The 139239-nt window shown below is 33.8% G+C and overlaps 19 protein-coding genes, 2 long non-coding RNA genes and 3 pseudogenes across 25 annotated transcripts in view; 9 read left to right on the top strand and 15 right to left on the bottom strand.

Annotated features, from left to right (window-relative positions):
- The window catches only part of LOC100807530 (protein furry homolog), a 22912-nt gene extending 2696 nt beyond the window's left edge, over positions 1–20216 (bottom strand). The window contains exons 1-17 of the mRNA XM_006590606.3: positions 19314–20216; positions 19094–19212; positions 18105–18150; positions 17885–17957; positions 17713–17770; positions 16262–16357; positions 15066–15183; positions 14723–14989; positions 14535–14636; positions 12136–12463; positions 11897–12010; positions 7490–8118; positions 7107–7303; positions 3918–4125; positions 2867–2986; positions 1783–2553; positions 1–528 (exon numbers count right to left, since the gene is read on the bottom strand). The exon at positions 1–528 is cut by the window's left edge and continues 2696 nt beyond it. Of these exons, the coding sequence (XP_006590669.1) occupies positions 1–528; positions 1783–2553; positions 2867–2986; positions 3918–4125; positions 7107–7303; positions 7490–8118; positions 11897–12010; positions 12136–12463; positions 14535–14636; positions 14723–14989; positions 15066–15183; positions 16262–16357; positions 17713–17770; positions 17885–17957; positions 18105–18150; positions 19094–19212; positions 19314–19409 (3870 nt within the window). The 5' untranslated portion in view covers positions 19410–20216. The remainder of the gene's footprint in view (positions 529–1782; positions 2554–2866; positions 2987–3917; positions 4126–7106; positions 7304–7489; positions 8119–11896; positions 12011–12135; positions 12464–14534; positions 14637–14722; positions 14990–15065; positions 15184–16261; positions 16358–17712; positions 17771–17884; positions 17958–18104; positions 18151–19093; positions 19213–19313) is intronic.
- A 793-nt stretch (positions 20217–21009) lies between these two features.
- On the bottom strand, positions 21010–23097 carry LOC100775623 (pentatricopeptide repeat-containing protein At2g29760, chloroplastic-like; annotated as a pseudogene).
- Positions 23098–24849: 1752 nt separating this feature from the next.
- On the bottom strand, positions 24850–26961 carry LOC100804329 (CASP-like protein ARALYDRAFT_485429). The gene is made up of 3 exons (XM_003537378.5): positions 26418–26961; positions 25315–25447; positions 24850–25225 (listed from the first exon to the last, which is right to left on the bottom strand). The coding sequence occupies exons 1-3, from the start codon at positions 26546–26548 to the stop codon at positions 25031–25033; spliced, it is 459 nt and encodes a 152-aa protein (XP_003537426.1). The 5' UTR covers positions 26549–26961; the 3' UTR covers positions 24850–25030.
- A 2135-nt stretch (positions 26962–29096) lies between these two features.
- Positions 29097–30623, bottom strand: LOC100798485 (oxygen-evolving enhancer protein 1, chloroplastic-like). Its single transcript, NM_001252807.2, has 2 exons — positions 30378–30623; positions 29097–30024 (listed from the first exon to the last, which is right to left on the bottom strand). Exons 1-2 carry the CDS (start codon positions 30606–30608, stop codon positions 29266–29268), a joined length of 990 nt encoding a protein of 329 aa, NP_001239736.1. The 5' UTR covers positions 30609–30623; the 3' UTR covers positions 29097–29265.
- Positions 30624–32904: 2281 nt separating this feature from the next.
- On the bottom strand, positions 32905–33438 carry LOC100305593 (uncharacterized). Its single transcript, NR_157135.2, is given in 1 exon segment — positions 32905–33438. It is a non-coding gene; the product is annotated as an uncharacterized lncRNA (long non-coding RNA).
- A 1451-nt stretch (positions 33439–34889) lies between these two features.
- On the bottom strand, positions 34890–39823 carry LOC100793727 (BTB/POZ domain-containing protein At5g66560). The gene is made up of 4 exons (XM_003537368.5): positions 37262–39823; positions 37099–37168; positions 35812–36969; positions 34890–35709 (listed from the first exon to the last, which is right to left on the bottom strand). Exons 1-4 carry the CDS (start codon positions 37300–37302, stop codon positions 35200–35202), a joined length of 1779 nt encoding a protein of 592 aa, XP_003537416.1. The 5' UTR covers positions 37303–39823; the 3' UTR covers positions 34890–35199.
- Positions 39824–39975: 152 nt separating this feature from the next.
- On the bottom strand, positions 39976–41053 carry LOC121173017 (uncharacterized). Its single transcript, XM_041006631.1, has 2 exons — positions 40774–41053; positions 39976–40219 (listed from the first exon to the last, which is right to left on the bottom strand). The coding sequence occupies exons 1-2, from the start codon at positions 40873–40875 to the stop codon at positions 40061–40063; spliced, it is 261 nt and encodes an 86-aa protein (XP_040862565.1). The 5' UTR covers positions 40876–41053; the 3' UTR covers positions 39976–40060.
- Positions 41054–42554: 1501 nt separating this feature from the next.
- On the bottom strand, positions 42555–45708 carry LOC100789496 (tetratricopeptide repeat superfamily protein). Its single transcript, NM_001255940.2, has 6 exons — positions 45319–45708; positions 44775–45031; positions 43791–43991; positions 43583–43673; positions 43117–43378; positions 42555–43030 (listed from the first exon to the last, which is right to left on the bottom strand). Exons 1-6 carry the CDS (start codon positions 45606–45608, stop codon positions 42704–42706), a joined length of 1428 nt encoding a protein of 475 aa, NP_001242869.2. The 5' UTR covers positions 45609–45708; the 3' UTR covers positions 42555–42703.
- Positions 45709–45848: 140 nt separating this feature from the next.
- On the top strand, positions 45849–46560 carry LOC100788441 (uncharacterized). The gene has a single exon (XM_003537363.5). It carries the CDS (start codon positions 45878–45880, stop codon positions 46364–46366), a length of 489 nt encoding a protein of 162 aa, XP_003537411.1. The 5' UTR covers positions 45849–45877; the 3' UTR covers positions 46367–46560.
- A 2075-nt stretch (positions 46561–48635) lies between these two features.
- On the top strand, positions 48636–50319 carry LOC100500230 (thioredoxin-like protein HCF164, chloroplastic-like). Its single transcript, XR_136976.5, has 4 exons — positions 48636–48918; positions 48978–49165; positions 49490–49593; positions 49764–50319. It is a non-coding gene; the product is annotated as a thioredoxin-like protein HCF164, chloroplastic-like (long non-coding RNA).
- Positions 50320–50445: 126 nt separating this feature from the next.
- Positions 50446–52379, bottom strand: LOC106795014 (wall-associated receptor kinase-like 14; annotated as a pseudogene).
- Positions 52380–54739: 2360 nt separating this feature from the next.
- LOC100782047 (uncharacterized) lies at positions 54740–56710 on the top strand. The gene is made up of 6 exons (XM_003537357.5): positions 54740–54943; positions 55078–55140; positions 55272–55324; positions 56007–56183; positions 56274–56357; positions 56455–56710. The coding sequence occupies exons 2-6, from the start codon at positions 55093–55095 to the stop codon at positions 56621–56623; spliced, it is 531 nt and encodes a 176-aa protein (XP_003537405.1). The 5' UTR covers positions 54740–54943; positions 55078–55092; the 3' UTR covers positions 56624–56710.
- Positions 56711–58972: 2262 nt separating this feature from the next.
- LOC100527721 (uncharacterized) lies at positions 58973–59558 on the bottom strand. The gene has a single exon (NM_001249513.2). The coding sequence runs from the start codon at positions 59525–59527 to the stop codon at positions 59219–59221; it is 309 nt and encodes a 102-aa protein (NP_001236442.1). The 5' UTR covers positions 59528–59558; the 3' UTR covers positions 58973–59218.
- A 3791-nt stretch (positions 59559–63349) lies between these two features.
- On the top strand, positions 63350–65654 carry LOC100819990 (protein JINGUBANG). The gene has a single exon (XM_003538779.5). It carries the CDS (start codon positions 63876–63878, stop codon positions 65250–65252), a length of 1377 nt encoding a protein of 458 aa, XP_003538827.1. The 5' UTR covers positions 63350–63875; the 3' UTR covers positions 65253–65654.
- A 2632-nt stretch (positions 65655–68286) lies between these two features.
- On the top strand, positions 68287–74497 carry LOC100820512 (extra-large guanine nucleotide-binding protein 1). The gene is made up of 8 exons (XM_003537349.4): positions 68287–69667; positions 69761–69898; positions 69997–70101; positions 70222–70407; positions 70928–71105; positions 71356–71597; positions 72752–72915; positions 73471–74497. The coding sequence occupies exons 1-8, from the start codon at positions 68519–68521 to the stop codon at positions 74060–74062; spliced, it is 2754 nt and encodes a 917-aa protein (XP_003537397.1). The 5' UTR covers positions 68287–68518; the 3' UTR covers positions 74063–74497.
- LOC100777753 (cytochrome P450 CYP82D47) lies at positions 74485–77164 on the bottom strand. Its single transcript, XM_003537352.5, has 2 exons — positions 76094–77164; positions 74485–75309 (listed from the first exon to the last, which is right to left on the bottom strand). The coding sequence occupies exons 1-2, from the start codon at positions 77063–77065 to the stop codon at positions 74665–74667; spliced, it is 1617 nt and encodes a 538-aa protein (XP_003537400.1). The 5' UTR covers positions 77066–77164; the 3' UTR covers positions 74485–74664.
- Positions 77165–84691: 7527 nt separating this feature from the next.
- Positions 84692–87050, bottom strand: CYP82C1 (cytochrome P450 CYP82C1). The gene is made up of 2 exons (NM_001249250.3): positions 86057–87050; positions 84692–85526 (listed from the first exon to the last, which is right to left on the bottom strand). Exons 1-2 carry the CDS (start codon positions 87047–87049, stop codon positions 84897–84899), a joined length of 1623 nt encoding a protein of 540 aa, NP_001236179.2. The 5' UTR covers position 87050; the 3' UTR covers positions 84692–84896.
- Positions 87051–87965: 915 nt separating this feature from the next.
- LOC100814654 (cytochrome P450 CYP82D47-like) lies at positions 87966–89971 on the bottom strand (annotated as a pseudogene).
- Positions 89972–91619: 1648 nt separating this feature from the next.
- LOC100814126 (cell division cycle-associated 7-like protein) lies at positions 91620–94664 on the bottom strand. The gene is made up of 5 exons (XM_003537341.5): positions 94316–94664; positions 94011–94244; positions 93375–93458; positions 92284–92413; positions 91620–92191 (listed from the first exon to the last, which is right to left on the bottom strand). Exons 1-5 carry the CDS (start codon positions 94588–94590, stop codon positions 91790–91792), a joined length of 1125 nt encoding a protein of 374 aa, XP_003537389.1. The 5' UTR covers positions 94591–94664; the 3' UTR covers positions 91620–91789.
- A 3319-nt stretch (positions 94665–97983) lies between these two features.
- On the top strand, positions 97984–100124 carry LOC100811086 (GDSL esterase/lipase At2g23540). Its single transcript, XM_003537337.4, has 5 exons — positions 97984–98330; positions 98435–98565; positions 98655–98903; positions 99046–99301; positions 99605–100124. The coding sequence occupies exons 1-5, from the start codon at positions 98072–98074 to the stop codon at positions 99832–99834; spliced, it is 1125 nt and encodes a 374-aa protein (XP_003537385.1). The 5' UTR covers positions 97984–98071; the 3' UTR covers positions 99835–100124.
- A 1342-nt stretch (positions 100125–101466) lies between these two features.
- On the top strand, positions 101467–106716 carry LOC100805204 (nuclear pore complex protein NUP58). Of its 2 annotated transcripts, none has more exons than XM_003537328.5 (6): positions 101467–102080; positions 102175–102289; positions 103253–103723; positions 104281–104779; positions 105929–105969; positions 106210–106716. In XM_003537328.5, exons 1-6 carry the CDS (start codon positions 101788–101790, stop codon positions 106246–106248), a joined length of 1458 nt encoding a protein of 485 aa, XP_003537376.1. In that variant the 5' UTR covers positions 101467–101787; the 3' UTR covers positions 106249–106716. The 2 variants fall into 2 exon arrangements, with proteins under 2 accessions (XP_003537376.1, XP_006590668.1); XM_006590605.4 differs by having other exon boundaries at positions 101519–102080; positions 104281–104710.
- A 4464-nt stretch (positions 106717–111180) lies between these two features.
- Positions 111181–113644, bottom strand: LOC100803613 (polyneuridine-aldehyde esterase-like). The gene is made up of 4 exons (NM_001252849.3): positions 113453–113644; positions 112291–112702; positions 111777–111902; positions 111181–111687 (listed from the first exon to the last, which is right to left on the bottom strand). Exons 2-4 carry the CDS (start codon positions 112663–112665, stop codon positions 111403–111405), a joined length of 786 nt encoding a protein of 261 aa, NP_001239778.1. The 5' UTR covers positions 112666–112702; positions 113453–113644; the 3' UTR covers positions 111181–111402.
- A 198-nt stretch (positions 113645–113842) lies between these two features.
- LOC100818925 (methylesterase 3) lies at positions 113843–116018 on the top strand. 4 transcript variants are annotated; one of them, NR_183204.1, is made up of 4 exons: positions 113868–114035; positions 114106–114254; positions 115165–115305; positions 115470–116018. NR_183204.1 is itself a non-coding variant. In XM_006590603.4 (3 exons), exons 1-3 carry the CDS (start codon positions 113886–113888, stop codon positions 115755–115757), a joined length of 792 nt encoding a protein of 263 aa, XP_006590666.1. In that variant the 5' UTR covers positions 113845–113885; the 3' UTR covers positions 115758–115845. The 4 variants fall into 4 exon arrangements, 3 of the variants coding, with proteins under 3 accessions (XP_040862563.1, XP_006590666.1, NP_001402058.1); XM_006590603.4 differs by having other exon boundaries at positions 113845–114254; positions 115171–115305; positions 115470–115845; NM_001415129.1 differs by having other exon boundaries at positions 113868–114254.
- A 20127-nt stretch (positions 116019–136145) lies between these two features.
- LOC100800420 (dof zinc finger protein DOF5.3) lies at positions 136146–137828 on the top strand. The gene has a single exon (XM_003537324.5). The coding sequence runs from the start codon at positions 136463–136465 to the stop codon at positions 137480–137482; it is 1020 nt and encodes a 339-aa protein (XP_003537372.1). The 5' UTR covers positions 136146–136462; the 3' UTR covers positions 137483–137828.
- The last annotated feature ends 1411 nt before the right edge of the window (positions 137829–139239 follow it).

Raw genomic sequence — 139239 nt, 5'->3', positions numbered from 1 at the left:
CCAAAGTTTCTCAATTTCATCGGGAAATTGGTCTCCATGCCGCCATGTTACATAGTAGAGACTTTTCAATAACCTTTCACTCCAGCCTTCCTTGAGTTTCCAGAAATTCAGGTTCTCAATCCATGGAGCCATGCATGTTAAGACCTGATGCTGTGCAATTATATCAACAGCATCTAACTGCCTCTGCATAATCTCCTCACAAAGAAGTTGGCTTAATTCAGGATGATCTTTGGCAAGTTTACAGGAAAGCTTGTATTGGAATTGTTGGTAGGAATCAGGAAGATTACCAACAACAGCAGCTCGATAACTTCCTGAGCCCTCAATGCCATCCTCAGCCCATTCACGAACAGAAAGTGTCTCCAGCATCTGAAGGGCATCGTCACGAATTTGCCTTGATGGGTCTACTACCTTGTAAAGGATCAGACTCAATAATCTCTGTATTTCACAGTTTGGTATCTCTTGGCGCATGTAGACCTCAGCCAGTACACTGAAGTACCCATCGGCTACAGAAGAATTAGAGTGGTAGCACTGCAGAAATCAATTAAGTTGAATAAGCTAATACTAATACTAATAAAGTGGAAGAAACAAAGGCATAATTTGACTGAAACCGTGCGCTTGAAATTTGAATACAACACCGGTGTGATTTTATATAGGCTTATTGAATTAATTACAAATAAATTAGAGGATATTCAGTTTCCTCTAAATCAGAGATTATATGCCTATAAACTACAATTATCACAACGAATGCAGAATATCACATTCTGTCCGATTCTCAATAAACACATATATTCTAAATATTATCATTGTTTTATAAATATCTTCACAATCACAATTTCTAATGATTATATTTGTTTAATGTAGTTGCTATGAAAAATAAATACACTATAAGCACTCAGTAAAATAAACTGAGCTATATTTTGCTTCCCACTGATTTCTTGAAGGAATTCGGACCATATAAAATCAAATAGAAACTATCAAAACTTTAAATATAATGAAGTTTAAAATTAGGAATGTTTTTGTATTAAAATACTATTGTATAATAAAATCAAAATCATCTAATATTTAGAGTAAATATTTGTAAAATACAATGTCAAAATTATATTGCATGTAGTAAAGAATAAAAATGAAAATCAAATATTGTAAGGAACAAACTATGTCTCCTAAAAGCTTATGCTATTAGGTGCAGGCTCATGAATGACTTTGCACATCTATACATATTTCCTCATCCAAGAGTCCTCTAGACTTAGAAGAGTAGACAACCTATTTTTAATTTCACATCATGTGTACAAATTCATTTTTATTTAGAAGAATAGAGACAACAAAGATCAAATTACTAACTCTTAGGTCACAAGGTTCAGATACATATCAAGGATCGACTCTCTTAGAGGCAAGTGCATGTTTACTTATGCTATTGAATTGGAAAACAGACATCAAGTTAAAAGGGGTAGAAAAGATAGTTTCAACTAACAGTGGGTGCGAAATCACATTGATAAATGCCAAACAAACATGCTATAAGCTATTAGGTGAAAGTTCATGAATGACTTTATATTATTATGTCCTTCAGCATCAAGACAAGTTACTTTTGTCATTACCTTTTTAACCCTGTATAGTATACCACCCATCCATGGCTTTTAAACAGTGACGAAACTTCATTGCTAACTCTTAGGTTCCAAGGTTCGGATACATATCAAGGATCGACTCAATTAGAGGCAAGTGCACGTTTACTTGGAAAACAATCCCTAATAGGATATAATGCACAATATAGCATGAAAATGAATTTACCTGATCAATACAGGAGGGGAACAAGTCCAAATTTGTAAGCAAAAGATTCTTCAAAGCCAATTTTGCTAAAGAAACACGGTGATGCCCCCCCTTAAGCCTGTCACGACCAGCATTTCCCCGGCCACCTTCCCCCTGGTACTTGGTATATGATGGAGTTCTAGGATCAGCTGGTGAGAAACCAAATGGAGCCCTTGGTGTAGGCTCCAAAAACAAACCATTAATCCAAGATATCACACGTCCACTCATTTTCCTTGCATTGTCATCAAAACATGGTCCATATAAAAGTGATGCTATTGCATTCATGGATGCCCATTGGATTGCCTCAACTTGTTCATTCAATTCTTTGTCAAATGATATTTTATCCACAGAATCTTTTGATCTTGCATTTTGGGAAGACTTATAACGATCAACTTCACGTCTATAATCACTGACACCATCTTGACCCCATGTACTGCCTGTATCATCACACCAGGAGAGAAGAAGATCAAAGTGCCGCTTTCTAGTTCTAACATCAAATTTCTCAGATTTTGAATCAACAAATTCAGGGGCTAATGATCGTAGAACACAAGCAAGTGCAAAGCGGAATGGTTGCATGTCTTGAAAACTTTCAATAGATGTTGAGATTAGTCTGGTTGTCTCATCAATGAATTTAAGATAATGGAGGCGGAACACTGGCTTCCGTGTTAGCATGCCAGGCCATATATTTTCTGCAACAGTACGATAAATATTTGCGATGTGGACACGAAGTTCTTCCCGGCGAGCCTTTTGACTCTACCAATAAAAATATAACTTGTAAGTGCCAAACTCTAATTCAAAAATCAAGGAGAAGAAGCATCTTAAACAATACTACAACAAAAGATTTCTTAGTTTCATGACTTTTAAGTTGAAATATGGATATTGTCTATAACATTGTTTGAATATGTTGGAAAGGTTTAGGAATTCTTTTTTTTTTTTTATAATTTCTATCACTATTCACTACCATATTGTCCATGTCATTTATAATTATAATTTATGATAACTACCTACCTCGAGTACTCAATGGCTGATAGATATAAAAACAAATTTTACAGATCCATAACAATACCTTCCACTTTGGTTTTCCTTCTGTCTCAGAAGAAACCTCATCAATAAAAGATGAAAGTTCACTGAACATGATTTCACATGCTTCCAAGTGTGAGCGGCCAAGAGCCATGGTGGCTGCATGCTATATCAGAAACCTTGTTAGCAATAAACAGAGACAACAGAAGTGATGGATAAAAAATTTGGCAGTTGAAAATTTAAATGCCTTTATATCAATAAAACTGCAGTAATTAACAGCCAATAATCCTCTTAATAAAGACTCGAAACAAGCAAATATAAAAAGGATTTCTTTCAATGGTAAAATCTCACAAAAATAATATTCAACAGGCATAAATGCAAGAAATCGAATGAAATGAATTTTAGTTTGGTTTTCTAACATCACTAGATATAATATAAAATCCATGATTTGTCTTCACTTAACAATTTAAGCTTTTGAGATAGTTGGTTCATAACAATTTATTGTGAGAAACTACAAAAGCAAAGCATAAACTTCCTTCAAAAAGATATATGAAGGTTTAAAATTATCAGGGTTTAATTGGGTGTGGATATGATAAGTTTGGTCAAACTATAGGCAGTTACGATTCTAAATACATCTCCTACCCTCATACATCAATTAGAAGAACTATAAAGGAAAACAACGAGATCAAGATAGGTAAAACGAAGGATTAATATTTCATACTTAAGTCTAAAAAAGTTTCCAAACCTGTCACCACAAAATTATATTTAGAAGTAAAATAAGAAGCACTATGACAACATAGCATGTACTCTGCATAACTCACATCCAACTTTATCTTCAATTTCTTTATTCAAATTGGAGACTTGATTGGTCTTTCTTACTATTCAATCAAGGACCTAATAATAGTTTTAATCATATGAAACAGAAATTAAAATATAGTAAACAAAAGATATTTTAAGTTTATCATTTATTCATTTGGGTTAGAAAACATGAAAAATAGTACTAAACAATACATCAAGTATGCATGCAACTCTTCATGCTTTGACATAGACTGCTTATGAAGATAGACTAATGGATAAGTTAAGTGAGGCTCTCTTACAACGTGAACATCAGATCCTGATTTCAATGAAGGGAAAATAAGATGGTAAAGATCTTTGGTAGACTCTCGAGCAACTGGTGGACATGAACAGACAAACATGGCATACATAAGCCACTGGTCCAGTTTATTATCAACATCCTGTGACTGATGAGCTTTTCCACCCAATTCAGCAGGTGTGATATGAGCAAGACGTTGCATGACCTCTTTCCTGCCCAAATTTAAGTGATATTTGCTAAGTTTTGGATAGCAATTAAAAACAGACCGAATGAAGAAGGGGTGGAGCAATGCAAGTGAGAATAAATCTTTTTCTTTTCACCATAATAATTATAAATCACTCAACGCAACTTTTTTTTTTTAAATAGTTTATATGAAAATTAATGCAAAAAGTACCAAGACCTTACTTTATATTGTAAGCCTAGCAAAGTCAAGTACTCAACAAAAACAACAAATAGAACGAATATTTGAAGATTATATAAACTATTCAGAAAAACTCAAGTCCCTTGTCGACCAGAGATAAGGCTAAAATAGAGTATATAAGTGAGAGACAATCCTCACCGTATGAGTTAACTTTTGGGGTTGAGTTAGGCCCAAATCCACATTTTAAGATAGTATTAGAACCTATCCTAGATCCATTAAACGGGTCACCCACCATGTCATCCATGCACCAAGCCCAATATTGCTGGGTGTGAGGGGGTGTATTGAGAAAAACCTAAGTCTCACATTAGCTAGAGATAAGGTCATAATAGAATATATAATTGGAAGGCAACCCTCACCATATGAGCTAGCTTTTGGGGTTGAGTTAGACCCAAACCCACATTCTAAGATAAACCAATGCCTTTTTCCTTCTAGATGTTGTTGGCTACATAAATCAAGTGAAACCATTGTGTTCTATCAAAAACCAAAAATATAAATAAACCAAGAAAATATATATCCCAGCCATTTATTTCAGCAGGAGAAAGTAAAGCAATCTGCAATGAAGAAGGATGCAAGTGATTAAGGGGAAAAAATGTGTATGTTACTGCCCATGCCTTTTTTTACCTTCTTCTATATGTGTCCTTTACATATTTGCTTCCCTTGGAAGTGGTAATGGTTCTAATATTAAATTTTGGGAGGAAAACTGGATGGGACTAACTAAGATTGTAGGAGATTTGTCTGTTGAGAGAAATTTTCCCACATCTATCATCCAGCTTCAGTACATAGCTCACTTACCACAATTTTTATAGCATTCGAGATTCCATTTGTCTAGAAATTTCCACTTTTCTCGTAATTTAAATGATAAGGAATGGTTTGAACCGAGGCCTCTTTTGGATTGCATCAACTCTCTTTATTTGTCTTGTAATCGGATAAGAGGATTTGGACTCTTGATCCTTCTAAGGTGTTTTCATTTAAATCCTTTTTCGAATTTTTAACTTATTCATTGAATAGATGGTATAAATTGGATGAGTAGTTTTAGGATTTCGATTAAGGTTAATTTTAAAATTAGGGTTTTTTAATTTAGGATTATTTGTTGTTGGCGATCCCACATCGACTAGTGATATGATCATAATCGTGTATATAAGTGGGGGGGACAACCCTCACCATAAAAGTTGGTTTAGTAGGATTGAGTTAGACCTATAACCCACGCTCGAAGATGGTATAAGAGCCTATAGCAAGTATTTTTGGACTTATCGGGCCATTATCCGACAACCAACAAATGTCCAATCCTGCAAACTTTAAGCTCAAAATGTCACGTCCTCATTATGAGAAGGGTGTGTTGGAGATCTGACATAGACTAGTGATATGGCCATAATAGTGAATATAAGTGGAGGGGTAACCCTCACCTTAAAAATTCATTTTGTAGGGTTGAGTTAGATCCATAACCCACATTCTAAGATTTGTTATAAATTTTTAAGAATTTTATAATATTTTGTAGTAACTTATTTCAATTCATTGTTAATTTGTTATCAAATAACGGTTATGGCGGCGTCATGGTGGTATGTTGTAGTTTTTTCACATGGTGGCACAATGGCACTGCAGCAAGATGATTTCCTTTTGAGTATTCTTCTATTTTTGTGAACTTTGATTGTGGCTTGATGCCTGCTGAGAGCCAAATCAACAAAAAGAGTTAATGGATGAGAGGTAAATTTCGTTTGGTTGCTTATCCAAAAGAGCCAAATCTTCAATTTCAGTTTTCGGCGTTATCCTCATCGTTGCAGATCTGATATCTGCAGCTAGCAGATTCATGCTGATACTTGCTTGTTGCCAAATAATACCCTTTTGTTTTGGGAAGGGAAAGAATCCAAATTGATCAAACACCCGTGGAAGAGAAAGTTACAGTAAACCTATTTGAATTTTGTGGAATTTTTTAAAGTCAAAGTATTTTTTAGAAAATGAAAATAAAAGTTTAAAAAACAAGTTTTCTAATAGTTGCAAATTTGAAAATGAAAATAGAAAATATTTTCTTGAACCAAACGCCTAGCTTTTCTAAAAACTTCCTTTAAAATGTTTTCTTCATTGAAAAACAAAGATCCTTTTATTTTTAGAGCTTTTATATAATTGTGTTTGGCTTAAATATTTTTTAGAGAAACCCAAAAAATGTTGAGCCATACACCACCTAAATACTCATTAGGTCTCTTAAGTTATTCATACTTTCTGCATAACTGATAACTGATATTTCCTATATTTATTATGGGGTATCTGACACCTGAGCTGAAAGTAGTTTGCTTTGAAGAGGACCCTAGCCTTGTTTATCAAGAGAGTAACTTGCCAAGATAAGCATTTAGTTGGCACAAAATGCCTATATTTTTAAGGATGTGTCATTGTCATTGGCAATGCAGCTGACTTCTAAGTGTAAGGTTACTTGCTCTATTGATTTTTCTCTTTTGTCTCTGTTATTCATTCTCCCATTTCATTGAAGGATTCCTTATCTTCCAAATTCCTTCTACTTTCTTCTATTGAAAAAGTATTTATTTAAGGGTTGACTTTTATTTATTAGGTTCCTACCCTCTGTAAAGGGTTTTGACAATTGTTACAGGGGTATTGTTGGATCAAACATAAAGAAATTTAGTATCTTTTCTTGGCTTAACCAAAAAGACCAGTCCCCTTTCGATTGCTCTCTGGATCTCTTTGCCCATGATTTTCCTTTAAAATATATTTACAGAGCTTGGAGTTCACTGAAGACAGAAGAAGGAAAAGGAAACATATACTTACTTAGCTTCCTGAACTGAGCTTGGAGAAAGTTCGGCAGCATATTTGACTAGCTCACTAAGACACCGAGCCCACCTGTTCTTGTCAGGGCTCTCAAATATTATAGATTGAAGTGTCACTTCAGGAGGAATGGCATCAGGTTCTCGTTTCAAATCAAATGGTCGCCCTGAGTCCCAATAGCAGTTCTGAACAATCTCATCCTATAATGCCAAGGTATTTATATCTTTAAGGGGACAAAAGCTTAATATGACATGATTGAACCCAAAATAAAAGAATAAATATGATAAAATAAATGAGTGTATCCCATAACAAGATAAAATATCATTCTGACGAAATTGAGCCTTAAAATAAAAATAAAAATAAAAATAATAAAGGCAAATGCATACCCCATGTTCTTCCAGAACATCAATAATAAATATTGGTTCAGCTTCATATTTCAAAGTATGATTTGGTTGTTCATGCATCTTCAGATCCCGAATATCATTCCTCAATGCACGAACACAACGCAATAATTCTAATGCTGTATGCCGAATTTGACTATCAACGGAACTAAGGAATATGAGGCCAACTGCATCAATTTCTGATGCGCGAAACTCAATTGCTTCGCCTGATTGTTGAATGGAAGACTTTCTGAATCTCTCAGTTTCATGCCCTAGAGATTTTACATCTGCTTCAAGTTGTATCCTATCATCTATTAGACAAGATCTCCAGAAGCGCATGAGTTCCAACAGGCGCCCTAATGATGTTTGGATGAGCAGAGGAAATTCATCAGGAAGTCTTAATATGAAGTTGGCCATTCCCTTCATTACTGCAAAACGACGGTGGGGGAGGTACTTCACAATGCGGTTTAGTACTTGCACTGCTTCTTCACGAACACCGGGGTCAATACTTATTCCATGTTGTGGTATTATTTCAGTAATTTTATCAGTTCGCCCAACTTCTTCTATTAGATTTGGGATGCACTTTAGCACAGAACGGAATAGATACCCTTGAGACTTTTCCTTGGTTACAGCATCTACAACATAGTTATTATGATGTCACAACGGGCAGAAATTCAATAGTCAACCAATTAACCAGATATACAAAATTCTATATTTAAAAAAAAAAAATAACAACAAAGAAACTCCCATCCTATGCAAATGAGTAGTTTTTCCAGTTTGCATCATTTCAATCCTATCATTTTTTAGAATACTGATAGGCATAATTAAGAAATGTACTGAAACTCTGAAAGGCAGACCAATTTGAAAATATCTTCAATTCTCATAATTGACTTCAAGTCCTCAAATCTAAAAAATATTTATTCTTCAAATTCTGCTAGTACTTTATCAAGTTCAGCAGTGTTCCAAAGTAATTGTGAAGTTAACCAACATTCATAGAAATCAGTACTGTGCAAGAAAGAGTCAGAAAGTGAGAGAAACGTGAGAAAATATTCAGAGAAAATTCAAAGAATTTAAGTGTTCTATTACTGAGAAAGTAACTGAATTAATTGATTAACTTTGCAAGGAAGGCCATAAATATATTTATAATTAGGAAATGCTAACTGTCTAACTGCTTAACTACTCATCAGCAGTAACAGCCTAGCTGACACTGCATAAAGTCCAATAACAGACTCAATTAACTGCCATAAAAGTAGTTACTCTAATATATATAAACATGAATTATTTATTTATAAATCAGAAAAGAAACTTGTCAGCAGACAGAAGACAAATGGAGAAGCAGATAATAAAAAATAGCCCTTGAAATCAAGAAAACAAAGTGGAAAAAAAAATAGACACTTATATCCCCAATCTCTCTGAATGAGATCTATTGAAGATGAGTTCCTAGCCTAAACACATTAGTTGTGAATGGTAAAATAGCCAATGCGGTCCTTTCAAATATACGCTAGTAAAGAAGTCTGTTTTCAGAATCAAAAGTACTCATCTTTTTATGCATTGTTTCCCAAAGCATTGAAAAAAGAAAAAAATATTCTTAAAACACAAGACCACAAGACTACCAAGACAACATATATATATTAATCTAGAACTAAGTTACAACTTTTCATTTCACTTTAAAAATTTTAGAAATCAATCAAAACATAAAAGTAGAGATGCTGTCCTCTTCTTTGAGGAGGAAAAAAATAATTACTTGGAATTTTTTTTCTCTTTTTTCATGAGTAGTTCAAATTTTATAAACTGTAGATAAGACAAACTATCGTGCGAAAAAAAGTAGTACTTAGAGATTCTGATTCAAGGAGTTCTAAATGAAATTGAATCTAGGTTTGCACACAGATCTGTTGTTTATAGTGTGGATACAATCAGTCAGGGAGCTAATTACTTGCTAATTTAAAATGATCCAACGAATACAGCCAACAAACTATATGTGCTAAATATGCTAATTTTATAACAAGGATACTGCCCTTAGGTTTATGATTTGTATCAAAATTAAAAGAGAAAACCAAAGTGGTGCGATATGCAATTATTATTATTGTCAAGAACTAAATCAACGATAAAGCTTCAGTCATTATGAGCAGGCATGTTAATGGGTTGTATCTCTAACACTGCCCCCTCACAGAAGATCTAGGGTATGTACAGGATGACGTTTTAGAGGTAAAGAGAAAGGAGGCAATTTTTATATTTTTAAATAGAGTTATATAGTGTTTATAAAATAAACAAAAAAATTGGGATATTGAGTTATGGAAAGTTATCATTGAATTTCTTTTATTTTGAAAAGTTATCAAATTAGAGAATATTTATTAGAAATGAAAATTTTACCCTCTTCCCTTTCCCTCCAAAACTCAACTCCCAAAAATAAAATTAGGCTTGAAGTGTGCACAATGCATAGGATCACTTTACCTTGTGCTAATTTTAATTTAATTGTGAAGAATGAGAGTAAAAATTGTTGTTAGGAAGAATGTAGTAAGGATTTAACTCCTAACAATTTGATTATATTCACAATACACTTTATATACCATATCAAGAAATAAACTCTCCTAAAAGTTTCAGCTATTGAATCTGGTTTTTGTCGAGAATACTGATAACTGCGAAATTTGAGTTAATTTGATAGTTAATCTTGACTAAGAATGATTGCAATTTCTTTACTTTATCGTTATTTTTAATAAAATAATAAAGAAATTAATATCTTTGCAGTTTTTTATTAGGAGAAGTTAAAAGAAAAAGATTTCAAGTGCTTTGGAGGAAAATTAATGCAAAATTTTTAAAAAAAAGCCTTGAAGAAAAAGTTGAAGATTGAGACAGCTCACTTAGCGCGCAAGACAAGTTCAGCGCGTTTTGCTTAGCAGCTAACTCACGCTTAGCACGAAGAAGCCTAAAGGCACGCTTAGCGCGAAAGCCTGCATCGCGCGAGGGTGCGTGATAATTAAGTTACCTTAGGCCTATAAAAGGAGTAAGAAGCAAAGGAGAAGTACACATCAGGATACCAATCCCTACACACCTACAGATCGAGACACCGAGACTCAGAGCTCTCTAATGAATATATCCTAAGCCTAAGTATGTCAAATAAGGAAAATCCTCTATCTATGTCTATTATCTCCTTTTCTTCCTCTATCTATGTTTATTATCCCCTTCTCTTCCTCTATCCATCCCTCTTCTTCTATCCGCATTAGCCCCCTAAAGTGTATAGTCTCTCATGATAATGAGAGGCCAAAACCCTATTGTTGAGAGCTTAGCAGCCAAATGCCCTTGTAATGTAATTTTTCCTTACTATCGATTTAATGCAATGTCAATTTTTTATTGTTTCTTTCCTGTGCTTTATTGTTATTGTATGGCTTCATCATCCATGCATTAGTTTTAGGGGTTATACATTGAAAAATGATAATTTCTAAAGAACTGGAAACGGACATCTAAACAATTCATTGTTAGGGATAGAGTGACTTTGTTTTGCCTATGCATACATCTCCATATTTCATGCAATTTACTATTCTATCTTCGGAAAGGGATTTGGAAGAGAGAATAGATAAATTGGATTCTTCATCGTGAGGGATCAGGATTGAGTATCTTAGTAGACATGGGTAGAAATTGTAATAATATTAAATAGAGACACACATTCATATTGCATCAACGATAGTTAGGTATGTTAGGCCCCAACATATTTAAAATTCTGAATTGATCTTTTTATCATCATTTTTTATCTTCTACTTTTCTTATATTTTACATTAAAATCTCTTATTTATTTTATCTTCTAATCTCTTATCTATTATTTTAAATCTTTATCTTATCTCTTACCTCTCTTTATCTTTGGTTTGTAAATTGGATTTGCATCAATCTAAGTACAAAAAAAAAGTCTTTGAGGATTCGACACTCGGACTTCCGAGTACTTTACTACCTGAGACGATTTGATGCACTTGCCAACAAGTTAACAAATACAACACTTGAATGCTAATCAAATAAATATTGTGACGTTATTGTCAATTGAAAAGTATAATAATGTGTTTTATTAAATATTAAATATGCTTAATTGATCATATATTTTGGATAAATAGGTTCACCATTTCTATCCCCAGTTTTCTCATTCTCCACTATCTTCAATTCTTAATGCCTCTACCTTCCTCCTTATATATATTTTACAAAAGCACAAAGAAAAGTATTTGTACATCACAAAATAAAGAGAAAATTTTGAAGCAGACTTAAATACATAAAATATGATGAAAGCAAAAAAAAAAAATTAAAAATCCCATAAGTTATAAGTAAAGAAATATGTTTTCCACAATTTAATTTGAGGTTTGATTCAGCCTTTTCACTGTCATGCTTATACTCAAACACACTTCAATCCAGGTAGCATATAATAGAAGCAATTACCTATTGTGGTCCTTGATGATGTCAAAAGTGCTTGACTATACGTTTTATGACAAGACCTTAATATTGACTCAATTGCAGCTTTCACTTTTGGAATATAGTGGCCTATATCAGGACCTGCTCATTCAACAAAACTGTCAGAGTTCTACTGCAGAAAATGAACCTCTAAACACAACCATGTACAATTATTCTTGGCATATGATTAATTGTACCTTTAAATATATCAAAACCAAAATGCTTACTTGAAGGCGACATGACAATGGCAAGCAATGCACGAAGACCAATAACCTTTGCTTCACTAGGATTGTCTTGCTTGAGTAATTCTAGTATCATATGGTTCATGGTAAAATCAAGGTTATGTTCAGCTATAGTTACACAGAATTCAACCAGTTTATCATGTTGAACATCCTGAGTAAGCAATCCTTTCCTTAGAACTGCTAAAAGTTGTGAAGTTACACTGTCTAGGTTGTCCCATATCCGATTTGGGGCCTGGTTTGCCGCATGGACACTCAAGTAAAATCTTAAAACTCGATGAAGACAATCTAAAGCCATGAAACGATGATTCTTATCCTGCATGACCAACCAGGGAATAGATTCTTAATATAATTTATAAAAAAACACACAATGGATAGAAATAATGAAGTAACTATGAACTGTAGTCGGCCACTTATACATCTTAGGAGTTAAAAATGTTAAGATAAATTCCACATTTTCACCAGGGAAAGAAAAGGACATTTTATCCACCCTTCTCTGACTTGCCTATTGCTTGGACTAAATGCCTTTGAGGACACCCTAAATGAGGATGATGGAATACAGATTAGGAACATGTACAATATATATATAGAGTATGAATATAGATCATATCATTTAGGAATGAGTTTTTTCTTTTCTATTAATCAATTAATAATTCTAAATCTCATTAGGAAAGAGAAAAGAAAAATTCCTACGTGTAGCCATCCAATTTAATTGTATTGGATGCAAACGATTATTTTGAATTTCATTCTTTTACCAAACAAAAAAAGGGAAAAAAAACCTTTTATATATTCATATATTCAATCATGCCCCAAATTTATATTCATATATTTAACAGTTATTTACAAAAATAAATAACTATAACCAAGTATTTTCCCACTAGGTGGGGCCAGCCACATGAATCAAGCAACATTATATTATTCTATTGTAAATCATGTCTACATGAATCAAACAACACTATAATATTCTGTTGACAGTTTCTCAGACCTTATAATGTCGTTAAACAGTTTTGTAAGCCAGCCAACACCCTTCTCACCTAGACCCATACCATAATAAGTATAACATCCGGTCCAACCACTTTGCCATTTGCCATGGTTTTTTAACCTCAAGCTCTCAAATTCTACAATAAAAGGTATAATTTTGGTCTTCATCCCTTTTGTTTAGCCTATCCAATTGCAAAAAATTAAGTCATTCATTAAATAGCTTGTGAAAGCAATTTCTCCATCTTTCCTTAATATCTCCTTCCATAACAAAGACTTAACCTTCTCCATCCTTAATGCATGTAACTTAATCCAAGTCTCTTGATTTTCTTTCCCAACTTTTAGCAAGCAAGTAAATCTTTTGGTGCCTAAGAAGTGGTATAACCCATCAAAAACTCTAACTCTAGCCTCACCACCTTCTGTATTCTTCTTAGCTACCACATTTTTTCCCCAATTTTTAGCATTCTTACACAGGGGCATGCTTTATAACATCCCTTTTAACCCTTACTTTATCTTGCTCACTTGCATTCCACCACCATGATTCTTTACCTTAAGTCCAGCTCTTGATTCACCAAGAGTCTCATTTGCTACCTTCCTAATCCCTTTGCCACTATGTCCCACACATCATCTACACTTCCATATGCCTCCTGGCACCCTTCCTCCATAAATATTCACCAAAAGCTTCTTTGTTTTTCACCTTCAATTGCCATCACTTGATCTTTGAAACTCTATCTTGGCCTTTTGTCCTTATTCTCTTCTCCACTCTTACATTACATCCATAACCAAAACTCTATGCTGGGTGGTTAAGCTTTGCCCAGGAATGACTTTGCACTCCATGCAAATTTTTCTATCTAATTTCCTTATGAAAAAGAAATCAATTTGTGAGCATGCCACCCACTTTTGTAGATGATAAGATGCTCCTCCCTTTACATAAAACAAATGTTAGCTACTGCAAAAATGTTACAAAAAGACTACTACATATTAGAAATTCAATGAAAACATATAAATCTATATGAGCAATGCTGCAATTTATTTATTCGAGGAAACTTTTTATGTAGAAACACCACATTGAATCAAATAAAACTTTAATCTCAACATAGTAAATTTAGGAGAAGGATCCCCATACCTAGAGAGAGAAGTACGTAAAAGGAAAGGAAACAAAACAAAACAATTTTTTAAAATATATACTTTATCTTTCTTTTCTCATGCAAAAAGTAAGTTTAGCAATGATGAGTAATACTTATCTGAAACATGAGCATTTTACCATGCATGGTATGCGAGATAACTTTTTAATTAAAAAATTCAAGACCAAATCTCATTTAACCTCTTATATAATAAATTCTGTAAAGTTTATTGATTACCACAATTAAAATGTAAACTAAACATGTGTGAATTGAATTTGAACTTACCCTAAGAAGTTTGTAGAGTTGATCCATGTGAGGACTTAAGTTGTTGTGAAATATTTGAGGATCACCAAGACATAAAAGAAGAGTTACCAATGGATACCCAACCTAGATGACAAAATGAAATAAAAACTTCAGCAAAATTAACACTAGAAGACAGGAAATATAATAAAATTGGTAAGAGAACCACATACTGCAATGTGTTTGCTCTGTTTATCCATCCAATGCATGAGCTGAACTCTTATACGTCCAACAGCTTCATACCACAACGTTAGTGCTGGCTCTACACCAGAAGGTGGCCACTGGCTTTTCCCAGCATCTGCAAGAGGTGCTAGGATGTTTGAAAGCATATTGCATAGAGCATGGTGAAGCTCACTTTTCCGTTTATGAGCCTGACGGTTTATAGGGTGTGCTTTTGCAACAAAAGAAGCAGAAGCATTTAATCCACCCTCGGTTTTAACCTGAGAAGGAGCTTATATTTAAATTATACTAACATAATGTAATATTTTACATGAAACATTTAATTGTTACACATACCCCAAGCTTCAGGTAGCGCATCCCATTAATGATACTAAGCGTTTCACTTCTAGCGGCGCTAGTATCAATTCGACGGGTGTTGAGTTCCATGAAAAACCGCTCAGTAACAGAACTAAACCTATAAAAACAAGAAAGGAATACCATGAAATAACAAAACAGTTTTTCAGTCGAGACACAAAACAATAAAATAATGGTTCCACTTCGTATTATAAGCCATGGCAAACTGAACAACAGTAAAAGGAACTGAAGCAGAATCACCCAACAACAACAGCCTTAACCCACTAGAACTGATCCAGGCTCACCCATCAAATTTTAAAATTAACACATACACAAAAACACCAAAAGTTAAACATGTAAAATTACCAATCTTTAATATTTAGGGAGACAACTCCACATCTGATATGAGAACTGAAGTATACAATTCATTTCTTCTAAACTAGTACACGAGATTTTATGTTCTTAAAATATCTTCAGATACACTTTAGGTTGCCTTACTGCAACTAAGCCAACAAATGAATGTCGGGTACTGATAGAACATTAGCAATCCCAATACAGAATGAAAAGGCAATAAAGACCCAATAAAATCTTATTCATTCATGAAGTCAAGCCCATAGGCATCCAATTTCACTTTTCTAACAAGGAAAGCCAGCACTAAGGGCACCAGAAGGTGATTCACATCTCAAGAGAATTTCTAAGTGTCAGTATATTAGTAACGCTATTTGCTTTTTTGAATAGAATCTATATACCATTGTTTTATTCAAAATCGGTATTAAAGGCATCAACTAATAAATCAGAGAAAACCAATTAAGGTATTTAGTCCATACTACAATTCACTTAAGAACTAAATCATAAAACTGTTGAATTTCTCCTGCTAAAACCAATAGTCTACATTTGTCAGGACTGAGTACAACACCTTAAAAGCCATGACACACCTAAAGAAGAAAACTACATATTTAAAAAAATTAAGATCAGTCAGATTTCAATGTATAAATTATCTATATAATGGCCCTTCCAGAATTTAAAAAAATATTATCTATATAACTCATGAGGCCCAGCATAAATTTGTGTATGTGTCAAAAACAAATGAATCTGATTGATATGAAGATGTATTCATTAAATGTATTAACCTCATAATCATCAAATAATTTTTTATCATGCTGGATAAAATTTAAATACAACTCTGATAAGTCGGATACCTGATACGGGATAGAGCACCTAAGAGTTGAGCAACTAAGTCCAGAAGAAGCCCCCTCAAATCAACCAGTGAGGGATATTCAACCTGGCTAACAACCCTGCAACAAGAGCACAATAAGTTCACACCAAAGTTAATAGAAGAATAAGAGAATTAAAAAGTCTATGGAAACTTAATCATGAAACGTTATATTTTGTTTCAAAAACAACATATTCTTAGACTGAATGAGAATAAATATATTATTTCTTTCAACATAATCTTATCTATAATTCAGCTTAACTATATTGAAAACACATCCAATATTGAATAGCCCAAAAATCAAATTGAAAAGAAGAGTTGCCTGAGGATTATACAATTACTACAGACTTTAGGACACCTCAAGAACATTTCAGCTGTGTTTATGATGTGAGTTCTGTTGGAAAGCCACCTTAACTGCGGTCACCCCTAGCCCACCTTAGTTGTACGTGTGGCTGGTAACTGTGGGCAGGGGGGGAGTTGAAGTCTAACTCTTAACAGTGTAACCAATAACAGAAGTACTGCACAAGTAGAAGACTAACTACTCTACAACTAATAGCAGCTTTGGAAATGGACTTCTACAATTTATCAGGAGCAGTGGGTTTAGCCAGCATTGCTAGACAATTGCTTTATATCCATCTAAGAGGTTTTGGTTGAAGAAATAGTGTAAGATCTGTTATAAAAAGAATATCTAGGAAATATCTCAGAATATGATTATTCATGTTAGAATATCTTAAAAGTATCTTATATGATCTCTTAGGATTGGTTCCAATATTTCCTTATATTTCATTCTTTGTTACCTTATTTATTTAGGAATCTTTTATTAGCATAAATAGAGCTTAGTGTCATGTCTTTTGTATCACGTCACATCTCATCATATTTAATCATCACATCATATAACCTATCAGGTTGTTATACACAAGTTAATGTATTCAGAATCCCTATCCTCTTCCATCCTCCTTCCCTACCTAAGTTGCCATAATTTCAACAAGATCCTTGAGGCAGTGCTTTTTCAGGTTTCTGGTGATTTTAGCTGAATTAAAATGCGGAAGCTTTTACGTATAATCATAAGTTTTTCTCTTCACATTTTTTTATTTAGAAAACTTTTCAGGCTTCATGGGAGATTCAACCCATGAACTTATCAGGGGGGCTTCTCATTCTGTATTGCACTTATAAAAAGAAGGAACTTTTTAAACATATAGGTTAGGGGCTTTTCTTTCCCACAAAAATGACACAATCTACATAAAAAATGAGCAATTAAGAACCTAACGTTGACTTCCACAGTCTGAACTGAAAAAAAGTGGAATGGTATTTGATTGTTGAATCCTATATTACATAATTCAGTGACTGGCCCAATTGCTTTGGCAGTGACTACAGTTTTATTATAAAATATTTTTATATTAACTATGAGCACAATACAGGGATCTAGCACAGCATTACCTGTCTGCATTTATTAACCAGTCAAAAACAAAATTTTCAAGCCCAGACCACAGCTTCTCTGCAACGAAAAACGTGCAAAGGTTATAAGTAAAAATAAAAACTCATCAGACAATAAATGCACATAATATATTAAAAACAAACACAATAACATAGCTACAAACAATGTACAAACCAGTAAGCCCCTCTTGTGGACAACACTCTACAAAGCGGATACACGCTGAGCAAAAAATGCACTCCACCGCAAGCTAAATTCCATGCAAAACATGCTATCATAAACCTCAGAACCAATTAACCATAGTTCTCAAAATAAAAAGTGAAGCTTGTGTGTGGAAATTCAAAATTTCCTAGGCATTCCTTATTTCATTAACATATTGAAATTCTTGCACACAAACCTTTCTTTGGAATGTTGATGCATCATTTGCACCCTTCGGAGATTCACTACAACAGGGAAAAAAATAAAAACAAAAAATAATCATTTAAGTTCGTTACTTAAGTGCAACAGGGTTGGAGATGTATAAGTTCATGCACAAGTAAAGTTTCACAACATAAACTAAAGGCGAAAATACACTCTTGGTTTCTCATCTTGTTTTTTTAAACTTAAATCCATTAAGATTAAAAAATTTCACTTTGGTCCCTTAAGCTGTGTTAAGACCGAGTTGGTCTTTCTGTCTGTTTACCACACTAAGGGTGTGTTTGATTTGGCGTTTGGCCACCCAAACAAAGTTGCACCTGTTTGTTTGGCAAATTGTTTTTCAAATTGAGTTGAACATGACTTTCACCCAAACTGAGGTTTAGCCCAAAGCTACTCCTCTATTGCTTTATTGTTGAACGTGGAAAGTTCCAAACATAAATCAAGTTACATTATACCTACTTTTAACTAAACTTAATTTTACAAAGTTAAGTTCAACCAAACTCCAATTTTTCAATTGTAATCCAAACACACACTAAGTTTGCGCTTCAATATTAGTTGGGTTCAACTAAACCCATGCTTGACGTCAATCAAACACACACTCACCTTGCTTCTCCATTTACGCATCAAAAAATGTACAACTTAACGCAAATCAAACGGTTTCCAAATACACACCCCAACTTGGTCACAACGAGTGACAAAGTGTCAGAGATGTCTTGTCAGTTGCGTGAATGACCCAATTTAGTCTCACCAAGACACTTAAATTAAGCGAGACATCTTAAACTTAGTGAGATTAACAAAAAAGAAAAAATAAGATAAAGGACCAAGAGTGTATTTTAGCCTAAACTAAACTATACCAGTTATGTTAAAAAAAACATGAAAAATACAAAAATCACCAACAACAAATTGTTAATTAACTAAGATTAATAGAAATAAATAGCAAAAGAGGAAGAGTTAATTAATTGCCCTAACCTCTCTCTCCATCTCAATAAGGCTTCCAGCAGCGGAACAGGAGTGTGGCGCGCCACCATAGCAAGCGAATCCAGCACTTGCTCGTAGGCCGGATCAGATGGTCGCAGGTATTGCCCATCCTACGGTACACCCTCACTCACACCAGTTAGTTACCGAATCCAAAAAACACGAAGTTGAAACTTAACTTTCAAAAAAAAAAAGTGTGAATGTAGGTATGTACCTGAGCTTGCGCGGTTTCGATACGACGCCGTGCGAGAGGGAGGAAGCGCTGAAGCAGAGCGTCGACGATCAACTTGGCGGCACTCCCTGCCTTCATTTCCAATTTCAATTAGAGAAAAACCATTCGATTTTTATTTTTGTTCTGATTCTGATTCACTTCGCAATTGCGATTGCAACTAATAATAATAATGATAATTGAAGATAAAAGGGAAGTGAAATTCGGAGGAATGTTTGTTGAATTTGCAAGGGTTTGAGGGTTTCAGAGTTGAGGAGGATCTAAGTTCTGAGAAGGTCGTTCGAGGTTTGGCTTCCGTGACGTGACCATCGCGGTGAGCCTACGCCGAAACGAAATTATTAGTGATTAACTTAGGAAACATCAAGCCACTCTTCCCTGTCTCTAACATAGCAGAAGCCGGAACATCAATGGGGAAGTAAACAACAAAGAAGCAAGGAAATCAATTTGAAGATATAGAAGAGCTTGAGGCAGGGAATGATGGCAAAACATAACAAGTTGATGGTGCATCTAATCTAACGATTGATCATGGAATGACAAGATCTAAAAAGCACAACGAAAAAACCGTCAGCTTCGAAACTTCATCTTCACCATCGAGCTTCCAATCTCGGAATCAAACAGGATCGTCGATTTACAGGGAGGTTAATGCGCGCGTTCACTGACGCCACCGTTCTGAGTTCAGGGAGGTTCGTCTTCGATCATGTGTGCGTTCTCCCTCCGACAACGCCAGAGTGACACAACAAAGGATAGAGGTAGGCTAAGAATTTTTTTACGTTTTGATTCGGGTCGGATAATTCTGCACAGCTCTAGGAGTAAGTGTAATGAACAACCATAAATTAGGAATTTTCTTGGTAGGGTTCTAAAATGAAGGGGTATGAGGTCTAACAAGGGTAAGTGGTCAGTGTAATTAATTCTTTATAATTATATACAAATAAAATTTCTATCCTATGCAATAATAGCTAAAATATTAATCACAATAATTTTTTTCCAGATAACATTATTTTAATGTATAATTTTTTTTTATAAACTATATGAATGGATATTATTAAATTTTTATTTTTATATATTTTATTGTTTAATGAGGGTGACAAATATATTTTCTCATTTTAATAAAGTCACATGTATTTATCTTAAAAATTTATATTTTAAACCTTCTAATTTTGTGTTTGAATTCCACAACCAATTCTCATGTGACAAATAAATGCATTTCTTATTTTATCAAGATATAAGTATTTAGATTAGTGTCGTTCTTTGGGGTGTGTTTTTAAGTCCAAGTACAAAATACTATATTGTAGTGCTTAATATCTTACTGCCGGCAGGTGGAGTTGATTATAGCTTCGCCAACACTTACAACTACGGCATCTGGACAACTAGGCAACACCGCCAACACATGTAGGCTTTCATTACAAATCAACATCTTAACAATGTCGGATCATGAATATAAGCTCCTACTTATTTCAATGTTGAAAAAACAATTATTTCAATATAAATATATAATTTAAATTAATTTAACTATTTAAATTCACGTCTACATTTAACAATTTAAAATTAACTTAACCGAATTTTGAGATACTAAAAGAATCAAGATATAACACCATAATGGTTTATATACATGAAAGAAGTTGACTTTGTTTTCTTTTTGTTTCAATAGAAGACGACAATATGTCATTTAAAGTGATGTTGATTCCATCCAAAAAATTTGAGGCTGAATTAAATATTGCTAGAGTAGTAAATTTCATCCACATCATAATATTTACATGGATATTCTACAGACTTTAGATGACCCATTAATTGATCCAATATGAAGTATATACTAGTTGAAGCACCATGCCTTTTGTCATCCACCATGAATTGATAAAGCCATCGATTTCAATGAAGCTAATCGCCCTGCTCTTTTTTATCCCACTTGTCATCCATTATTTTCCTGTTCTTATTCATGTCATCCCATATTTGAGATTCTGAATACATGTTTGAGAGAAGCACATAAAGCCCAGAATTAAATCGTCCTAACTCTAGCAACTGCTTCATGATTTGCTTAGCAATCTTCAGATTCCCATAGGTCCTGCAAGCACCAAGCAAAGCACCCCAAACGGACATCTTTTGTATTAGGGTTATTGCTTCTCCTAGGAACCCCCCACGCCCTAAAAGATCAACCATGCATGCATAATGTTCAACACCGGGAGAAATCCCAAAAGTAGAATTCATTATGTCAAAGTAATATCGCTCCATGTCCACAAGACCACTGTGACTAAGGGCAGAAAGTAACCCTGTGAAGGTAATCTCATCTGGACAGAGTCCACTAGCTTGCATCCTCTTCAACATCTCAATTGCCTCTTCTCCAAAACCATGCAGAGCAAGTGCTCCAATAATAACATTCGAAGACACCACATTCTTCTCAGGCATCCACAAGATGTCCATGGCAGTCTGAAGAGCACCACATTTTGCATACATGTCTATTAGGGAGTTACAAAGCGTCACACTCACTGTAATATTATTATCACAAATGTAAATGTGGGCTTGTTTTCCCAATGCCAGATCACCCATGTTACTGCAGCATGAAAGAATGCTAACAAGAGTTACATCATCAGGCATCACACCTGAAATACACATCCTGTGGAAAACTTTCACAGCTTCTGCTCTTCTTGAACATGGCAGCAAATTATTGAATTCCAAGAAACCACATTCTTCACCGGCATCTGAATAAAAATTTGCACAGCATTCTCAACAAGCCCATGATTAGCATAAGCATTAACCATACAAGTCCAAGAAACAACATCTTTATGGAGCATTCGATCAAAAACATGTTTAGCAAATTGCAAATGCCTGCACTTGGCATACATATCTATGAGGGCATTGGTCACAATTGAATCAATTTCAACTCCAGTAATAACAATATAAAGATGCACAAATCTTCCCAAATCCAAATCACCATTCTTTGAGGAAGCAGCAAGCAAGCTAACCAAAATGAATACATCAGCCTCCACTCCGAGCTGTAGCATTTCTTGAAACAACAAAACGGCTTCATTGCAAAAGCCCATTTTAGAATACCCAGCAATCATGGAATTCCAGGACACAAGAGTCCTATCAGAAATATCATCAAACACTTGCCATGCACTTAGTATGAAACGACAAGCAACATACACAGTCAAAATTGCGTTTTGCACGCAGGCATGAGGCCCCATTCCGAGCTTAATAGCCTGGGCATGAACAATAATAACTTCCCAATAGAAGGGTTTGGCAGCACAGGCTTTGAGGACAAAGGGGAAGGTGAATTGGTTTGGCATAAGGCCAGCACGCACCATCTGGCAGTAGAGCAACAAAGACATTGGGTCATCAATATTCGAATAGCCCCTTATTAAATGATTGTACATAAATTTATTGAGTTGGGGAATTTGATCGAACAGGAGGTGTGCATAACGGAGATCTCCCGCTTGAACGCAAAGAGAAACTAGCTTGCCCAGTGTGACAACCTGGGCTGCGAGTCCATGGAGGATGATCTGGGCATGGACAAGCTTGAGTTGTCTCATGGAGAAACATTGGTCCAAGAGATGGTGAAGGGTTTGGTGACTTGGTGACTTCAACTGGTGCCATATGATTTTGTTGATTTTTGTTTGTAGAGAGCCAACACAAAAAAGGCGGGAACCAACGCTCGCAGGTTTCAGTTTCAAAGCGGAGAACATCAAATCTAACCTGATATCAGGTTCCCAAGGTTATTGTATTTGTACCAATCCTATGCATTCATTTTTCTGTCGTTAATTAAAAAATTATTACAGTGTCTGAGATTTTGTCATATTTCGTGTGTCGGCGTGTGTATGATTATAGTTGTAATATGTACCTCTCATTTCCTCCTCGGACCTAATCTGCTTAGTCTCCAGAACTCCAATTTTCCTCTTCAAATCCCTAACCTCACTTTCGACCTTCACTAATCTGCTTGAAATTCTCAAGAATTCCTTTCACCGCGCTCAAGACCTCGTCCTTATTCGCGTCCTCCTTCAATTTCAAGAAGCTTATTCGAATCGCAGAACCCAGCAACGGAACGAGGTTGTCGGTGCTAAGGTCGTCGGCGATCGAATCAACGGTCATAATGTCATTGATGATGGGGAGCATGTTTCCCTTAACGATGCTGACATGGCTAGGGTGTGCGGAGTATGCTTCAAGAACACGAGCCTCCGAAACTACTGAAGTCATGCTTGTGGACGAGATGTTCGGCCTCCCTCTGCCACCGCTGACTCCGATCTCTGTCACTGCCAAACCCCTGAACCTCTCTCCTTTTCAAAACTATCGTAACCTGCTGAGATGAATTTGTGATTTGGGGTTATGATTTGTGACTCGGGGATTTTGGGTTGCAATTTGGGATTCTTGATTTATTCTGGGTTGTGTTCTTCATGTTGGCTCTGGATTATGTTCTTCATTTGGGTTCCTAGATATTGTTGTTGCCTTTACAGAATGAACACATTCAAAGAAAATTTTTTATTTTATGATAATCTTTAACAGTCGATAATTTTATACTTTTAACAGCTTTAAATTTTTCATAATAAAAAGATTATTTTGAATCTTTTAATTAAAATAAAGGATTAAAATAAAAATTTTAAAAGATAAATGATTAAATTAAAAAAAAAACTAAATTTTACCTTGTTTATTTGTCATAAAGTTAAGACTTTATATATAGAAAAGAATATATGTCAAATCAAAAGTATTTGATTGACAAATTAAAAGGAATGATTAATAACAAAAATTCCAAATTGCGTTTAATCGCAAACTATACAAAATATAAAACGATGATTACGTTAAGGATGGTTTGAATGTCTAGTCTATTTCTTGTCGCATGATTGTCGTTCAAAGCTGAATAATGTCATCTGAGAATTACCTGTTCGCATAAAAACCTTATAATTTCTATATTATTTCCTTTAAGTTCTGCGTAGCTATCATATTCATGTAGATATAAAAGTTTACTGGTTTTTCAGATAGTAATGTTAAACACAGATAAAAAAAGATGATAATAGAAATTAATCGGATTCATCAAGATTCAATATTAGTCATTATTTATAGTAAAAAATTATTTGTTGGATAAGCCAGTATAATAGATACCACTTATATATTTAAGAGTTAATAAATAATAACCACCCAAGTTCATACCAATAACAATTTTGAACCCCCCTCCCTTCATAAAAAAAAATATATTGCTTTTCTAAAAATATACTGTATATAATTCCTTTTATTAACATTTTTAGTTTCACATCTATAACATGATTATAGTATTATGCTAACAAATTGCAGGCATGCACATCCTGAAAGTCATGCTATAAATCCAGGAGTTGAAACCAGTTGTACTTGATCAGCATGGAGTCTCCCAAGTCTCGTCTGTTAACAAATTTCTGCCCAATGGTGTCATTTCTGATTGTGAACATTGTCCTTGTGAAATATTGGGAGTTCATGTTTTATAACTATCAAAAAAAGGAAAGTAGAAAATTGGGGGAGATGCAGAAGAAAAGCAGGTAGCACTTGAGAGTTGAGAGCCAAGAAATAAACCTTCCATATTTCCCTTGCATTGAAAGAGCAACTATTACATTGTTGAGTATTGACTAATCACAGAGGTCATCAAAATTTTATTCTCAGGGAACAAAAAATATATATGCCTAAGAACAAATGACTTTGTCATTTGCACCCTTTTCATTTATCTACAAATCAACAGGAAGCAAGATATTTTACAGAGAAGAGAATAGCCAAAAATTGAAAAGAAAGGAAACAGATGAAAGAAACCAAGACAAGAAGGCCATTGCAGCAGACAATTGATATCTACCACATAGCTTTGGTGGACAGTGTGATCCTCCAGCATCAAGTAGAAGATCTGCGATGCTGGCTGTAGAACATGCTGCAGCTAGTGACAGACATGACAACATCTGGAGCAGAGAAAAATATCCTTAGTGCAGTATGGTAACAAATTAACAATGAGGTCTCTAATTTAGTCTTAGAAACAAGCTGCACGTACCATGTCTCCAAAAAAGATAATCATTATGAGCCTTCGTTGAACCGGTAAATACTGTATGAAGACAGAGTAAGCATCTACCACCAACAATGTTATGCTCCATGGAATTACCAAACCCATGACTGTTACCAAATAGCTGTGGAATAGCATGATATGAAGACAAAAAGTTAAGAATCCCCAGGTGAGGCACATGCATATACGATAAACTTGATAGAATAAACTGCAAGACACGCCAATATAAGTTCTTAAGATATAAGGGCATCCGTATACCTAAATCTTTTTCCTTCTGTATTAAATTACGAAATTGCTACATGGACAAACATAGTACAAGGTATTGCACTCTTTTATCACAGCCAAATCGTGTCAGATACTATTATATGATTTTAGTGGTGCAGACAAATTTTAAAATTTGAAACGCCTCTTCTCCTTTGGCATTATACCAACAATTCCACTTTGATTCTGAAGTGGGGAATGTAAAAGATGTTGGCAAGTACAATTTTACATTAACCTCACCTAATGAAAGGTTAAACATTAGTTAAAAAGTAATAGAACTCAGTTCATTCTATCTCCTTTGCTAAATCCTACTAATTTCCAAAATTCAACTTACTTATGGAGATTAGGCCTCGTAGTTTGTTAGTACACCACTTCAATGCAATTTCTCCTCAATTGGCGTACATAAACTTTCTTTGGACAAATAGCACATAATGTTTCTAAGAACCCTCCTAACGTTGCAGAAAAGCAATTTCAAGGCTCCTAATTGCAATTTCTTGAGAATATACTGCTGCTCCTATTCTCTAGAAAGCATAAAGAAGGAATCTGCAACATACCAACATTCATTCACCTTTGCAAATTGTATTTTTTAGTAGCATAATGAATCAAATCTTTTAATTCCCACAAACTTATAGGAATCATTGATTCTTTTGATTTCAGGTAGCAGTTGACATATTTTGAAAACAACACATCAATATGTAATTCTACTTTCTATCTATCAAATGTTTACAACTCATAAAAGATGGGAAACATAATTTACTTTTTGCATGTTTCGAGGGAGGGAAAGGAAAGGCAATAAAATCAACAAGTATGAATCAAAATTAGAAGTGAAGTACCAGAAAGCAGTGTAGGAGTAGAAACCAACGTCCAAACACATTAAGAGAAGGGAAGAAGAAGAGAAAACGGTTTGACCCAAACGAAGAGCAAAGCTGGCGCTGGTGCCAAACGCCCCTGCCAATTCCTCCATCACTCTCACTCACTCTTTAGTCCTGCAAGATAGGCTCATGAAACATGCCCCAGGTTTCCTTTTAACATCAAAAACCAATCAGAAAATCATTTTGGCAAATAAAACAAAAAAATTAATTAATTAATTAATTAAATGAAAACTCAGGTGCAGACAGAAAGGAAAAGGAAAGGTTAGAATATGAAATTATGAATGTGAAACGAATATAGATGTGGAAGGAAAATACAGAAAGAGCATAAGACACAGTGTCACAGACAAAATGGTAAATTTAATTTTATTCTTGCTTTTTCTTTTACGGTGAAATGCAGAAGAAAATGAAGTCTTCTGATACGCAAAGTTGAGAGACGACGACAGGGATGGAATCGATAAGTGTATGATTTGTCTGTCGAGTACGTAGAATGTGCTCAGTCGACGCGAACACGGATTGTATTCGGATACCCACCCGGATCTTAATAATTGAATTTAGGATAAATAAATTCAATTAAATTTTATTTTTTGATCTTTTAAAAAAAAATTTATTACTGTTACATATTTTCAAAAACAATAAATAATTATTTATCCTTTAATTTATCAATGCCAAATACCAATTTACATCTATCAACTAGTATAGCTCACAATTGAACAGTGTGTAAATTACTAGAATTTGATATATTCAACAACAACAACAAAAAACAAGTAGAATTTGATATCCAAGTTTGACTCCCCTATATATATTTATTGTACATCAATTATAGATTGAGATATAATTAATAATTGTTTGACTTTGGTCATTTATAATTTGTTAACCATACAAAAGTACAGTATTTGTGTTAATATTGTATGAAATTTTCTACATATACATATCATAAAAATTAGCATCCTAAAAAAATGAAAACAATAAATATGACAAAATAAAATAAAATAGTAAGCAAAGGAAAATTACAAATGACCCAACCCATGAATCAAAACTTAAAACACCAAAATTATATAACCCTTAATCTTTGAATTCTTGAAAACCTTTATCTCCAATCTAACTTGCCAGAAAAAATGTTAAATCTGACAACATATTTTAATTAATTTTTAATTTTTTTATTAATTAAAAACTTATTTGATTATTTGGTAACTAATTGTTTATTAACTTCTGAGTTGTTTTTAATATTTTTTCAAACTTTCCTTGAAGTAATATTTTTAAAAATGTTAGTTTCTATTTTTTATTCTTAATGTATTTATTAAATTTTCAACTTATTTTTTTAAATAAATCATAGCTTTAATATTTTTCAAGTCATTTTATATTTTTTAATTATTTCAACAACCAGCTAACGAACATATAATTTAATAAACTAATTTTTCTAACTAATTTTACCAAATATAACCTAAACTATTCCATTTTAATTTTTCTTCCTCAAACTTAAATCTCAAACTTAAATGTCACATCAAATTTGACAAATTATGTAGCTCACAATGTAACTGCCATGGTAATACTTAATGGTAAAGAGCAAAATTGTTAAAGGATTAAGAGCAAATAAAATTTAGATTAAGAACTAAAAAAATTCAAAAAAAAAAAATAGGAACCAAAAGATATGAAACAACAACAATAATAATTGTTTCGTTTTGTATGTCGATATTTCTTTTCTTCTTGCACATTGTTACAAGAACAAAGCAGTGACGGGAGTTATTAGATAGGTGACTGGTCGGTTCAAAGTTAAGGGCACTGAAGTTTGAAGCTTTAAGTTGATCAATAAATAATTATTTGTTAATATTTTTTATAAAATAAAAATGTCATATATATTGATAAAAATACTAACACATAACTCTTTCATCTAGAGTTTAAAAAATCTCTTTTAAAATTTACTTTGGATTTCAGTCATCAATCGGCCAATCATGAAAACAACAAAATGATATATTTTCCTCTCATGTTAAGATTAGCGTAAGACCGATACAAAGGAATTCTTTTCGAATTACCTCCAGGGTTTACTCTTAGATTAATATGGATGTGCAAGATAAAGTGCGATTTGGATTTTCATTTGAAAACTCCAAACTATTAAGTCTTAACCCGAAGCATGGCCTTTGGTTTGAAGATTTCTAACAACGTAGACAACACACCAAAAATTGGTGGCATAAAGTTATACATTTATGATTTTACAGCTCAAAACTCTCACAATTATTTGCGTAACCTTTAGATGTTTATAAAACCGAATGTCGTTGTACTCTCTTTTGTTACAATAAGCAGTTTGCATCCAGTATGGTAGTTCTTGTCAAATTTAAGCATTTTAGTTGAAAATATAGTATTTATAATGTGCGTAAAAGTTCATATTAAAAACAGATTTGAGCTTTTCTTTCCACCATTTTTTGGTGAACCAGAGTTACATTTGTTTTCTTTTGTTGTGAATCCAGCAATACATACCAAGTAGGAAAGAATAAACACCATATCAGAATATCCAGGTTGAATAAACTGATCCAACTTGGGGTTTCAATGACAGACTCTCCAACATGTCATTCAGTTCATTTAAACAATCTAAGCTATATTCCCAACAAAAATAAGCACTCAAGGGCAATCAGAAACACGTATACGTTGATAATTAATAGTTGGCAGAAGTGAAACTGAAAAGGTAAGTTGGACATTTTTAATTTTAAGCATTATAATCGAAGTCAATATAATATACACACGTGATAACGCTCTGAGTGCTTCGCCAACTGGGGGAGTTACAAGAAAGTAGAAATACAGCATTAAGAAAAAGGGTCTATGAGTCAAGCTGAGCATACCAGATGCCTTGGATCTTAACATCCTTAGGAGCTTTAGCCCCCAAATCAGTATCAGAAGGCTGAACACTCTCGAAGACCCCAATAACCTCACCAGTCTCAGGCTTGGTCTTGGTGACACTCAAGGTGATTTTGCCCTTGGAAGAAGAAGCACTCTTGTTGTTTTCTTTAGCAAGTTCCTCTTCATCTCCTCTGCCACCAGCAGGCAAAGCAACAGCATTGTCATAACCAGTTGAGGCACCCCTTCCCTTGGGGTCCAAGAAAGAGGAACCACGGTAAGAAGGCACTAGGAACTCCCCACTGAAGCTGTCTGGTTTCCCAGATGCCACCAACTGCTTAATGGTAAAGAGGAATGGCACACGCTCTCCCCCGGGAAGCTGAACAGTGACAGCAGCATAGTCAATTCCGTCTTTCTCCTCGAATTTCACGGTTCCATCGGATGTAACCTCGAAGGGACCCTCAATCTCGTCCAGGGTGTAGGTGAGACGAGTCATGAGCTTGGTGTTCTGGAATTCGGGTGGGGCGTTCTTGGCCACGCCCTCTGCCTTCACCGTGAAGGAAGTTGGTTCCAGGCACAACTTCTGGGCGTTGTATTTCCCTGGCTTGAAGGCGAATGAGTCCACTCCACCTTCAATGGTTGGGCACTGGTTAGCAGTTCCAGTTCCCTTCACTTCCAAGTATGTCTTGCTCTGGATTTCGTCGAAGGTTAGCCTTTTTGGAACACCTTCTGCACTTGCTCCCTGAATATATACAACACCAATCACTTGTGCTATTCTTAAATAACAACTATTTTTGTGTCTATTTCTCTCCCATTTACTTGTATAATCTATTGCACAACATTCTCACTTAGTCATGCATGATGCCACCCAGTTAAATTAAGATGTAGTATCAATTTTAATAAATAAATTGCCCACTCAACAAGCATCACAATATATTATTAGATGAACTAGCAAGTTAAGACATCTCAATTTTAATAAGTAAATTAGTTACCGATATTTAAAATTAAGATTGTGTAGTTTATAGAAGCCGCAGTTTGTTATATGATTTCAGAATAATTCAACAAATTAAGGGAGAAGGGGAAAGAAAGACATACAGAAACAACGAGAGCAGAGGTGGCAAGGGCGAATCCTGCAATTTTGGTAGCGTCGACACATTTTTGAGCAAATTCTTTGAGATCAGGCTGAAGGGAGCAAGTGAGTTTAGCTGCAGCAGGTTCCAAGCCAAAAGCCTTAGAAATGCATTGTGTAGATTTGAGGTTGCGAGAGGCTATGCCAACCTTGGTGGGTTGCATGAAGGTAGCTGCAGCTTGTAGTGAGGCAGCCATTGTTATTGTTGTTGTGGTCACCAAAGAGTGTGTTTTTGTTTTTATTGAAAGCAAGTAGTACTAGTTTGTAAGTGATGGATCATGGATGGCAGAGAATCGACACAACACAAGTATTTGGTGGCTCTGCTGTGAGTAAGATTTCCGATAGGATAAGGCCAACTCTTATTGGATGACTCAAGCTAATGTCAATGGTTTTCTTGTTGCCACGTCCGAAGTTTCTCAATTCGGATCAAGTTATTAATTAACACCATCTCCAACAACTACCCCTTTGTTTGTCAAGCTGAATCAAAATAATATGAGCCTAAATTATTTTCGATGTTTAGAGGACCAAAAAATTTAATTATAAATAACATCAGTTTTTTTATTCCTAATACCTTTGTATATTACACTAATACCCCTTATTATTTAAAATTATTATATTAACGGTCCTTATATACCACATGTGTTCGCTGTAAGAAAAGTTACTCACTTATATATTAGACAATACTTCCTATAAAGAAAGTTGTTGTAATGCTAAAAAAAATAGTATTAATTTATATCATTTCACAAAAGTTTTAAGAGCGATTATTTACTCATTTAAAAATTATAAATCTTATTGTATTATTTATTATTCATTTTAATTTATTAACTTTCTTATTTATATTTATTCTATCTCTTATTAAACATACACATTTAAATTCCACTTTATTTCTTATTTATTTTAACTCCTATTTTTTATCTTCACCTACCTTATTTCTCACCTCTTTGCTTACACATCGAATGAATTTCACTGCTATGTATTATAAACGAATTTTTTTGTCTTTAATGTAGCGGTTTTAAAAACTTTAGTCGAAAAATTTTATAAATAACCTCACATTCTGAACAGTTATTTGCTTTTTATTTATAAATTGTTATTTTTTAAGCTGATTTTTCATAAGCAAGATTTTAATTGATTTTTTGTGAATAAAAAAAATATAATTAAAAAGAAAATTTCACTAAAAATGACTAATTAAATTTCCAACAAAAATGAGTTAAAATAATTAATGAATATTTCATATTAATATCAAATAATTCAAAAAATTATTTTATTAACATTATCCACAAACAGTGTTAAGCATTAAAAAAAATAACAGAAGATATCTTTCTATGACCAATCCCTTTTGTTCATTATCTCCAATAGATATTATTTTATGGATCATTATTTCCAATAGTGTATATGTGAAATATCAGCGAGTTTCATGTTACCTGCTAGAGCTTTACACAACTCTCTTACTTTATCCAGATTTGGAACCAGCTGTGACACCTTAAGTGATTCTCTCCAGTAGTAAAATTTGGCAAAGCCAGTAAGTTGTTCATTTAAGTTATTTCATATGTTTATATTTTACCTTACTTTTTGATGAAATAGTGCATGGATAATATTTTAATTAGTGGACTCGATTTTGGATGATGACTAGTTATTGTTTCAGGTGTAATTCACTTGTCCCAATTTTTATCATAAGCTGCATAGCTTAGTTTGGGTTAGGAACGGTAGTTTAATTTTCTCTACACAACCATAAAATTGAGTTTAATCAGAATAGTGAAATAAGCAGCTTCAATAAAGTTTGAAGTTGCTATTGATTTTGCCAAACGTTTGTTTTAATAATTTTATAAATTGTATTTCATTTTAGTCGTATATATTTCCATTGCAAGAAAAACGCTCAAGGTAATAATTAGTATTTAATAAGTTCATATTTTAATTTTATGCAGTAAATTAAAATGAGAGATTTTATGATGTAAAGCATCAAATGGGAGTTTGAAGAAGATTTGCAGTCCCATAAAGCTAATCGCTCTACCATGCAAGTTTTTCTTATTTATAACAATTTTTCATAGTCCCATGTTTTTTATAATCTTTTTGCATCACCTTACTCATGAATGTTAAAAACTTACTGTGCCCAAGTGTTGCTTTTGCAAAAACTGTAATTTGTCCAACTATTTTTAAAAATTACAATGTTGAGACATTAAGATCCAAACCTAAAACCTAAAACTTGCAATATATTACTATAAATTTTTTAATATGTTGGAGTGTTTTTAAAAACAGTTCATAAGAAAATATTGAAATAAATACAAAAATTTCTTTTAAACTTCCAGCTTTGGGGGAAATCATTTTATTGGGAAAATTGAATTGAAGTTCATTTTATAGGCTAACTAAAAAGAAAAGGACCCATCTCCCAAAATTGTTGTTTTTACATATGCAGGAATCGGAGACCATTGCTGTTGAAATCAACGGTCCAGGAATGCAATTAGTAGAGAGAAAGACAGTAGTAGCTCAAAAGTGCTTGAAATGCAATCATCGATAATCTCAACACAAAAAAAATGTACCTCTCATCACAGCCACCATATCGTCTTTCTCTACCTTCTCCATAAAAAATAAAAAAAAACACTAAAACGAAAAAACAATAGGCATTCAGAATGAGTAGGAGGTTTGGAATTCATCAAATGATTCATCAGATGACAATAAACAATCATCACCATGCCTAGATTCAAAAGGCACAAAATAAAATTTAAAATAACAAACAACAGGCATAAAATTAAACAACGCCAAAAAAATAAAAAACGGAAGAAAGAGTGGAATCCTCTCAGACAAATGCCTCGATTTGTCGTCAGTATTGTAAAGAATGGATTATCAGACTCGTCATCGTTTTCATCATCACAGAGAAAACCACATCTCACATCCCCTTCCTCCGTCAAAACAACAATAGTCAAATCGAAAACATCAGACAAGAAAATATAAAAGTAACGATGACAAAAACATATTTTACAAACAGAAGAACAAATACATAAGCTGGTTTTGGTAGAAAGAAACGGTGGCCATGGTTCCTTTGAGTTTCAGAATATGCTTCAATTTTATAGGCCCCCGGGTTCCGTTTCAAGGTATTAGGGTTTTGTCTAAAACGTTAAAGTTTAATGGGCCTTTACCGGGGACAAATTGGGCCGAACATTGTCAATGGACCACGTAAACAAAATGTTCCGTAGAAATTAAGTCGGCCTGCTAAATTGTCCTCACAAAATTAATTTGCGGTCATAAAATTGTACCCAAAAAATACTCTTCCTCCATACCAAAATAATTTTCATAAACTTAATTTGCGTTCATATTATTTGAAATATGAAAAAATAATTATTCATCTAATTGGTACTGTATTGTTTCTTTTTCTATTTCTCTCTCCTTTTTTAATCGCATTACTTATTACTTGTTTTTTTAATTTGTGTAATTTACAATATGCATCACTTGTTTTTTTTTTCCCTTCTTATCTCCTATTTCACGGCAACTCACCATATTCTCAGTGAATGAATATCGCTGCTAAAAAAAATATTTGTTGGGTGATAGGCCTTTATTCCTCTGGTTTAAATGTAGTCGAATAAGTCCAATAACGATTGCTCAGTGTCACAGCCACGAGCAATCATGGATGAAATCCAAAGAAAATTATGATCTATAAAATTAATCAAGGTGGGTATCACATCATATCAGCTGTTAGTGTTTTTTTTTTTTTTTCAGTGAACAAAATTCCAATGTATCGGTCTTGCTCGTGCAAAAGTATGTTTGACTTTAATTTTTAGAGCATTCTTGCATCAATGGCAAAATTTTGTCACTTGAACATACATATCCAGTGTAGCTGTAAAATGTGTTTTTGTTTTGCCTAGACAAAGAGTTGTTTTGTGAAGAATAATGCACGTTTTAGATGTTGAATAATAATGGAAAGAAGAAGAAGGTCCCTTTTATCGTAAAAAAAGAATAAGGTCCCTCCCTGTTCTCGGTGACTTGGACTGTCATTTTTCAATTGCACGTTCTCTACTCAATTATCAATAATACTAAAAACATAAGATGAGACAACTTGCCTAGAAAGTTCAAAGAATTGGACTATGGACGAGTCCCTCCACAGCAATTAATGATGGCTGACTGGCTGTAGAATTGCGGAACACAAAGGAAATAATCCATTTGACTACTACTACCTACTCCCCAAAGCAAGAATAAAATCAAGGATATTGTTCCTGAACAAGACAAGGGCACCAATAATGTATTTTGCTTCTCAGTAAAGGAAGAAGCCTTTGCGGCTTCCTTTCTTTCGCCGACCACAAGTACTTCCAGTTATTTGGGTCTCCGCTTTAGCATGGAGAAACTTTCATTAGAAGCAATTAAATGACTAGTTAGCTGAACTGTGTCACCAATAGAGATTTGTTAATTAAGTGTATGTATGTATGTATGGACTGTTCCAGTATTGATAAATTAACATTTTCTTACACTTCTTAAACGCTATATGATTAAAATTTCAAGAGGAATCATTAATTCCTTGTCACTCAGCAATTTACCCAGTCATCCAAATAATTGGCGCAGAGGATCAAAGTCTTTAACTTTTTACAGTATTTCCTATTATTTTTTATGATAAAATTTACGTGGTGGGATTGGATTCGATTCAGTTGGATACAGAGAGAAACACACAGTGAACAACTCCACTGAATAATCTCATAAATACACAGACGACAAATGCCAAACGTGCAATTCCACCAAAACGCGAGCGGGACCCATTCTACCGTACTCCAAAGCCCAATCATATTATCACGTGCCATGAGAGAGGTGCTACCGCCGGTGGGGCCTGCCCTCGCGTGTTGCTGGCTCATGCGAATCACAAACCTGCGTTTTGAACTTGCAACCGAACTTCCTCCCCAGAGCGAGTGAGGCCCGCCAGGGCCCACCTCCTCGTGGGCCCATCTTGTCCATCTTCTCAATCGCTCGTTTCATCGAAGAACACTCGCGTTCCAGCTCATGCACCCGCGTCCTCATGCTATCCATGTCCAAGCGAAGCACCTGATTCTCCCTCACCGTCACCTGCCACGTATTATTATCATCCTCCACCTCCTCTTCCTCCGCCATCGCCGCCGAATGCCTCGATGGCTCCTCCGCTGCCCCCAGCTTTCCGGCGATGGCGCGTCGCAGTTGAAGCTGCTCGAAGAAGAGCACCCGAACCACCGCTCGCAGTGGAAGTCTTTCATTCTGCGCGGCGTGCGAGCACGCCTCCAACGTCAGCTTCTGGCAGTCTAACACTGCACAAATCTTCTCCCTATCCGATTTCGAAACCCACGGATGCGCCTACAATTATGAATTTAACAATCCGAATTTATCGTTTTCAATAACTAATTATTTTTCTTATGGAAACTCGTAACGCAATATGTTATAGCTTATTATAGGTACCTTGAGGTAGACATCAACGGCACGATAGAGACCATCGTGGAACAGTCTCGCTCGATCAGGAACTGAGATGGCTAGATCGTAGAATTTCGACGGCTTCAAATTCGCATCGGTAGCGATCTCCGAGAGATAACCATCGATGAGTTTTCCAACGAGCATCAGCCCCGGCGATCTCGGAGCGCGGCCGTCGATTGCAGCAACGTTTCGTTCTTCTTCCAAAAAATAACCTAAAATCCTCGCCACGCAATCAATGTCATACAGAGTTTCGTTTAGGTAGGAATAGCTAGGTATGAGAAGGTCATCCAGAGTAACTTCATCGAGCTGCGAACCTATCTTCTTCTCCAACACATCATTGCATGCTTCGGAAGCTTTCAGTACGGTGGCGGTTCGTAACAGTCCGAAGAGAAACCTCACAGGCGTGGAGTGCTTGGATGAGAGGTTCGTGATCACAATCTCGAGTAACTCTTTCTGTTCCGCTTCTGAAGAAGATGATGACGTCAAGGCTTTACGATTGGATCTCGATAAAGCTGGAATGTGTTTTTTAGCGTATTGCAAAAGGCAGGTTTCGATTATCTCTGACTTTAGCGCAGAATCAGATCCTTTCATGGCGAGAATTAATTGCTTGAACATAGGTAAGCCTAGAAGCCTAAGCTCCTCAAACCAGGAATCATCTTCACCGGTTCTTCTGCTTCTTCTTCCGCCGGTGGGGAGAAGCAGCGTAGAAGCGGAATCGCTCACCGGCAACCTGAACAGTGTTTCGGAGACGATGGAATCGACGCACCTCCGCGTGATGGCTAAGGTATCAGCGAGAGGCAGTAAGCGCTCGCAGGATTTTAATGCTATGATGGAGTTCTTGATGCTGTTGAGCACGGAGTGAGAGAGAAAGGTCTCCGTCTTGGAGATGAGGTTTTCTTTGGAGTGTTGTTCCGTCATTTCGAGAAACTCTCCGGCGCAGCGTAGAGGAACCACATTGGAAGAGGATAAATCGATTTTGGCGCCGAAACAGAATTTCGCGGCTAATTCAAAGGTCTCGGAGCCGCCTGGGAAGTCTGTGAACACCAAGTGACGGTGTTTTTCTTTCTCTTCAGCTTCTGAGGAATGATTTGTTTCATGCTCAGCTATTAGCTGCTGAAGCTTTCGACTCTTTGACATCAGAGGAGACTGAAATGAAACATGTCGCGACACGGACAAATTTTAGAGAACAAAGTACAGATTACAGCGTATTGTTGGGTGTGCATGCATATTGCATAACATAAGAATATTCGAATGAGTATGGTATTGGAAGCTCGCCTTGTGTAGATGGAAGTACATGTCATCCACTTCGATCACAATGTCATTTGGCAATCCTGTTGTGCAAAACCTGCATAAAAGAATTGTTATGGATATGGTCTCGTTTGGAATAGGAATATAGTGATTCAGAAACAGTGAGGAAGAAAAGAGTTATCCATCTAACCATGCTTGCCCTCTGGAGCTTAGTTGTTCCCCAGTTGCCATTTTCTCTGTTAAATAACTAGGACTCTCTTGGAAATCTCAGACTAGCTTACTAATAGAGTCGGATTCAAGAAAGTCAAAATAATACAAATAAATTTCAGTTGAACTGGATTCCAAAGACACTGAAAACTAAGCGAATATGAGAGTTTGGAGGTAAATAAAATGTGAAGGGGGATGGAGGGGACAGAGATTTTATTATCAGCCTGAATTATAGACGTATTGTAGAGAAGTAGACTTGAGTAGCACAGCCAATTGCAAAGAATTGAAGATGAGAATGAAAAGAAATTGTCTTTTTGTGCTTTGTGTTGAGATTTTATGTAGAAAAGAACAGATAAAAGTTTAATGTAAGAAGGAAAAAGGACTGGGGTGAAACAGTAAGGAATCCACAAACTCAAAACGGACAAATAGACCTATACCAAATTCCTAAAAAGGGGATCCATAGGATCCTTTTCCTTCCTTTGCCAGAACTTCCTTTCTTCTTTCTTCTTCTCTGAATTAGATCAGAACCTCACTATCACCCACTCTTTCTCTCATGACTTAAGATGGCAAATGGACTCGACAAAAAAGAGGTGCCATTGATTAGTTTTCTTTTTGGTAAGACAATATTCTCCCATTAGCGCATATAGCCTAGTATTGCTTGCCAACCAGGTTGTTACTTTTGCGCAAATGATGGAATAGATTAGTACTTTTAGTTTAGTAATGAGAATTCTCGTTTCCTCACGTACTAAGTTTCTTTGCTTAGTTTAATAAATCATTTTAGCATTATTTTACACAGAACGAGCGAAATAACTGTCTAAAAGGCCTAAGGGGGGCCTTCAATTTGCTCGCTTTCCTACCTACATTACATTGTATCATCTTTCTTAAGCTGGTTAACCAATGCAATATTATTGATGATAGACCACATGGGAGCATGGAATTCATGAAGCCTTTTCCCATATTTACTCTTACAGAAAGGAAGTAAATATTATTCACCGTGATGCATAATGAACTTTCCTCTTGTCTGCAGTTGATTAAGAATATTCACTGTGAAATTGATTGAAAACAAGACATTAGGAGAAGCCTGTGCAGAATAGGACAAATCTATCTGGTAAAGCGTAAGGTAATGGATTTGAGTCAGCTCATAAATCTTATGACACATGACACTAGTTTGCTGATGTTGCTATTCTCTCAATTTGGTATAATTGTATATAACAGATGGTATATAATAGAAAGTTGGTTGGCATATATATGCAGGTGTAGTGTGAATTTTTGCATTATTAGTTTTAACGGAATTGATTTTCCTATAATTGAGGAATATGTTTTAGAGAATAAAAGCGTAAAGTCTTCAAACAAAACACAAATTTAAGTAGAAAGAAAGACAAATACTAAGAGAGCCATGTCTTCATTTATCTTAGCATATTTATCATATTATACTTCCGTAGAATTTACGGCAGCTTTTTGTTGAGTAGACAACCACTGTAAGGTACATCGTTGCAATCACTAGTTCAAAGTGATTGAAGTTTTCAAATTGAGGCACGTGAGAATGTGGACAAATATAGAAAAGGCTGGGAAGACAGTTCCAAGAAGAGCAACAAAAGTCAAATAAACCCCACTCATCTTACTATTTCAAATTACTTTGAATGGATCAATTTACATTGATTAGTTGAGGATGCGACTGATGGTTGTAGGAATTTCCTTATCAATTACTGCTTTTCGCTCGTTTGGTGACTCATTATCAGATGATTTGCACAAGAGAATTTTAGTCAAATTGCCAATAATATATCCTATATAGCACTACTATGATTTTGGGCATGAGGGATGATTACAAGATGCAATTTGTGGATAACTTCCTTTGATCAGGTTTTCAGAAAACAACAGTTTTATAACAGCAAGTCTTACGGAAAATTTAAAATTTAGTTCCTGATACTATATTTTATTTTAGTTCCTAAACAATATTGGGTACACAACCCAGTAGAACATGAAAGCATATGTAATCTCAAGTCTCAACATACTAAATATAATTAAAAAAGTGACTCTCAACAAGCACCCAAGAATCGTGGCAACTCGTGCATGCATATCACCCATGCACACACAAGGATGACACTAACAAAGTGGTTAGGAACTAACATAAAAGGCAAGCATTGATTGAAAGTATACAAGGTGTACATACATTCCAATTTTCATTCATCTCTCGCCATTCACAATCACTAACTTGAGTGATATAGTCTGTAGAGACTGGAGTCACACCTTACGTGACCTAGAGAGCTTCTCAACGACCTCATTCAAGATTCTACCTTTTCTAGCGAATATTCTTCTCCTTTAAATTGTTGCAAAACAAACTAAACAAAACAATTTAAAATATAGAAACTAAGTTTATAGTTTAACCTTTCAATTATCGTTATATCCAAAATTTCAAATGTTCCTCCTCTCCTTTCACCAAATTCCCTCCCACTCACCAACAAGTGGTTGATTAGGAAGACTAGTCATTAATAAAACTAATAAATACTTTACACAAATATCATGGATACCAAAAAAAGAATTCCCTCCCACTCTGGTTTGAAGACACCCACATTCACAAAGTATGGGTTAAAGAAGTGACGCACAAAACCACAACAGAGAATAAACAATAATATACCTAAATCCAAAACTTAAATTGACCAAATTCGAAGCATTTGATGTTAGAACACACGGCACAAGAGCAGAGGAATTTATTCTTTATTAATAGATCCATTAACATAGAAAAGAATGCAGGTCTACGTTGGTCAGTTTCACATGACCATCCCTACATTACATTATTAATATCAACCCCCTTAACACTTTTAACATACACTAGTACCCCGACAGTACCGATCTCTATCCCTCTGCGTGTCATATAACCCGAAAAGAACTGCTGCGTATCAGAATCCAACGCAGCTTCGTTAATTTTGAGAATTCCTATTCCCTACAGAAGAAAGCAACATTTACAAGAAAGGGTAAACTCCATGTCCAATTGTCCACAGCGAATTGGTACTAACATGATAAAAAAAGGCATTTCTTCATAATCATAAACCACTTTAGTACGCTAGTGTGTCTGTTAGTTAAAGTTTTCTTTTTTGGTTAATGTACTTATGTTAGCTCTATACCATTTTATACTTCAATTACTCTTGCCTCTTAAATAAGTTGTTTCTTTAGCTCTATGATGAACATTTCAAAAAAGGAAAAAAAGTTGAGCCACTTTCAAATTTATCGCGTCACGTGTGAATCGATCGTGAACGTTATTGCATGCATTCGCTCCAAACGCAATAAAAAAAAATATGCATAATCATTTTGAATTCTTCTTGATTTTGTGCAATCATTTTGCTTTATTCAACCACTAAAAATAGTGAAGAACATCGTTTTCTCTCCCTCTTTTTTTTTTTTTACCACGTGTAGCCTTGAATCTAATCATATTGTTTAAACCACCATAGCTGTGTTTTTTAACCTTTGACCAAGATCATGTAGAAAAGGTTTAATTACCTTGGTTGGGATTATTGGATTGAGTAGGTTGCTGAGTGGTGGTTGTGCGTGTGCGTGTAACAACACCCGGCCAGGAGCGGCACGTACAGTGCATTCCCTCATCAATGCTGGCGTAGAGGGTGGTCAAGTGATCACCACATCCCCCCCATGTATACTTCCCACAGGTTTTACAGTCCACCCTATAACACATTATTTTGGCTTTGAAACTCTTCAAGACGCTACCTTGCTTGCTTGAGAGTATAGTATACTATGACACAACACCAACCGATTTTATAACAGATACATATTCGGATCATTGCTAGCATCTCGTTAACATCAACGTTAGCTTGATTTAATTTGTCTCGTGTTATCCACTCGTGGGGCCAGCTCGTCACTGAAGGTAACGCCCCCCATAGTTATCTATCCGATTATTCCATTTCAGAGATTCGCCACTCTTTGTGGTTTGTCTTTCAGAACCACCATGGAGCAGATATTGCATTCGACGACTGCAATGATGCCACGTCCTTAGGAATAATCTCTCGAGAAAAAACATCACTCTCACTTCTTGTCCCGGTCTCTTTCATTTGTTGCTACTTGCCAGACCTAGTAACTAGTAATTTCTCACAGCTTTGTGCATTAAGTAGAGGTGGTGATTACATAGAACTAATTTTAAATTTACAGCGCTAAAATATTTCTCGCGTCGCCCCATCCTTTGGGTCTCTTTGTTTCTCAATTTTAAATATTTTTCTTATCTAAGGCCAAAGAATATAGAAGAAAAGTACTTTTGTAAAAGTTTACACTATGCCAGAATAATACTTCATAGAGAGACCAGAAATCAGTCTTGTTACTTATCAGAACATAACCAAAATTAACAATTTGTTAGAAAACATATTAAGAATCCAAGAAAGAACGTTAACTTTGATTTATAAAAATCTCATAATCCCATTATATCACAACGGTGGAAAAACCCACGCAAATTTGATAATACTTTCAAGCGGTTTATTCACTTGGGAAAATACACCCGGCTCAACCAGTAATTTAGCTTAAATCGCAAAAAACCTAATGTGGAGAGAAAAAAAAAACTAATAAAACTACGTTCTTCCAAAGGACAGAGTCAGGAATTGTCTCGAGGATGAAATCCTTTTATAAAGTATACAAAACATAAAATTGTTTTATTTCTTTTTTAGTTTCCCAAAATTTTCAGGAAGGTATGCTACTATATTTGAAAGAAATTGAGGGGAAGAGATGAAAATTATTTGATTGTTTGGTAGAGAAGAATTAGAGTGAAAACAATTTGTGGAACTCATACTATTTCTCACCCATTTTCACTCATCTTTGTCTCTTCTAATCTCTTTTATTTCTCTTCGACCGAGCTCTTACATTTCTATTTTATTTTTCACCTATTTTCATGCACCCTATTTATTTCCTCTCTACCAAACAGGACAATAAGGTTCTGACATCTGAGGATTGGAAAGGTCCTGGCCATGGGCCTTGGCCAACCCCCTTGGCTCCACTCATGGCTCCTACTAATACATAAATGGTAAGTAAATTATCATTAAAGAGAATATTAGCTCAGATCAAATATCCTGACATTTTGGCCTTGGGTTCAAATTCATCCTTGAATGAGTCCGCTTCTTGCCCTAATTTTTTTTCAGCCAAATTGCAGCATGTTTCACTAATTACCCCCAAATCATACCTCAAATGTTTAACATAATTGACAAGCATTTGATGGTTTTTATAGGAGTAACATTTTAAGTAACTTGAAAGTTTTGACAATATCAATTAGCTGCACATAAAATCAATAAGGATAATATATGGCATAACACTATTCCCCTGAGAACAGTCAATCCCCTTAAAATGTCCTTATCAATAGTTCAAAAGTGTAACCAAATTGTATGGTTGCATTCAAAGTTCAAATTAAACACACCATACAAACAAACCAAGACCTACATCAGTGTGCGTTGCCATCACCTTTGTCTTCAGTAGACTCTAATGCCGGTTTCTTTGGTGTGCTTCCTTCTGCCGGAGTGGCATTTGATGCTCGCTTAACTCCTCTTCCCACCACACCAAGGTGTGTGACTCCACCAGATCCATTGGTGTGGGCAGTTGAAATGGTTGGGGAGTCAAAACCTCCACTGCTGTTGGCAGTAGCCAACCGTGAGGAACTCACCGTTGCTGAAGATGATTCCTTCACATTGCCTACCTTGGCAGCTGCTATTCCTAGGATCTCAGCAAGAATTGACTTTGGGTTCGAGACTAACTGTTGCAAATCTTCAAGCTGCAACCCCATAAATTCCCATTTAAATCAAAATAACAACATAACACAGGACAGATAGTTGTTTTAACAAAGTTTACAAAGTCTACCTTCTTTTCCAGCTCACTTGATAGACCTTTGAGAGTTTCAATCTCTGATTGTTTATCCAAAATTGAGTTATTAGACTCAGATTTGGGGCATGCTGGTAAATCCTGAGCTAACTCAGAAGCAGATGTCAAATCTGAACAACTCTTTACTTCATCTGTAAGACGATGTAATCGTGCCTTACAAACAGATGTAGCCTTCTGGCAGTAAGCAATTGCTTCTTGAGGCTTAGAACTAACCTCCAAACATAAGCATATGCGAAAATTTCTATGCTCATGAGTTAAAGCAGTCTAGCGGTGGAGAACATATTTGGTTATCTACTTATCTTAAATTGCAGATCTTGTTAATCAGTCAATTCAGTAATTTATTGCAACTTCTTAAGTTGTTACATTTTTCAGAATCATTGAAACCAGCAAAGTCTACAGATACCAGAAAAATCAAACATGTAGATAAGAATTATACAAAGGATACAAGTCAGCAATATTTCTATCATCTGGTTCAACCAGTTGTTCCAAGATGGTTAGTGCCTTCTGGTAATCCGAGAGGGAAGTTTCAAAATCCTCTGTATATGAGAGCCAAGAAATAATCAGCTTTTACTATAACCATATCCCATTGTTTTGTGTATTTGGGGAAGAAAACATTAGTTAAATTTAAAATGAGGATAAGAGCATGAAAATACCTCTTTCCAATGCAACATCTGCCAATGTTGATAATATGTCCACCTGTTCTATTGTATTGACAGATTGCTTTTCAGCAATGGCTCTGGCAATATCAAGCATTTTCCATGCCAGGTCCAAGTCAGTCTCATCTTCATCAGCTTCTGCCAAGTCTTCAGCATCACTATCCTCGTCATCTTCTTCCGGGTCATTCTTAGTTGACCCTGTTATATATTTGAAAAACAGAACTAACATTAAGAACTGATTGACCTGCAAACTACAACTTTTGTGGTAATGCAATAGTATAATTAATCCCAAAAGTGAATAATACAATGCACTTCAATCTACAATAATGACCATATGCTAGCTTCACCAAATTTGGCAACTATGGTTCATATTGTGACACAAAGTATCTCTACTTCTAACAATTTTAGGAGGCATTGTTACATAATTGTATTCACAAATTCCCTGTATATTATAATTTGCATCAACCATGAGCTTTTACTTATCCTCCTGGCTTAGTCCCTAACAGGACATAATTCATTTTAAATCTCAACATCAGTACTATGCATCTACATCTGATTAGTTTGTATAAACAACATAGAACAATTTATTTTTTAATTTGCTATTAAACAGTTAATAAATTAGGGAAATTCATGTCTACAGACATAAAGAATGCTTTAGTTACTCTAAACAAAAGGCATGTCTCATATATTTCCTATCATGAAATCAATGCTGCAAAATACTTCTCCTTATTTGAAATAACTGGTGAAAAGGGTAGGATAACGCAGAGCAGAACAGACCATTAACAAGAAAACATGCTCTCTTAGCCAACTAGGTAAAATGTAGCAATTTTTTTAGACAATTTCAAATTTATAGGGCATAAATAACCAATTCACCATACAAAGAGCTATGGTCTCCGAACACCTAGACCAGATTAAACAATATTATATCATAAACAAAACTCAAAATTACTAAGCAGTAAGCCCTAGAAGCAACACACTGACCATCATCCACTGCTCCACCCTGGTCATTTGAAGTCACATCCTGCCCGGCATTGTTTGAAATAGAAGCTGTGGAAGATTCAGCATTCAAAGAACCCTTCACAGAACCATCTTTGTTAGAGCCATGTTGAGATCCATCCTCCTTCTTGGGCACATCAGCTAAAGGATCAGCTTCCTCCTGAGCCTTGTATAAAAGTGCACACCCATATTTGTAATATGTGTGCACACACTCAGGAGCAAGTTCACCATAATGTGCCACTCTGTTTCGATTCAAATTATATCTCAGAACATTGTATATACAGCAAAATGAAGGTTAGAAATGTCAAATTAGCTACCATTTTCAATTAGTCCAGCACACAAACAAACTACTACATAAACCATGCACGCATTCGATGGATAGCTTAATAGAGAGAACATACACTCTTAAATGAGAATTTCTCCAACTTAATTCAGAATCTTATATTAGTAGAAAGATCAAATTCCACGCACGATTGAACTGTTAAAACAGAGAATCGGAGAATGTATTCTACGATAAAACTAAAAGAACCTGATTTCGAGAGCACGGCTGAAGTTATCAGCTGCTTCTCCAAAATCGTTCTCCTTAATTGCCTTGTTTCCTTTTTCCATCAGCTCGTTCGCCAACTCCAGAGACTTCTGAGGATCGCTACCGGAAGGTTCAGCGTTGGACACCGTCTTTTCACCGCCGTGCGCGGCGGCATCGACGGAGATTCCGCTCTTGTCATTCTCGGAAGAGGTTAGGGTTCCGTCGACGGTGATGACTTCCGCCGGTTGAGGCATTGTGACGGAGGTTTCAGATGCAGGAGCTTCTTCCGCCATTCTAGAATTTCGCTTCAGGGACGAGACTCACGAGAGAGAAAAAGAGAAGAGGGAAAATCAAGTCACCTCAATTCGGGAGGGTTTGGGTTGAGGTTTTCGTTTCTGGCGCAAAACGTGAAAATGAAAAAAAAAAAAAAAAAAGAAACCCGCGTGACACGTGTCGTTCTTATAACGGTTAATTAAAAAAGGGGCATTATCGTAATTAAATAAATTGATTAAAGTTTGGAAGTGCGAGTGGCCACACGTAGAGGATCAGTGAGATTGTTGCAATGGTGTGTGCAATCTCATCATCACCGTTCTCAACTCTCTCGTTTCGGCGTCTCGTCGTGAGCAATGCGACGGTGTCTCCGTGCAAGCCGCGTGCCGTGAAACTCTTAACGGCGCTTCCGAGCGCGGGGCGGAGGCAGTTGCTGTTTTTTCTAACGGCGACGACAGCGTTCACGGCGAGGGAAGCGGCATCCGTGGCGCAGGACATTCCCTTGTTCGGGATACGGAAGAGTCTAAAGAAGGTGGAGGAGGAAGCGGAGGAGATTGTGAAGGAGGGATTTGAGGCTGCGGACAAGGGGTTGGTGGCGGCGGAGAAGGGGCTGGAGACGGCGGAGAAGGGGCTGGTGGCGGCGGAGAGGGAGATTGAGGAGGCGGTGAGTTTTGGGGGGTTGGCGCAGGCGGGAGCAGTGGCGGGAGCGGAGGTTTTTGGGATTTTGGTTGCAACGGCGGTGGTGAACGGTATTTTGGGGCCTGAAGCTCAAAAATCGTGACTTGGTGAGTTGGTCATAAGTAAAGACTAGTACATTGTTGTTGTCGATGGATAACGTAGTGTTAAGTGTTGAATTGGATATGTTTGTGTCTCTGTAAGACTCTGCCTGCTTTACGTGTTTATGTTTGTAGCTTTGTGATCATATCATGTAAACGAATCAATGCATCTAGAATCTAATAGCCTTGTTCCTATGTATAGAAAATCGTTCCTTACGATAGATTTTTTTGTTTGTTGACTATCAGATCACGGATTCACTAATTGTATGATCGTATAGATGATAATTTACTATCGGAATCACTCGCATCTGGACTTGGATTTTTAAGCTATCATGTCTATGATAATCCCGTGTGGACTTGGATTTTTGAATGATGAGTGCATTATTGGAATAGTAGGAAAAAAAAATCCTCTGTAAGTTATCGAGAGTGAGTTTTTTAATCTTGAAACCACTTTATACAAATATACACAGACAAAATTAGTAAGTTTGCATAAAGATAAACGCATTTAAAATCAATTTAAATCTTTTTAATTGAAACTTGAAAGTTACTACAAAACTGTATTATATGAAATAGCTGGTTTCCTTTGATGCCCCGTGATCGAAGGTAATATGCTACGTTTTAATTTTTATGGTAGTTAAAAATGGTTACATTTTGTAGTAATTTTTTACTGCTGAAATTTAAATCATCATTAATGTTAGTTGACGGAGTCCGTGATTGGGTTCAATTGTGACATATTTTACAAAATTAGAGAATAAAGTCAATAATTTATTGGACTTAAGAACATTTTCCATGTGAGTGTTTACCTTTAAGTAACGTTACTTAATATTTTATATACTGAAGGAGATAGGAGATAACATGATATTTCTAATACAAGCATTAATATTTTATCTACCGAAGGAGATAGGAAATAACATGATATTTTTCATACAAGCATGTATAAGTAATTATTGCTTAATAAATTTATATTATAAATAAAATATTTTTTAAGATTTGTAGAACCCGTAAAATTAAGTTAATTATTTAGTAACTTTAATATTAGAATGAATTTTCATATGGTGTTTAAATTGTGAGACTTCCCGATAAGTCATTTATTATAGGAATTTATTACTTATTGAATTGCTTCGTGGGAATGAACTACTAGTGAAAATATAATGCTTAGTGGGATTACTTAGTTGGAATATTTCTTTGTTTGCTTCAAGGGTTTCTTAATTTAGCTTATAAATAAATTTTTCTTGTAAGCAATAAAGATAGAATTTGAAGATTCATGATATTTTTGTGTTTCTTCATTGTGAAATCTTTTTCTTTGTTTTTTGAAAAAATTTATAGTGTTAATTTTATTGAGAGGTCGTTATTAAAGTCATGTTTTATTTTTATGAAAATATTTGTACCGACAAATTATGGTTAGGGTCAATTTTTTCTTGGTTTTCTTTTCCTGTTTTGAAGACAATCATAAGTAAATAAATAAATAAAAATCCAAAGCAAGACTAATTGTGCCAGAGACAAACATCAATTTCAAGCATGACTAAGAGTGTGCTTGGTTCCACATTTGAAATCAATGTTAGAGCAAAATCACAATAAAATCGAAGGAAAAGTAAGTATTGATTGCGTTGGGGATCCACATTTAATGGTTTTTAAAGTGTTTTCAACGCATCATCAACATTTGGAATGATGCAATTGTAAAAATTATCTTTAAGACAAATAATATTTTAATTAAGGATCAAAGACATCTATAATGTGTATCATAATAATTTATAAGAAAGGAAATTGACCTTTTTAAAATGTCAATCACGATTCAACAAATCTCTGAATCATTTGTAAATTTTTAAATAAGATCGTAAACTTTTTATTTAGTGGGTCTTGAACTAAAAAAGTAGGTCGTAAGATTTTAATTTTTTTTACGGCTTAAAATCATCACAATGTGATAATCTATGACGATTTTAAAATATCAGGAACTAATTAAAAAAAATTATAAGATCAGACTTAATTAAAAAATTAGTTTAGGAATCTATTTGAAAATTCACAAATAGATAGTAATTTAACCTATTATTGTAAGATAAAATAAAATTATTGTATCATTTAATCATTTTAAAAATTCACAAATATTTATTGTTTAAGAAGTAAACGATCGAAAATACAAAACTATGAATGTCAATTAAAATAATATATCTGACATTTTAAATTAAGAAAATATGGTTGTATTTTATTTGAATTTTAAATATTACTGACAAATCCTTTTCTACTAGCATGATCCATTTCTGCAACAATAGTTTTTATTTAAATTATTTAGGATCAAAGTGGTGAGTGATATTAAATTATTTGGATAGATGTTGAATTTATCTAGTTTATTTCCATGTGATGGGAAGGAAAGAAAAATGGTTATGGTTTGATAGCGGTGTGCGGGTGTGAATCTCAGACTCAAATTCAGCAGTAGAGCACATGGTAGCTGCAAATTCCAACCATCACCATGCCTTCCAATTCCTCCTCACTTCACTGCAAATTCCAGACCTTAGCGTGCCAAACAAATCCCAACCTTGATCAAAAGGATACCCCTACCACGGTATGCTACTTTCCTTGCTTTATTTCGTACCTTAACTTCCTTTAACCTCCTCTGCTCAGGATGAAGAAAAACTTGTGGTCGAGCCCAGCCATACAAAAACTTCACTTCCTCAATTGCCCGCCAAAGACATCAACAACAAAATCTCACTTGTTCTACCTTAGCGGCTTTGGGCCTTTTCTTGTCTACGAGGTTGGATTTCGGTGTTTCCCTCAAAGATCTCTCTGCCATTGCAATGCCTTACGAAGAGGTTTCTTCCCCCACGCTTCACTGTTTCTATCCTCTTAATTAATTATTTTAATTAATTAATCATTTGATTCCTTGTGCCAACTTTACGCCTTAGTCCTTACACTAAAAAAATTATCCTTTAGTTTGTGGCAAGTTTAAACTGTCAGAACACTTATAAGAGGGACTAAAACGAAGAATCGCCACACAAATGATTAGTTCATCTTCATTTTAAGATATCTGTTAGTGCTGACTAGGTTTTCTTGTTTCATTCGTGGTTGTTACTTGCTACATAATATCTGCTTCATATTTTCTCATAGTATTTGTGCTTTTGTGTTGGATGGTCCAGGCTCTCTCCAATGGGAAGCCCACTGTGGTGGAGTTTTATGCAGATTGGTGTGAGGTATGCCGGGAATTTGCTCCTGACGTCTACAAAGTAGAGCAGCAATTCAAGTAGTCATCTTTATGCACACATGTTTCCTTTTTTCTACATTTATCTCTTTTGGATTTTGATGCCTTATAGATTTGTTATCACTATTTATGATCACCCATAGTATTTCGTAAAACATTAATTTTTGTTAGTACTAATTGGTAGTCTTGACACCTTTTAATTCTCAATATAGGGATCAAGTTAATTTTGTGATGTTGAATGTTGATAATACAAAGTGGGAGCAAGAGCTTGACGAGTTTGGCATGGAGGGTATTCCACACTTTGCATTCCTTGATAAAATAGGCAATGAGGAGGGCAATGTTGTGGGTAGGCTTCCAAGACAGTACTTGCTTGAAAATGTCGATGCCCTTGCTCGTGGAGAAACATCTGTTCCTCATGCTCGTGTTGTAGGTCAATATTCAAATGCTGAGGCAAGGAAGGTGCATCAAGTTGCTGATCCAAGACGTCATGGTTAGATGACCACATATACAGTACCTTCTTTTACTGTTTCTCAGGAACTGGTTTTATTTGTCAGTGAGCATACAACTCATTGACCTTGTTTCTTACCCTTCACAAGCATACTATGTTATAAACATTGTGCGAGTCTGTCATAGATTAGGATCCGAATCTAGATATCAACCAAAATTGTTAGTTCAAATGTGTCTATATTCTGGCAATCTTGTTATAGGTGAAGATGCACTTGAATGTTTACAAGTCTGCTAATCTACTCGTCATCTGTTTTATAACAATTTATATTTGCCCGCGGCTCACTATCTAAATGCATGGAATTCTTAGTTTATCAGAAAGTGATGGTTTTGGTGTAAATAATATGATTGCTCTGCCCCGATCATGGTTTATTACCCACGACTAAGAAATTTAAACTGACATATGTTGTTTGCATTATTACCCGACGCAAGTCTGGATCCAACATTGTGGTTATCTTTGATGTTTTCTACAATATTTGCATCTTCCTTTTGCTTGGACTCTCTTCCAGTTCTAGTGGCTAATGTCTTAGGATTCAAAACACCACTGGCTTAATAGAAATAATCTTTTTTTTTTTTAAAAAAAAAAAAGAGCAGTAAAATAGGGCATGGCACAAGCATTGTCGCTGATATCATTCACAGCCAGAAGATCTAGAGTTCTCTGACAACTGAAGCAGCGTTAAGACAAAAACATGGATCATGTGTTCATGTGGCAGCCCTCAAGTGCTGCCAATAAGAAATCAACCACTTTCATGGCAGTTATTATTATCTCCACTAAAACCACTCCAAAACTGTAGACATCACTTTTATCAGAAAGATGGAAGTTCTGGTGGTATTGGGATCGACATAACCTGGAGTCCCTTGTGGGGCGGTTGAGATATGAGATGTTTCTGTCAATGCAAGCCTAGAAAGCCCAAAATCAGCTATTTTATATTTGAAGCCATAATCCAAGAGTATATTACTAGATTTTATGTCTCTGTGGTAAATTGGGGGATGAATTGCAGAATGGAGATATGCTATAGCATTAGCGGTTTCAGTAGCAATGGCGAGTCTTATTGTCCATGGTAGTCCTTTACTCCTCTGTCTTCGCAAATGCTGAGAAAGTGTTCCATTTTGCATAAACTCATAAACAAGGATCTGCTCTCCCTTCTCTATGCAGTAACCTAAGAGGCAAACTAAATTCGGGCGACTCACTGAAGAAAGTAGCTTGATCTCATTCATGACTTTGGTCAGCACTGTTGGTGTCTCTTTGCCTTAACTTCTTTATAGCAACCCACTCATCATTGTGCAGTTTTCCAGCATAAACTGTACCAAATACCCCCCAGTTCCCAGCCTGTGTTTCTCAGAGAAAGAATTTGTGGCTTTTTCTATTTCTTTGTAGGGATAGAAAGGTACACTAGAGTTGCCTGCAGCTTCGCGTAATTGGCGCTTTACTATGGTATGTTGCGATCACTGTCAAGTGTGGACAATCATGCAGCATCAGTACAAATATGAAATTTCAGAAATTCTTTTTTCTATGCTTGTTTATATCAGGAAATGGGAAAAGAGACGTGAAAAAACATGCATTCAGTAAGAGGTGACAGATTAACAAAGATTCTCGTATGAAACAAAAGTGCAACATGTTATTATATAGTGAAAGGAACATTAAGATTAAGGTTCTATAATACCTCCAACAACAACACCAATTTTGGTTGCTTTCCCACATCCACCGGACGTTAGTGTTGAAGCACTGCAACTTGAAGCCGAAGCTGATTACAAGGCAAACATGGATAGAAAGAATTAAAACAATGACAATATTTACGAAAGGAACTATTACATCAAAAAAATTATTATTCTGGATAAGCAGTATCTACTAAAATCTTCCTGGTGGATTGAGTCAAAAATAACTTCCTACAATATTTAGCTTTTGAAGACAGGATTGTTATTGATCAGAAATTGCTTGTTTAATTCTGAATATTATTTTCTGAAGATTGTATTAAGTCTTCAGTAAAGTTTTAATTAAAAACCATTTTGAATTTAAAAAATAAATCAAACCCTTGCAATATGCAAAATCTACAAGAAGTGGCACAGTATGGTTCTTATGCCTGTATGATAGATCAAGTGGAAAGGGTAATTCGTATCACACTGACACTCAAATTGCGTTGTCAACATAAGGGTGATAAACAAACTGTCGGTGATGCCCAAATGCCTAAGGTTACAAGTAATTACCTTAAAATTAGGTCAGTTCCTAATATTAATTGCTCACGTTGAGAATGCATATCGTCACCGATATCTGCCGTTTGACCACGACTCATACATAGTAAATTCAAAAACATCCGACCACGCATGTGCCGCAAGAACACGTTGACTTTTGATTTATGTACTTCTGTTTAGTTAAGTTACCACTCAAAACAAAGAACGTATCCCCACCCCCTAACCAAAACATCAACAACATTCTGAACACGAAGCCGAGAACCTATCCAATTTCCCTATTCCCTATTTTCCATGAAATTGGATTCATTAGAGAAGGAACATCAAAATTAGTATGAATATAATTAAACAGGACTAAACAAGCTATCAATAGCCGCTTTACTTCCACATATCTATGCAAGGGGCCTGTAAGGCCTTACCTTATAGTCTACACGACTACCAGAAGGGATTTTGTTATGACTGAAATAAACCAGCAACAATACACACAGCAGAGTACTAGTGACACAAGGCTACAAGCAGACAAGGAGCTAGATTCGAATCAAAGGCCTAAAAAGAAAATTACCAAGCCTAGCATCTCAAGGATTTTGTATGAAAAGGGTGCTGAGTTGGCAGCTTCTCAGTGGCTATAGAATTAGTGGTTGTCTGCCCTTTATATCTTTCTGTTATAATCTGCTCCTTGTTACTCCTTTTCTGTTATTCCTCTAAGGCCAGTGGTGTCATTCTTGTTAGAATTCTGTTAGAATCCTTATCATTACCAATAGCTGCAGTGCTTATAAAATGAATGATGTATTGCGAGTAAAGGCAGCAGAAATAAAACTCACTTTTTCCTCACCTTTCTTCTTTGGAGGATCCTAGGCCTTGAATGCTAAGAAATTACTGAGCTGTTTTCTGTTTTTTTCAGTTCATAACAGATTTTTTCACACAAACATACAAGAAGTAATAAATATATACATAAACATACATATATATATGTTATTATTATTAACACACAAACATGCAATTTTATTTATAGTGTAAATTCGAGTTATAGGACTCAATTTTACACCGTGATTTTTCAAAAAATATTTCAAAACAAAGTCAAGAATTCGAGTCTCCAAATCCAAATTCTTAAAAAAAATTATTTTTTTTGGTGTTTTTTTAAGAAAAAAAATATTTTTTTAAAGATAATAAAATAATATAAATAAAGAAAATTAATTCAAAATAATAAATTATAGAATATAAATAAAGACAAATTAATTTTAAGTAATATTTTAGCATGTATATTTGCACAGAATAATTTTTTTTTATATGATTAAAATTATAATGCATCACACCGACACTTTTAACCGTCGAGAATGCATCGAGAATTTCAACTACAGTACCATGAATGGTGTTTGTACCATATATGCACAAGAATCTCTAACGTACAATACCATGAACAATGTTTGCATAGTGCCTCAGCAGGATTCCTAACACGTATAGTGTTTGAACAGTGATCCGACAGGATTCCTGACATGCACAACGTTTGCGTCTTGATAGGACTCTTAATGCGTACAATATTTTGCACAGTGATCCAACAACATTCCTAACGCGCATAGTGTTTTGCACAGATGGTAGGATTTCTGACACGCACGATGTTTCACACATATTACACTGACACTTCTTTCCACGTATAACACTTCTTGATGCGTATAGATACCCTACACCAAGTTATTTAAAATCACCAAAAAAAAATTTTGTTAAAAACTTTCATTGTGTAGAGGGGAAATAAAGCCAACAACGTTATTATGGAAACAAGATTGTATTGATCTTCAAAGATACAAAGCATGGTAAGTACATAAAATTATATTATAACCTTTTATATTGATAAAACAATTTTTATTGTCGTGATAATTAAAAAATGTAACTTTGAATTTACAGGGGCAACAACCAATAATCATTGCTTATTGTCATTCCATACCCTCATCTCATCCTTTAATGGAGTCGTTATTAAGTCATATTGGCTTTGCTAATGTTTTCAAATTACAATACTTCAAAATTGATCATCATCTAGATATTGCACTTGTTGAGTGATGAAGACGAGAAACTCACACTTTCCATCTTCCTGTCAAGGAATGCACAATTACACTCGAGGATGTAACACTAAAACTTGAAATAAGGATTGGCGGTAGGCCAGTAACCCACTCAAGGTACTATGATTGGGAGGATATGTATCAACAATATTAGGGTGTGGTTTCGCCAAAAGAAGGAGCACTAGTCAGTTTTGCCATCAAAATTAAGTGACCGCAAGATAATATGTCACTACTTCTCATAGAATCAACACAACAATTAGAAATACATTGTAGAACTTACATTTTGTGGCTAACTATTGTTGTGAGGGGTGATTCCTCTTAATAGAGAGGTAAAATGATTTTTTTTTGCAAGATTTTTAAATTTTTGTAGGGGCCTGGATAGGAACTAATAGTAACACCTTTTTTAATCTAAAAAATCAGTGTGAATCTAAGGCCTAAGGAGGTGGATTGGAGCGCTGAGGCCCTCATTCTTGGTCTTTTACTTCCGCGCCTCCATTTTACTTCCTACACTACCTGTTGTAATTTGAGTGGACAAAATTGTCCCTCATAGCTTATGTCTGGCCACCCCTTCGCTAACCCTAGCTAGCACCCTCACTCGTGCGGCGCACAGAACCCGTTGAAGGCTTGAAGCCACCCCGACGCCGTCGAAGGTAAGTTACCTTCTTTATTGTTTTCCAAACGTTTTTCCGAAGTCTTCTAGCACTGGTAGAAGAGATAAAAACAAGTGTTCTGCGTTTGCGTTGCTTAAACCTTAGAAAGAGTTTGATTTTGACGTTCTCGACAGAGAGAGCGAGCAACAATGTCAGACAGAGAAGACAACGCCCCTGAGGAATTCACTGCCGAACAGGTCCCTTGCTCTTTTCTTATTTTTGTTTTAATTAATCGAATCATCATCTTCTTTTTCTTTTTTCTTTTTTTTATGTATATATTCGGACAAAATCAATACACACTTGATACAAGCATGTGTTTTGCTTGCAGGGTATACAACAAGACGAAGAGATTCGAAGGATTCAAAGAGAAAATAAGGCCAGGTATTGCGTTAACCTTCGTTTAATTAGTTATCAGGTTCAGTTTACTTACCTAGTTGTTGAGAGTGAAAACTGAGAATTAAGATTTTTTTTTTAAAACAAACTGCTTTTGAGAATCTTCTGTAATTCCTTTGCATTATGATTCACCATATAGATAGATAGATTTTGGGATAATTTATAGCTTGGTCTAAATACCATTGAGGGGATGAGGGGGAATAGTTGCAAAGAGTGTTACCGGAGAGTAGATTCAAAAGCTCTTTTCTATTGAAAGATATGACTTTGCGAGCTTCTCATTCTGCTGTTTAGTGTTTATTCATCGATTAGCATTAGGTGCTTAATGGTTTTGAAGAAATTGTTGGAAAAAGTTTCAGTAAATCCCATCAAACTTGGGTCTGCTCAGTGTAATATATAAAAGGGCTTTTCAGCTCAACACTTGTGAAATGAGAGTCCACGAATTCATGTAAGGATGTTGAATCATATGGATTGATATATGCTAATTGCTAACCTTTAGCATCAGTTAAATGGTATCACTCTTCTTTCATTGCTAAACCATAGGTTAAGATATAATTGCATGCTCTTCAACTTTGTTGAAAAAACTTGCAGGATTTGTTTTTGGACTTGTGCAAAACAATCTAATTCAGTGAGTACCTAATTATATATATGACTTTGCATTTTTGACTGGCAGGGTTGTTCGTGAAGGAAAAGAGCGTCGGAGGAGATGGGCCCAAAAAATAACTCCTCGACCATCCAAAGCTGGTGAAAAATCCGAAGACGTAGGAGACTCTGAACCACAGAAAGAATCAAATACAGCAGCGGGATTTCTTCCCGACAACATTGTTCAAATGCTTGCAGCTCGCGAGAAGTATTTATGATCTTTCTTTCTTTTTCCTCGTGTCACAAATATGCATTCTTATTTGGACAAAATCTCTAAGAGATTATAATTCATTTGCAGACAAGTTTTCTTATCTGACAACAATGAGGAGAAAGATGAAATAAAGCCTACCACTTCTAGGAAGAGAAAATCAAGGAAATCAGGGTTAGAGATTTCGTCCCTTTTAATTCTATATTTTATTTTGATGCATTCATGTTGCTTTCTACCCTGTATTTATTTATATTCCTGCTGTGATTTGCAGTTTGAAACCTGTTATTTTGAGCGAAATAGGTCCTCCTCCATGCTTAAACACTGCCTTAGATTTCTTGAAGGAGAAGCAAATGTCAGTTCAAAGATCTTCTTCAGTTTTGAACAATTCCAACAAAGCATTCCGTCTCCTTTCTCGGTCAGGGGTGCTTCGCAGTAAATGAGGATTTTCATTTATTTATAAACATTTGTTTTTTGCTAAGTGAGGTTAGAATTGCAATATTTATTTTTAACCAGTTAGCATTGGTGCTGCTCTTGGTCTACTGTACTGTGTAACCTAAAGACATCCTTATGTTTTGTTTGGATTAGATGTGAAATACAAACAAAAGAAAATAAATAGTAAGGATATAAAATAAGAGAAATTGAGAAAAAATAGATGTTTGAATGGATGGAAATATGAAGAAAAAAGTGACGATATTTTTATTCCTGTTTCTCTGAATGTGTAGAAGAGAGTAGAAACAAAAAAAAAAATTATGAAAAATATAATTAAGCTAAAAATAAAATTTAAGTTTTTATTCCATTATTTATTTTTTAACATAATGTTTTTTTAAAAATAAATTTCTACCAAAGATTATTAAATTATTTAGAGGTCTTCATTTTCCTTTCATTATGTCATTTTGAGGGAAAAGGTGGTGATTTTTCTTCTGTATATTGTGGATCAAACAGAAAAAAAAAAACTTTTTACTTTTCGGCTTAAAAAATATTAAAAATTTAGTTTTTTTAAAATCATATTTCCTTTCCTTCCTCATTTTCCCTAAAATAAATAACGGATAAATGTTAGTTGTATTGCCCACGTGTGTTTTCCCTTCATATTCATAAGAGACATAGACCACCCTTCCCTAGCATTGAATTAGTTTTTTTTGCTTAAATATATTATTGACTCATGATATGTACCTGATTTTTGCATTTAAAAATATATTTTTTCTTCAAAATGGATTTTTAATATTTGAAAAGTTTTATTTGAGATCCTTGTCGTAGATCTGTTAACTGCTTATGTGATTGTTAATTGGTCACGTTGACATATGGTATACGACGTGTGGTGTCACGTGTACTTATTACTGAGTGAGATTCCACATAGGAAAATGTTTTTTTTTTCTTTCTCATTTTTCTTTTTTTTCTTTGTTTTCCTAGTTTGTCCCTTTGGACAATCTCTTTCTTTGTTGAGTGTTGATCTCTCTTTTCTCCTAGAAAACCTAGCTCTTTCTCTTCACCCTCTATTGGATAGATCAAATCATTGCATTGATGCTAACATCCGCAACCACCTTTGTAGATGTAAAGATGCAATGATTGCAACCACCAACATCTGTAACATTTGCAATTGCGAACTCCTTGCCATGTGCTTCCTTTGACGATTCTTGGTGGTGACAACACTATGTGTGTGCTATTGGTGAGTGGGAGAAATGAAGACAAAGTGACAAAGTGACAAAGTGCCACCCTATTCCAAATTGACCCCCATTATGTTCCCCCCATCATTGACTCCGTGTACAATGGCCTCGTCTCCTTCGACGGTCAAATCTGAAATTTGGGAGGCAGATTCAGTGGCCCTCATCTTCTTTGCTTCAAGTTCAAGACCATCACGACTGATGTAGCACCACTGGCAACAGATTTGGCACCACGGCAAAGTATTCAGCATCATTGACACTAGATGTAGCGTTGCCACAAGATATCCGACATAGTGGCAAGAATCCCATCGGTGTAGACAAGCCAGGAAGAACATCTAGGCAAACTGAGTGCCTTCTCTATCCCTCACCTGCATCTGTACCCTCCATCTCCCTCATCAGTCTTGACCTTCTATTGGGAAAACAAGAAGAGAAAATGGGGAAAAAAAAAACTTTTTCCTACATGTAATCTTATTTAGACAATGAGTACACGTGACACTGCATATTGGATGCCAACATGTCTGATTAACAATTATGTAACCATTTAGCGGATTCCGATTAACATATCTCAGATAAAACTTTTTAAATATTAAGAACCCAATTCAAAAGAAAAATTTATCAGGGACAAGATGCAAAAATTGGGTATATACGAAGGATCAAAAACATATTTAAACCTATTTTTTTAATTAGTAGATATTTTGGACTTTTTTTTTCATCAAATATTTGGGATTTCTATTTGGCATTTCTATTAATCCTTCTTTCATAGGAACTCAATTGTTGAACCACTTGGGTAAATATTTGTTGGTACCAAGAATTAATTTTAAACGAGGAGATGGATTTTTTTTGGAAAAACTGTTTTTTTTATCAAAAATTATATTACTCAACAATTAATTTCTCATTTAAAATTATTTTCAAAATAAATGTTTTAAATACTAAAAAACAGAGCAAGTAAGCGATATATCTTTATCTTGCTTAATAAGTGTTTAATAATCCCTTTGTTCTTAATCAACTTTGTTTGATTACATTTTGAAATAATTTTTAAAAATAGAAATCAAACGCTCCCTAAAATTCTCTTTTGATTACAGATTCTGTCTAAAGGGACAGAGCATGAAAAAGAACGGGCACGTATAAATTGTATATTTTTGTCAAGTAAGAGGGATCCTTCTTAACCTTTAGTCGTGGCACGACATACAAATTTCAGTGGTACAATCATCATATATTTGTTAAAAAAATAGTCAATTTGAGGAGTGACGATAAATTATAACTTGAGTAGTTTAGTACTAAGATATTCAATATACAAAAAGAAAGTAACAGTAACAGAGATAAAGCGATAAGTTGATAGTCATATGGGAATAATCTTAGTTGATGGGTTACATATATTTAAGGAGAAGAGAAAGCGTCATCTTGTTGGAGCCAAATCTGGTCTTGTGCTGAAGTTGTATTACCTTTGGAGTTGCCCAAAAGACCCTCAAAAGCGCCTTTGATTCTGTTTAAGGACTTACGGTGTCGAATGCGATTGAGAACTTGTTGTTTGTTCAGGGTTTGCGCCGAGGCTTTGGATGACAATGAGGACTTCAACTGGAGCTGGCTTGAGACGCCATCAAGTGTGTTGGTCGAGTCCTTGTCTTCCATGTGTTTAAGGCTAGACTTCTCTGCCTCTGATTCAGCTCTGGAAATCATGAAAGCCATTTTGTTTGTTATGCTGCCAAAAACATAGATTGCATAGGAGTATTGAAATGGGATGAAGTTCAAATATATGGATGGGATAAACCACCAAGTTAGGAAGTGGTTTTCGTTTCATTTCAGGGTTCTCAAATAGCCTGTTGTTTTTTCTCAAACAGGGGATGCCGACGTAAGTATCGTCCAACAGACAAAAAGTACGTGTGTTAACTCACAAAAGTATTTAGATAGATTCAGTGCATTTCTACGAAACCACCAAGCAGATTCCGCTGGCTGTTTTCTGTGGGGTGATTCATATTTTGTGTCCTTTTTATAAATAAAATAATTTAAATCAAAATTAATAGTTTAACCTATAAATCTAAGGAGAACATGAATGTAACATTTTTTTTTTTACACTTATTATGTTCTCATTGAATCTATTGATTCAACATGTAATCTTAACCCATTAATGATTAACACTCACGTATTGATATTTTATTTATAAAAATAATTTAAAATGGTCAATCACTCTTTTTATTTTGAGCGATAGTTATTAATAATCTTTATTATTCCAAGCAAGTCAATTATAAAAATAAATCAATATGTTTCTTCCTTATTTAGGAAAATATTAACCGGACCATAAGGCGTAAGTTAGGAAATCAAAAGTAAAAAGTTTAAGTATAATAGTACATTTCTCATTGATTTCCAATGCAGTTCTAACAAACTTTTTTATTTATTGATTTTTTAACTAGTATTCCATGGACACTAGTTAGTAGGACTCCGTTATTCATTAGTAGGATAAAGATTGTTAGGGTTTGCTTATTTTGTTATTTATAACGCATGGAATTTCATCCATAAAAAAATATATATCGTCCTGAAAGGGGGTGCAGTCAGTAGTGTATTGAATAGAGATTAAGGGGATCTTAAAAAGTCATATACCAATTTGTGGGTAAATTCATTGTCTATTTTTAAGATGGATGTGTGATGGCGAGATACAAGTTGGAATTTTACTAAGATCTTCCTTCCTAATTCAATTTTGGCATTCATATCACTGAAATCAGAACCTCCTCTCCCCAAAAAATGAAAAAACAGAGACCACGAGTAATAAATACATTGCACGTGCTATATTTTTTTGAAGATAAGTTTGATATTGATCTCATCGATGGAGTCGACTTGGCAGGAAAACAATGGGCTATGTGAATAGTTTTCATTTTTCAATCAAACAAGTAAACTTCTGGCGTTTCTATGTAGGAGTTATTAGGAGTTATTATTGGTAGCATGCAAATTGTTTTTGTCCTTATCAAGGGGTGGCAGAAATTTTTTTATTTTGGAATTATTTTTCTCACAGAATCATGATTCCTTTGGATAACGGAATCATATTCTTGTGTTATATTATTTTCATACCTCTCTCATTACAATGAAAATATGTGTTCGTGTAATTTTTTCCACCCTCTCTCTATTCAACAGAAATATGTTTTCCTTAGGTATTTTTTAAGAAAAAATAATTATAGAATTAATTTACTTTTTTTACATTAATTTTTTTTCAAATTATATTAATGACAACATACATTATCTTTTTTTAACAATAATCAAATTAATTTACATAAATTATATTTTTTATTTAAATTTAAATTAATGATAAAATAAATTAATATTTTTAATTTTAATCAAAATAATATCATAAATTAATTTGATTACGATTAATAAAGATAATTCTTATAATAATTAATTTGATTATCTTTATAAATGTTAATTTATATCCAATTAATTTAATTTTAATTAAAAAAGATATTAAGTACCATAAAAAATGATGAATTACATCGCAATTAATTTGGTTACTTAAAAAAATGTAGCTTACATTTATAATTAATAAAAAAATTATAAAAACAAAAAATAAATACAATTTCATTGTTTGTTTAAACAAATACAAAAATATAATTTTGTTGGGGCTCTCAAAAGAAGATCACATCATACTTATGTTTTCATTGTATATTTATTTTTTATTTTAAAGATACAAAATAGAAATATAATTGCATTATATATCTCAACAAATATCACATTAAAATTATGTTTTTGTTGTGTATCTAAGAGGAAGTTAGGGAGAAAGAGGATAAAGGTAAGTGGAAGGATGGAGTGTTTAAATAAATGAGTAAAATGGTATTTTCTAAGAATTTTAAAATTTTGTAGGAATAAAAAATAATTATGGTAGACATCAATATTAACACCCTTCTCTTTATATTCTTTATTTATGTCATTCCACTAAGAATCCACTTTACTGTTGTTAAGTGAAGGCAATAAAAATTGTCGTGGAGAAGCTGGAAGAACATCAGGAAAACGAAACAAAATTGAAAACTAATGACTAGTGAGAACTACGAATTCCAGTCGTTACCACTTATAGTCATTTAACATTAATTTTATAGTTTTATATATTAAATATGTGTTGATGTAATTTAATTCAAGCAAGACGAGTTCTACATTTAAAAAAATATTTCAAAGCAGGAAGAAAAATAAAATTGAAAATTCACAATTTAAAGATTTTTATCAAATACACATTGGATATCGGTCATAAGTTCATGAGTCATTTCTTAGGGAGTTACAAATTTGAAGATTTCAAAGATAAATAACGGGCTAATCTTTTCAAATTTTGAAGATCAAAATCGAGATGGTTTGTCAAGACTTGAAGCATTTTTAGGGAGATGTGTAAATTTTAAATTTCAAATCGATGGGGGTTATTATAACGATTTATTATTGTCTTTTCCAAACAAAAATTATAACGATCTATTGTATTTTATCTATTTTTTTTTTCAGCACTATTGTAATTTATTTATAAATACTATATTTAAACTACTATTTTTTCTAAAAGATACAGACAACACTTCAATTTGAGAGTAATATCTAGAAGTCCGAGTTGGAAAAAAAAGGCTTATCATTTAAAATTTTAGTGCATGTACTCATTTTAATATAATTTTAACAATTTTGTAAAAATCTTTCATTTCAAATTTAAAATCCCAAAGAAGTTAATTTTTCTTCTTAAATTGTTAATCTTAAAATTATTTAACTTCTATTGATTTCAAACGTGCAAAAAAAAAAAAAAAAAGATTGCTATATGAAACCATCAGTGTAACGTTTTTATATATAACTGGAAAATTATGTACGCAGCAGGTGGAAGGCAGGGAGATGATAAATCGGAAAAACATGGATTAACAACCTCTATCTACTCCTAGCTAGTGTAATTTTGGAATATGCTTTTAGGTGAGTTTTTCCAGGAAAAGCGCATAAGGGATAAATTTTTTTAGAGGAAAAGTGAAGAAATAAGGTCTTAGTTTTGTCATTTCTCCTCCGCTCTCTAAAATTCTAAAATCGAAACCAAATGAGATTAAAAAAAATTCTCTTTCCTTTTCTCATTTCCTTTCACTGCATATACTAGAAAGGAATAATTTTATTTTATTTATTTTTGTTGTTTACGAAACATTTGCATTTAAGTAATGGAAATCTATATACACCTTTTGTCTCTATTATTATTATTAGTAGTAGTAGTGTGATCACGGATTTAAAATATTTTTCCAACATTTCCGGATATATTCTCTAGCATCCAAAGTATCTACTAATTAACTAAAATTTCTTTAGTATAGAAGTGTTGAATGGTTGCATAGTTGCACGTAAAGCATGTGCATGTCTCGTGACAGGTTTATTTGTTTACATAATAATCAGAGAAAATGCACCAGAATTTAGCACCAATTTTAGTTTTTTTTTTTTGGAAGAGGACGAAAACTTACAAATTTTAGTCTATTGACCAAATCAAACTTCGTTTTCACAATCAACCCGTTTACTCGTTCTACACATCTAAAATCGCACATTTCCTCAGATTAGCAGTTTGGATATCATCACCTGATAATTCTCTCTCATCATCTATCTTAGTTACAACCTGTTTTCCCAATCCAAGGTTTCCATTAGTTTGGCATGAAAATTGACCCACGTAGTCGCACACATAGAAAACGTGGCCTAACATAATAATTAGACAAACAGCACACACAGATAACGTGACATAACATAATTAGACAAATATCACCACATAGACAAGGCCATCTCAGCAACCCACTGCATGCCAAATAAAGTTTTGTTGTCAACCTCAATACCAAACCTCTCAACGCTCCCTCCAACGACGTTCGGCGGTTTGGCACGACAAGGAATCATTAGCAGTTTCCTCATTAATTGCACGAATCCTCAACCTTTATAGTACCTCTCTTGTAAAACAAACAAAAGCTTAAGCTGCCTTTCAAGTTTGAACCTTTCGGTTCCTATATATACTATTCCCTGTACTTTGCATGAGTGCGTAGTGCAAGGAAGGAATATATAACATATAACTAACAAAGAAAGAATGACAGGGTCATCTCGAAAAGGACGCGGATACTTGGATGAAGGAAGTGTGAATGGAAGAATGTACGGAAAGTTAAAGAAAGACGAGTTCGACGGTTACAACTCCGATAACCATCAAAGAAAAAACAACCCCATCACAATGGACGCGCCTCATTTGGATCCTCAAATGGAAGCTGACAACGCTCCCTACGACGCTTCCCTCTCTCCCTTATCCAAATCCCCATGGTCCTCTCACATGAACGAAGACGCTTTTGCCGGCTCCAACGAAAACGACGCTCTCGTGGGCTCCCTTGTCCGCGAAGAGGGTCACATTTATTCCCTCGCTGCAACCAAGGACCTGTTGTACACGGGTTCTGATAGCAAGAACATTCGCGTGTGGAAGAACCAGGAGGAGTTCGCGGGCTTCAAATCCAATAGCGGTTTGGTCAAAGCCATTGTGATCGCCGGAGAGAAAATCCTCACGGGACACCAAGACGGAAGGATCAGGGTTTGGAAAGTGTCGGGGAAAAACGACCAACAACACAAGCGCGTCGCCACGCTTCCAACGTTGAGAAACTACATCAAATGTTCCATGAAACCGAGCAACTACGTGGAAGTGAGACGACGCCGTAATTTAATATGGATCAAACACTACGACGCTATTTCGTGTCTGAGTTTAACGGAGGATCATTCTCTCATATACTCCGCCTCGTGGGATAAGACCTTTAAGGTGTGGCGAACGTCGAATTTCAAGTGTTTGGAGTCCGTCACGGCGCATGACGACGCCGTTAACGCGCTTGTTGTGGGGTTGGATGGGATGGTCTTCACGGGCTCCGCTGACGGCACCGTTAAGATTTGGCGGCGCGAGGTTCAAGGGAAAGGGACGAAGCATTTGTTTTCGCAGACGCTGTTGAAGCAGGAGTGTGCGGTGACGGCGTTAGCGATAAACGAAGAGGGGAATGTGCTATACGCGGGTTCCTCTGACGGGTTGGTGAATTATTGGGTTCGGGAAACGAATTTGGAGCATAAAGGGGTTTTGAGGGGCCACAAGCTGGCGGTGCTGTGCTTAGCTACGGCGGGGAGTTTGGTGTTCAGCGGGTCTGCTGACATGGCGATATGCGTGTGGAAGAGGTCGCTGAACGACGACCACACGTGCGTGAATATTCTGTCGGGGCACACTGGGCCTGTTAAGTGTCTCGCGGCGGAGAGGGATCCTGAAGCGATGTGTAATGAGAGGAGGTGGATTCTGTATAGTGGGAGTTTGGATAAGTCGGTGAAGGTGTGGAAGGTGTCAGAGAATGCTGCGAGTGCGCATAACAACCACCAGCCACCCAGGCCCAGTCTTGATCAGTTCCCCAGAGTTTCGTCCTTAAGGAAAATGGGGTCAAAGAGATACTAGATATATAGCTGCATGCGTGTGTGCACAGGACAACAAACATGTTTGATTTGCTATTTGAAATATCAGCTCTGGGTCGTTTGTGATGCCCACGGGGAAATATTTGATTTTATGGGCATGCAGATACTGCATTGTACATACAACTTAATTTATGCGATTGTTTGGGTTCAAGAAATGGAAATTGGAAAGGAAAGGAGTTAAAGATAAAAAGGTGATAGAAATAAAATTTGAGATGTCTTTATATTCTTAGTGTGGATGACAATTTGCTTGCTAGTAATCATAATATTATATAGTCATATATATGGGTCGAAATAAAAAAGTTTCTAAGAATTGTGAGATAAAAAATCTGAATTGAATACGTGGCTGTTGATGGAAAAGATTCCTATAGATGATAACGGTTTTGAGCTCAGAGTTATTATATAGACATGAATGTGACTCAGGTAAGACTTCATTAGATATTTTTAATATATGAGTCTACTTATAATAAGCTTGGTTATCGTCGAATCCATTGATAATGATAGCTATTTGGTTCCTCGATGAGGCTGTCCTTTAACGCATGTATGCTCATTGTAATTTTTATATATATATATAAAATGTGAAGATGCTCGATTTCAACGTTGTACGTGTAGTCGCATTTTAAAGGCAAATTAATAAGTTGTAGATTTGTTTGTGAAGGAGAGTTTGTCTCAGAGAAAGAGGGAAAAAAGAGAAAAAAAATATATAAATATAATAGAATTTAACATTAGGATTATATTTGGATATCCGTTTTAAAGATTGATTTTTTTATTTCTATAGTTTTAATTTTTAAATAATATTATACTTTTATAATCAATGAAATTTGATTTGTCAAATAAGTAAAAATTGAGTTGGGGTAATAAAGAGTAATGATTAGTTCTCCGAAATAAATCATTCGTAGCTTCTTCCTATTCAATTGAGTTTTGACGCGTGGTGACACTTTTAGGGGAAAAATCTCTTTCCAAACGTACCACTTTTCACTCAATCCTTTCCTCCCTCTCTCTGATTTGTCGCCACGGCATGCACTATTTCGACGGTGCGCGAAGAAGCTGTTTGACATACGACAAGGTCACTCCGAGAGTCCGAGGTGCGATTTGAAATGTTGATGACACCCTGGAGCTGTTGCGGAACTAATTAAGCATCGACGGTGCTGTTGTTGCAGAACTTAACACGGTTCAACCAAATATAATGCCGCCTCCATTCACCAAAGCATATATATCTTTAGATTCATTTTTTGAACTGTAAGTGCTTTTAAAAATTGGTTGCGAGTAGGAATTTCATGCTCCGCCTGTTTGACAATTAAGGAAATTAAACACCAAAGAAAATTTACATCAAAATCTTAAGATTTAGGATGTGATCTCACACTTGACTAGGGATTCAACATCATATTTTAAGTAAAAACATTAAGATTTAGATTTGACATCATAGTTTTACTATAACTTTTTTATTTTTATCTAACCCTTATACTCCAAGATCTGGAAACCGCGGTGGACGAGTAACTGATTTTTCGTCGTCCGTCAGCTCTTTGAAACGCCAGATATATGAAGTGCAGGCGTTATGTTCCATAAAAAGAGTAAAGGGTACGTTAGGAAAAAAGAAAAAGTTTTAAAAGGTTAAAATTAATTAAAATTTTATAATTAATAGCACGTATCCAATTACTTTATCTTACACTTTAATCAATTTCATTTACGAATTAACTAATATTTATCTAATTCAATCATTAACTGGTTATTAATATGAAACACCATCGAGTAACTCGATCAATTAGTTTACTTTGATGTAATCATTACAATATCTTACAATCACTTAATTTAATAATTTGTGTTTAACATTTTTTAATCAGTTTTTGTTTTAACATTTGATGTGAGACTAAACATTGATGCAACAAATTAAACTAATGAAGGTAAATTACACTTCTATATTTTTCAAAATATTTTTAATTACATTATGTTTCCATTTATATTTTAAAAATATAGATGTTAACGTTTACTGTTGATATCTGATACGATTAATAAATATTTGAGCTATGTGTACGATTTTTTTAAGAAAGATAAAATTCACTTGGATAAATATATATAGTTTGAAGTCTTGAATTGTTAGTTGAAAGGTATTACTATTTAAATGCATTTTAATGAAAAATAAACATCTTAACAATAATGAACAAATATTAATAAGTCATTTATGTACACATTTACTATGCTTTAATAACTCCAAATTCTATCGATATATTTAAATTTAGAGACTTTAAAAAATTAAATAGAAATCTGATCACTCATTGTTATTAGCATCGTAATTTTACTTTATTTTTTAAAAAAAATTGAAGGTCCTAAATTTAACTTTGAATTTTTTTTTGGTAATGTAATAAATAAATTGTTTTTAAATTTGATAAGCTATAGTATAGTTTTGTTAGGAATCTTACATTGTCTAAAAAAAAGAATTAATGTGGTAGTTAAGTCACAAGACTCTCATTCAATTGATTAGTGTTTTGGATTGGATTCCTGTTATATTCTTAAGTTTTAAAAAATGATGTTTTGGTTGAGAGTGAGATTACCAAGAAAACTATTTATAAGTTGAATTAAGGTGTAAATCAGATACTGACAAGTTTTTTTTTTTATAAAAAAAAAAACAGAGTGATAGTAATATATTTGTGGATAAATATAGACAAGATTGATTAGAGTTAAAAGTAAATATAAATAAAAAGAAGAATAGTGTATTGATTGTTTTGTAGGAATAATAAAATTGATAGGCAGAAGTGAGGGAAGAATGGCGCGCAAGAGAGTGGTGGCGGGGAATGGAATGAGATTGGGACAATAAACAGATCATTGGCCATATAAAAGAAAACAAGTGGACGCAATTAGTGTGAAAAAAGGTGGCATTGGATTGGATAGGATGCCAACCTTGGCTACATAAAAGGACAAAGCCGTCCCCACGTGGCCCAAAAAAGAAGAAAGATTCCCCCAATTCCCGTCCCGTTTTAGTTTTCCTTTCCTTTTCATCTTCACTCACTCACTCACCTCCACCGTTACCCTCTCTATTATTTTATTATTATATTCTCTACCTCCCTCACCTAAAAATTACCTTTTTTTCCTTCTCACGCACATTCATTCCCTAATCTCTTCACCACGCCACACACACTGCATCATTCTTCTTCTTTCAATCATCATTTTCAAAACCATTTCTCTTTTCCTTTCATGCTTTTCTTGTATTCCTATTCCTATTCCTATTAGGGTTCCACCGCATCTCTTCTTCCCACCATGTCGCCGGCGGCGCCTGATGCTGCCGAGTACTCTTTCGCCGTCGAGTACGACGGCCCGCCGCTCACCTGCGACCTCCCTCGGGCGGTGCCGATCAGCGTCGACAACATTCCGGTCGCCGCCGTCGTTTCCCAGGTTCCTCTCTCCGACTCCTTATCTCTACCGGTCGTGCAGCCGCTCCTGCCGCCGCAACAACACCACCAACCCCTCCGAACCGAAGCTAGGGTTTCCAAGTTAGCGTCCGAAACAACGGTCTCTCCCACCTCGGTGATCGCCTTCGAGCACCGAGCTTCGCAGAGCAACGTCGGCGAACTCTCCGGCGAGCTGAGCAGCTCCGGCGCGTTTGAGTTTTCCACCGGGAACGACGGCTCCGGCGACCTGTCCGATTTGGGGGGAAGCTCGAGAGTGCTGGAAGAAACTAGAAGCTCTAGTACCATTGAGTTTAGGGACAAATCAGGGAGAAGTTCCGGCGCGTTAAGGGTTCTGGAAGACGGAAAAGAGAGTTTGGATTTCAACGAGTTGAATCAGCAAGATTGGGCATCCACTGAGTCAGTGCTGAGTTTGGAGTATCCATCAACTCGGGTTTCTTCTCTCAAGGCTGAGGATATCGATGCTAAACGTCCCCCTATTGTTACTTTCGATGTGGACTCTGATGATGCGTTGGTTGAGGAGTTTGACGTGGAGGACACTGTGAGCAGCAATAAACCTGTTAAAAGGGCACCTCTCACGAAGGGAAAGAAAGGGTCTTGTTATAGGTGCTTCAAGGGGAATAGGTTTACCGAGAAAGAGGTTTGTCTCGTTTGTGATGCGAAGTATTGTGGTAATTGTGTGCTTAGAGCTATGGGGTCTATGCCTGAGGGGAGAAAATGTGTGACTTGCATTGGATTCCCGATTGATGAGGCCAAAAGAGGGACTTTGGGGAAGTGCTCTCGGATGCTCAAGCGTTTGCTTAACGAGTTGGAGGTTCGGCAGATAATGAAGGCTGAGAGGTTTTGTGAAGCGAATCTGCTTCCACCTGAGTATGTTTGTGTGAATGGACACCCACTTTCTTATGAGGAATTGGTAACTTTGCAGAATTGCCCCAACCCTCCCAAGAAGCTGAAGCCAGGGACCTATTGGTATGATAAAGTATCTGGTCTTTGGGGGAAGGTATTTGTTTACATGCATTTGTGATTTGGTTTGTATGGTGTTTGAGTTTTTTGTGTGTTACTACGGATGCTGATTGGTTTAATGATTTCACAGGAGGGACAGAAGCCTTCACAAATTATAAGTCCGCATCTGAATGTTGGAGGCCCCATCCAACAGGATGCCAGCAATGGAAACACTCAGGTTTTCATTAATGGTCGGGAAATAACAAAAGTGGAGCTTCGAATGTTGCAGGTTGGAAATTCATATTGAAAGGCTCCCTCTTAATAACCATATATATTGTTTATTGTGAAACAGAATTGTTGAAAGGATCCTGTTTTGGTTGTGTGCAGTTGGCAGGAGTTCAGTGTGCCGGCAACCCACATTTTTGGGTCAATGATGATGGTTCCTACCAAGAGGAGGGGCAGAGGAATACAAGGGGTTATATATGGGGAAAGGTAATTTTTTTGTTTGTTTTTTTTTTCCGGGTGGGGGGGGGGGGGGGGGGGGGGTATTTGTCTCGTTTTCTTCCAGCAAAATGTTATTTATTACACACTTTTTTCATTTCTGCTTGTTAGGCTGGAACGAAGCTTGTATGTGCTTTCCTGTCCCTGCCAGTTCCTTCTAAATCTTCAAATTCTTTGGGAGAACAACCCTCCAGTCTGGTTAGCAGAACAATGCCTGACTACCTTGAGCATGGGATAGTTCAGAAGCTTCTCTTAGTTGGTGGCAGTGGATCTGGAACGAGCACTATTTTTAAGCAGGTAATTTTTACTTGATAATTGAGTTTGTGAATCAAGTCATACTTAAATTTCTTTTGGATTATTAGTTACATTAAATTGGTCAGAATATGGTCTGTACTTTTGTAGGCACCTGCTTCCAAAATAATTGTTTCTTAATTCACTTAAACTGAATGGAAAGAAACTTCTGTGAGTTTTCTAAACACTAAACATGAGTGTTTACCTAGTTAATCACAATAAATTGTGGACACTGGACAGTAATAGTGTCAATCCTGCAAAGGTTTCTGTAAAGTAAATGTTAATTGGATGCACATTTATGTTACTCTCTTTTGTCGTCTGGTATTTCTTTGTTCAGAAAGGCCAATTTTGGCAGTAAATGACAACTGACTTCATAGTTGGATGTAGTATGTGATTATTCATGGGTACTTTAGGAATTGTTTAAATAAAATTGTGGCAAGCCCCCTCCTCTATGTAAAGACAAAGTCATCAATAGAGATGCTGGTAATGGTCAATGTATTCATAGAATTGCAAATATTTGTGGCAGGCCAAGATTCTGTACAAAAGTGTCCCATTCTCAGAAGATGAGCATGAAAATATAAAGCTGACCATTCAGAGTAATGTTTATGCCTACCTTGGCATGCTGCTTGAGGGACGTGAGCGTTTTGAAGATGAAAGTTTGGGGGATTTTAAAAAAAGGCAATCATCTGTACATGATACAACAGGTAGTAGCATTTTCTCCCACCCTTACACTTCTCCCTCAGAAATATGTGCTTTATATTGAGGTTTGAGTTGGTATCCTAGCTATCTTCCTTTTAAAGCACCAATTGTGCACCATTTAGTTGTCACTTGGTCCAAATGGCTTGCAGCATGCTCGTGTGTTTGTTTGAGGTGTTGTTATGGTACATAGTTCTGTTCTTATCTCTTTCTGTATTGTACTAAAGGATTGACCGCTACAATTATGGTTTTCAACAGGAACTAGTCCAAAACTGGATGAGAAGACTGTATATTCCATTGGTCCAAGATTGAAAGCATTCTCTGATTGGTTACTGAAAACTATGGTGTCGGGCAAACTTGATGCCATCTTTCCAGCTGCTACTCGTGAATATGCACCATTGATTGAGGAATTATGGAATGATGCTGCCATTAAGGCTACATACGAAAGGAGAAGCGAATTAGAAATGCTGCCTAGTGTTGCCAGTTATTTCTTAGAGCGGGTAAGATAATTCTTAAATTGTATTACTTTGTATGCTTTTGTCAAATTAATTGTGTAAAGCCCTTAACCTTTTATATTTTTATTTGTTACCTGCATATTGAAGAGAATGTTGTGCATTTTCAATTATACAATGTGAATTCTGTGACTATTGAAGATAATGAGATCCTCTATTAAGCAGCATAAATAAATCTTCTAAATATCAAAGGGAACAACTAATTAAGGTGCAATTGTAAGAAGTAATTTTATGCTCCAGGCTGGTAAATTTGATCTAAGAAGCTCCTTAAATATGTTATTTCATTTAAAATTTAAGGTTAAATTAATTTTTTAGTGCTCTAATTTATTTTTTAGATTCAATTTAGTCCTCTAGTTTTTTTCGGGTTTAATTTGGTTCTTCAGTCTAAATTGTAAGAAATCACACTTTGTGGTGGTTTAAAACCGTCACTAAGTGGTTTCAAACCGCCACAAAATGCACATTTTCCCAAAAAAAAAAAAAGAATCGGTTTTAAAAATAATAGGACCAAATTGAAACAAAAAAAACTAGAGGACTAAATTGAATAGGTTTTATAAATTAGAGGACCAAATTGAACCTAAATAATAAATTAGAGGACCAAAAGAGTAATTTATCCAAAATATAAAAACTGGGTAACTGAGTTCTTTATGGAATAACCACTTTTCATTTTATGAAGGGATTTTATCTTTAATCAATTTCTTCTGCAAAGATGAGAAAAACAATGGAGGGATAAATTTAATTGTTGTACATGACGGTTTGGCAACTTTTAATGAGAGTAGGTGTTGGACTGGTGGCGGTGTAAATTTGGTTGTAAAAGGATCATTTCTCAGGGAGAGATAGTGACTCTTGTCTATTGTACAATGGACATTAGGCAGAAGCATTAAGCTTGAGGAGTAACATTAAATTTCAGTCTAGCAAATTCAGCTGTTTATGAGTATAAATTAAAACCACTTTTCACATGTTAGCATTATTAGAATGCTTCATTAATATTATTTTATTGCTGTACCATCTTGCTTCCTTATTGTCTTTTAGGTTTCCATTTCTACTTTTTTTCTCCTAGAAAAAGCTTGTTGAGTTAGAATCTTTAACAACTTGTGCTGTTCATGGACATTGTTGTTTCTAACTATGACAATTTTCTGTTTTAGGCTGTTAAAATATTAAGGACAGATTATGAACCCTCAGATTTAGACATCCTTTATGCTGAGGGAGTTACTTCATCTAATGGGGTGGCTTGTGTGGAGTTTTCATTTCCCCAATCAGCTTCTGACGAAACTGTTGACACTACTGATCTACATGATTCTTTGGTCAGGTATGTGAAAATTTTTGTGCCATTTGTTATGCATCAGAAATGTGTTGCGGATTTGATTAAATCCAATTGCTGTTGTAATTGTTTTCTCTTGGAGATTAATAGCACCCGTGAAACTGCCAAGGGTTGTAAATGCAAGCACATCAGAACTACAAAATACCAAAAGAAACTAAATGCTGGATAAGTATGGTAGAATTGTAGTAAGGATGAATTATAATCTTCACTAATATGATGTTTAAGAAACACAATGTAAGTTTCTCCCATCTCTGGATATGGATATGGATATGAATTGCTCTCATGTTTAGTGCCCCTATTTTTTATATTTTGGATAAATTTTTGTATTCATTGGATAGAAGTGCCAATATCATACTGTAATGGTTATTGAAGTGCTTTTATTGTCAGGCTTAGTGTGTAAAAGTTGAAATTCTTATGCGAAAGATGTGTTCCAATTTCTATATTTGTTTCAAATGCGTGAAAGTGAAATCTTGTCGCTCAAGGTCATTGTTACAACTGCTGTTGAATGTTTCTGATGATTCATACTTTTTCGCTGGTTAACAGGTATCAACTAATTAGAGTGCATGCAAGGGGGCTAGGAGAAAATTGCAAGTGGCTAGAGATGTTTGAGGATGTTGAAATGGTCATCTTCTGTGTTTCCTTGACTGACTATGATCAGTTTTCTGTCGATGGCAATGGTTGTCTCACTAACAAGATGATATTAAGCAGAAAGTTTTTTGAAACCATTGTCACTCATCCAACCTTTGAGCAAATGGAATTCTTGTTGATATTGAACAAATTTGATCTGTTTGAGGAGAAAATCGAACAAGTTCCTTTGACCAAGTGTGAATGGTTCTCTGATTTCCATCCAATAATCAGTCGCAATCGTCCCAACGGCAATAGCAACAGCATTAATAATAATCCCTCCCTTGGTCAGCTGGCTTCACATTACATAGCGGTTAAGTTTAAAAGGCTTTATTCATCTCTTACAGGACGAAAGTTGTATGTGTCGCCGGTGAAGGGGTTGGAGCCTGGTAGTGTTGATGCATCACTTAAATACGCCAAAGAAATTTTGAAGTGGAGTGAAGAGAGACCAAACTTTAGCTTGAGTGAGTACTCGATGTATAGCACTGAGGCGAGTTCATTCTCTCATTGATTGCTAATTCAGGCAAGAGTTGCAAGTCATACTTGTGTATGGCTTGACACCTGTTCGTGTACATATACTGCTAACTCGGAGTAAAAGGGATGGTTTCTTCTACTAGCTATCCACTTGTAAGATTTCACTAGACGTAGACACATGTAGGTAAGGTTTCCAGCGATTAGAGTATGCTGGTGAGTCAGTCGGCACATACCACAGATCATGGTGTAATGTTCAAATTCATTTTTTTTTTTCATATGGTAAGGTAGCATCTTGATCATAGAATTTGTATATCACTTTTAGTCAGTGGTCTGTCAACTTATATTTGAGTTGCAAACCTGATTCTGTGTGCTAGAAAATACATGATGTATTCAAGCCTAAGATATTACTAGGCTCTCTGGCTTCATCCCGTTTGTGAATGGCATAAAAAAGACATAATATTCGTGAAGGTTACTCATTCGATTCATTTATCTTTTACACAAGTTCGGAATTATCAGAATACTACAAATTGCACCAGCTATCATAATACAGTGCAACTTAATTAAACATGTTATTGTTATTACAAGATGGAAAACCCCGATTTCAGAACCCAGAGGCTTCCTGCACATATTTTGAGGAACCTAGCTTAATATAATATAGTCCTCATAAAATTTGGTGTCTAGACGTGGAGTTAGGAGAACTTCAAGCGGGGTTGCTTTTAAATTTGTGAGTCCAAAGCTCTCTGTCATGTCAACAACTTGATTTGAAGGAGAAGCAACATCGAAAGAATGTAAGAGTCTAGCCAAGGTCAAGTGCACCACACGCAGAGCGAGCGAGGCCCCAGGGCATGCTCGCCTTCCAGAACTAAAAGGGACGAGCTCATAGTTCTGACCCTTTACATCAACATCTTTGTGGATTGTCAAGAACCTCTCAGGCTTGAAATCATTAGGTTCACTCCAAACACGACCATCCCTGTGGATCTTCCAAGCATTCACCATTAATTGTGTGCCAGCAGGAATGTGATAGCCACATGAAAAGGTGCAGTCTTCCATGGCGGCACGAAGGGTGATAATGGGACTTGGTGGATACAGGCGCAGAGTTTCCTTCACAACAGCTTGGAGGTACACTAACTTCTTTATGTCAGATTCTTCCACCTTCCTGTCCTTCCCAATAAGAGTGTCCAGTTCATGTCGGGCTCTTTTAAGTTCCATTTGATGGTTAAGTAGCAGAGATAGTGCCCATGTTAGCGTGACCATGGTGGGGTCAGTTCCTGCTAAAATCAAATTCTGCAAAGATATACAAGTTCATGGTCGTAATTCAAAGTTAGATGTCAAACTGAACGTTCATGTGCACCAAAAGCTGAGACAATAAGGTTTTCTTCAAAACAGAAGGGTGGTGTCGTACCGAATCAGATTGTAAAACACAACGTAAATTTTGGAGAAGTGGACTCCTGTTGTGGGTGTTAATTGCTTTTGATATCTTAATACTGAAGGATGTTAAAAGAAAAGAAATTTTCTTCTAAACAAGTGGACCTTTGTGGCCTCGCAATATATTCTTTGTTCGTTGTGAAAAGACTTGAATAGACGAGCCAAATTATTAAGAGTTTGTTACATCGTACGAAAACTCCTAGTACGAAATAATAAGAAGCGAGGTTGAACAACGAAATAAAAAAAGTAAAAGGGAAAATTTGACAGAAATCACAGTGGTAAGGGTAATGGTTTTCGTCAACACAAATTTTTACTTTTTAGAATTTTCGAATCATTATTCAAAAGATATTATGTATCAACTTTTTCCAAATTTATGTCTTGTACTCCTCCGTTTCTGTTGGAATAATTCCTTTTGATGGACTCAAGATTGCAATTGTTCGTTATTATATAAAGTGCAACGCTAGATTCGGCATAATATTCTCTTCTCTTAGAACCAAAGGCGTAAAAGCGTCTTACGAATATCCTTATTAGCAAGTCCTAAATTATATGGTTTATAGCACAAAGTCTTAGATTCCTTTTGGACTCCATCAATTGTAAAAGCATGTAGCAACCATGAAAAAAAATAGCTGAGCATTTTACTTACCAGGCAAGTAGCCTTGATGATGGTATCTGAATCATAACCAGAAATCTCTGTACCCTGCAGAACATTCAGCATGACATCCATGAAATCATCCTGTTCTTCCTTTCCATTCACACTCAAACCTCTTTTCCTTTTCCTTTTCCTTTTGTGTTCCTCAAGCCACCCTTCAACCAGAGCATCCAATTCACTGGCGGTTCTCTTCATATCCTTTTCATATCCATTGATATCCAACCACCCCAGAAATGGAAATGAATCAGACAACACAAACACCCCAAACAAACACACCCAGTCTCTCATAACTCTCCTATACCTTCTTGCCTCACCTTCTGCATGATCATCATCACCAACCCCACTATATGACTTCCCTCCCACCATTCTCAGAGCAATATTATGAGTCAAATCACCAAACCACTGCTTCATATCCACCAAAACCCCTCCCTTTGGACAACCTTCTCTTGTCCAAACCTTATAAAGCTCCCTTATTGCAGCATCTAACTCAACCGTTCTTGTGTCCTTGAGTGGCTCAAGACGGTTGTTAGAAAGAAGCTCTATGGTGGTTAATTTTCGCACCTGGCGCCAGTACGAGCCATAAGGAGTGAAACCAAACATGGCATAGTTGTAGCCCATTAGCTTTGAGGCTGCAACACAGGGTCTGGTGGAGAATGCTTTGTCATGGGCAGTGAAACACTCCTTGGCCATCTCCCAGCTACTCAATACTAGAACTTTGTATGAACCAAGCTTTATTGTGAAAATTGGACCATGTTTCTCAGCCATTTTGCCAAGTGTTTTGTGTGTGAGTTGATGAGCATTGAAGAGGTGCAAATGGCCAATGATAGGCCATGCACCTGCTGCTTGAGGTGCCCTACAGATCTTCTTTGTATTGCCACAAAGTGTTTTCTTAAATTGATAAAACAAGGCGCATGCTAGCAGGGCAAGAATGCCTGAAATAATAGTTTTGAACTGAAAAGCATCCATGACTCTGATGCTCAAATTTAGCTAAAGATTTTATAAGCTACACATATGTCGGTTTTCTAGTTGCTTAGCTTAAACTCGCTTCTTACCATCTATATAGGGGTGTCACTTCATGGTGGATGTTATTTTCAAGATTTTCACCATTAGTAGTGGAGTTAAGTCTTTTCTTCTTCTTTTTTTTTTCTGTAAAAAAATGTCTTTTTTAATTTTTTTTTTCCGAATAGTAGAAGAGTTAAGGGCTCCAATAATATATAAAAACTTTTATATACCAAACACTTTGTCCATAATATTATCACATCTTATTGTGTATGGATGACTTTTCTAGTGTTTTAAGGTAAAAAAATGTAAATTGAGAAATTGAAAATTCTATTTATTAATAACAACTCACTTAAAATTAATGGAATATATATTTTTTAATTTAGTCACTTTATATATATAAATATATATACACATTTTTTAGGAATTATATCTGTGAATCAAATACAATGAAAGTAACTTAAGTTTGTGCTTCAAATTGTGTTGTTGTTAACCTAATGGGATTTCGCGACCTGGTTAACTTGTATTATAAGATTTAAAATTAATTATTGCTCAAAATAGATGAATGCGTTTTAAAATAATATTTAAATAAGTTTTAAAAAATAATGAAATTTTTAGCAATTAATTTCAATGTTTTGAGTTTGCAACCTTGTTGTTTGATGAAACCAACTGATAGTATTTCATTCAGGAATTGGTTTACAATGCAAGAGGGAATTGGTTCTATTTTTTTTTTATCCTTCATTTTATTTTTGGTTTTAGTTTAGTTTTTCAATTAAGTTTAAAATATTTGACCTTGATTCTTTAAATTATTTTTTTTATTAAATTAAGTTCATCTTTTGTCAATTTATCATACTAATTTGGTCAAATTGATAACACATGATAAAATTGATGGTTTTTAATAAATTCTAACTAATTGTAAATAAAATCTTCGAGAGAGGATGTCACTGATATTTCTCTAAATTATTTTCAAGTTTTTAGTCTCATAGAAAGTGTATGAAAGAATTGCCTATTGTAGAAAATATTGGAGGTTTCATAAAGAAAAAAAAAAAAAGAAGCAAGAAAGGAGGGTGAGCCAAAACAAAAGGGTGACTTGTATGAAATTTTGGTGAGAAGTCAAGTGGTGCAGATTAGTTTGAATAAGAGAAATGTTATTTATATAATATTGCTTTATAATATATTTTTTAATTTCTTTCTATTACACTAATTATTTTATATTATATTTTTATTACATAAAAATATATAAATATGATTTAATTTAAAATAATTCAGTTTGTCGAGTCGCTGGGTCCCCGAACTAAAAGCTCTCGTGTGCTGCCATCCAATTCCTATCCTTTGTGTGTGCACGTTAGAGTCGTCGTGACTGTAAGGTCGTTCAACTATTGCTTCACAATAATTGATTGAAACCAAATCATTCACAACAATTTGATCTAAATAACTTCGCTTTCAATCGCTTTTTTCCTTCTCTTTCTCTCTAATTGTGTGGAAATCCGAAGATTGCACTCTGTTTTACTTTTCCAATCCACTATAGATTTAATTTTTGTTTTCATTTTACCTTTTTATATACCAAATGGAAGTTTAGTTGCTTGATAAGTTGAATTTCTTAAAACACTCGTTCTAAGGAATGATGTGTATTTCTTCATTTTTATAAAAATTATTTTATAAGTTTAAATATTTTTAAATTCATTTGAATTAATTATACATATTTTTGTTACTATTTTTTATTTTTTTACTTAAATATTTATTTAATCTTTATATTTATATTCTTTTATATTTTATATCAACTTTAAAATGACAGTAGAATGTGTACTTGGTTGATTCAAGTAATACATATATAATTTTCTGTTAGGCACTGAACGATTAAGATATTTTTTAAGGTTTTGATGAAAATAAAAATAAAATTTTTTATTAATTATTTTGTTGCATATAAGTCAACAAGTTTGATGAGGAAAAATAATACGTGAGACTTATCCACTAGTGGATACTTCGTTTACTGTAACAAAGAAATATTCGTCCAATTCATCTAAACACTAATAGGAACGAATATTTAATTTGAATTATCTATTATGATAGTTTATATGATTTAGGTGAGACCTATCCATTAGTGGATATTTCATCTACTTGAAGCGAGAAGTACTCGTCCAATCCATCCAAACACCAATTGGAATGAACATTTTATTTGAATTATCTATTTATGATAGGTTATATGATTTTGGTTAAAAGAAATATATTTGTGAATCAATCTTATATTTCCTTTCATATGTCTAACGGTCATATTAATTATGAATGACAGATATGAAAAGTCTTGATCTTATCAGACAAAGATTGAAGAAAAACGACAAACATACATAGAAAGATAAGAGTTGTGAATCAAGAAATGAGAGAAAAGAAAAACATTTGTTGAGAAACACACTTAACTTAAAAGAGTTCATCCTTTATAGTATACAAAGTATTCGTAAGAGATTAGAACTTTATTATAAATCAACTCTTTAAGTGTTGTAAAGAATCTTTGATTCTGTATGAAGCTTCTGTTTGTGAAAATCAAAAGTTACTTAGTAATAAAATAATACTTGAGTGTTCTTAAATTTAGAGAGAGTTTAAGGGTTGTGTTAGGAGTGATTTTGAGAATACTTATAAACAAAAAGTGGTAGGAAAAAATACTTTTTGTAATCAAGTTTGATGAGTAGAATTTTTTACTGGTTGGTAAAGAAGAACTAAATTTAACTCATGTTGAGTAAATCAATATAAAACTAAATATTTTCACTATTCTTCTTTAACTTATTAAAGTATTTCATTGTCCATTATTGACACATTGTACACACAAGATTTTCACTAAAAAATAAGTTTTATATCTCATTAGACGATAATTCACTTTTAGGCACTAGACAATAATTCTTATAAACTTGTTTATTATAACATCTTTCATTTCATAAAAATTTTATATTTTGACTAATACGCTATTCAATCTCTCTTCTAGTCTGATTTGTTGTATATCATTTTCTATAATCAATGCTTAACGTTCAAACATTTTTTTATTTTGAATTTTTTATTATTAAAAAATTAGTATCTTATAAATAGTTTTGAATTGAATAGAACTGATTTCCGTTAACGTACATGCAATCTTAGAGAAAAAAAAATATAATACACAAAATATGTAATAGTTGTAAAATAAACGCCACAAATCTTTGCGCAAAAGTAGAGATTGATTATTTTCCTTGACTAGATTACTTGGCTCAAACTTAAAATGAATGCAACTTGGGATTATATATATGTGGTGGTATATTTATTGTTTTATATTTGTTTTTTTATTTACTTGAAGTGGACATTTAAGTAGAAGCAACAAAGGCTGAGGATGTCAAAGAAAGGTAAGAGAGTTGAAGAAATTGTGGAAAACTTAATTACTAAAATTAAGACATGCAATTGTGGATAGTAACAAGAGGACTTAATTCTATTTTATATATCCTATGAAATATTATGAATATGTTGGGCAAATTCTGAAAAGTTTGTTTGTCTATTTATTAATTTTTAGTATTTTTTAAAATTTTATTTAAAATAATATTTTTTGAAACGTTAGTTTTTAGTTTTTCATATTTAATTTTTTTATTTTAAAAATATTTATTATTTTTCTTATTACTCTTTTTATATAAAACAGTATTTTATTATTTTAACCATTGTACTATTAATTTTTATATATATTTTTTATTTTAAATATTTTTCTATTTATAATATTTAATTTATTATTTAACAATTACACTTCACAAAATTGATAATGATAAATGTTAGATTTATTTATTTTTTGAATATTTTTATATTGGATGATTTATTTTAATTATTATGTTAATTAACACAATAAAAGTATAATGTTTACTGAGTGCATTTTTATACTTTATTTTAAATTTGATTAAAAATATTTTAAAATATAGTATAAAATTAATAGAAAAATACATAATATAAATGGTGTAGTAATTGAAATTAAAAATATATAAAAAATATTTATCTAAAAAATACAAGCCATTAAAATCAATTAAAAACTAAATTATAACACTTCAAAATTTATCTTCATTCATAAAATAAAATTGAAATTTATATAAAAATATATTCATTCTTTCATTTTATGTAATATTTTTTAGTTAGCTGAACAAATAATTTTATCACAAAAAATACTTATGATTTAATTAGTTAAATTTGATAACTATTGGCCACCATTTTTAACTTTAAGATAATTTTTCAATTAATTTTCTCAAACATAACCTATATTAAATTTTTTGGCTTCTAATAATTAAGAGAGAAATTAAATGATACCCATGTAACTTACCCCAGCTATTACACGATATAGGAGAAAGAAAAGATACATATACTCTGAAAATGGTGATATTGACACGATCCTCTTCAACTTTCATGTCCCTTGCTTTTTCTTGCTGGACGGTGGAAAGAGTTTTGAAGTGTACCACCAGTGCATCGATTCCCCGAATATTACAGGAATGCTCTCCTTTATCAGTACAACTAACAATTATTATATATGAAGACTTGAATTTCATCTCTGCCTGTTTTAATTCTATTATCATAACCATCTAATAAGGATGACTAAATGAGTTAAACTTTGATTAAGACCAGTGTTTTTGTTATAGGGACATTATGTCTCCTTATTGGTTTCAAACCTGTAACAACATACTAGTTGGTGTCTGGGATATGTTGGATGTGGGTGATGTAAGCCATGGGCTAATAGCTTTCTAAAGGGGTTGAACCTCCAGTTTATGACGTCAAATCTCCATCTTAATCTTCAATTTTTTGGTCAAATTTTTCAAGCATCAATATCTGATGATTCTCTTCAGACAAGCATAACTATTTAGAAACGTGCAAATCAATCAAAAATTAAGAAGTTGAGAAGTCACTCGGTGACTACAAGAAAACTAAAAAGTCTCATGTTGGTAAATACAAAAAGGTTCAAGATTCACCAAAAGACTCAAATTCCCAAAATTGTACTGTGAGCCATGTAAGGAAAGGAAGTACACTAAAATTCAAGAATCCGCATTAGAAGCTCCGGAAAGCTACTTAATTAGAAAGTTTAACAAGAAAGGAACAGGGAAAACTAATGCACTACAAAGAGTCAAATTTTACCGAGATGTTTCAAAACGAACACTTAGGATAATAATGTCAAAGTGGAAGCCTGATTCATGTTACCATTATCCATGTGCTTTATATATCAAGGATTTTCATTTTGGACCACACATTACAAAGTATTACCGGCTTATTAACGAGATCATACGCAAATATTGAAATGGGTATTAATTTGATTTTGAGTCAAATGGGAGAACATGACCTTTGGGGGTAGGCTAGAGGTGAGTCCATAAATCAGAAACTAATTAGTCTCCAATTTTTTTGAGCATTATGCATGTGATCTAACCTAGGCTAGGTTGCAACTTTTCTGAACAATAGAGATTCAGTGAACACATTCGTTTGGGGGTCCATATTTGTCTTCGCGTGAGTTTGGTTCCTTACAGATTAGATGCTGGCCACATATATAAATAAATAAGGGGTGCAAATGGGCAGGGCCAAAAGGGGTTGTCATTGTGGGATGCTAAATGTCAGCTTCGGAGAAATTGAAGGGAAGGGTCCGCAGTTGCTCTTGCCACTCAAGCAGATAAGAATGCATACATGTTAGTCACAATTCACAAACTTGATTTTTTACATCACCCTTGACCTTTTTTTTTCTTATATATTTATTATTTATTTTTACCACATCAGTCATCATCGATTATATTGAAAAATGCTAAACGCCACTTTAAAATGAAAATAAAAATAAAGAGTGAAAGTGATGTATGTAATACATACTGTGATGAGAAATAAAGAAATAATATAAAAGATTTTTATAATGTCAATTAATTAAAAATTATGATGTAAGATAATTTTATAATAATTAATTTAAAAGTCATCATTAACATCATGAAGATTTGTGATTCATTAAAATTTTAAACTCTTTTTCTTCTCTTATTTGTATTTTTACAGGTGTGTGTATCACTCAAGAGAAATAGTAGTGTAAGATAATTGTAAAAATTAGAATACAAAAAATTAAGAATTAAACATGTTCTCTTTTTTTATACAATAAACTCGATGATGACAACCACTAAGACTTAGTTTCTCTAAACATGTTTATTTTATACACTACCCTCGCACCTTATCTTTTATGATAAAAACAGAAAAAGAATAAAAACTCAACTGAATTTCCATCTCTTTATTGGACATAGGAGACTAGGAGTAGTTCGAAAAAAATAAAATAAAATAAAAGATGTGATCATTACTAGCACTATTCGCATTGGACATGTACATGAATTGGAGGTATAACATGGACACTTAAATTTCCTATAACTAAATTTCGTACTTTTTTTTTTACTTTTTACTTTTAAAATTTATAATGCTACTAATTAAAATACAATAATAGGAAATTAAGTGATACTAATATATTATTAACTAGTGTAAAATTTAAAAACTTCAATGATGATTTTTAATTTAAGTGGTCAGAAACCTAGAAGAACATGAAGTATAGAAATTGTGGGGAGGCTCGCACTAGTAGTGGGCCTAATGGGCCTAATGGCCCTAACATGTAGTGAAATTAGATTGACCAAACTTGGAGTAGATCCTTCTTTACAGCTGGTAGGAATAAAGCAAGACAGGCACAAACAACTTAAAATTTGATAACATCCTTTTTTGACTTCAGATGTTCATATGGATCATATGGTTCTATTTCTTTCTTCTATTTTATTTCTTGGAAGATTATTTTTCCTTTTTTCTCCTTTTAGAAGATGGGTTATGCAATTTATGTTTTGCCCCCTTGTTGGTTTTATTTATCTCCTACAAAGCGAAAGTTGTACGTGTCCATGATGAAGGGTATCATAGTGTTAATTAGCAAAGAAAATTTTGAAGGGGGAAGATGAGAGACCAAATTTTAGCACAAGTGAGTAATCTATGTGCGGCACTGAGGCGAGTTCATTTTTTCATTGATTGCTAATTCATATTGTAAGTCGTAGTAGTTGGAAACACATTAGTTGAGTGTGTAAGAAGTGAGTCCTAAATTAGAAGAGAGAAAAAAAAATGGATGGGCAGAATCCATACACTATATTTTGAATCATACAAGTATGCTACACTTCAACCATGCCTTGATGCATACACTCCTCCAGGCCCAAAAATCCTTCAAGATCAAACGTCAAATGTCAATACTATTCTATGACTTGAATTCTATCCGTAATACGTGTATACATATATTGCTGAGTAGGAGTAACAAGAAAAATTCCTCCCACAAATTATCGACCGGTAAGATGCACTAGAAGTAGAAACATGCAGTTTGCATGTTGTTATGCATTTTGCTGTCAGTTAGCGCATGCCACGCAGATCTAGGTAATATTAAGTTCAAATTCATTTTTCACATGTTAAAGTAATTTGTTGATATATTAGCATTTGTACATCACTGACTCGCTGTTACTTAGCCTGTCTCTCAACTTGCAATTACAACTTGATTGCAAATCAGCATTTGTGTAGGCTTTAAATAGCTGATACAGTTAACAATTGTATGATGGATCAAGCTTAAGCTTCTAAGTTCTAACAGGGTGATAGAGAGCAGAATTGGTGAATGTGAACCACAAGTATAGAGTTATTATAATACACTGAAGCTCCATTAAAAAGTGAACCATGAGTACATAATCATTATACTACATTGCAGCTGCATTAAACATGTTATTGTTATTAACCGATTTCAGGACCTAGAGGACCCCTTCCCTTATTTTTGAGAAAACTAGCTTAATATAATCTAGTTCTCATAAAGTTTGGTGTCTAGACGTGGAGTTAGGAGAATTTCAAGCGGGGTTGCTTTTAAATTTGTGAGTCCAATGCTCTCTGTCATGTCCACAACTTGATTTGAAGGAGAAGCAACATTGAAAGAATGTAACAGTCTAGCCATGGTCAAGTGCACCACACGCAGAGCCAGCGAGGCTCCAGGGCATGCTCTCCTTCCAGAACCAAAAGGGACGAGCTCATAGTTCTGACCCTTCACATCAACATCTTTGTGGCTTGTCAAGAACCTTCCAGGCTTGAAATCATGAGGATCACTCCAAACACGACCATCCCGGTGGATCTTCCAAGCATTCACCATTAAACGTGTACCAGCAGGAATGTGATAGCCACCTGAGAAGGTGCAGTCTTCCATGGCTGCACGAAGGGTGATAAGAGGACTTGGTGGATACAGCCGCATTGTTTCCTTCACAATGGCTTGGAGGTACACCAACTTGGTTATGTCAGATTCTTCCACCTTCCTGTCCTTCCCAATATAAGTGTCCAATTCATCTTGGACTTTTTTTAGTTCCATTTGATGGTTAAGTAGCAGAGATAGCACCCATGTTAGTGAAATCATGGTGGTGTCGCTTCCTGCTAAAATCAGATTCTGCCAACATAATTCATGAGATATACCCGTTTGTGGTTAGATGTCAAACGGAAAAGTCATGCATAAACTGATATTTTCTTCTAAATAAAAGAATGTTGTGCTGAATCAATAAGATTATATTACAGAACATAAATTTGGATAAGTGGAATGTGTTACATATGCTCATAAATAAGTGGTTTAATATATTATTCGTTCCTTGTGAGAAGATTTACGCACACCCCCGAATTATTAATCATAAGATATTATAACTCTTTTCCAATCGATGTCCTGAATTATGATGGAATAATTCCTTGTGAATTTATTAATCTTGACAAGTGCTCCGTGATGTGATATAGATAATACATTTATTCGTTTACAATCAAAGGCATGACGTGCTTAGTTTGGACTTGGGAGCTATATAGTACAAAGCCCTAAATTCCTTGGAGCATATCCACCATACTTTTGTTGTGTGTTTATCGGATGCAAGTTTTTTTATGGTATTGGTAGCAACCATGAAAACAAGACAGCTAAATTGCCGAGCACGTACTTACCAGACAAGTAGCCTTGATGATGGTATCTGAATCATAACCAGAAATCTCTGCATCTTTCAGAACATTCAGCATGACATCCATGAAATTATCCTGTTCTTCTTTTGCATCCATATTGAAAGCTCTTTTCCTTTTGTGTTCCTCTAACCACCCTTCAACCAGAGGATCCAATTCACTTGCAGTTCTCTTCATGGCCTTTTCATATCCGTTGATGTCCAACCACCCCAGAAATGGAATAGCATCAGATAACACAAACACCCCAAACAAACTCACACACTCTCTCATAACTTTCTTGTACCTTCTTGCTTCACCTTCTGCATAATCATCACTAGCACCATCATAGTATGGCTTCCCTCTCACCATTCTCAGAACAATATTATGAGTTAAATCCCCAAACCACTGCTTCATATCTACCAAAACCCCTCCCTTTGGACAACCTTCTCTAGACCACAACTTATAAAGCTCTCTTATTGCAACTTCTGACTCAGATGTTCTTGTGTTCTTCAGCAGTTCAAGCCGGTGGTTAGATAGAAGCTGAATAGTAGTTAATTTCCTTATCTCACGCCAATAAGGACCATAAGGAGTGAAGCCAAACATGGCATAGTTGTAGCCCATTAGCTTTGAGGCTGCAACACAGGGTCTGGTAGAAAATGCTTTGTCATGGACAGTGAAACACTCCTTGGCCATCTCCCAGCTACTCAATACAAGAACTTTGTATGAACCAAGCTTTATTGTGAAAATTGGTCCATGTTTCTCTGCCATTATCCCAAGTGTTTTGTGAGTATGTTGATGACCCCCAAAGAGGTGTAAATGGCCAATAATTGGCCATGCTCCTCCTGCTTGAGGTGCACTACAGATCTTGCCATGGCCACTATGTGTTCTCTTTAAGCCATAAATCAACACGCCTACTAACATGGCCAGAATGATGGAAATGAGAGTTTGGTGCTGGAAAGCATCCATGGCCATGCCCATGACCCTCCTGAGGACCAAATTCATCTAAATAATAGAAATTATTGTGCACTTATCATCTTTTCTTTTCTTTTTGTATGGAATTGCCTTTTTTCTATGGATGGAAGATAATTTTAATTGGTACTGTTTTGTGGGTGTTAAACTAAAAAATAAAAAACAGTTATTGAAAATTTTACTTTTAGAAAATAATAAAAATTAATTTAATTAATAAAATATAATTCTAATGGTGATTAAAGAAAACAAGGTATTGGTTGAATAATTAATTAAAAAAATGATTTAATTTAATTTTTTTATAAAAAAAATATATTCAGAAGAAGAAATATGTGGTTATAAAAAATATAAAAATATATTTTAAATTAAACACAAAGACAAAACTGTATTGTATCAGAATGAATTTGTCCATTTAACTCATTGGTGCATATATCTGTCTACCATATGTAGTCAATATCCAAATTTTCCATGGTAAAGAAAGAGCATCCATCATCCTCCCAATGAGGAAAGGACAAAAGAGTATTCATGTTGTCACCTATTTTCTAAAACGTAGACAACCGAGCTAGGGTTTAGAGTGTGCAGATGAATGAGATGATGAAGTAGATGACAGTTAAAAATTATCTTAATTAATGGGATACCATTAATGCCGAATGTAGTGATTTTGATGGCCTAGACATGGTTGTTAAATATGGTACATTCAATAACCAATCAGAGAATGCTTTCATTCTTGGCCCAATGGAATATAGGGTAATATCGTCAAGTTTTGGACTAGGCTATTTAAATATTCTCAAAATCTGGCATATGCATCCGAACTATTTGGATTTCATGAACAGGATCCCGGTAAAAAACTTCTTTAAGACACAAATAGAAATTTGAGTAGTGTGTTTGGATTAGCTTCGTAGGGAGAAATAATCAATTATTTTTTCATGGTGAAGATAAAGCAACAAAATAGTAAAACAACAGCGCAACTCCGTTGAACATTTATTGCAAGATGGAAAGCCCCAATTTGAGGCTTCTCCTTATTTTGAGAAAAACTAGCATAATATATAAATTCAGTCCTCATAAAGCTTTGTATCTAAACGTGGAGTTAGGAGAACTTGAAGTGGAGTAGCTTTTAAATTTGTGAGTCCAATGCACTCTGTCATGTCCACAGCTTGATTTGAAGGAGAAGCAACATTGAAAGAGTGTAAGATGTAAGAGTCTAGCCAAGTGCACAACACGCAGAGCCAGTGAGGAACCAAAAGGGATGAGCTCATAGTTCTGACCCTTCGCATCAACATCTTTGTGGCTTGCTAAGAACCTTTCAGGCTTGAAATCATGAGGATCAGGCCAAACACAACCATCTCTTTGGATCTTCCAAGTATTCACGATTAAATGCGTGCCGGCAGGAATGTGATAGCCGCATGAAAATGTGCACTCTTCCATGGCTGCACGAAGGGTGATAATAGGACTTGGTGGATATAGCCGCATAGTTTCCCTCACAATGGCTTGGAGGTACACTAATTTCTTTATGTCAGATTTTTCCACCTTCCTATCCTTCCCAACATGAGTATCCAATTCATCTTGAGCTTTTTTTAGTTCCATTTCATTGTTTAGTAGCAGAGATACCGCCCATGTTAGAGCCACCATGATGCTGTCTCCTGCTGCCAAAATCCGATTCTACAAAAAAAGTACACCAGCTCATGGTTCATGGTTGGAATTCAAAGTTAGATATTAATTTGTTTCTTGCTTTCCAATCCAAAGATGGATATTGTATATAATCAGATTTGGGAGAAGATTTAAACAGACGAATCAAATTACAATCCGAATATATTATAATTATACATCAACTTTATCTATCTCTATGTCATGTATTTTTATTGGATTAATTCCTTTTGAATTTATTATATAATGAGATGGACACACTTACCAGGCAAGTAGCCTTGATGATGGTGTCTGAATCATAATCAGAAACCTTAAGATCCTGCAGAACATTCAGCATAACATCCATGACATCCTGTTCTTCCTTTCCATTTGTACTCATAGCTCTTTTTCTTTTGTGTTCCCCAGCCACCCTGCAACCAAAGTGTCTATTTCACTAGCTGTTTTCTTCATAGCCTTTTTGTATCCATTGTTGTCTAGCCACCCCAGAAACGGAATCAGATAACACAAACACCCCAAACAATCTCATAAATTCCCTCAGTTTTCTTATACCTTCTGGCGTCACCTTATGCATAATCATCACCAGCCCCATGATATGGCTTCCCTCCCACCATTCTCAGAATAATATTAAGTGTCAAATCTCCAAAACCACTGCTTCATACTTACCAAAACCCCTCCTTTTGGACAACCTTCTCTTGACCATAACTTGTAAACCTTCCTTGTTGCAGTCTCTAACTCAGATGTTCTTGTGTCCTTGAGAAGTTCAAGCCTTTGGTTAGAGAGAAGCTCAATAGTGGCAAATTTCCTCATCTCACGCCAATACGGCCCATGAGGAGCAAAGCCAAACATTGCAGAATTGTAGGTCATTAGCTTTGAGGCTGTAACACAAGGCCTGGTGGAGAAAGCTTTGTCATGGACAGTGAAACACTCTTTGGCCATCTCCAAGCTACTCAACACCAGAACTTTGTATGAACCAAGTTTTATTGTGAAAATTGGACCATGTTTGTCAGCCATAGTCCCAAGTGTTTTGTGTGTAAGTTGTTGAGCCCCGAAAAGGTAAAATGACCAACAATAGGCCATGCTCCTCCTGCTTGAGGCGCAGTGCAGATCTTTGCATTAGGACCATGTGTTTTCTGTAACTTACAAAGCAAGGCACCTACTAACAAGGCAAGAATGCCTGAAATGAGTGTTTGGAGCTGGAAAACATCCATCACCATGACCATGTTGAGTGCTCCTAAGAGTAGGCCACCCCAAATTTGTTTTATATCGATTTTCCTTGTTCTTAGCTTAACATATAGTGCACCCTATTTGTCTTTTGACTTATAGATGGACCAGATTCATGTAAAACAAATGTTTCAGATTTATTACTTGTGCATGATTCATGTAAAGTCTGTTCAATTGATTAGACTTTAACAATTAAAAGTGGGTCGGTCCAGAAGTCTGCTTAGTTGCAGAATTGGAAAATTTTCACAATAACTTGTTGATCTTGAATTTACTATAAAGTATTTAATTTCATGACTTATCTAGTTTTTGTATCGAGTGATTTTTTTGATATGCAATTGGTACTATACTATGAAAGTATGCAAGCAACTAAACTTCCGATAAGATCCTTTCCTTAGCAAAAATTGACCCGCATCTTGAATTGTTCAAATCGTCAAACCGATTCATAGGAACTCGGTGAGAAACATTGTAGTTAGTTCCGCATATATGCGAGTGTATGTGCAGAATATGAATAAACATTTGATTGGATATTTTCTGACGTAAGTATTCAGCTGGTTCTATATCATCTCTTTCTATTTATTTTTTTTGTCATCGAAAGATTATTTTGTCTTTTTCTCTCATTTGAGAAAATAAGTTTGGCCGACTTTCTGCAATTAAAAGTGCCACTAAGCGTAGGCCACCTTTGAGAAAGTAACATTAGAATATTCATTGCAGATTAAGATGATTCTTATCGTAACTAAATATTTCTTAGCTAAATGGACCGACACTATACGTCTATACGCAGTATTTGAACCATTTTTCAAAAGGATCGTTTGGGCCTTATGTAGTGACTTTATGAAATTATATCACGAATATGTTATTATTTATTATTATCCTTCACAATAAACAGCTCGATTATAATTAAATAAAATGATTATGAACGATAAAATACTCTCTAAATATTTAACGTAACTACATACTCAATATTTAAACTCGAGATTAAAACAACCTCATCCCAATTGATCTACTTTACTCAATATGTTTGATTTTGAATTCGTATCTCTAAAGTATCAACCTCTCAAATACTCAAATAATCCCTACAGTAAACAAATTATACAACTGCTTTAAAGAATTAGAAATCATACTAAATAGAAAATACTAGTAGTTCCTTGAGTATTAAAAAAAATCAAATTAGTCTCTAGATATTAGTAAAATATATCAACATAAGAATCAAATTAATAGATATTCAATACTTTAAAAACTTTATTAAGGTCTATTAATACTTTAATTCGTTGTATAATTTTATTAAGGATTATTTAGAAGAGAGTAATACTTGAAGGACCAAATTGATAGTTTACTCATTAGTTTGTTTCACTTCTATAATTATCAAACATGCTTTCTACTATGGTCAAACATGAGTCAACTCTTGATGGAGATGTTTGGAAAAAATGGTGTAAACGTGAGTTTTAAGAGTCAAGTGAGTTGGGACTGAAGCTAATCTGGATAGCTTTTGGATCTGCGGATGAAGCTAATGGAATTGACAAGGATTATCTTCCACGTTTGTTTTCATGCAACTCAACAAACATGACAAGAAAATTGGCCACTTCAAAGGAGCAGTAGTATTAGGGAAAGGATTTAACTAAGATGTAAGAAATTCAAATTTTATAAGTGATCTCTGATGTGCTATAAATTAAAAGAGAAACACGCATAATATTACTCCATTTAAAAAAAGAAGCATGTATTACCATTACTATGACAAAAAGGATTTTATACCAAATTACCAAATCCGGTTGGTAATTAAAAGAGAAAGCATATATTACCGTTACTATGACAAATGCCAAATTACCAACTCCAGTTATCCCAATTCATAATGTGTTTCTTGGAAAGTAAGCACATGTATCCCAGGTTAGACTAAGAAAAAGATAAAAAAAAGTCTCATGGTTTTTTAAGCCTGGACCTAAGTCTTCCAGCAATGCTGTCAGAGCTAGGTTTGGAGGAAGAAGCAAGTGGCTTCTTGGTACCTGAACACTCATTTTTTTCAAGCTGAAGAGGTTTTGGGGTATCTGAACACTCAACTTTTTCAAGCTGATTTTGCTTATCAGAGAAAAGCAATCTCTTTGCTGAAACCTCAGCATCATCACCTTCAGATTCAGCTAGAGGCTTCAATGATTCCAGATGATTCTCGTTAACCTCAAGAGACTTGTCCACATCAGAGAAGGGTAGCGACCTTTTTGCTGAAACTGGGTTGGAAGGATCTGCATTTTTCTTCACATCTATTTCTGAGCGCCGGGTTTGAATAAGGTAGTGTGCAACTGATTTGTAACCCAATGTTGATATCTAAAATAAGGAGACATTTGAGCTTAGCTTCAATTCAATCTCAGAAACAACTTCCATGGTAAACCCAATTTTGGTCAAGAATTAGGAGTAACCTTTTTATATAGAGTGCCAGTTGGGGCCCATCCTTTTGCTTGACGACATAAGCTACAGTTGCAAATTCCACGACAAACAGGGCATAGCCAAGTTGGATTCTGCAAGGCTTCGAGTACATGCTCCCCATATCTACAAAAGCAGGATAAATGAAAATGAAGCACTGGGGTCAGAGCATCATAGGAAATCATAAATTGCAAGGTAGGTTCTTTTTCAAATTAAAACAAGCAATACCGATGAAGTACCAGGAATTTTTTTAAATATGAAGTGTAATAATATACTGAATTTCCATGATAAATAAGTGCATTTCATATCGACTGATGAATGATTCCAGACAAAATATTCAAAGCATAATCTAGGAATTTCTTGGATGTGTTTCTGGGCTTTGGCATAACAACGTAGCATCAATCCTGAAAGTTTCAGGTGTGTATGCACATGTGAGATTAGCCTTTGATAATATCTTGAATCATTAACAGATATCATAACTGTAGCAATATGTTTCAATGAAAACAAATTATCAATTATTTGTCAAATATGTGTTATACAGTAGCTTAGTTAACAATTATCAACCATAAACATCGGAAGCTTCAAACAATCCTGAAGATAATACAAATAGCAATGATAGGCCAAAATCTGATTTAGACAATTACAATTCCATATTAAGAAGTTACTAGGCAGTCATTTTCATATTAATTTTGGAATAGGCAGTTATTGGTTATGGCATGACAGTTATAATGATATATGAGTTGTGTTACAGACTTGTAAAAAGGGAATTAAGGTGTCACTTTGTTATTCCCTGTATTTAGGAGGAGGAAACCCTATGTTTCTACTCGAATTTGACCTAATTTCTTTATTCAAAGAGTTTAATAGGTATACACTGTCAATGTAAAAGTTTTTACACTATTAACTAATGATAAATCATTCAATACTTCTTTACTCGGAAAAAGATACCAACAACACAAGACTGGGGCATCAACCATTCAACTTCATCCTTATTTGTCTATAAGTATCCTACCATATCAGCACAATGAGGAGACTGCATCATCTCTTACCATAGATGTTAGAGGAGAGGAACACGTCTTAGAAGGCATACCTCATATACAAGCAATCTCCACAAAACTGCCCCTGGACCATGTTGCATTGGCTACAACTTGTCCGATAACCAAGAGTCTTTTGCCTATAAAACATTATTTTCATCCAATGAGAAAGTTTGTTGAGAAAAGAAAATGAACAAAATCATAAAGACTGATAGATCATAAAATTAAATTCATCACATAAATGGGATTGCGGTAAAAGCTTATGAAACTCAATTATGTGAGCGAGTGTGTATGTGTGTGTGTGTGTTCTGGCATGCAGTAAGTAAAGAAACGTGCTCTTAGTGTTGAAGGTGCCACAATCATACAAGAGTGCACAATAAAAAAAATGGTATTTTATTTTCACACAAAAATGAGTGTCATGTTACCCGCTAAGCATGTCTCGAAAATGTTATTCAAACATTTAAACAAATAGTAAACACAGATCATGGCAGACAGCCAATGCACCTTCACCAACTATTCATTAACAATTGAAAATGCTACTAATATGCTTTCTACATCATGGCTAGAGATATTGTGATTTCGAAAAAAAAAAGTGAAATAATAATAAAGAGTGTGTTAGAGGGTGTGATGGTAGATAGCACTCCTCTTAACAATTTTGATTTCACATAGTAGAGTGACAGATAAAGGATAACCTGCACTGATGGCAAGTTTTGCCATGGACGGAGTCATAAATTCGTTTCCCATCTTTGCCAACACCATCGACGAAGAGCGTCCAGGGCTTGTCGGTGTTTCCCAACAGCTTCTCGTGTTCTTCAGAGTACACCTCTGGCTTGGCACCTTGTTCAATGACCACCCTTCCATTTTTCTTAAACTCGTCTTTCTTTGGGGGAACTTCGGAGTAACTAACAGGAGTCACATTCTGCAACCTAGAAACACGATTCGGATTTTTAGGGCAAAAATAAATAAAAATGTGCATTGTGATTGATCGGAAAAGAACCTGGAAGAGCGGCGAACGGGGACGGAGGAGTTTGGAAGAGAAGGAGGGGTTTGGGGTTTGTGAGAGGAATAGGATCTTTTGTTTTTGTTGTTGAGCTTGAGAGTGAGGGAAAGGTCCAAGATTCCCAGCTTTCCCATTCTCTCGCGGTTTTCGCGGATTCTCTGCTCTCTCGACAGCTCGTACTCAGACATATTCTTCTTCTGTTCATGAGGTGTGTCGTGGTTGGATATGGCATCGAACTCCGACAATCGATTTCGCTTTCTGAGAGCGGGCATGGCTGAGGTTTGAAATTCAACGGTCTTTTCTGTGTGAGTGACAAGAGGCGGAGGAGGGAGGGAATCCCTAATAAATCCAAATCCAAGCTGGATAGTCACTTTTTATTTATAAATGTGTAATTTGGTAATAAATAAAAATATAAAATTTAATTTTTAAAATTGTGAAAAAGTATCATAAATATAGTCGGTCTTTACTTCTCTTTGTCATCATTAACAAAATAGCTTATTTGGTATGAACAAATTTCTTATTGGAATGATTAACAAATATAATTCTCATGGACATATTTATCTTATAATATTTTTTTAACTTTTCTTTTTCTCAGTCCATTGACAACTGTGATCCTGAAAGATGAAAATATAAAATTTAGTTTCAAAAGTGTAAAATGTGCGATAAATATATCCAAATGTTAATAATTAACTAATTATTATAATTTGAAAAAATTTATTATGATTACGACAACTTTTTTTTAACAAACTCATAAATTAAATTGAGTTTAAAAGAAAAAAGAATACTCATTTTATAAACTATAAATAATTTTTTTACACATGCTTGATGAAAGGTTCAAGTAAAACAAAAATATTTATTGTAAAACATTATAATCAAATTAGATCTATGAATAATTTTCAGGGGAAATTATAATTGCAATGACACTTTTAATTTGTAAAAAACACTCACCTCCTTTTGAATGATTTTTTAGATGATCAGTCAATAAAAAAATAATTGTGTATGATTTTTTTAAAAAAATTTAAAAATCAACAAACTTTTATTATAATTTGTAATTTGATGTCTTTGCATATATTAATAGACATTCATATTTTAGTATGAAAATTTTATTTAAAAAACAATTAAATAAATAGTGTTTGATTAAACAGAAAAAACAATTTTCTTATCATTTTACAATAATTTTTTTTCTTTTTTTTACTATGTTAATAGCATTTATTCAAGAGTTAACAACTAAAAGATTATTATTTTTTAGTTGAAGAAGAGTAAGAAGAATTCACCAAAACAATAAAAATTCACTTCCATTGATAATATTTTATGCATGTCTCAATCGTTGATGAAACTTAAAAATTATATAACGATGCAAACACTTACCGGTGTGATATGGCTCTTTCAAAATATTTTATCACAATTATTGTAAATTTTTTCAAGATTATAATAATTAGTCATAGTCTATTATTAACGTCCGACTATATTTGTTACACTTTTTACACTTTCTTAAATTTTATATTTTCATCTTCCAAGGATGCATTTGTCAGTGGGTGAAAAGACGAAAAGTTAAAAAAATATTATATAATAAATATGTCTTTATGTTGATAATTAGAGATGACTACGTTGTCAATCATTTTAGTAACAAATTTGTCCATCTGTGTCACATATACTATTTTATTAACAGTAACGAACAAAAGTTAATGACCGAATATATTTATCATACTTTTTACACTTTCGGAGATTAAATTTTATATTTTTATCTTTCGGGAATACATTTGTCAACAAATTACACATCTAAAAACAAAAATGACTATTTACCCTAAATCCAAAAATGAAAAAAAGGTTGTTCTCTCCCACTTCGCATTCCATCATATCCCCCTAAATTCCTCTTAACCCCTCGATGGTTAAGGAATTAAAATAAAATTAATTAAAATTATACAACTTTTTTTATCATAAAAATTAGTGCACCTTCTAAATATTACTAATACTCTCTTACCAAAAAATTTAATTAAAATATTTTATATATTTATTCTTCAACTATTATTCTCAATAAAATTTATAATATTACTTGAAAATAAGGCTAGCTATGAAATATAAATATAATCATCCTTCATAAATAATAAGTTTAAGTTGTGTATAGTAAAGTTAAATATAGTTAATAGATGATTGAATTTTTTAAATATGATTACATAAATTTGTAAAGTATTTTTTTTACCATGGTTTAGTAAATATTTTATTGAAATTAAATATGAAAAGATAGCGTTTGTGCTTTAACTTCTAAGAAATTGTGCATCACACAAATCACAAAGAGAGGGAAATATAGTTGTCTATTAAAATGTCACGTGGCTATTAAAGCGTTTGTTACATTTAATAATTTTTCATTAACAAAGGGTTTAATTTACACTGTTTATAAATATTAAGATATGTCGTAAAAAAATATTAGGATATAATTTCCACTCTTATGAATTTTAAGGTTTGATTCGCACTACTCAAATGTTAAGAAACTACTATAACATTATTTTCTTCGAGGGTTCGTTCTATATAAATGAAAAAAAATGAGATAAAAATTTGAATTAAATTAGAATGTAAAAATATAAATCTTACATTAGTTTACTATTTATTTCTTTAATTTTTTGGGTATCTTTCTCTTCAGACGAATATGACCTTAGAAATAATACATATACATTCACACTTTTTAAACATATAATCATGCCCATAATTTATTTTTATTTCTCTGTTCATGTCACATTAAAATACGTGCATACCCATAATATCTATATTTAAACCTTTATTTTTTCTCTCTCACTACGTTATAATAGCATATTAAATGTCCATGAATACTTTTTTTTTCTTTTTCAATTGGAATACTGTCTTATTATCCAAGTTTAATGAACGTTTGGTTCAAAGAAATTTTCAGTTTTTTTCTCACGTTTTTCTCTTTTTATAGTTTGTGTTGTGCAACTACTTCGCGATGCAAAAGCATAGGCAAAATTATGGGTGTTAATTATAAAATACTTGTGCTCTATATATTTCTATGGTTACTGGTTAAATTAAAAAAATATTATTTTTACTAATGTATTTTATATTAAAAAAGACATCATATTTAAACTTAACATATCTAATATACTTAATTTGAAAATAAAAAATTATTTAAATATCCGTATTAAAGAAAATTTATATACATGAATTTATACACTGTCTTGTCTTGCTTAATATAGTGTGTCAAATAAGTCCTAAGTTTGTTGGATTCAGATGGACGGTATAATACTACACGATGAACTTAAGATATAGGCATCGCTTCTAAACTCTCAATGTAAATTTGCTTTTAGTTATGGTCACCAAACAATACCTAATCTAATTAATCCCCAGAACCTTCTTCCCCAACGGTGTCACTAGTCTCTTTGACCTTGAGTGCGTCACCATAAGGCACCCCTGTGACTTTGAATTGCAGAACTTGCTTATTGTTAAAAACTAAATAACCGAGGCTACATTACATCCTTAGCACGCTGAGAAATCTGCACATGTACATATGTTGATGACCTACCACATGAAATTTATTGTTCAAATTGTCCACTTCATTCCATTTTTTTTTATAAAAAATTGATAGAAGGGGTCAAAGTACATAGGATATAATATAACTAAGCTTAGAAGTTTTCTCTAGTGAGGAAAGAAAGCTTCCTTATAAGCTTCCCATCTGATTGTGCCTCTTGCATGCAACGGTGCTTTTAGTGCTTGTTTGCGTGAAAAGAACTCGTGGATCATAAAATCATGGCATTGAAATATCATAATTTTTTTTCCCTTTTGCTTTTGCTTGTGAATCTGAGCTTTCATGGAAATATTGCTGCTCAGAATGCTAAGTTAGCAGCTTCTTTCATCTTTGGGGACTCATTGGTTGATGCAGGAAACAACAACTATCTTTCAACTTTTTCCAAGGCAGACGTTCCCCCCAATGGAATTGATTTCAAGGCCTCTGGAGGAAATCCCACAGGACGTTTCACCAATGGAAGAACCATTAGTGATATTGTTGGTACTGTCACATTTAAGCACACTTTTGTCCTTGCTAATAAACAATTAGCCTAGCTTGTATTTTATCACTTGTTTTTTATATCACTTTTTTTTTATCCTTTTTAGGAGAGGAATTAGGACAACCAAGTTATGCTGTCCCATATTTGGCACCAAACACAACTGGGAAAACCATACTCAATGGAGTGAATTATGCTTCAGGAGGAGGAGGGATTCTCAATGCAACAGGAAGCTTATTTGTTAGTATTTCTTAACTCTACTCTATCATTGATATGTGTATTAAGCAATATAATTGTTTCATGCTACGTGCTTTAATTTATTTTTTCAGGTGAATAGGCTCGGAATGGATATTCAAATAAATTACTTCAACATAACAAGAAAACAGATTGACAAGTTGCTAGGCAAATCGGAGGCGAGAGATTACATAATGAAGAAATCCTTGTTCTCCATCATTGTTGGGTCCAATGATTTCTTAAACAATTATCTTCTTCCTTTTGTTTCCTCTGGAGTGAGAGTTTCTCAAAATCCGGATGCTTTCGTCGATGACATGATCAATCATTTCAGGATCCAACTATACGTATGCACCTTAATCTAAAATTAACTAATTGAACTTTTATCTCTTAATTTGTATATAATGTCAAAGTTAATATGATTTACATATTGTCAGATATAATGCTTAAATAATACTATCAAAGTTAATATGTATGTTTGAATGACAGAGACTTTACCAACTGGAAGCTCGGAAGTTTGTGATCAGCAACGTTGGCCCATTAGGCTGCATACCTTACCAGAGGATTATAAATGAGCTGAACGATGAAGATTGTGTGGATTTGGCTAACGAGCTTGCAACCCAATACAATTCCCGATTGAAAGATTTGGTTGCTGAGCTAAATGAAAACCTCCCTGGAGCCACCTTTGTCCTCGCAAATGTGTATGATTTAGTGTCGGAGCTGATCGTAAATTATCATAAATATGGTAATAGTTTACTATGTATTTTTCTTTTATGGATCCATGCTCTCCAATATTTCATATATTATAGTATAGTGCTTAAGTAGATAGTGTATGCATTACTAGTATGAAAGATTTTTATAATGCTATCCTCTTTAAAAATCATATCAACAATTATATCTGATTAGTTAAACTTTTTTACGCTAACATTACATAGAAACTAAACTCTTACTATATTTTACATGGATAACTTTTTTACTCAAAGGCTTTCACCAAATCAACTAGTATTTCAACATGAAATATCCATTATAACATTTGTTTGTTTTGCAGGATTCACAACAGCAAGCAGAGGTTGCTGTGGAATTGGAAGTGGAGGTCAGGTTGCAGGGATAATCCCATGTGTGCCAACATCTAGCTTGTGCTCAGATAGGCACAAGCACGTGTTCTGGGATCAATACCACCCAAGTGAGGCAGCCAACATAATACTTGCCAAGCAGCTTATTAATGGAGACAAGAGATACATATCTCCAATGAATCTTAGACAACTCATTGATCTTTGATCATTAATTTCCATGCCTTATTTTGTCCACGCAGTTTTCTTTTTCTTCCTTGATTCTCTGTCAAAGTGTGTTACTGTAGCTGTCTAAAAGGTGGTCAAGCCTTTTTTTTATTTTTTATTATTGCAACATAATATGAATTTTACAAGCGTAGTTTGCTTCCTTAACTAACGCATGTATGGTTTCAAGATTTTATCTAATTGCTGGTTTAAGTTTGACATTGGTCTTTGACTCTTTGCCTTGCTCAAAGAAACTACACGTGTCAGGTGCATATGGAGAAGATTTCATTTTCTTGTGGCTTTAGTAAAATCGAGATAACAGACCTAGGAAGCATTTTGTTCAACAACTTCTGCCCTTGGTAGTTTATTTTCTGTTTATGGCAAGTACATGACGTGAATGGTATTTTTGTCTCGAAGCCCCAAATAATACGCGAGTGGAATTAAATAAATATGTTTAAAGGGACAAATTTTACTTAGTATGCATTTTTTTTAGTTCATAAAATTCAAATTAAAACATTTTTTTTAAGTGAACTAAATGTCTCACTACTTAGCTCATTAGATGTTGATAATGTACGTTGATTGATTGTGAACGGTTTAAATATATATTTTTAATTTCCATATTTTTTTTAAATTTTAATTTAATTAAACTATAATTTTTGTCCTCAAAATTTGACTTTATTACAAATTTTACCCCAATTATGTTTTTCCTAGTTTTACCCCAAAAATTTAAAAATATTGAAAATGTTATCCTTCCTTTAATTAACCGTCAATTTTGTTAGTTAATTGTTGATGTGTTAATTTTGACCATTGATGTAATATGAGTAAATGACATAGTGATAATGTGATATTAAAAATATTGATAATGAAATAATTTTTCTTAATCGTTCTAGTATGATCCATGTATATATATCACTTTTTTTTATTTTTTCTTATACAAGTAACTCTAAGTAATAAATCTTTTCAATAGAATAACTTTTTATTTTATTGTTTCCAATGAATCGCACTAAAAACTTTTGAAAACTTTTATCACATGTACATATTATAATAATAATTTATTGTTTTTTTTAGTTAATATTAAATTGGCAAGAAACGTTGCTTTATGAAGCAACAGTTACCTCGGAAACAACAACATTTTGTATGTTTTTATAGTGAGGGTTGCTATACAAGCATAATAATGCTTCCCCAATATGCTTACCGATATGGATGCTCTAGCGTAATAACGTGTGATTAGGGAACAAAATGCACAACATTTGTAAAAATATGGGACAAAAATGTGCAACATTATTGAAATATTGGAGCTAAACGTGCAATATTATAAAAACATGGGGCATATAAAACTGTTTGTAATGCACACGTTCGTAAAACTAGAATTGAAAAGTATAACATATTTTTGGATGCAAAGGAACATAATTAGTAATCTTACAAGTTCAGCAATATTTCGAAAAATAGATAGGTTATTGGCTCAATCTAAACTTTTGTGTCACAAAAAAGTCAAGCAACCTAAAAGCATCCAAAAACATACATCTCTTTCCCTTGGTGAAGATCTGAAGATGAAGTTTGTCGCATTCCATGACATGGCAAACTCCATTTTTTGGTTTACATGGGCCAGACAGGTGCAGTTCGGAAAGGGCAAAGCACTTTGTTAATGGGCCGTGGTTGAACTGAAAACCAATACGTACAAAATACACAAAAACAAACCCTTTTAACTTGGCCGCGCGTGGGTTCTGGAGCGGGATTTGAGAATTGAGAAAGATTCTCAATCCTCTTCCTCAATTCAATTCAAGCTGTGTGAACATGAAATTGAAACTTGGACAAGAAAAATTCAATTAAAATTCCCCCCAAATTACCGTGCATGTGTCGTCGCCTGGACCCAAATCACTCTCTCTCTCTCTGAGCATAATATTAGGGTTTAACAAGGAGTTTTCTTCACTCTGGCAATAACACTCACAACACAGCGATGTCATTTTCGTTGTTCGCCACTCCGCAGCAACAGCAACCGCAGCAGCAGTCTCCTTTTCAGCCACAGCAAACTAGTTTGTTCCTTCCGCAGCAGCAGCAACAATTTCAACAACAGCAACAACAACAACAACAGCAACAACAACAACAACAGCAACAATTTCAACAACAGCAACAGCAGCAGCAGCCGCAACAGCAGTTGTTTTTGTTTACTAACGATAGAACCCCCGCTAGTTATAGTACCAATTGGGCGGATCTTCATCCTGATTCCCAGAAGATTCTCCTTCAGATCGAGTATGCTCTAATTATCCCGAGAGAGTGTAGTGTTCTTCTGTGGTTCTTGTTTCGACTTTTAGTTTTGCTAAATTAACTGTTATCTGTTACTTAGGGAGCGGATATTGGAGTTTAGGGATGAAAGCCAGAGACTAGATCAGTGTAGTCGTCTTTATGATTCTTCAGTTTCCAACGATGGATTTGAGCTTGATGCAGGTCATATAGTTCAGGTGCTCTCTTTGTGCTCTTGTTGCTTATCAGTTATCTATTCCATTTTTGTTAAATATGATTTTTTTTTTCATTTCAAGTAAAACGTTTTTTCTTGGGTGGTAGAATAGAACTTGCGGTAAAATGGCAGTCTCCTTACAAAAAGAGAGGCAAAAAAGGGTGGATTGATGTATCTAGTTGAGTCATATTTGATTTCATTTGACTGATTTTGTTGTAATTTATATGCTAATGGTGTTTAGCTGACGGATAAATGGAGTATCTGTTTTTACTAGAGTTTTGCATGCTGCAGACCACGGTTCATGTTCTAGCTTGCCAGTTGTAAACTAGCATAATTCTTAGTCATTTCTATTACTATTCTGTCAACAGAGCAAACGTTATCACCCTTAGCTGATTTCTATAAGAATTTTAAATTCCATTGTTTGTTGTTTACAAAGTAAGTGGGAAAGAAGTGTTTTTGTCGACAGTTACAACTTAAAGTGAAAAAGAAGTTGTAGCAAAATTAGTTGATAGTTGACACTTGAATTATTTGGTTTGCTCCATTTCTCTATTAAGGATATGTGACTTCAAAAACTCAAAAGATCTGTGAGCTTTTCTTGTATTTTGTTTGTCACATATAGGTTAGCAAATGATTTAGGCATTTAGCCTTCATAAATGGGTTATTTAAGACTGAAGTAATCTAACTCTTGTTGCAATTGCAATTTTTGTGGAAACCGGCTAACCTATTTTTGAGAGATGTTAAAGCATGCAGGCTTCTTATGATTGGTAAAGTTAATTTTAAATCCATTGTTTCATTCCTATCTGCTTTTCATGTATTGTTAATCAACTTTTTTCTCTGAACTAAGAACTATTACTAGTGTTGATATGGTTAACTGCTCCCTTCTCTCATAACATCTTGCTTATTGCTTTATGTGATCTATTCATGAATGATGAAACAATGTTTCTTTCTTCCTTGTGATGTTTGATAGGAACTTGGTGGAATTAACACTGCTATGGAACGACAGAAAACATTGCTACATGAACTGATGTCCACTGTTAAGGATATGTTACGCAACACAGAGGTTGCTGTTCGTTCCTTTATGATGCTACGCCCTAGGTTCCTTCATCCGAGTGGGGGTACATCAAGTGCCACTGCCCCATCACAGACTCCTGGTGCAACTATAGCACCTAGTTCGAGTAGCCAACCAACAACTGCTTCTATAGTGCCTGTTTTTGATTTCTACAGTGGTCTTCCAAGGAAACCGTCTCCGTTTTTACAGCAGACAGTTTTAAGATTTGAGAAGTATCTTGGTGAGTGCCATCAGTGGATTGAAGAGTTGGAGCAGCTGCTTCTCTTGGAGTCTGAGAGAAATGCATCCAGTAATGGTTCCTCATTATTGCAATCTCTTCCCAAGGTCATGACAAATGTGCATGACTTTTTTGTTCATGTGGCTGCGAAGGTAGAATGAAACAAATATTGCTTCGTAATTTTTTTAACTAATATCACACCATACGGCTATGAGTATATGCACTTTATAGTGAATCACATGAATTAAATTTACCTATTCATGACATGCAAAATTTAATGATTGTAGAACTCTTAATTCTTTTATCACTTATTCACTTTTCTCTTTCATTTGTTTTTATCATATACTAATTTGTGTATGTGTTGTCGTTGGTTCATGTCAAATTGTGACTTGTGAGCTCTTTTTGTTTAAACTGAGTCTATTATATAGGACATTCACCTCCTCCTTGTTAATGCTTCTCTGCTACTTCCAATTTGTAATCATTTTCTATTTTTCATATGGAAATACTATGCATAGTACCATGCTCCATTTCCTGCTAATTGTAATGAATGAAGAACATAACTTTTTGTATTAGAGATGATGATACTTATGTAATTTCCACTTTTGTTCAAAAAAGGGCCCTCATGCATATATAAAACCGTGCCCTATAATAATATTTACAATTCTCATTTACGGTAATAACAACAGGCTTTTAAATAATGGCTATTCAGGTGGAGAGCATTCATCAGTACATTGAATCAATGAAATCAGCATACCTAGCTGATCAGCGTCACCGGGGGGAGGTGAATGATCCATTTTTGGAGGCAGATCGGCGAGAAACTGCAAGACAAGAAGCTGCCTCAAAAAGAGTTCATCCAACATTGCATTTACCTGCAAATTCACAGCCCTCAACCCAAGTTGCTGGGTTGTTTTCCAGTTCTGGGACTCAAGCAGCATTGCCTGCCCCACAGACAGCTGCATCAACTTCATCTTTGTCATCAGGAAGTGGATTATCTCTTTTTAGCACACCATCTTCTGCTCCATCATCTTCTATGTTGTCATCTCTGTTTGCAACACCAACTCCTGCTCCAGGACCGCAAACCTCACTTTTTGGCTCTACAACACCTGTACCTGGTCCTGTATCAACTCCCTCTCTGTTTGGTAATACTACTCCATTGTTTAGTACGACTCCAGCTACAAATTCTCTCTTTTCAAGTCCATTTGTTTCAGGTACTGTCTTGGGTTGTAGTTCTTCACAGTCATCTTACTTTCAAGTATTAACAGACCATGTAGTTGTTTTAGATAGAAAATTGTTTTGGAAAACACAATTTCATTTTTGAGGGCTGATGTTGGACAACAGAACACATAGGACTTAAAAGATCAAAATTAGGGTTTATTGGGAGAATTAAAGAAAGAAAGGTGAAGGTAGAGGTTTAAGATTAAGGTTTAACTGAGGTTGAACCAGAGCCAAGGTGATGCTCAATATACAACATATACATTGCTGACAACCACTTCCCCTCCCCCAAACAATATGTAAGAAAAATAAAATATACATAGATTTAATATATAAAGAAAATCATGGAAAAATTGTTGAAATATATTTTCTAATATTGTTAAAATAATTTATCACATATGATAAGTATATTATACTAGAGCTGATATTTTTTTAACTTAGACTAATTTCACATCAAATTTGTAGAAGTAGAGAAGTAAAGCTTTTTAATTCTTATCCAATATTACTCTCATCAAATAAGTAACAAAAGGAAGAGGTGAAGGCATGAAGCTTCTCATTATTAATTGAAGCCAAAGTTGTCGCGTTGCAGGTTCCTATTTGTCCTACATTGGATTTGTTAACAGGAGTACTGAGTTTCGGTTGTAAATACTAAATACTAAATAGGGAACCATTGAACCAAATAATAGTGAAGAAGTTTTAGTTTTAATTATCATAATTTTTAATTATCAAGAGAATTGGTTGAACCATGTGAACATTAATTGGTTCACATGAGCTGCTGATTCTATACTGCTTTTCTGGTTCAAGTATTTGTTTTGGAAAATATGGTTTTTTGGGGTCATTTGTGGAATGGCTGGAGGACCTAGTCCCTATTCCAGTTTCACTGGCTGATCTGTTCCGTTTTTGAAAATCTGGTTGAAATTATTGAATATAGTATTGTTGAACTTGACTGCTTGAGAGAAAAAAGATAGAAACAGGATCCATTGGTCTTTGTCCTTTAGACCTTTGTACATTCTCTTCATCAATTTCATGTTTTTGGAGAAGAGAAAAAAGAAATAAAGAATAGGGGAAGGGGCTTAGGGGTTTTATTCATCTTTCTTAATTCTATCTTAACATGAAATGAACCATTTGCTCTTTTTCGTACTCAGGCACTGCAACAGGATCTGGGGCTAGCTTTGGACCTGGGACGGTAAATAAATTTTATCCTTACTGGCTCTTTTTGTAGACTATTTCTGTCAATTATTAATTATTTAAAACAATCCTGGTATATTCTGTCTTGTCAGCCTTAATAGAATTAAGCATCATTTTTTTTTAAACAGCAAAAGATTTTATTAAAGAAATAAGAATCATGATCTGCTAATTTTGTTCTTTTTTTTATGGCTTCTATGATTGCATCTTCTGAGGCTTCTTTTGTATGATGTTCTTGCAGAAAAATCAACGGGTGAAATCCAGAACTGCTCGACGCTAATTAATGTGATCTGAAAGCATAAAGTTGATTGGAACCATTTCTGCTGCCAAACAAATATGCAATGTTCTGCTTGAAATAATGGTTTTTCCTTATCAGATGGTCTTAAAATGGGTTTTGCTCTGAATCTGATTGAGTCTTGGAATGTAGATGCCGCATCGAGGGCACTGGTATATATCGACATTTGGATTCCGCCTTGTTTCAATCCGTTGAGTTCTTCTATTAGGCATTTTCTGTTAGCTACTATTGACCCATTTTCTTTAACATTGTAGATTAATATAGGTTAGGTGATTTTGAACGCTAAATTTTCATGAAGCCTGTGTAGCTTTTCCATGAAACGTTGTAGCTTTGCCTTTTTCATGGTTCCAGTTTGAATTCGATACATCAGTCGCTGTTGTAAAAGATACTGCACGGAAGATGTTTAGATACATTTTACTGATATATTTTAAACTTGGAGTAATTGGCCTTTAATTGATCTTTAAAATACCAAGACATGTTCACTATTTAAATTTCAAGATTGTTACTGAAATCTCCTATCTGCTCCATTGAGCTATGTATTTTCAGATTACTTGAGGGAGTGGTTTAGTAGAATTTAGATAACTGGTTTTGTTGTACTGATAGTTGGGAGGAAAGAGTATAAAAATTTTGCTGAGATGGGACAAACTGGGCTGGGGTTCACGGGGAAAGGGAGTTTGGAATTTGGTTGCTTTTAAAGTTTTAGAGTTAGACTGAAGAATAATTAGTTCTTTTTAAAATGCTACTGCTTATTAAAATTACACTTTTCTCGTTCAGAACTTTGTTATATATTTCCTTATTATGTTAGAGATTTTGTGTGGGTTAAAATATAAAAAGTACGAGAAGTATGTACTAATTTTTAAAGAAGTAAAATAAGTAAACTATAGAAACATAATAGATCAAAAGTGAGCAACTAATTTGTCTGCACAACAACACAAGTATTCCCCTCACGGAATATATGATCGGACAAAAAATCCTTTAAAATAATCAATGAATGTTAGTAAAATATATTAATTTAAAAATTAACTTGATGGACATTCAATAGTTAGAAATTAGATATATAATTCTATTACTTTGGAGATTGCTTGGGAGAGAACCAGAAAGGGTAAATACCTGAGGGATCAGATTAATAGTACTTTAATAAATATTCAGTCCCCTTATTGTTAGAAAGAAAGAAAAAAAAAAACTAAATATGCCACATTCAGCCCTGTGTAATTTTTTTTTACAGTAGTAAAAATAGAAGCAAAGAGCTTCTTAATATTTGACTGGATATTCCCATAGGCATCGATGCTAACTCTTCGATTGAAGGTGATGACTAAGTATAATCCTCCACATTGTAGCGACGAGATTTATAGTTATTTAAGAATGCTAATTTAATTTACAAACATATTATTGTATTAGTGCATTTAACAAATATTTTGACTTAGAGAAGAATGTTGTATAACATTCTGAATACAAACAGAAGGTGGAAAAATTACAATCCATCATCCCTGTCGACAGTAGTTTAATCCTTACCTATGTCCTCAAACTGCAGTCCTGTATGTACTTCATTTGTTTTTGAATTAAATTGAACCTCTAGAGCATAAGCTTAGTCTCTGCAACTTATGTAGCATGCATTTTGTGTCTCTTTGTCATCATTTTCTGTTCTAATCATATTTCTTTTTAGCCTATGCAGTTCAGCATGCACTTCATCAGCCTTGGGATGTGATTGATCTCCGGAAGAAAACACATGAATGTCATTCTTGGCCTCAATCCAACTTAACCCTGGATATTTGTCCAGCATCAATCCCCTCATATTTCTTCTTATTTCTGCAACTTTATCCCATTTCCTTGCAGCAGCATAAAGATTAGAAAGCAAAACAAGCGTTGGACCATCTTCTGCTTTCAATCTCAAAACTTCCTCTGCTGCATGAATTCCCACTTTAAAATTTTTATTTATAACACAGGCACTTAACAAAGTTCTCCATAGTTCTAGATTATCTTCAATATAAGGTGATTTATTGATAATTTCTTCTGCCTCTTCCAGTAATGCTGCCCGACTGAACAAAGTTACCATGCAAGAGTAGTGCTTAAGCCCAGGAATTAAACCAATGCTGTTCATATAATTCCAGAGGAACTTTCCTTGCTCAACCAACCTACTGTGGCTGCAAGCTGACAATAGAGACAAGAATGTCACTTGATCTGGAATAAGACCTTGTTTGAGAATCTCCTCAAAAACTTGCAATGCCTCCTCTACCATTCCATGGTGACTATATCCTCCAAGCATTGAGTTCCAACACTTCAAATCTGGTTCTGAAACTTGCGAAAACACCAAATACGCAGCTTCAAGGCTACCATTTTTTGCATACATATCAATTAGACTCCCAGAAACAGACATTTCAACATCATAACCCAATTTAACAGCATAGCAATGAATTATTTCACCTTGTCTTAAAACTGCAAGGTTAGCACATGCATTCACAACTCCACTGAGAACATAGTCATCGACCTCATGGCCTTCATGAACCATTTGAAAAAAGCATCTAATTGCACAAATTCCATCAGTCATTTTAGAGTAGCCAGTGATCATTTCAGTCCAGAGAACAACATCCTTCACCGATATTGAACAAAATACTCTCCAAGCAGCATCACTTTCATGATTTTTGAAATACATAGACACTAAAGTGCTTCCTACAAACACACTTCTCTCAAATCCAGTTTTAATAACTTCAGCATGAAGAGATTTTCCATAACTGGAAGATGGGAATACACCAGTTGCAGATATAATGCCAGCATAAGTATAGTCATCTGGTTTAGGAAAGCACATTTCCTGCAATTGGACAAACAAATTCATGGCCTTCTCTCCATCCTCGTTCTCAGAATACCCAGCAATCATTGAATTCCAAGAAACTAAATCCGGGTTTTCCATTCTACTAAAAATCCTGTATGCTGTTTGCATATTACCAGCGTTGCAGTACATGTCAACCAGAGCATTTTGCAGATGTAAATCAAGTGACACGTTCCTAACAATCACATGGGCATGAATCAATCTCCCAGAACGATAATCCTTCAGACGGCTACAGGAATTCAAAACCATACAATAGGTGAACTGGGTTGGGGCAAAACCAACACTCATCATTTTGATAAATAGCCAAATACCCTCCTCGATCTTATTATTCTTTAGATATCCCATAATGAGAGAATTCCAAGCAACATGATCTCTATCAACCATATCCCAAAAAACCAATTCAGCAGAACTCAAATCCCCGCAATTCGAGTACATATTAAGCAAAGAAGTTTGGAGACAAATATCATTCAAACCCAACTTGAAGCCCTTGGCGTGAAGTGACGATCCAAACCACCAATGCTCTAGCAAGGAAGATGCTTGCAACAAGCTAGTGAAAGTCGTGCTGGAGGGTCTAAGACCATTAGTAACCATTTGGGTATACAATTCAAGAGCAGAAATGGCATGGTTTGGTGATGCTCGAGAATAGGCTGCAAGGAGTGCATTGTAAGAAACAATGGTTCTGCGAGGCATTTTGTCGAACACGAGGTGAGAGTCCGTGAGTGAACCACACCGTGCATACATAGAGAGGATGTTGTTGTACACAAACGGAGATTGGGAGGTGAAGGCGGTGGTAGTGGTTAATATGAGGGCGTGGAGTTGACGCGCCTCTCGCAGTGAGGTCACGGTGCTGCATTTTTGGAGCAGAGATAGAGCATGACCCTCTGCTACACAAAAACATGCTTTGTTCATGTAATTGTTGCATACGTAAATCTTACCCAACGCACAAACAGAAACAGCGATAATGAATAATGAATGGAGTGCTATGTTACTTTGCTTCTTGCTGAATGTGAAAATGAACTAAAGGCACTCAATCTTTGTAAAACTCTCTGAAACATTACAGTACATAGTACAAAATTTCGTTGGTTTCAGTTTTTATCTAATGGTGTTATTTTGTAATTTTTCACACAATCTTAATTAATAAAAAATATAATAGAAGAATGTGTTACATATATTAATATTTGAAATATCTATAATTAGATATTAGTATGGGTGAAAAACAATGAAGTAAATTGATCAAAGAAAAAAATTCATGACTAAGTTAATGAAGTAAATTCAAGTTTTAATCAAATCAAACTCAAACTTTAAATTTAACTCATTTAAATAGACTAGTCAAGCTTAAACAAATTTTAAATTCCTAAAGTGAGTTTGTAACATTTTGTCAAAACACTTTTAAAAAGTCAAGAATGATAGATGGACAAATCTACTTCCCTACCTGTTATCCCGTGCCTTGGAGTTGGAATTAAAAAATAAAAGATTTTCAAAAGGACGAAGAATTATAACGTAGTTTTAAATCTATTTTAACATATTTTCATTACTGATTATTTTTAAATGTCAATTTAGATAATTTTATAGATAAATAAATTGCAAACATTTTCTTTCAATTATTTTTAAATATATTTTAACATACAATACCGAATGATATATGTTAAAGAAAATATTTCTCCTATGAAACGTGATTTGCATGATCACGACTAAAGTGAACTTTTAGACATAATATATGTTTGTTTTATTGTTGTAAAACTTTTGGGACAAAGTGAAATTTGCAAAAACATCTAGACCTTTCTTTTTGTAAAATTAAGTTTGTGAACCATTAAATTTATCTTGAAATTCATGCATTGTATTTTGAACAGAAATCCAAATATAGCCTTAGAGTTTCTATCATTTTAACTTATCTAAGTAATAATATCTTGTAATTTTATAATTTTTTTAATCGCGTAATATTAGTCTTAAGTCAATAATGATCAAAAGTTAAAAACTTAGAAAATTCAACAATCAAAAGGTTTGAAATTATTTCGGCTAAAAAATGCTAAAATTAGTGAATTATACTATTATATTGTCCTAAGTCCTGACCAACAACACCAACAAACACATGGTAAAAAATCTCGCCCCAAGATTTAATCTCTCCTTAAATATAGAATTAGTCATAGCACACAAGTTTGAAAGACAACAGTTTATTCGACGAAGTGCACATGTAGGTACACGCACATGACATTAATTTTCAACTTTTGAAAATTTATTATGGATTACAATATATATACTTTTACGGACTAAACTTAAGGTCAAAGTGAATCCCTTGAAAATAATAAGATTAACGTTTACTTAACTTGCTTATCAGCTATCTCGAGGAGAGATAAACATAGTTTGTGGGGTTTGCTAAGCATAACCATGTGATCTGATCCCTTGATCTCTCGCACCACATCAATCCCTGCATTTTGGATCATCCATTGCTGATACTCCTTTGGAATTACCAAGTCCTCATTGGAAATAATATAAGCACTTGGAACAGACCCATCTTTCTCTTTGGAAAAATTCTCTGCCTTAGAAAGGTCTTCAGCAAATAGTGAACCCTTTCTTCTTAAAGTCTTCACCAATTCCAGATCCTGCAAAATCCAACCCAAACCCATTCTCAATAGGGTGTATGTGCAACCATTTCATTTGTATTAAGAGCCCGAGACTGCAGGGAAAGTACCTCAGTGGAGCAGAGTTGATAGAACTTAGTGGACAAGAATTTGATGCCAAAAAGCAATGTTGTTTTGCCTCCACTATTCCAGAGCTCAGTGTCCATCCATCCGGTATATGGGTATCTATCAATGTACTGTCCATATCAAAAGTCATAGATTAATGATTTTTTTATCAGGAAATGTTAGGTGTTAATTTTTCTTTTTGTTAGTGGTGAATTTTAACTCACATTTTCTCTTTTTTTTTTCTCCTTTTATCACTAAACTCACCTTATAACCTCTCATTTAGATTAATGATGAATGAGTCTAGGACCTAACAAATGTACTACTGATGTTTACAGGGACCCAAAAACTCTCATGATTAACATGTGACATCTAACCAATTTGAAATAAATTTGAGCAATATTCTCATTTGAGTGTTGAAAAATTGAACTATAATAATTCTATCAAGTAGATGAAATGTGGGTCGAGGGAAGCAATGGAAATTAAAGTAATTTTCTATTTAATAAAACCATACATAAATACCTCTTCTAAGACATGTGATGGTTTGTGTTGGGTATCAGGAACAAAAGCTGTTAGGAAAATTCCAAGTGATATTTTCTCTGGGAATTTGTCCATTGCAAGGGCTATACTGATCCCTCCAAAGCTATGCCCGACAAGGACCACTTTTTCATTAGGAGCAAGCGACGCCAAGAGATCCAACAAAGGCTTAGAATACTCAGAAAATGTGTGGATGTCTTCAATGTCGTGTGTGTCGATGCCAGAAGCTGCAAGGTCAAGGACTGTGACTTTGTGGCCGGCGGATTCCAACAGTGGCTTAAGCTTGTACCAACACCAGGCACCATGGCCTATACCATGCACCAGGACAAAGTGATTTTGCTCTCTTTGTTTTTTACTCATCCTGCCTTTCTTACGCTTTGCTCCGTCTTTCCTTATCCTATATATAGACAAAAACAAACACGACCAAGTTTAGAAGTACCACATTTTTAATTACATTCTTATTATATATACTCTACTATTAACTAACTTTTATTAAAAAAGCCTTGTTAATTAGTGGCAGAAGAATTAATGAGTGAATGATCTGTTGCGTCTGTGGCCGGCTAACCGGAGCCGTATCAATGCTAAATTGATCCAGCAAGAAGGTTACTCATCAAAAGCAGGGGAAAACAACCAACTTCCAGTAACAAAATACTATAAGGGATGAACAATAAAAACGCACCAATGTATATTTTTAATATACGTAAAATTATTAAAGTATATGAAAATATTTAAAAGACTTAATAATACTTTTTATTTTAATAGCAAAATGTTTGGACGGTTTTGATTTTCAATTTTTAATAGCTCGATTTAAGTTCTCGTATGTTTAAATTATGTAATTTTGATTTTTTTAATATAACATCTTTAATGTTGGATTTTGGAACAAATCTTAAACTGAAAATTTAATCTTTCCAGATGTAACAATAAAGATTCAATTCTTGGGAAATAATTTTATAGATTTGCATGGTTTTTATTAACAAAAAATTATTGTTCATCTAGTAACAATAAAACACGGGAAGGAAGAAGAACAGTTAGAATGCACGAGAAATGAGATGACGAAGAACAAAAATAAGATAAACCAATAACTGAAGATCTAATTAAAAACAAACCAACAAAAGATCTACCAAACAAAGATTAGAAAAAAACATACCAGAGAAGGGGAAGGGAGGAAGAAGAAGGGGCATGCGGAGGAGGGGAAGTGGGAAAGAAGGACACCGAGGAGAGAGAGAAAGGAAGAAGAGAGTAAGGAAGATGGTGTGTGGGTGGGTTAAAGTAAGATTCATATGCTATATATTAAAATTTATCTAAAACTTTAAAATGAAATCTATCACTAAACATTAAAGAAAAAAATTAAAAATCTTTTATCATATAGTTCACAAAAAATTCATCTAAAATTTTAATTTAAAATCCCCCAAAATGCTCTATTTGACAAAAATGTTAAAGTGAGAGTAAATCATTGACGTGTCATTCGAAAAAAAAAAGATCACGTGGCGTGAGTCGGTGAGTGTTTTGTACTTATTATAAATTTATTTTCTATTTATCCTTTGGTATAATCGAATTCTGATTCCGAAAAAGTAGCGAAGATGGAGAGGGAGAAGAAGAGACGTTTGGTATTGGTTCATGGAGCCTGCCATGGGGCGTGGTGTTGGTACAAGGTGGCTGCTTTGTTGAAATCCAATGGACACCAAGTCACAGCTCTAGACATGGCTGCATCAGGCATCCATCCAAAGCAGGTACACGACCTCAATTCAATTTCAGAATATTTTGAGCCATTAATGTACTTTCTAGGGTCTTTGCCAACAGAGGAGCGTGTAATCCTTGTGGGTCACAGCTTTGGTGGGGCATGCATATCTGTAGCTATGGAAATGTTCCCTACCAAGATTGCTGCTGCGGTATTTGTTGCCGCTTGGATGCCTTCTCCTGACCTAAGCTTTTCCACTCTCCTCCAAGAGGTAAGTACTTACTAACACCCCAGCTTCAATATATGTGTGTCTACAAAACTTCAATTATCACCTGAGATTATCGATGACTAGTATTCTCTAGGATATATAACTGTTGCACTTAAACTTCTAAAAAATTGCAGCACTTCTTGCCACTCCTTTCTTATATTTTGGAAATTTCAAATATTGCTGGCAAATGCTCAAATTTGCTCCTTTACAATATTTTCGTAAATTTGTTTTTCAACCTGGTCTTTTGTCTTGTTGAATTTGTTTAGTTATTCCTGTTTCTTTTATAAAGTGATATTCAATAATCATGTATTTTGTTAGGTTGTGATGTATTCATTTTTATTTGTCATAGTTATTGTTGATTTGTTGTTGCGGTAAATTACAGTATGCCTTCATCTTATTATTCACCCAAAAGCCATATATATACAGTATGCCTTCATCTTATTATTCACCCAAAAGCCATATATAGCTTGATATGTAGTTTCAGCTGCTGCTATATACTCTGCTTTTACCATGGATTCCACATTCATTTCTTACTTGTTTAATGCACAAGAGTATACTTTCGATCCAAGCGAGAAGGCATAGCCTGATGTGCTCTTACACCAAAAATGTCAAGTTATCACTATTGAAAAATATTTGTTTTTTTTTTCATTTATTAACTCACCCTATTTGAGCTTTGAGTTAGACAAGACAGTTAATTGAATAAAGGGTAATCTAACAAAGTTCTTTTTGTTGAAATTTTAAAGGAACTTAATTTCCAAACTCAAACTTTCCGATTAAACTAAAAGAACTCCCTATACGTTCGTTGGTTCTAAACTGTTTGTTTTAATTTAATGTATATCAGTATATATACTACACGAATTTGTGTAAACAAGGTGTTTGCTCTCTTAACTGAACTTAATTTAATTTTCTAAAGTTCCAGTATAGTCGTATAATGGAATCTGATTTGCACTCAAAGATCATGTTTGATGAGAACACCAGCAATCATCGAAATGGATCAAGGATGTTCGGGCCTCAATTCTTAGCATCCAAATTATACCAACTATCTCCACCCGAGGTATGCCAAATAAAAGATACCAGTATGTGTTGAGCCTAAAACGAAATCAAGTTGTTGTTATCATTTCCAATATCTATCTCTACTATTATTGCACATCGTTATTATTATGTTTTTACAATTTTATATATTTCTGTTACATTTGATGGCATGTGTAAATGAACCAGGACCTGACTCTAGCAATGTCACTGCTGAGACCCACTCGCATTTATGGTGATGTAGAACTGTTGCGTGAGAATACAAGACTCACAAAAGACAACTATGGAACCGTGGCCAAAGCCTATATAGTGTGCGAGCAAGACAACGTGTTAAGGAAAGATTTTCAACTGTCAATGATTGAACGAAACCCTCCAAACGAAGTGAAAGTGATTGTTGGTGCTGATCACATGCCCATGTTCTCCAAACCACAAGAGCTTTTCTCTTACCTTCAAGAGATTGCGAACACCTATTACTAGCAATTGAATATATGCTTGTCGATTTTATTAATTATGTGTGACGACTATAAAGAGTGGAAATCAAAATTTATCTTCGTTAACAAGGAAATAAGTTTTTGTATTTTTCAAGGATTTGTATAGTTGAACCTCGTATGAATTGTCATTTCTACTTTGTGTTTTCCTCGGGCTTTCGTCCATCCATTTGTGCAACAAAACTTATGTCCAAGAGCTTCAAAGCATTATCTTTCTTTGGCATACTAATAAAGCAAATGACAAGCAACAACTAATACTATTAATTAAAAGAATTAAAATCTTTCTCTCTCAAGTTCGTTTAAAAATTCTTCACTTTGGTTGTACTGAACTCGGAGTGCTCATTCATGTGTCCTCCTTTGAATCATGTTTTAGGATTGTTTTGCATGTATCTTGTGTTAGATTTAATTAGGAAGCATTCCATCATTATTTACTTAAATTCTCTTGTTAAGACTTTTACTACATGTCTACATTTTAGATTGTATTTTTGCGATTTTAGGAAAAATTGTTTGTGAAATGATCTGGATCATTCATAACTTATGTTTCAATAATTTGATTGAGGTGATCATCATAGTATTTATGAAAAGCTTAAACAAAGATTTGCACTTCTTTCAAGAAGAAATTGAGATTTGATTCAGCATGAATTATAGAGAAAATTATACTCAAACTCTCGAAGTTTAAATTTTCACACACATGTGCAATGTAGCATATACCGAATTGTGGGTATCAAAATAACATGAGATTCATGGTCAGAAAAAAAAATAACATGAGATTAGTGCCTAAATTTTAGGGACAAAATCAAACGATTTTCATTTGTTCTCTTGTGGTTTCACACACACACGCAAAATCTATAAAACAATTTTTTTTTTATTTTGTTGTTAAAAATATTGAAAATCATTTGATTAATCTTAGAAATTTATCAAGAAACTGTTTTTGGTATAGAATAATTTTTTTGGATACAGAATTTATAAAAAAATTAAAGCAATATCATTTATTTATACTAAAATAAAATGAAGTATTTATATAGTATGATCAATTTACAAATTTACATAGCTGTTTTTGGTTACCAATTACTATCGTAATAATATGATATATTCAAAATTAACAAACATAAAATCAGTTTATTAAGCATTATTGATTTTACACATGATGACAAACATCTCTTAACCACCTTATTTGACGATAAGTGTAAACGAATCAGGACTAGACCTTAGCAATGTCACTATTGAGACCTTTTCCTATCTATGGTGATGAAGATTTACAAGAGAATACACAACTCACAAGAGACAACTACGGAATTGTGGCCAAAGTCTATACAGTAGTGTGCGAACAAGATAAAATGCTAAAGCATGATTTCCAACTGTTTATGATTGAACGAAATCCTCCTAACGATGTCAAAGTGATTGCTGGTGCTGATCATATGTCCATGTTCTCTCAACCGCAAGAGCTTTTCTCTTACCTTCAAGAGATCGCCGTCACCTATTACTAGCAACTGAATACATGTCTGTTGATTTTATTTGTATAATTATGTGTACATGTAAATCAAGACAAAGTGTTTGTAGTTTCCGAGATTTTTATAGATGAATCTCTTATTGAATATTGCTTGTTAATTGGGGTACGAGGCCACACTTTAGCAGCGTTTGTTGCAAAGATGATCAACACTCCCCTTCACATTCTATACTCTGCTTGTGTGTCAAGTTTATGAAATAAAAATGTTATATTAAAGCACCACTATCACAAACAACATATAAGCATATTATTATTAAACAATAAAAATATATAAAATATAAATCACATGTAAAAGGAAATTTGATCTACAACAAACCCGGAAATGGATCCTCGCCTGCACCAAATGTCTTCAGTCCTCTCTTGCATTATTTTCAACCGTCGGATCTATATAAATAGACCAGATTAAAAATTATATTCATGTCACATCAAAAGAAAACTGCCCAATTATTATTGTGGCACGGGGCGGGACTACTTGTATACCTGAACAATTTTTCCGTATATATTATTTGAGTTGTTGATTAATAATGTTAAACTTTTTTAATAAATAAATATTTTAAAACATATAAATTATATTACAAATTTAAGATAAGTAAGTAATATTATACTACAATATTCTAAGCAGTTTTGTGTCATTTTTAGAGCGGATCCCGCCATCATCATCATTTGGGCTTCCCTCTAGTTTTGTGCAATCTTTAAAGTCAAGAACTTTCTATTCTCAAATCCCTCTAGTTTTGTGCCATATAAGGAGGTTAATGTTCTTATACAATGAGTTAGGATCATCTCCCTTTCCTTACTCCTCTATACAATACAAGTCACTTAAAAATTTTAAAGGCCGGGATCTATTTGTTTGTTTCCTTACTCTTCCATACGACCCTTTGTTCTCTCAAATTAAAACTCGAAATAGAGCAAGAGATAATAATCAAGGTCATAAAACTCACTATTTACAACAGCTGGATAAGTGACAGCGGACGTTGACTGACCATGACCATGATTAATTATTCATGAATGTAGTCTTTCAAAAATCTTGGCACTCACGTACAAAATCAACCATAGACGCACAAAATTGTCCAAGACCATTAATTCTTTAACCACAACCATCATCAAATTGATATTAGTGAAACCATGCATGTCTTGAAACTTTGAGTAGATGAATATGGTTAATGGAAGTATACAATTTTAGTTTCGACTCTAAAGTAAATCTAGGTCTAGAGTTTCCACTTTTTTTTATCAACTGTATGACAAATCGATCTTGTCGAAGTTTATCACTCGAACCCCTTTAAAGTAATTTTTTTTATCATCTCCGTATGCTCACATTCAACACAAAACGTTCACCACACCTAGAGTTATACAAAGACAAAACTAGGAGTAAGCCAAGGGGGACAATCACCCCCTTAAAAAAACAAAATCTTCTTATTAATGTTTTCAGTTTGCATGTTTTATTCATCCCCTATAAATTAAATTTGATTCTCGATGGATGAATAAATTTTTATCTAGTTAGTCTATCAAGTTTTTATGCTCTTATAGCTCTTTTCTAATGCAAAGATCATTTTATCGTTATATTTATGATTGCAGCGTTTGAATTATATTATTTTAATTTGAAGTTTGAAACCAATATCTATCTTTTGCTAAAAACAACAAGCATGTTATAAATAAAATAATCATGAAAATTTAAATTAAAATTAATATAATTAAATATGATTAACTAGTTTTTTTAATCATTATGTTATGATTTTTTTCTTATATTTAACACAAAAGCGAATAATATAATACACAAAAAAAGTTGTCCACTACAAGCGTACCTACACACCTATAGTTCGAATCCGGCTCCTCTCCATTCCTTAGAGAAATGGACATTTGACATGTGACTTTAAATTTTTTAAGAGTTGAGATCTCTTTTCCTTGTGCCTGTTGCTATAAGGCTGCAATTCTTGCTACAGGCACTTTTAACTTTTATCTAAGAGAAAAAACTCTTTACTCTATTGGACAATTATGACCAAAATCTAATTTTGTCAAATTAAATACACATTCAGTGTTAGTATCAGGCGCTTCATTTTTGAAAATGATGCTATTCCTAAACAGTCATAAGGATCAAACGGATGCAACCTAAATAAACTACCATGCCATGTTAATTTTCTTTCTATATAATTCACAATTGTGTTGTAGTTGTCCGGAATTACGTATAAGATCTCACCGCATTACGTGTATAAAGAAAACACTTAGTTTAAAAAAGGAAATTGTAAAGAAAAACTGTAAATCTACCATTCTTAACTGTACTATTCAGTGTAAATTCACGCTTATAACACTGCAATGATCCCAATTAATATCATCATGCAGTTAGTAAGTTTTCTACTCAGGAATTTCAATGATAAGATGATAGACCTTGAAGTAGCTACTCTCTCTCCATCTGTATATAAAATGCGATCTTTTATAGATAAATTTTGACTATTGAATTAATTATCAATTATTAAGATTAAAATAAAAATTATCCATTTTATAAGTGGTGTCTGGATTTTTTAAATAGTCATATATTTTTAATTTTAATTATTCATATACAATCATATAGTTAAAATTTATTTCTTGTACTCTCACCTTAAAAAACTCCTCATTAAATTAATACATCTCTACAACGTACCATCAGCTGCCAGAGTCTTTAGCAGATTATTTCAAGATGAAAGTTTTCTTACTTCTTCACTAAGGAACTCTTAAAAAAACTCTAGAAACAACCTTTAGCAGATTATATTATGATTAATTATAATATAAATATATAATCTTGTATAATCTCGATAAGTGTGATGGAAAGTGGCAAGAGAAAATTATTGTCAAAATGCTCACGGGTATAATCATCACCAGGATATCAAACATTCAAAAAAAAGAATGATCAAGAGCTTGGACTATCTGTATCTGTTCCTTTCGCTTGGAATTGACCATATCACACTAGAATTTCAAAAGGAAACATTAATTAATTAGCATCAAGTGGAGGAAAGAACAGAAGCTACGTGACACTTCAATTCTTTGTATTATGTGTAGGGTGTGAAATGATATGATTAATTAGACCCCATTATCCATTAACTCCCCTTCTAAGCAAAGGGAAATTACAAACGACAAATTTATTATCAAAATCACAGTCATTATCTAGTATGCATCAATCACTAACACGATAGCCACTTACTTATTATAACCAAAATAATTGGCATAATAGGACAATAAAATAATCAAATTAAGCGTGTGATTTTAATTATCTCTAATTAGTTGTTAGGTGAAAAGGGGCCCTTTCAGATAGTGATTTCTCATGTGGTGAATATGAGCTTGCTAGTAAACAATTCTTTGTCATTGTCCGAAAATTGGCTTCGGTGCTTTAATGGTTTCTATGCGCTTGAAAGCTAATCTAGAAAGATTCGATCAATTCGTGAAGGTGTATTGTTTAACTTTTAATACTAATGTTTTCTGCTTCTATATATTATTATGCCAGTTTCCAGGTGGCTTTGCTAGAAAGAAGATGTAGGTTATATAGCCAGAGACGGAGTTCAAAAAATTGTGTACGAGCCACACCCATTTTCCAGAAGTTAAATAAATGAGTTGTTGGACAAACTACTGCGGTGCAAGGATTCTCCATACTTAATCAGGATTTATAATCATATTTTTGTGTGCACAGTATGAAAAGACTATCATACAACAATGGACTTGCGATTGATTTTTACCTTGAGGGGATATTTAGCAGACGGATTATTGAATTAGAAGACACTTGATTTATAATTCACCGATCCTATTGTAATTGAGCAATCTAAACTTATTACAGTTGATAATTTTAATTTACATACGTCAAAATTAACTGAAAAAAAAGTTTGTTCAAAATTGATAAACTATATTATTAAATTATAAGTGTTCATTGAAATTAATTATTGAAATAGTTAAAAATATAAAATGACTGAAAAAATAATAAAATTATAATTTATTTAAAAAGGATAAGCAAACAATTTGATAAATATATTAAAAATATGAAGGAAAGAAAATATAAAAAGATAGAAGTTAAAAAATAACCTTTTAAAAAATATACTTCAAATAACATTTTAAAAAATATTAGAAGTTTATAAAAAAATTTATTTATCGAACAATAAAATTAGTTTTAAAGCTAGTTGAAATATCTTGTTCAACATAATCATAATATGTTAAGAAAAGAAATAATATAAAATCATAAAAAAATATTTTAATTAATTATTTTTTTTTATAATATGTTAAGTAAATATGTTAGGTATAAAATTTAATTGGATCAAAATAAAAATAAAATAAAATATAATGCAAAATTGAATATTCAAATAGGAAGACGGGACTATGGATTATGGATTAGAAACTAAAATGCAATCAAAATTATAATTTAGCAAACAATAATAAGATATATGTATTTTAATTAGGTTCATTGGTATATAAAAAGGTCAACTAATGAGAAAATAATGACTAAGTGGCTAACTAATTTAGCAAAAGAGTGTAATAGTAAAATTAAGGGTAAAATATATTTTTATTTTATTTTTCTAAATATGCAAATTTAGTTTTTTTATTTTTTAATTTAGATATTTTATCTTTCACTTTTTAAAAATATTTAATTTTAATCCTTTTATTTTTTTAATTGAGACATTTTGTTTCCCACTTTTAAAAAATTTGTAATTTTACTTCCTTTTTTAAATTTTAGACTTGACTATGTGTTAGAAATTTGGCAAGTGCACCCAATCGTTACAAGTAGTAAATCTCGGAAGTCCGAGTATCGTGTCCACAGGGATTTTATTGCACTTATTAAATACTTCTCAATTTGTAAGTGAAAGTAAAATAGTAAAAACAGGAATAAGTAGGAATAGAGTACTAAAACTAAACAAAAAAGTAAAAGGGAAAAAACAATTGATAAAAATGCCAAGACCAGGCATACCCAATTGGCCTACGATGCATGTAAATATGGTATTCATTATCAATGAAATGGTATTAGTTCTACCCACATCTGTTAACTACTTGCCCCCATGCCTTACGTTGGCAAGCCTATTTTAACTACCTATCTCCCAAATGCCTTTGCGAAAATTCAATAATTACAATGCATTAAGATTAAGTTCTAGATGTTGCTTAAATGCATGGGCAGTGGGTTATCATTCTATGCCTAGCAATGCTAACCCAAGGATTCTTTTCTTAGAATGTTCTATTAGGTGTTACCCTTTCCCAAGCGTATAACCCCCAAAACTGATGCATGCATTGAATCTTAAATATTTATTGGGGATTACCCTCTCCCGAGCGAATAAAACCCAAAAAGAGATCTAAGAATGAATGCAAGAATACAAGAAAAGAAATAGAACAGAAAAACCTGGAATAAATTCCTTTGCATTGATAACTCTTGAAGCTCTTTGTACATCGTTGGCTTTTTAGGCCTGCCAGGCCCTAGCTAGGGGATTAGCCACTCATGGCCATTGAGGGCTTACAACTGGGGATGAAAGAAAGAATAGGGCTAATAAAACAAAGAATAGAAAGAGAGGAAGGAAAGCTCAGGCTTAGAATGCTTAGAATAGTGCTCTGAGACGGGATGAAGTTTCCTTGGGACTGCCTCTCTATTTATAGTTGCTGAAGTGAGCTTATGGGCCTTCGTAGTCGCGCTCAGCGCCACACCTCGCGTTTAGCGCGTTCAGATCGCGCGCTGGGCGCGCCATGCACGCTGGGCCTGTGCTTCTGTTGGATCGCGCGTTGGGCGCCTAGCTGGGCTTAGCGCGCGTAACGGTTTCTGTCTTCGTGCTTAACGCCACGCTCAGCGCCTACAGTTAGTTGCTCGCTTAGCGCCTGATGCGCGCTTAGCACCCCTGTTGGGCTGGGCCTGCTTCAGAATTTCTTCTTTTTCTTCCTTTATGTTGCCACTTTTACTAAATGTATCCTCATTTTTCGCATCTGCAACCAGAAATTCAATTTAATTAATTTTCTCAACTTTTAATTACAAATAACTGTTAAATAATTAATTTTAAGCCAAAATTTGACTATTTAACTCCTATAAATTCACAGTTATTTAGCAGTTATCACTATGCAATTTTTAAATTCTTTTTTTTAATAAATTAAATTTGTTATAAATTAAATAATTTTTAAAAAAATATTTGTCATGTGCATAACAAATAGACACATATCAGTAATTGGTCATAGAATATATAGATCAACGTTTGAAATTGATTATAAAGACTAAAATTATGAATTTTTTAAAAGTAGGAGACGAAATATCTCAATTAAAAAAATAATAAATAAAAATTGTGAACTTTAAAAAAATTGGAGATAAAATGTCTCAATTAAAAAAATAAGAAAAATAAAATTACAGATTTGAGAAAATAAGAATAAGAAAAATGCATTTTAGCCTCAAATTAAATAGGAAGCTTTTCGGAGAAAAATATTTACTTTTAATATTACTCACGTATTATTTTTTTTAAAATATTTTATAAGGAATATCAGTGAGTAATAATAAAATATTTTTGGAGGCCTCCAGGCTTAAGCAACGGGTTGTGAAGAGTTTATATGAGTAGCTTTTATACTAACAGCATGGTTGAGATTGATTTTATGATTATATGGGTTGTTAATTACAGGTAGCTAATAAACTATAAAGGTAGCAAAAGGATAAATTGATTTTATTGAATATGACATTTAGTTGTAATTTTCCTTCTCCTTTTTTTATAATTCTATAATTTTGGGATTTTTATTTTTAAATTAAGATATTTAATTCTTTTATTTAAAAAAAATCACAATGTTAATCTCTTCATCTAGTTGATGTCTAAGGTCATTAAGGTTGGCCTCCATGTGACACTCTATAGATGATGTGTCATAAAATAATTTTATTTTAAAAAAAAAGTGGAGTAAATAAAATAGTTTTAAAATATTTTAACAAAAGTTAAAAAAAAAGGTTTTTTTTTTAAACAGAAAAAAGGGGTACCGGCTACCCTTATTCCCAAATTTTAAGAAATCTCATAGCCATGGCTCGTGAACCCTATACCTCTGATTTTTCCAAATCGCAATCTCTAACAACTGGTTGAGCAAGAACGTGGTGGAATGGAAAGCAGTGCAGCTTGGGATAATTTTGTCTCGGATCAGTGCATTGATTCTTGTATTTGTAATACTCAGAAGGGGGAATTGATATAATGTAGTTTCGGGGCACTGACAGTGAACTTGTGACTTGTAGTATGTGGTTAGTTATTTGACCTATTTAATGTAGTATGCTTTGGTTTAATCCTGGTTTAGAGAAATGATATTCTGACTTTGTTATATTTTGTCTTCCAGAAAGTTATTGTTCCATTGCTTTAAGGTTTGTTAAACCAAAGAAAATCAATAGTGCCTTCGGTCCAATCATAAAAGCACGATTATAATCATCTTTGACTCTTGTGATAAGCTTGATGTATAAGTTATTGTTTGATGTATAAGACTCAAAGATGATTATACATCAACACGAATTTTTGAGTGATTATTTAGCTTGATGTGTAAACTTGTTTTAAAATTCAACATGCATGTTTATAAATATTGAGTAGCTAGCTTTAAATATATTTTTATAATTCAAACTAAGCAAAACCTAATATATACACTACAACGATTAATTTCATATTTGAATTAACAACATTAAATGTATTTATTTTTTCACTTAATACACTTTCTAAAAGTTTAAAGAAAATTTGTGAATATAAAATTACTCGATGGAAATTGAATAAGTAATGTACTTTATTATGTATTATTTTCTATGTCTTATATTATTTGTTTTTAAGGTAATGTACTCACTTCTTAAAAAAGTTGTTAATTTTACAAATTATTATGGTAAAAATAAATTTGTAAAATATATCCCTAACTAAAAAAAGAGTTAGAATGTAGTTGTAAATGAATTTAAATAGTTAAATTAAATACTAATAAATGAGGACATTACTAAAAAATAATTAATCTTTTAATGATTTTATAAATAATAAATATTTTAAGACAAAATAGAAAAATTAAATGGGTATCTTAATGAGTGAATTAAGGGTATTAATTTATTTCTTTATATTAAAAATTATTACATGAATATATTGAAAATAAGTATTATATTTTTATTAATAAAAAATACAAGTATTATTTAAAAACATTTATTTTCATTTTCCTCAACTAATTATGCTTAAAATTGAAATTCTTATAACGACTTTGTTGGTCGTGGTTTTGTGAGCTACTAGTAGCCTAATACCAATTTGATATTGGAGAAATTCCACGTATAGGTCTCTTCCCACTCCAATTAGAAACCATACGCCCCCGACACATGAGGCGATCTATGGAATTTTAGTTTACTATTTTGCTACCCAAGGAATCTTGTCTAACAATAGCTTTTGTCAGCTTTGAAACCTCCGTTGGAATTCTCACTCCTCAATCAATTTCATTGTGGGATGTGGCTGACCTATACCTATATATGCATGTAAGCATTTTTGTTGCTTTTAAGGTAGGGACCGTCCAACGTGGCGAAGAAAATCTACATCTAAGAACCAACATTTATTGACCCCTCTTGATCTCTTTTGAAAGATGCATGACTTCCTTTATTTCCCATGTGATTAATTTGTACAAACGAGGCAAAAATTTTGTACACATTTTTGCTTTGCCTTTGAGGATTATGTTATAGCTAGCTAAGCTTCCTTAATTAATGGCCTAAGTCTAGAAAAAAGACGTGCAAGTGTTTAAGCTAAATTTGATTAACTAGTGTACTATATACTATATAGATAGATAGGTATCCGATGGTGACGATGTTGGTTGTTGTAATAAGGGTTTGATAAAGATTGATATGGAACATAGAGGATCTACATGCAGCCAAACACGAACGCTTCTCTATGATCAAAGGGAGGATCATTAAAAGTCAATCACAATATGAAGTCTTAGATTGGAGAACGAGTGATTAATTATGATTCATCATCATCAGTACTTAGGGATTTAAAAAGGGAAAGGAAGGTGAAAAGAAGCGAAGAAGAAGAAAAAAGACAAAAAGACGAAATAAGAGGAGCCCTGAGAAAGCTGTAGTGCTGGATAAGGAGAAACATCAGACATGAGTAGGGGCCCATGACCCATGTATATAGGAATACGGGTTTGTATGTATCCCATACCATACCATGCATTTCCTTCCATGTTCCTATAATCCTATCCTACCCCCTCACATACATACCTTCGTTGGACTATAGCAAAAGAATTAATAAAAATATGTGGAATCTCAGTGCTAATGTATATTTTGAGAGAGAGAGAGATAGATAGAACGGAGAGAAGTGATAATGTAATACTAGTCAATATGATATCACAAGAAGAAATGATTAAAAAAATAAAATAAAAAAGTCAAGTGGTTGTTGATATTATTTATATGTCTAACTCATTGTCAAGTACACTAAATTGTTTTAATTAAGTAGTAAAATATTTGGAAGTTCGAGTGTCAATTTTACAGAGATTTTTATTTAAATTGATGCAAACGTAATTTATAAACAATAAATAAGAAATTTAAATGTAAAATTTAAAGAGTAGAAATAAGGAATTTAAAATAGAAGATAAAGAGAGGTAAAGAAAAAAGATAAATATTTAAGTAAAAGATGATAAAGATAAAAACAAAGTAGAAGATAAAATAGATAAGAAATTTTAAGGTAAAAGGTAAGAAAAATAAAAGATAAAGATGATGATAAAAAGATGAATTCAAAATTTAAATATGCTAGGGTCTAACATGTCAAAACTACGTGTGATGCAATGCTAATGATTTTCTCTATCCAATATTATCTCAATCTCCATCCACATCTACTATGATACTATATTTTTGGTTTTTTGCATGAAGAACATAATTTATGTATTATTTTTTTCTAAATGTCTTTGCAAAAATAAAAATAATAAATCGCATTAAGATTGGAGATGCATGAAATAGGCTAAACGAATATTAATCTAGCAATGATTTCATTTAGATACTCTCTTTCAATCCTTTAGAAAATAATCATTTTTCAATGAATTATCTCCTAAACACGATATGGATGGCCAGACCATAATAAATAATTAAGCAAGAAAAAAAAACAATAGAATTAGGATTGCATTAAATAGATAATAAAAAGAGTTACATTAGGTCTGCCAGACTCTCAACAATGGGGTTTTAACCTCTCATTGTCAAGGATAGAGAAAAGAAGGATATAATGGACGTAGATAGAGGATTGATACTCAGGCTTACAATGTATTCATTAGATAGCTCATAGTCTGTGTGTCCTGGTGTGTAGGTGCGTAGGGATTGATAGTGATGTCTTTTTCCTTTGCTTCCTACTTCTTTTATAAGTATAAGATAGCTTAATTTTCACGTTATCTCATGCATAGCGCAAGCTCTCGCGTTAAGCGCGTCTTTAGGCTTCTTTGTGAGAACTTTTTTTGCGTTAAATGTGAGCTAGCTGCTGAGCGAAGGAATGCGGTGAGACTGTCTTGTGTACTAAGCGAGCTATTCCAATCTTTAACTTTTTTTTTAATCAATTTTTCTCCAAAGCACTTCAAATCTTCTTCTTTTAACCTCTATCAATAAAAAATTGTAAATTTATTAATTTTTTTATTATTTTATTAAAAACAACATAAAGAAAAAATTACAATCATTCTTAATCAAAATTGACTATCAAATTAACTTATGTTTTGTAGTTATTAATATCCATTTATGATATATATCGTTGATAGCAAAAATAACGGAATGCTAATGCCATCTTAAAAAATTTTATTCTGTTAAAATTTACGTGGGACATATGATATCATTGAAATATATTATTTACTGATCTTAATTAATAGAAGAAAATATGTTATTCATATAATTTTGGTACTCGTAATAATTTAATAATCTCATTCAATTTGAGTAATAATTTAGTATTAATATTTTTTTTCACTTTTTAGTTTTTACAGAGATTGAATTTGTAACATTTCTTATCTTTTATTCTTTTTTCCTTAATCATATGTCCATGATATTATTAATTATGACACAAGTCTTTTTTTCTTGTTTGAAAAGGTTGTAGATTGTTGGACGAGAAGGAAGTGAAAGTTAAAAATAAAAAAATAAAGGGATCGGAGGGAGAGAAGAGAAGAGAGGGCAGGAGTGAAAGAATAGAAGAGGAGGGGCATTGGCATGGCCATTGACGGCGACAATAGTATGTAACTGCCCGCGTTGCCCAACATGTCGTCTTTAGGCAACGCTGGTGTCGTTTTCGCTCTGCCCGCCCAAGTGCCAACTTTTCATTCAAAGAAAGAATAAAGTTTTGCTTTGCTTGAACATAGCAGTGAACACTCACTCACTGTCTCTATCTATACTATAGCATGTATATATGTACCAACCAAAACCAGCAACACAAAAACAATAAAAAGCCAAAAGCTATGTCGTTCTCATCTTCTGACTTGCTCTCCGGACGGCACGCGCGCTCAGCCAGCCCACTCATTTCTTTTCATGCATTCATTCCCTCACACATCCATCACATCACATTTCGAATTATGGATCCCAATAATTGATTTTTTTTTTTTTTTGCAGTTTCGTTCTTGTGCTTCCTGTCCCTGCATGCTTTCCCTTTCCCTTTCCCTTTGCAGTTTCCACTCTTTCATCACCTTTTTTTTTTTTATTTCTCTATATCTAATTATATTATATAATATGTTAATTTTCTACTATATATAGTCTAATAGCAATTTCAATTCCTTCATTTTTCATATAATCATGATTCACGTTTTTCTTTAACTTACCTGACTGATATGTATATACGTTCACATCTAGCATAAATATTCCCATTACGAATTTGGAGAGTCTTTGTTTGTTTTGTTCAGTCGCAATCAACAACATTGTGGTCGATCGACATTTTTATATGTCATGGAAATGAACATATTATAAACTTTATTCAATGGATCTTTGCCGAGTTGGAACAAGTGTGAAAGAGAGCATTTCCTTTTAGTTAAATAATCTAAAAAAACATTGGACGTTGGATTCCGTTGCTGGTTTTTTATAATGTTGACTTGAGGCCCACAGGATAAATTAATGCTTAATTAGATAGTTAGCTAGCTAGCTAGCTAGAGATCCATCAATTGATATCGTATATAAATATTGTAAACAACCAAGACTTTGCGTTGAGGTATTACCAATTAATTGGTTGCTATGACCGTTATGCTATCTTGCAACTTAAGTTATAATATACATTACTTAATGTATCCTTCATCATTAACACCCTTCCTCAATCAATCAAGATCTTAATTGACAAATGGTTCTGCAAATCGGAGACATATAGACCCCTCCTTTTTTTTTATCACTTTCGAAACAATTTTCCGGGTGAAGAAATATGGTAAAAAGTTTTCCTATAGCCTGAGATCGACAATTTACCCAAAACAGCTTGTTCACACAATGTTACTTGTAACTGATTGAATGATTGTGCATGCATGGTTACCCTGTCACTTCAGTGTGTAATCGTTCGATAATATATATTTACGGTTCATATGTTCTCATTCGTAGCATATTAATTGACAGATTACATAAAGTTGACGCTCAATTTGTCTTCTTTTCATTAGGTAAAACAGTATAAAGTTGTATGGACACTTGGTGAGTACAAGTTCAGGTCATTACGACGACCAAAGTCCTTGCTTTGTAAATATTCTAAAATTCCTACTAATTACTGCATGCTTTTTGGCCAATTCATGTAGTCGGTCGTATCAGATTGATGAGACTCCGAATTCCTAGTCGTCTCTTTTTTTTAATCTGGTAGGATTTTTTTTTAAATGCATAGGAATAAAAGAAAATCAAAAAATTTATAAAATTTATGTATTATATTCATCTAATTAATTAAACCTCTTTAGTTCCTAGTCATGTCTACCTATGCATACACTCGTGCACCCAACTTTAGTTAAAGATCGAAAATGTTACTCTGTACTGTGAATCTGTGATATTTATTTTCTATCTTTAACAACTTTCTTTCCCTCGTAAATTAACGTATCAAGCTAGTAATTTTATTATTTATATACTTGTTTTTTTTATACAATAATTGCACTAAAATTTGAACTATTGAAACTTATGCATTCTATCACAACCCCTTCCACTAGACTGACCTTAATAAATTTATTGATATACTTATTAATTAGTATTTTAGTCAGTGGAATTTTTAAATATAAAATATTTATTTTTAAATGACGTAAAGTCTAATCTTTTTAATCAAATAAGTTTTATAAAAGTCTAGATCTAATTTATTTCTTAAAAAGTCAAGTCTAACATAAGCATGCATGATGTATGTTAAGACCTGAGACCTTATATATTATCAACCTATTGAGTGACTTAACCTATTTCTATCTTTTTTTTTTACCGAACCTATTTTCTATCCCTATTGACGACTAACTTGCCATTATTAATTAGTGCATGACAACCTTAATGTTAGAATTTTTTGTCAAATATGTAGTCGTGGATAAGTCATTAATTGGTAGCAGTGGAATTTTTTATGGCGTTATAAACAGGATTACGAAATATATTTTATTGATATTTAAAATTACTTGAAAAATAAGTATTAACTGAATGACTTTTAATATATTAATATATTTTAATTAATTTCTTCTATTTTCAATTCCTCAACATTTATCCACACGCATGTAGGTTAAAAAAATATTGTAACCAATAAAATTTGACAAAACTGAATATATAATCGAATCTCTTAACCATGTTGATTAAAGTTTACTATCTAATCATGTATATATATATAAAAAAAATTATTAGAAAAGTTACATATACTCACTTTAATTCGGAAAAAAAAAGGTTGTCAATAGTGTATCTAAATCAAACTTTTAAATTCTAAATTACATGTATTGCATTTAAGTGCGGGTTGACCGTTGACCCAATTTCCACATGTGTTTGTGAATCCGACGTAGACCTGTGTAAGAAAATGGTTTATGAGTGTTCAACGCTGCCATTTGAATCTACTCCTACTCATCCAAAGCGGTTAAAAGCGCAGTTTTTTTTTCTTTTTCTGCTAGAATGAACGGAATATTAATCAAAATGGATTATATTGCACTCTCAAAAAAATGGATTATTAATGCTATTGAGGGGTATTTGAAAAATAAACTATTGAGGTTTGGGTACGAATTATTAATATATTCAATAAAATATTTAAAATTATTGATAAATAAAGTATTTACTAATTGTAAATGATGACGTATAGAAATCATATAAATTAATTTTTTATTTCATTTATATACACGTTTAATCAAATACTTAGTTACGGTCGTGCCATCAAATTTTCAAGAAAAAAAAATCTACATCCAAAAAAGTATGCGAATATGAGAATATCTAAGAAGAGCACGGGGAAAATAAAATAGTAATAAAAAAATACTATTATTGGTCAAGTTAGGTAAAGTGGACCGAAGAATTAGCATAGGAATTAACAAGGAAGCTAATAATCATTGCTAGATCCCCCTACCTACCATCACAATTATATTCAAATACTATGCTACTTCATTTTTTTTTAAAAGATCAATATAGTTTTATCAATGTCTCTAATTAATCCTTTTTTTTAGTTCAACTTCTAATAGCTTGAATTTTCTCGTCTTTCTTTCCCTGGAAACTATGGAATTTTTTATCCTAAAAAAAACTAAGGACTTTATATAATTATATTGGTTTATTTTCATGATTCATTCTCAAGTTTGTTTTCTTATATATCCTCATGACCAGTTTAGTTGGTTATGTTTTATCTGATATAATTAGCTGAAAAATTAATTAAAACTATAAATTATTGGAAACTAAAAGTTCATCAGAGGAAAGCTTGAAAATTGATATTTTAGTTTATTGAATTAGAAGTGTTTTTTTTACATGAAGAGTGTTGGATAAAATTAACAATATAAAATATAAAAGGCATGTTTGGGCATATATGCGTATATAGTTAAAAACTAATAAATTTAAATATTATTATTAGGTAAAGTATAATCATAAAAAAATTTAAAAAGTGAATTACTAACTTTGCACATAATTTATTGAAAGTAAGAGCCTTAATTAGCGGAGGGAAAAATTGTTATTTTTTGGATCATTTGTTTCATGGATAATTTTTTTAGTCTCAATAATTTTTTTTCTGAAAATATAACATGTTTAAATGTTATTCTCACGTATTATTAAAAAATATGTTTGGTTAAATATTAAAATTGATTAGGATTGTTTTTATATTCCTGAGAATGATTAAAATATATGTTTGATTGAGTTATTTTTTCCTAAGAATATAAATTATAATTACTAAAGAATCCTTATTAAGAAAAATCTGGTTACATTCCTTATCTTCTTCCAATGTAGTTGACAATTACTATAATTGAAAGAAGAGTAAAATTTGTCTATTAAAAAAGGAGCATGGAAGAGAAAAGAAAATTTATTGTAAAACATTGGAATGAAATTGACAATAAATTAAATTATGAAAACATTAATTGGGCAAGAATAAAATTTGCGGAGTTAAAAAAAATTTAACATGAAGAGAGCAATGATCGGTAAGAGTGTATATATGAATTTTTACTCATGAAGAGATATTCTTATCTTATGAGAATATTTTTTTCTTTCTCCCTTTGTCGGACTAAATATTAATAAAACGTGACATTTATCTTTTTCAGAAATAAAATATTCCCATGATTTTTTATTATCTTATAACAAACGAGAGATATTTTTTTTATCCTATATTTTCTGGAACGAAAATATTCTGTGAAATAAGTGTCCCAAAAAATTTAACATATGCCATATGTGGAAAAAAATCTTACAATTAACTCTTAGCTTATGAGCCATATATATGCTACTTCTATCAATTTATCAAATTTTAAACTGGTCTGTGTAACCAAATACCTTTAATACTAATAAAAAAAACACTTCTAACCAAAAACCTTTAATACATTTTTTATTATCAAATAAGATAGTCAACTTGGCTTAACACACACTAAGCACATAAACTTATATTGAACACATATTTGATTTTCACTATATGTTTTATCCTTTTTTAATTTTATTATCTCCTTTCTCCTTGTGAGATTTATTTGTGTGTGTCTTCTCTTGGATAGAAAAAATGAACATGTGTGCTCATCTCTATTTATACGCGTGTGTAGAAAAAAAAGAAAGAGGGAGAGACCATGTCTGATTGGGATTGGGCACCACACCTATATATGGAGTTAGTGACCATGATCGCTGGACAAAAATTATAATATATTTTAGAAAAATATTTCTTCAACAATTATTTATGACTTAAGAGAAAAGTGAAAAAAGAATAAATAAATAATTAATTCAATGATGTAGTGTGATAGAAAAAAAAAAGATAAAAAAAGAAAATTTATTGATTCAGGTATTTGAAAATTTTGGTCGTCAAAATATAATAATGTGAAGAAAAAAAATAAAAATATGAAATAAAATGAGTAATTATTATAAAAAATATATATTGTAATAAAATGTTTCTGTTTTTTATTTGAAAAATATTTTTTGACATTGATGTCGGTTGATATCTTGAGAGAGAGGAAAAAATATAAATATGATAAATTATATATATGATTTGATAGAAAAAAAATAAGAATGTGAATTAGATATTTTATATTTGTAGGTGTGAAAAAAAGGATTTTTGAGGATTTTATTTATTTGCATCAAGTAGCAGAAGGGCAGAATTGAAGCCGGGTTGGCTGGGGTGCGCAGTGACACATATTTTTTAAGTTGGGAGCAGTAGGGACAATCAGCTTTACACGTACTTCCACGTGATTACCCCTATCCTAGTCTCCTTGAACTTGCAATGATGTTTTTCCGAACATGGAGCATTTTACCTAGGAAACTCATAATCTCTTCTCTTTTCTCACGAAGAAGGATTATTATTTAAGAAAACCTTGATTACTACTGTATGAATTACTGCTTTATAATATCGTTCTATGTCTTCCGTTTGACTCGCATTATATTATATTGATTATACATGTGATTGATTTACTGATATTTTGGAAGGATGCCTACACTAGTACACTCGACACTAAAAAAAATCTTATATACCGCCGATACACGTACTCCTAATAAGGAGAAGACATTTACAGCCGTATATATAGAGTATATGTAATATATAAAGATCAAATTAAAATAAAGACGAGTTAAGAATCCGTGAGAACAAAAAAGGACGAATTAAGATCAATAAAAATGCTGTGTGGTTTCTGTTAGTATGCATGCATACAGAAAGGAAAATCAAACTGTTCGGATCCATAGAAAATAATGATGAGTCTTCATCGATCGGTATTAATTAGTCCAAAGTGGGACAGGCGAAATGATTCTTCTCCTTACATAATTCACAATTGGTTCTGCAAATGACTACACGTATGATATAATAAGAGTAATGATCAAGGCATTAATATATGTCTTCTAAATGTGATTGGAAACTTAAGATAAGAGTAATCATGAAGTTTAAGAAACAAGAATTTTTTTTATAGTACTAGTACTTTCAAAATTTCAAAGCTTGTATATTGTAATTGAAAAATCCTCTCTTAATTTCTCTCTTACTATACTTAAATTCATGAATAAAAAAAATGTATACTTAAATTCATTTAACTATTAGTCCAAAAATTAATTATAGCAAATCTCTTAGATTTCTCTTATCAGTATCATTGTAAACTCTCAAGAAACAACAATATTTTTCCTCCTCTTAATTTCTAAAAAATATTTAAGTGGTCAGGGTGCATTAAACACTTTAAATTACCACTTCACATGTTTACTAAAAATATAAATGAAATATATTAATAAAAAAAGTTGACAGCAAATTTATCTATCTTAATATTCTCTTAAATTAAAAAATAGTTGGTCCTAGCGACAATATACTCTAACCTCTTAAGCACGTGATTTTAGAAATTTGAATCTTGATTCTTTAATTTGTATGAACAAAATCTGATTGAGAGGAAGCAATTCACCTTTGAGTGCCTTTACATCCTGTGAAAGAGATTAGTTTGAGTGATAGAGGATACTCTTTGCAATCATTGAAATTAAATATTAGTGTACAAGTCTCAATTACAAGCAGTATTATCTCATTGTAGTTATATATGTAACTCCCTGTCTTATTGAGGAGGCGATCTCCTTGAGAAAAATTGACCATCAAACAAGATTTTAATGATATTAGAAAGAACCATACCCTTATTTATAAAGAAAATAAGAGTTAATTTATTATAGATCCTCCACTACTCATTGTCAACTCATATTTTACTAATAATATAATATATCATAACTGATAATTTTGTTGTCAAATGAAATTGATGTATCCGTATAAAAAAATGAAATTGATATATAATATATTGGTATAAGCACTAATGTTATTTAACCTTTCCATTTAATTTTCTATAAAAGGAAGAAAGTAAGAAACTATACTAATGGGGTTAAACGTTAACCTAATTAACGATTTTTTTTTCACATAAATGTATAATGTTTTGGACAAAATTTATATATACTTTTGTGGATATTTTTAGTATTATTCTTCAATTTGAATTGAAGTTTCACGATGACCATCCATTTGATCTTTAGTGAATTTTTTTATTACCCGAAATAATTACCAAAATAAACTTTAATTCTAATAGAAAAGACAATATCAAAAACAATTTCATAACTGCATCTATGTTTTTTTCCTAATAATTTTTACTGTGTTAAAGTTATTTAGAAAAATATTATAAATTACTTTAAAGTTTAAATACTTGGGTTTTTTTTATTTGAATGAATACTATAGACCTTTATTTTAGAGAATGAATATTATAGACTTACCAACCTAACAATTTCCCTGTAGCATTAATAAACGTTGTCTTCTAAAATACAAATTCCAACATTAATAGAGTCATGGTTGTCTTTCTCTCACATGGAGTCTATTAAACTAGTTATATATAATCATTAAGTCCCCATTCTGTACATTCGTTGGCAACAAGAAGGACCTAAATAACCGACAAAGAAGCTGTCCTAGCTAGCATAAAACGACCAAGCAACCCAATTGAGTTCAATTCTCGCGAAGGTGATTCAATTCATCATATAATTTTATCCCAACCCAACCACACATACACTATATTCTCTCTCTCTCTCCCCCCCATTTCCCGCATACACAGAGCGATAGCAAACCTACTTTAGTTTCTTTCGCTTTTCTTCCACTAACGCAAAAAGACTCACCAGTCATCACCACACCACCCCTTTTGCTTTTGCTTTGCGTGTTTTTGGATTGTTGTAGATCTAAAAGATAAAGATGATTCAAGAAATGTTGGGTGGTGCTAGTGCTAGCCACATACCAGGAGAAAGAAAAATCTCCATTAATAACGGAGGAGGAGGAAGAGCACTTCTACTAACACCACCCACATCATCATCTTCTCCTTCTTGCACAACAAGCATAACTACTTCCACCGCCACCGCCACCGCGACCTCATCGAATTCAGAGAACCAAAATTTGAGGTGCCCTCGTTGTGATTCATCAAACACAAAGTTCTGTTACTACAACAACTACAACCTCACTCAGCCTCGTCACTTCTGCAAGACGTGTCGCCGCTACTGGACCAAAGGCGGCGCTCTCAGGAATGTTCCCATCGGTGGTGGCTGCCGGAAAAGCAAAAGCTCCGGTGGCATGTCCAACTCGGTGGCGAAGCAAACCGCCACAAAGATGAAAGCGGTGGCATCAGAGCTTGGAAGGTCGCCACAAGGACTCTTCGACCAAGAGCTTCCACAAACCCCAATCCTGTGGGGTTCTCCACAAAATTCTCAACTGATGGCTTTACTAAGAGCTACCCAAAACCAAAACCCTAACCCTAACCCTAGTCCCATGTCAATTTCTGTCAAGGGAGAAGGGAACTTAATGGGATCTCACTCCCACATGGTGAGTACTGAGTCATTGCTCGCGAATGGGTTGTTGAATCCTAGAACTAGTCTAGGCTTTGATGATGGCCGTGTGGGAGAAGCACTTCCTTCACTGGGTCTATGCAGCTCTTTTTGGAGGAACAATCAAGATCAGACTCAGCAACAAAACAACGGTTTTGTAGTTGGAGAACATCAAAGTAGTGGAGTTCAAGAACTTTACCACAAGCTCAGGTCATCGTCATCAGTTAATTATTGGGGAAGTGATAACTCACCAGTGTTTCTAAGCAACATGGCTTCTTCATCCTCTTCTTTGTCCAACATTTTGGAGTCATCTTCAGTTTCTGGGAGTGAATTCGGGTGCTGGAATCCAACCCTTTCCTGGTCTGACCTTCCCACTACCAATGGAGCATATCCTTGATTAATTAACCGCATGCAATAACTACTTTCCTCTTTTTTGTTCACTGTTCAAATTTTTCTTTTCGAGTTATTAGATATATAGAACTCCTTAATCTATAGTTTATAGATGTTAATCTGTATGCTAGAGTTTTTTCTCGTGTTTGTTTGGTTGCTTTGGGGTGGTGGATAAGTAATATGGATGTGTAGGTAGCATTAGATCTTTTTAATTTCCACTCTCGCGTCTTTCTATCATTTGCTTCTTTCTGTATTTCTGGATGATGGTGTGTTTATCTTATCTCTCTCAAATGGTATTTCAAGAACTACCAGAGAGTTTAGAATGAATGGAAAACACAGTGTTTGATTCTCAATTGCTTTAGTGTTTCTGCACCTTTATTTGCATTGAACTTCCTTTCCAACTTTTTCCCGTTTCTTTACTTTACCTCTAAAATTTCTAATACAAATTGTTCGCTGGCTTCTAAGCAGTGTAAGCTATTAATTAGTGGCTGAGTGTGGGTCCTTTACAAAGAAATTTAAAATATTTATAGTAGTAGGCATCATCAAAATGCAAAGATTTATGGTGTGTTGACGTTATACCAAAGGTAACAGTCAACCTATATTTTTATGAGACTAAAAAAATAGAGTAAAGCTGGTGTACAAGAATATATGATCTTGGTAAACTCAAAAACTTTAGGGTTTATATGTTAAGAAGTGAAGGTGGTGGAGGCATGGTGGGTAGCATATGCAAGTGCTAGATTTTGTTTTGTTACGAGAAATCGATGAATCTGATGCAAAAGCAGCCTTAGGAAAAAGTTTCCTCAAACAGCACTAGATTCTTAATTTTGGTTTTGATCATCCCACAAGCAGTGTTGGTTCTTGACTTCTGCTTCTCCCCTATTGGACTAAAAATATAAAAATAAAATGAAGTCTCTTCTTTCGCGCATATCTCTATAGCACACACAATGTTCCTATCAAGCTAGCTAGCTTGTAGCAATCTCCTCATGCATTTTGGTGCCAAAGAGTAAGAAATATTGCGACTCTGTCTAACCAATTGAGAATTGAGAAAGTGACGCTATTAAGTACGAACGGTTTCGATAAGAAATTTCAAGAATTTACTAGAATCCAGACAAAATTAACCAATCACAGTGGATATAATGTCTTAATGATGCTGGCAGAAAAACTTATTGATCAATCATATTTGACAAAACAAGCAGTACGAGTTCGTGTTAGTACTAAAAGGCATTCCTGAATATATAGAGAGAATCATTCTTAATTTTATTAAAACATGTAAGTTAATGGTCTTCTATGCTTTGAGTTCTTCAGAATCATTTTTTTTCTTCTTTCTTAAGAAACTCTATAGTACGAAAACTGTTGCCCGAATTGACTGAGAAAAATCATATTGGAAACGCATATTTCCTATTACATTTATAATCTATTTCTATTATTTTGTTATTTCTCTATGCGTTGATGACTCATGGGTGTCTACAAATACATTAGCCTGATGCAAAATGTGTTATTTGATTTACAATTTTCTTTATACTTGTTCCAATAAAATATAAACATGTCGCATCACAAGTTCATATTAGAACTCTTCTTAATTACTTTTTTTTCTTTTTGGTTAGCTAGAAGTCTTCTTACTAATTAGAATATGAAGGCGTGCGATATAAGTAACTGTCTCTCGTGATACACACACGAGATCACTTTGGAAAGAAGAGAAATATTATTTTTACATCTATTTTACACTCCTACATTTTCCTTTCATCGGAGTTAAAATTGTTGAGC

Source organism: Glycine max, chromosome 11 (genome assembly GCF_000004515.6).
Source record: "Glycine max cultivar Williams 82 chromosome 11, Glycine_max_v4.0, whole genome shotgun sequence".
In the NCBI taxonomy this organism is placed as follows: domain Eukaryota; kingdom Viridiplantae; phylum Streptophyta; class Magnoliopsida; order Fabales; family Fabaceae; genus Glycine; species Glycine max.
Note: the sequence above shows the minus strand (reverse complement) of the source record. Positions and strands in the feature narration are given on the sequence as shown.

Excerpts from the sequence above, each read along its gene's own strand:
- LOC100814126 (XM_003537341.5), bottom strand. The coding sequence starts at position 94,590 with ATGCCCGCTCTCAGAAAGCGAAATCGATTGTCGGAGTTCGATGCCATA. Across the intron at positions 93,459-94,010 it reads AAAACTTGCCATCAGTGCAG|GCAAAAGACTCTTGGTTATC; the intron begins GTTATCCTTTAT and ends AATGTTTTATAG. Across the intron at positions 92,414-93,374 it reads GGAGATTGCTTGTATATGAG|ATATGGGGAGCATGTACTCG; the intron begins GTATGCCTTCTA and ends CTGCTTTTGTAG.
- LOC100782047 (XM_003537357.5), top strand. The coding sequence starts at position 55,093 with ATGTCAGACAGAGAAGACAACGCCCCTGAGGAATTCACTGCCGAACAG. Across the intron at positions 55,325-56,006 it reads CAAAGAGAAAATAAGGCCAG|GGTTGTTCGTGAAGGAAAAG; the intron begins GTATTGCGTTAA and ends TTTGACTGGCAG. Across the intron at positions 56,184-56,273 it reads ATGCTTGCAGCTCGCGAGAA|ACAAGTTTTCTTATCTGACA; the intron begins GTATTTATGATC and ends ATTCATTTGCAG.
- LOC121173017 (XM_041006631.1), bottom strand. The coding sequence starts at position 40,875 with ATGAGGGAATGCACTGTACGTGCCGCTCCTGGCCGGGTGTTGTTACAC. Across the intron at positions 40,220-40,773 it reads ATCCAATAATCCCAACCAAG|GGAATAGGAATTCTCAAAAT; the intron begins GTAATTAAACCT and ends TTTCTTCTGTAG.
- LOC100805204 (XM_003537328.5), top strand. The coding sequence starts at position 101,788 with ATGTCATTTTCGTTGTTCGCCACTCCGCAGCAACAGCAACCGCAGCAG. Across the intron at positions 102,290-103,252 it reads ATGCAGGTCATATAGTTCAG|GAACTTGGTGGAATTAACAC; the intron begins GTGCTCTCTTTG and ends GATGTTTGATAG. Across the intron at positions 103,724-104,280 it reads TTGTTCATGTGGCTGCGAAG|GTGGAGAGCATTCATCAGTA; the intron begins GTAGAATGAAAC and ends ATGGCTATTCAG.
- LOC100804329 (XM_003537378.5), bottom strand. The coding sequence starts at position 26,548 with ATGGAGGAATTGGCAGGGGCGTTTGGCACCAGCGCCAGCTTTGCTCTT. Across the intron at positions 25,448-26,417 it reads TACTCCTACACTGCTTTCTG|CTATTTGGTAACAGTCATGG; the intron begins GTACTTCACTTC and ends GCTATTCCACAG. Across the intron at positions 25,226-25,314 it reads TTATCTTTTTTGGAGACATG|ATGTTGTCATGTCTGTCACT; the intron begins GTACGTGCAGCT and ends TCTCTGCTCCAG.
- LOC100798485 (NM_001252807.2), bottom strand. The coding sequence starts at position 30,608 with ATGGCTGCCTCACTACAAGCTGCAGCTACCTTCATGCAACCCACCAAG. Across the intron at positions 30,025-30,377 it reads CCTCTGCTCTCGTTGTTTCT|GGAGCAAGTGCAGAAGGTGT; the intron begins GTATGTCTTTCT and ends GTATATATTCAG.
- CYP82C1 (NM_001249250.3), bottom strand. The coding sequence starts at position 87,049 with ATGAATTTGGTCCTCAGGAGGGTCATGGGCATGGCCATGGATGCTTTC. Across the intron at positions 85,527-86,056 it reads TCATCAAGGCTACTTGTCTG|AATCTGATTTTAGCAGGAAG; the intron begins GTAAGTACGTGC and ends TTATGTTGGCAG.
- LOC100777753 (XM_003537352.5), bottom strand. The coding sequence starts at position 77,065 with ATGGATGCTTTTCAGTTCAAAACTATTATTTCAGGCATTCTTGCCCTG. Across the intron at positions 75,310-76,093 it reads TCATCAAGGCTACTTGCCTG|AATTTGATTTTAGCAGGAAC; the intron begins GTAAGTAAAATG and ends ATATCTTTGCAG.
- LOC100800420 (XM_003537324.5), top strand. The coding sequence starts at position 136,463 with ATGATTCAAGAAATGTTGGGTGGTGCTAGTGCTAGCCACATACCAGGA.
- LOC100820512 (XM_003537349.4), top strand. The coding sequence starts at position 68,519 with ATGTCGCCGGCGGCGCCTGATGCTGCCGAGTACTCTTTCGCCGTCGAG. Across the intron at positions 70,102-70,221 it reads GGGGTTATATATGGGGAAAG|GCTGGAACGAAGCTTGTATG; the intron begins GTAATTTTTTTG and ends TCTGCTTGTTAG. Across the intron at positions 71,106-71,355 it reads ATCTGTACATGATACAACAG|GAACTAGTCCAAAACTGGAT; the intron begins GTAGTAGCATTT and ends GGTTTTCAACAG.
- LOC100803613 (NM_001252849.3), bottom strand. The coding sequence starts at position 112,665 with ATGAGTAAAAAACAAAGAGAGCAAAATCACTTTGTCCTGGTGCATGGT. Across the intron at positions 111,903-112,290 it reads CATCACATGTCTTAGAAGAG|TACATTGATAGATACCCATA; the intron begins GTATTTATGTAT and ends TGATATGGACAG. Across the intron at positions 111,688-111,776 it reads ATCAACTCTGCTCCACTGAG|GATCTGGAATTGGTGAAGAC; the intron begins GTACTTTCCCTG and ends TGGATTTTGCAG.
- LOC100819990 (XM_003538779.5), top strand. The coding sequence starts at position 63,876 with ATGACAGGGTCATCTCGAAAAGGACGCGGATACTTGGATGAAGGAAGT.
- LOC100527721 (NM_001249513.2), bottom strand. The coding sequence starts at position 59,527 with ATGGCTTTCATGATTTCCAGAGCTGAATCAGAGGCAGAGAAGTCTAGC.
- LOC100818925 (NM_001415129.1), top strand. The coding sequence starts at position 113,886 with ATGGAGAGGGAGAAGAAGAGACGTTTGGTATTGGTTCATGGAGCCTGC. Across the intron at positions 114,255-115,164 it reads TTTCCACTCTCCTCCAAGAG|TTCCAGTATAGTCGTATAAT; the intron begins GTAAGTACTTAC and ends AATTTTCTAAAG. Across the intron at positions 115,306-115,469 it reads ACCAACTATCTCCACCCGAG|GACCTGACTCTAGCAATGTC; the intron begins GTATGCCAAATA and ends TAAATGAACCAG.
- LOC100811086 (XM_003537337.4), top strand. The coding sequence starts at position 98,072 with ATGGCATTGAAATATCATAATTTTTTTTCCCTTTTGCTTTTGCTTGTG. Across the intron at positions 98,566-98,654 it reads ATGCAACAGGAAGCTTATTT|GTGAATAGGCTCGGAATGGA; the intron begins GTTAGTATTTCT and ends TTATTTTTTCAG. Across the intron at positions 98,904-99,045 it reads ATTTCAGGATCCAACTATAC|AGACTTTACCAACTGGAAGC; the intron begins GTATGCACCTTA and ends TTTGAATGACAG.
- LOC100788441 (XM_003537363.5), top strand. The coding sequence starts at position 45,878 with ATGGTGTGTGCAATCTCATCATCACCGTTCTCAACTCTCTCGTTTCGG.
- LOC100793727 (XM_003537368.5), bottom strand. The coding sequence starts at position 37,302 with ATGGCAACTGGGGAACAACTAAGCTCCAGAGGGCAAGCATG. Across the intron at positions 37,169-37,261 it reads AGCTCCAGAGGGCAAGCATG|GTTTTGCACAACAGGATTGC; the intron begins GTTAGATGGATA and ends TCTTTTATGCAG. Across the intron at positions 35,710-35,811 it reads CCGTTGATGTCTACCTCAAG|GCGCATCCGTGGGTTTCGAA; the intron begins GTACCTATAATA and ends TCATAATTGTAG.
- LOC100789496 (NM_001255940.2), bottom strand. The coding sequence starts at position 45,608 with ATGGCGGAAGAAGCTCCTGCATCTGAAACCTCCGTCACAATGCCTCAA. Across the intron at positions 43,674-43,790 it reads AGATGTTGCATTGGAAAGAG|AGGATTTTGAAACTTCCCTC; the intron begins GTATTTTCATGC and ends TCTCATATACAG. Across the intron at positions 43,379-43,582 it reads GATAGAAATATTGCTGACTT|AAATTTTCGCATATGCTTAT; the intron begins GTATCCTTTGTA and ends TCATGAGCATAG.